We start from the raw sequence: 122,711 nt of genomic DNA, 5'->3' as shown, positions 1-122,711 counted from the left end.
GAGAAGGCCACATACTTTCAACTCTATCCACGCCATTTACAATATCAAAACACCTATCAGTTCGCCCCTCAACCTCCTGTGTTCCGTTGAAAGCAAACCCAGTCTATCCAACCTTTCTTTGCAGCTAAAATTACCCCTTGCCAGGCAACATCATTGTAAACCTTTTCTGTACTCTCTCTACTGCGTCCACATCCTTCTCGTAGTGTAGTGACCAAAACTGTATCAATTTTTCAAGTGTGGCTGAAGTGACGTTCTATAATGATGCAGCCCACCTTTCTATCCTTATATTCATTGTCCCTTCCAATGAAGGCAAGACTGCCACAGGCCTTTTCTTTTGCTACCTTGTCTACCTGCACTGCCACCTTCAGTGATCTGTGGACCTACACACCCAGATCCCACAGCATATTAAGACTCCTACAGGTTCTGCCATTCACTTTATAATTTCCACCTGTACTTGACGTTTCAAAACTCATCGCCTCGCATCTGTCCAAATAAAACTCACTCTGCCTTTTTCCTTGCCATGCCTCCAGTTGATCTATATCCTGCGAATATTCTCTGACAATCCCCAACAATATTTGTATGATCCTCAAACTTACTGATTAGACCAGCCACGTTTTCTTCCAAATCATTTATGTAGGTGCGGTCAGCAGAGGTCAGAGCATTGATCCACGTGCAATCCCACGAGCCACAAGTCTCCATTCCAAAAAGCATCCGTCTGCAGCTACCCTCTGTATCTAAGCCAGTTCTGTATCCATTTTGCCAGCTCACCTTAATGCAATGTGACTTGATCTTTTGTACCAGTCTGTCATGAAGACCTTGTGAAAGGCTTTATTTCAGTCCATGTAGGCAACACAAACTGCATTTTTCTCATCAATCATCTTCATTACCTCCTCAAAAAAGTCAAACAAGTTAGTGAGGCACAACGTCCCCTGCACAACACCATGCTATCCAACACTAATAAATCTAATTGCTTCTGAATACGTAAAAATCATGTCCCTGAGGATGAGCTCCAATCATTTCCTTCCCACTGTCGTGAGGCTTGCAGGCCTGTAATTTCCTGAATTATCCCTGCTACTACGTTTAAACAATGGAACAACATTGTCTATTCTGAAGTCCTCTGGGATCTTACCTGTTTCGAAAGAGCAAACAAGGATGTCTGTCAATGCGCCAGCATGTTGTTCATTTGCCTCCCTGGATATTCTGGGGTAAATCCAATCAGGTCCTGAGGACCTATCTCCCTTAATGCTTTTTCAGGCACACAATACCTCTTGCTTTTAAATACCAATCTGGCTTAGAAACCCGCCTTCCCTGAGATCAACCGCAATCAATTCCTTCTCTTTCGTGAATACAAACACAAAGTACTGGTTAAGGACCTCACCAACGTCTTCTGGCTCCACAAACAGATTTCCTCCTTTGTCCTTAAATATATGAACCCTTTCAATGGCTATCCTCTTGTGTTATAAATTCGAACAAAATGCTTTGGAATTCTCCTTAATCATGTTGACTGATGACTTTTGATGTGCTGTTTTAAGCCCTTCTAATTCCTTGTTTAAGTTCTTTCTTACTTTCCTTATATAAATCAAGGCATTCTCAGTTCCCATCCTCCAAGACCTTATGTATACTTCCTTTTCCTTTTTGACCAAGGTCATAACATCCCTGATTATCCATGATTCATATAACTTGCCATACCTCTCCTTCGTTCTTGCAGGCGCACGACGCTCCTGAACTCTTATCAACTACCATTTGAAATACTCCCAGATGTTTGATGCGTATTTACCACCAAAGAGCTGCCTCCAAGCAAAACCAGTAATGAAACTCCCCCATTCCTGTTACCTCCCCATCTGTCACACTTGAAACACCTAAATCCTGGGACATTCAGATGTCGATACTGTCTCTCCTACAGCCAGGTCTTTGTAATTGCAGGAATGTCATAGTTTCAAGTACTAACCAAAGCTCTTAAGTTTAGAACATAGAACAATACAGCGCAGAACAGGTTGGTACGCCCTCTATGAGGGGCCCACCTGGTAAACTAATCTATTCCCATCACCCTACACTATCCCATCATCATCCATATACCTCTCCAAGGACTGTTTAAATGTCTGTTATGTAGCTGAGTTCACTATATTGGCAGGTGGGGCATTCCACACCCTTACCAGTCTCCGAGTGAAGAACCTGCCTCTGACATCTGTCTTAAATCTATCACCCCAAAGTTTGCAGCTATACTGCCACGTACAAGCAGACGTCATCATCCTCAGAAAAAGACTTTTATTGTCAACCCTATCTAATCCTATGATCGTATTGTCTGTCTCTCATAAATTCCCTCTTAGCCTTCTTCTCCCCAATGAGAACAGACCCAAGACCCTCAGCCTTTCCTCATAAGACCTTCACTCCAGACCAGACAATATCCTGGGTAAATCTCCTCTGCACCTTTTCCAATGCTTCCACATCCTTCCTGAAATGGGGCGACCAGAACTGCACACAATACTCCAAGTGAGGCTGCACTAGCATTTTGTGCAGTTGCAGCATGACATCACGGCTCAGGAACTCAATCCCACTACCAATGAAACCAAACACAACGTATGCTTTCTTAACAGTACTATCAACCTGGGTTACAACTTTCCGGGATCTATATAAATGGACACCAAGATTCCTCTGCATATCCACGCTACCAAAAATCTTCCATTTGACCCAGTATTCTGCCTTCCTGCTATTCTTCCCATTACCTCACGTTTATCTGCACTGAACTCCATTTGCCACCTTTCAGCCAAATTCTGTTGTTAATCCAAATCTCCCTGCAACCAGCGATATTCTTCCACACTGTTCACCACTCCACTGACTTTAGTATCATCTGCCAACTTACTGACTCATTCAACTGTAGCTGTGTCGAAGTCGTTTATTAAAAAATGAAAAACAACAATGATCCCAAACAGACCCTTGTAGCGCACCACTAGTAATCGGGCTCCAGCCTGATTACTTTCCATTAATCACATCTCGTTGGCTTCGTACGGGAAGCCAGTTTCTCATTCAAACTGCCAAATCACCTTCAATCCCATGCCTCCACGTTTTATCCAATAGCCTATATGCGGAAACGTATCAAAGGCTTTCCTTAAGTCCATGTACACCATGTCAACTGCCCTCATCCACATGCTTGGTCCACTTCTCAAAAAACTCAATGGGGTTTGTGTGATACCATGATGAATTCATGTTGGCTGTTTCCAATCAAATTGTTGCTTGCTAGATGACTATAATTCCTATCTCTTATAATCCTTTCCAAAAGTTTTCCTACAACTGACGTAAGGCTCACTGGTCTATAGTTACCTGTGCCATGTCTACTGCCCTTCTTGAACAAGGGCACAACATTTGCAACCCTCCAGTCCTCTGGCACTAAACCTGTAGACAATGACGACTCAAAGATCAAGACCAAAGGCGCCACCATCTCCTCCAAGCTTCCCAGAGAATTCTCGGAAAAATCCCATCAGGCCATGGGGACGTATCTACTTTCACAACGTCTGTAATTGATAACACATCCTCCTTACTAACGTCAATCCTTCCAAGACTAATAACCCGTATCTCAGACTTCTCCACCACAATATTCTCCTGTTCCTGACTGAAAACAGATGTGAAATATTCATTTGGCACCTTTGTGATCTCCACATACAACATCCCACTTTCGTCTCTGACAGGCCTTATTCCTTCCCATTATATCTCTGACATTGAAGCATATAGATTTCAGACTACCTCCCCTGCTCTTTTCAGCAGGGTTACCTTGACTGCTCTTGTTGTTAGTCATTTTTGCCATGGTTTCCCCATCTCCCTTACTTTGTCCATCTGCTGCTGTACTCCTCTGGCGCTCATTCCCCTATCACACGAGTTTAAATCCTCCTCAACTCGTCTAACCAAGTCCACCCCCAAGGAATCAGTCCCGGACCTGCCCAGGTGCAAACAGTTCAGTTTGAACAGGTCCTACCTGCCACAGAATCGGTCCTAATGTCCTACGAATCTGATACATTCCCCTCACACCATCCTTTTAGCAAAGTGTTCATCGCATATATCCTGCTCTTCTATCGTGACTGGGTCATTTCACTGATAGCAATCCTGAGATAAGTACCTTCGAGGTACAGCATTGCCAGTTTTTTTCCTAGTTCTCTATACTCTGCTTTTGGGATCACATCCTTGCTTTTTCCTATGTCGACCGTACCAAGGTGTACTGCGATTACTGGCTATTTGCCCTCCTCCACCAGAATGCCCTGCAACTGCTCTGAGACATGGAGCATCCCAAAACCAGGCAGACAGCACACCATTCTGGACTCCTGTTTTCAGCCACAAAAGTGCCCATCTATTCCCTTACGATAGAATCCCACTGCAACTATAGTATCTCTATACCTCTTTCTCCCTCCCCCTGCAGCAGAGTCAACAATATGCCATGTATTTGGCTGCCCTTGAATCGCTTTCTCTCATCTCTGTTTTAAATTATGCCTCCTTACTTTTCATCCATGAACCTTAGTTTTAGCTCCGCTCCCCCCAAAAGTAACCCACGTTAAATTCCCACCAGGAGCCCTCATAAAAATTCCTGATTAAACATGCGTCACTTGTGCAGTAGCGTCGATCCTCCAGCAGGTGGTGACATTATGTCATTTGTTTTAAGCCGACGAGAGCAACAGGGAGATAATGCATCCAACCTGCACCCACATTTCTCCAACTAAGCGCAGAAATGAATACACAGACAGAAACGCACGATGACAGATACACGTAGAAACACAAGCATACACAGACGAACGCACACAGGCAGAAACACAGACAGAAACATAAAACACACACATACAAGCACACAGATATAATATGCAGAGGTGCGCGCACCCACTGACTGGCACACATATGCAGCTGAGCACGTACCTACGGGAGACTCGATCAGATTGGGATGTCTGTACTGCACAGTTGGGTTGGACTGAAGGCCCTGTTTCAGTGCTGTATGATTGTACGAGTTCGCATTTAGAAAGGCAAATTAAATATTGGCATTCATTTTGAGATCACCAGAATGCAAGAGCAAGGGGATGCATGATTGAGGCTGTATAAGGCTCTAGTCGGACAGCATTTGGAATGTTGTGAGCATCTTTTAGCCCGATCTCTAAGGAAGGGTGTGCTGGCCCTGGACGGGGTTCAGAGGAAGTTTCCAAGTAGCATGTCATATGAGAGGTGGTTGAAGTCTCTGGATTGTACTCGATAGAGTTTAGAAGGATGGGGAATCTGATTGAAACTTCCAGAATACCGACAAGACTGAATAGCGTGACCCTTTTAGAACTGAAATGAGGAGGAATTTCTTCAGCCAGAGGGTGGAGAATCTGTGGAACTCATCGCTGCAGAAGTAGTGGAGACCAACTCATCGAGTGTATTTTAGACAGAAATAGATAGCTTCTTGGTTAATAAGGGAATCGAGGGTTACAGTGAGAAGGCAGAATAATGGGTTTGCGTAACGTGATCAAATGGCAGGACAGATTCGATGATGGGCCAAATGGCCTGATTCTGTTCCTCATATCCTACACCCTTCCAGTTTCCACACTAGCCATGACTCCATTTCTGCTCCAAACTTCAGATTCCACGTCCTTACAGACACCAGTATAAAGAATCCATTACATTCTTTAGCAGAAGGAGATGAATGAACTGTGTGTGTGTGTGTGTGTGTGAGTGTGTGTGTGTGTGTGTGAGTGTGTGTGTGTGTGTGTGAGTGTGTGTGTGTGTGTGTGTGAGTGAGTGTGTGTGTGTGTGTGATTGTGTGTGTGTGTGAGTGTGTGTGTGTGTGTGTGTGTGTGAGTGTGTGTGTGTGTGTGAGTGTGTGTGTGTGTGTGATTGTGTGTGTGTGTGTGAGTGTGTGTGTGTGTGTGTGAGTGTGTGTGTGTGTGATTGTGTGTGTGTGTGAGTGTGTGTGTGAGTGTGTGTGAGTGTGTGTGTGTGTGTGAGTGTGTGTGTGTGTGTGAGTGTGTTTGTGTGTGTGTGTGAGTGTGTGTGAGTGTGTGTGTGTGTGTGTGTGTGTGTGTGTGTGTGTGTGTATGTGAGAGGCAGAGTGGAGTGATTTCTGACAGATCCTAACAGAGTGATTCACTGTAACGAGCTGTCAATGTCGCTCTTCCAGTTGTTCATAACAGAAAGAAATAAACATTTTTTATATTTCAAAATATTCTTCATTCATTCAAAATCTCTGTCTGTATGCATTATCACAAAAACAATTCAGTTCTATACAGTTGCACATCAAGTAACAAACATGAAAACAAATCTTTGAATCTATCAATAAAACACTTGTCTTACTCGTACAATACTAACGTTTACTCATTCTTAGGTCATGAGTAGTCTCCAATAACAGAACAGACCCCCATTTACCTTCAGCAGAAAGAGCTCAGACAGTGGTCTTTCTCCAGTGCACCTCGGCGGCAGCTGCCTCAAGCTTCAGTGCATCCCTTACCATGTTAAGGATGTGTCAGTCTGCAATACTCAGTCGGGGGCAATTCCTTGTTCTGGAAGAACAACAAGTTTCCAGGCAGAACAAAGAGCGTTGTTCACAGACCTGATGGTCCTCCGTGTGTATCCCTGCGTCATGGAGCAGCTCGGGGCGAATCTTGGCACAAATCATTGCAACTTCCTCCAGACTTGCTTTGCAAAGGCAGATTCCAAAAGGAGATGTATAACAGTAAATACCCTCTACAAAGACAGCGTGCGGTGGTGCAGGCTGACCGGGTGTGCAATGTGGATCTGACAGTGTCCTTCTCACCACCAGACGGCTTGTGATGTTTTGGTGATTGTTAGAAAGTTCTGGTGATGAGGCATTTTGTCAAATTACTTGAAAGTCTGCTCAGGGAGCCACCCGACAGGATCCACCTTTCTGTCAGTGTCTCGAGGATGCTATGTGCTGACCACTTCCTGATAGACTGGTGGTCAAAGGTGTTTCGATTTGCAAGTTTATTGATGGCAGGGTAGGTGACAACACGGGACGTTCCGGCGACTTGGAGAATTCTATAGAAGCGAGGGCAGGCCCATCGATCACAACACTGTTGGCAGGTAAAACCTCGGTGCACAGTGACACTTGGTGTTTATGGAGCGAGCATCCATGCACAGCTTGATCCAGCCACACACAAAGGTGGCTCTCAGGGTGAGGGCAACGCTGGCTAAGTTATATCCCTTCCTTATCCAGCGTTTTGTACATGTGATCCCTCCAGACCCGGACTGCTTTAGGCTTCCAGATGAAGTGGAAAATAGCTCTGGTGACTGAAACAGCACAGGTTCGGGGAATGGGCCAGACCTGCACCATGTCCAACAACAGAGAGAATACCTCACCCCTGATGACCAGGTTTTTACCCACAATGGAGAGGGAGCGGTGCTCCCAAAAGCTCCATTTCTGCTTCCTTTTGGTGATGCGCTCCTCTCAACATTTTGCGCATGCTCTGAACAATATCCCGTGCACCTTCAGGTTATCTGTCCTGACGGTGAAGGGGATGAATGATCAGTCGGCCCAGTTCCCAAAGAACATAGCCTCCACTCTTGCCTTGATTTACCTTGGCTCCCGAGGAGAATTGAAGCAAAACGTCATCCAAGGGAGGCTTTGAGCTGCTGGACTCCGCTGCATGGAATAGTCACCCCTCTCATGCTAACATTCTTCCTGACGGACACAGCAAAGACTCTACACGACACACAAACAAGTCAGGAGAGCGGGGATAGCCCAGCCTGACACCCGACTTGGATCAGGAAACTTTCTAATTCGCACCCATCGATTGAGACTGTGCTAATGATGTTGGCGTAGAGCAGTCAGATCGAGCTGTAGGTTCCTTCCCCAAAACTGTTTTTGGAGAGCATATCTCGCACGTAGGTGTGTGATATCATCCCATCGTAGGCCTTCTCCTGGTCCGGGCTGATGAGGCAGATATCCACCCCCATATCTTGCATTTAAGCGTTTGCATCCCTGAGGAGCATGAGGGACTTCTAAGTTGTCATGCTCGGTACAGCACAGGGTTGGTCGGGGTGGATCACGTTGACCCAATGGGCGATGACGTCAACAGAATCAACAGATACCAATTTCCAATGCGCTCCCGCTCCCCCTCCTCTGGTAGATCAATGTGATTCTGCCTTTCATCATGGATTTGCACATGGTAGCTACCAGAAACAAAATGGCACAGACCGCCAGCATGTCCTGGCCAAGCTCGGTTATACTGCGTCTGTCAGGTAGCCTTGTTTCCCTTCAAACACAAAGCCTGAGTGTGGGCGGAATACATACCCACTGGCGTCCACGTTGAGCGTCACTTTTACCTGCAGATGGCTGGGTCCAAATCCCAAAGGGGTCCATTCCGTCGGTGCTGCCACCTGAAGCTGCAGGTGCGTTTCCCAGGAAGATCAGGCCATCTGCTTCTGGGACGTGAGGGTTTGTGCAAATGGATTGTCACATTCTGGCTCTTCTGTGCAAGGAGAGTGAACAATAATGCTGCGGACAGGAAGCAGAGTGGAGCCTCACCTATCTTTGGCCCCAGAATAACATCAGGAGTTCTCCACATTGCTTCACGCTCCTGAAGGTCATGTTGATGCAGCCACCACTGGGGGAGTTCTGCTAGACAGAACATACCTGTTGTTTGGAAGCCACAGCAATGCAGGAGGACTCTCTTCATGAAGAAGTCTCCGTGTAATCAGCGATCCATCCTCCACCCTCTTCGCAGTCACACTGACTGAACTGTGGACCCCTGAGCAGAGGTCATATCTGTGGTTTGGTTTGATTCAGAAGGCAGCAGAAAGAACCCTCAATTAATGCCTCATCGCCAGGACTTTCCAACGAGCACCAAGCCATGGCTTGGCTGGTGGTGAGAAGGGCTCTGCCTGTGAGATCCTTTATGCACGCCCGGACTCTCAGCAGCACCGCACGCTGCCCTCGAAGCGGCTGCAGGGGTGGTGGGTGGGGGGGACGAGACTGTCACACACCTCCTTCTGGAATGTGCCTGTGCAGAGGAATTCTGGAGGGGAATGCAGTGGTGTTTGTCGAGGTTCGGCCCACGCAGTCATTTGGGCTCTGCTGATGCCTCAGCTAAATATATGGACATATGCTTGATACACGTACAGACCTGTATATACAAATGATAAATTCTGATCTCCTCATATAACTGTTTACGTATCTATGGCATGACCAACTGTACAGACCACCAAAATTATTTTATGAATAAAGTATATTTTTGAAATAAAAAAATATAATGATTAGCTCCATCTTACTGGTTCTGCTGACAATCCAACGACGAGAAGGCGTCTCACATCGGATCAGTTTGAACAACCACACGGTTTCAAAGTACACATCGACAATTTCAATGCATTTCTGTCATTGCACTGAGAGTAATCGCTGTGTGGAAGAAAGCATTGGTTGCAATGCAGGAGGAAGGCATTCTGACATCGTTGGACGGTGCGAATAACTGTGAAATGCACAGTCTCACCTGTTCACAGTGTTTTCCCGGGAAGGACGACAGACCTGTTCTCATTGAGCACAATCCTGTGAAGCGTAATGAGTGAACGTCGCAATTACATGTACTGGCCACTAGAGGGCAGTGCGAATCGGTGATCAATATTAAAAATGAGGGCTGGAGGAGGAGTGACCTTCCAGACATTGTGAGCAACGGGCAATGTGAGAGGCTTATGACATAAACATAAACCAAGGCTCAGCTTCTTCTGCAACTTTAACAGGAAGGCGGTTCAGAGTTAGACGTAAAGCATGCATTATCCCAGTTGTGTACTCTTATAAAAATAACATTTGTATCTGATTCCTCACCAGAGCTCCGTGGAAAATTGCTTTCACCACTGTCCTTGCAATTTGATAATGTTCCAAATTTGCAAAATCCTCCTGATGTTTTCCACTCTGATGGCCACGGAGGTGACTGGAAAAGATGAAGTGAAGCAACTCCCCCGTTGGATAGTTGTTAGTGAAATGGGAATTGTGTCCATGAATTGCTCTTTTGCCAGTACAGCAACCAACGTGCGTTGGTATAGACAGCTCCCGAATCAGCCACCCCAGCTTCTGGTGATGGCTAAAAGAGATGATGATCAGCCCTAAGAGGATCGCCGCTTCAATCAGTGGAGATTACAAAACCAGTACCCTGGCTGTCAAAGACACCAGACTTAATGACACCGCCACCTACCTCTGTGCAATGAAGGCACAGTGTCGCAAACAGGTGGACGGCGTGTACGAAAACCTGCATGGAGTGGGAGTTCCAATACGTTGATTTTGCAGTATCTGTGTTACTAATTCTGTGCCCCAAAAGCCGAGATATGAGAAATGAGAACAAAATTCACCAGAAAGCATGGAACAGCTTAAGTTAAAGATGGTCAGCGGTGAAGACAATTACACATGCAGATGGTGATGAAGGAAGTGTATACTTGCACATCAGAAAAATGATAGAGAGAAAAGGAAAGTATAGAGATAGTTCAACAATGCTTGCAGTGGGCAGTATGTTGGGAAGCTGTTGAAGAAGAACTGGAAGTAAGCGAAAAATAACAAGCATGATGTGCAGAGTTTAAAGGTCAGCTTATACACAATAAAAGGAAACATGAAGAAAATATGATAGATTTTCTTTGAAAATAATGTTACCATCACTGACTGCTCCACTGTCAACGTCCTGGGGGAATTTAATGACAAATAACTTAACAGGACTCACCACATAAACACAATGGGTACAAGAGCAGGTCAGAGGTTCGGATTACTGTGGAGAGTAACGTACTTCCTGATTCCCTAAAGAATGCCCACCATTTACAAGGCGCAAGTTAGGAGTGTGATGGAATTCTCTCTAACTGCCTGAATGAGTGCACCCCCAACAATACTCAAGAATCTTGACACTATCCAAGACAAAGCAGCCTGTTAGATTATCACAGCATCCATAGGCATCCACCCCTTCCACTCCCGACTCTGAGTGTGCACTACCTGTAAGTGTCAGTGCAGAGGTTTACCAACGATCATTAGACAGTACCTTCCAAACCCACGAACACGTAGAGGGCCAGGAGATATGTAGGAACACCACCACATTCAAAGTCCCGTCGAAGCCACTCACTATTTAACTTGGAAATATATCAGCGTTCCTTCACTGTCGTTTGGTGAAAATCCTGGAAATCCCTCCCAAATGGCATTATGTGTCCACACACAGCACATGGACTGCAGCGGTTCAAGAAGGCAGCTCGCTACAAAATCCTCAACACGGACAAGGAATGGGCAATAAATACTGGCAAGCCAGCGACAACCTCATCTCACGAATAAAAAAAAATGTTTTAGCACTCTAATCATAGAATGCCTACAGTATGGCAGCAGATTATTGGAACCGTCGAGTCTCTGAAGAAAAACACACCCAAACTATCCCTGCATCGCCTCTGGCTAATTCAGCTACACGTTTGGACTGTCGGAGGATTCCAGAACACCCGCAGGAAACTGACATAGACAGAGGGAAAATGTGCAGAGTGTCACCTGACGCTGAACTCGAACCTGGGTCTTTGGTGCCGTTTGGCAGCAGTCCGAACAACTGAGACACAATGACATAATCTGTGGGATCCTTCCTGGAGATTCAGGACTTGGTATTGCGCCAACTCACAAATTGCTCATTTCCTGGTGTTGCAAAATTACAAGAGATCTCATCAGAGTATGCATTAGTCACACTGACTGGAGCAGGTGATAACCTGGTCTTCTTGTGGACTCTTTGAATCATCATCAACACTTACCTTCCCATTTATGTTTGTGTCATCTGTAAACGTAGCAGGATTTGCATCTCATGTTGGCGTATATCTCTGCTCTTACACCATTCCCATTCAGATGATGGAGACTTTACCAATTTGCTTTTTTCTTTTTAAAACATTTGGCAATCCTGTATGTGAGTGGCTAGTAATGCTGCCATATACCTCTAATTAGGTAAAAACTTCTTCTGCTGCCCCCACCTCCGAGGTTACTTTCACAATCAGGACTCCGGCCCACCTCCAACACACTGCATCCACCTGGACACCCCACGCTGGCCTATTACCTGCCCTCGACCTCTTCATTTCCAACTGCCGCTGGGGCATTAACAGCCTCAATCTGTCTACCCCACTCCCCCACTCCAACCTCTCACCCTCACAACACGCAGCCCTCCAATCCCTCTGCTCCAATCCCAACCTCACCATCAAGCCAGCAGATGAAGGGGGCGCAGTGGTAGTCTGGCGCACTGACCTCTACACCACTGAAGCCAAACGCCAACTCGAGGACACCTCTTCCTACCGCCCCCTTGACCATGACCCCACCCCCATCACCACACCATCATCTCCCAGACCAAACAGAACCTCATCACCTCAGGAGATCTCCCACCTACAGCTTCCAACCTCATAGCCCGGGAACCCTGCACTGCCCGGTTCTACCTCCTTCCCAAGATCCACAAGCCTGACAACCCTGGCTGACCCATTGTCTCAGCATGCTCCTGCCCCATTGAAGTCATCTCTACCTACCTCAACACTGTCCTATCCCCCCTAGAATAGGAACACCCCACATACATTCGAGACACCACCCACACCCTCCACCTCCTCCAAGACTTCCGTTTCCCCGGCCCCAATGCCTCATCTTCACCATGGATATCCAATCCCTCTACACCTCCATCCGCCATAACCAGAGCCTCCAAGCCTTCCGTTTTTTTCCTCTCCCGACGTCCCCAACAGTACCCTTCCACCGACACTCTCATTTGTTTGGCCGAACTGGTCGTCACCCTTAACAATTTCTCCTTCGAATCCTCCCACTTCCTCCAGACCAAAGGGGTAGCCATGGGCACACGTATGGGCCCCAGCTATGCCTGTCTCTTTGTTGGCTACATAGAACAGTCCATCTTCCGTAATTACACCGGCACCACTCCCCACCTTTCCCTCCGCTACATTGATGACTGCATTGGCACCACCTCATGCTCCCACGAGGATGTTGAGAAATTCATCAACTTCACCAACACATTCCACCCTCACCTTAAATTTACCTGGACCATCTCTGACACCTCCCTCCCCTTCCTGGACCTCCCAATCTCCATTAATGACGACCGACTTGACACTGACATTTTTTACAAACCCACCGACTCCCACAGCTACCTGGATTACACCTCTTCCCACCTTACCTCTTGCAAAAATGCCATTCCGTATTCCCAATTCCTCCGCCTCCGCCGTATCTGCTCCCAGGAGGACCAGTTCCACCACAGAACACACCAGATGGCCTCCTTCTTTAGAGACCGCAATTTCCCTTCCCACGTGGTTAAAGATGTCCTCCAACGCATCTCGTCCACATCCCGCACCTCCCGCACCTCCCATCTACCAACCTTCGCATAAACCAAATCATCAGACGACATTTCCATTACCTCCAAAAACTCCCCACCACCCGGGATATATTTCCCTCCCCACCCCTTTCTGCCTTCCACAAAGACTGTTCCCTTCATGACTACCTGGTCAAGTCCACACCCCCCGCAACCCACCCTCCCATCCTGGCACCTTCCTCTGCCACCGCAGGAACTGCAAAACCTGCGCCCACACCTCCTCCCTCACCTCCATCCAAGGCCCTAAAGGAGCCTTCCACATTCATAAAGTTTTACCTGCACATCCACTAATATCATTTATTGCATTCGTTGCTCACGATGTGGTCTCCTCTACATTGGGGAGACTGGACGCCTCATAGCAGAGCACTTTAGGGAACATCTCCGGGACACCCGAATCAATCAACCACACCGCCCTGTGGCCCAACATTTCAACTCCCCCTCCCACTCTGCCAAGGACATGGAGGTCCTGGGCCTCCTTCACCGCCGCTCCCTCACCACCAGACGCCTGGAGGAAGAATGCGTCATCTTCCGCCTCGGAACACTTCAACCCCAGGGCATCAATGTGGACTTCAACAGTTTCCTCATTTCCCCTTCTCCCACCTCACCCTAGTTCCAAACTTCCAGCTCAGCACTGTCCCCATGACTTGTCCTACCTACCTATCTTCTTTTCCACCTATCCACTCCACCCTCCTCCCTGACCTATCACCTTCATCCCCTCCCCCACTGACCTATTGTACTCCATGCTACTCTCTCCCCACTCCCACCCTCCTCTAGCTTATCTCTCCACGCTTCAGGCTCTCTGCCTTTATTCCTGATGAAGGGCTTTTGCCCGAAACGTCGATTTTGCTGCTCCTCGGATGCTGCCTGAACTGCTGTGCTCTTCCTGCACCACTAATCCAAAATCTACCTCTAATTGTCCAGAACAATGTGGCCATGAGCCATTTACTTGACAAACTGCAGTGCATCTGATATAGATATAGGAGTTACATTTACAATAAGGTAAAGTGAAGTTAAATAATTGCGATTATAATATATCTGCCCAGTAAATGCAGCAAAAGCAGCATTCGATTCTACTGCTTCATTCATCAAAAATTGCCTTGAGGAATAAAGCTTTGATTACAATGCCGGAGGAACATCGTCTGAAATCGTTGGATGCTGCAAATGAAATTGAAATGCAGATTCTCAGCTGCTCACAGTGTTCTACTGGGAAGGAGGACATATCTGCTTTCATTGAGCAGTATCGCGTGAAGTGTAATTGGATGTCGCAATTATTTGTACTTACAACTAGATGGCTGTGTGAATCTGGGATAAATATTGACGACGTCGGCTGAAGGAGGAGTGACCTTCCAGACATTGAGCAACTTTCAATGTGAGAGGCTTGTTACAGAAACAAACACCAAGACTAAGCGTCTTCTGCAACTCCAATAGGAAGGCTTGTCTGCGATAGACGTCAAAATTTACTTGTGCAAATGTAACAATTGCGTCCAGTTCCTCAACAGAGCCTTGCGGACAATTGTGTCTGCCACTGCTCTTGCAATCTGATAATGTTCCGAATTTGCAGAGTCCTTCTGATGTTTTCCACTCTGACTTCCACGGATGTGACTGGAGCAGGCGATGTCACGCAACTTCCTCCGTGGATGGTTGTTAGTGAAGTGGGAATTGTGTCCATGAATTGCTCCATTATCACTATGTCGGACGCAATACACTGGTACAGACAGGTCCCGAATCAGCCACCCCAGCATCTGGTGATGGCCAAAAGGGAAAATGATCAGCCCGAGAGGATCACTGCTTCAATCAGTGGAGACTACAAACTCAGTACACTGACTGTGAAAGACGCCAGACTTAATGACACAGCAATCTATCTCTGTGCAATGAAGACACAGTGTGACACACTGATGGAGAGCGTGTACTAAAACCAGCACAGAGTGGGAGTTCCAGTATGGTGAGTTTGAAGTATCAGTGTTACTAATTCTGAGCGCCAAAATCTGAGACAATGGAAATAACAGCAAAATACACCAGAAAGTATGGAACAGGTTAATTTAAAGATGGTCAAAAGTGAAGACAATTGGAGATGCGGATGGAGGTGAAGGAAGTATATGTTGGCAAACATGGAAGAGTGATGGAGAAATGGAAAAGTGGAGAGATACTTTAATAATACTTGCAGAGGGCAGAACGATGAGAAACGATTGAAGAAGAAATGGAAGAAAGAGAAAAATAACAAGGATGATGTGAAAGATCAGGTCAAATCACAGTAGAAGGAGACATGAAGGAAAAATAGTGGAATTTCCTTTAATGCAATGTAACTTCACCGAATCTCCCACTGTCTACCTCGTGCGGGTTTCAAAGAATAAGAACTCAACTGGACACAACGCAGAAACTAGGATGAGTGCAGCGAGTAACATATACTTCCTGCCTCCTGAAAGCCTGTCCACCGTCGACAAGGCACAAGTCAGTAGTGTGATGGAATACTCCCCACTTGTCTGGATGAGTGCAGCTGCAAATAATCTGGAGATTCTTGACACCATCCAGGACAAAGCAGCCCGTTTGATTGGCACAACATTCACAAGCATCTACCGCCATTTAGCTAAGATCCTCAGATAGCACCTTCCAAACTTGCAACCACTTCCACCTGCAAGGACAAGGATCAGCAGACATATGGGAACACCGCCACCTTAAAGATTCCGTCTCAGCCACTCACCATTGTTCTGGACTAGGCCAGTCCGCTCAAAACATTCTTAAGCAGACAGCCCAGACCCAAAACTTTATAATGTGCTTCGATAAGCGATCAGTGAAATTTACACGCAGTAAGTTAGCGAGGTTGACTACCAGGTTTTAAAACAGGCAAAACTGTCTTCACAAAATTACGGAATGAATCACAAAGAAGAGAATATGGATGACCCATCGTAGTCGGTCTATCCAAACTAAATTAATTATGCTTTTCAGAATATACACAACAGTCCCAACATACAACCCCCTTCAACATAGAGTAAGATGAAACAGAGGTTTTCAGATCGAAGTTAAAAGGGCGAAGGAAAGAGAGATTAGCAGCCTGTTTCCAAACAGTCCACTACTGCGAACCTGACTAACACCAAGAATTCAGCTTCCTGGACTGACCATTACCCTTTCATAATACAGGCCACTTCTGAAACATTAAAGCTTTGGCCTAAAGTCTTATTTGTTTACGTATAAACAAAAAGGCCACCACCCGCCCTCCACACCACAAAATCCTTTTCATCTCTGTACCAATTAAGTCGATTCGGAGCCCAGACTGTTTTACAGAAACTCTGGAAAAAAAAAGCCAAGGACACAGGTTGAGAACAGGAACAGCTTGTAGAAAAATGACCACCTTCGTGACACCATCCTGACTTGAAAATATATTGCCATTCCTTCAACGGGTCTGTGTAAAAATCTTGGATTTCCATCTGTGGCATTGTGGGTCAACCCACAGCAGGTTGACTGCAGTGGTTCAAGAAGGCAACTCATTGCCACTTTCTCAAGGGCAACTAGGAATGGGCAATAAATGCTGGCTAGCCAGGGATGGCCACGTCTCACAAATGGATAAATAATTAAAAATATCATTTATTATACAACCTAAGCATAGTCCACACAGTATGGCAGCGGGGCATTTGGCCCACTCAATCTCAGTTGGTCATCACACCAGATCGACCCTCACCCGACATCTCGTGTTGCTAATATTCCTGTCTGATCCATTATTGGACTGTGGGTGAATTCCGGTGCAAATATAGGAAACTCATGCAGACAGAGGGAAAACTTGTAAATTTCACGCAGACTGTCACCTGAGGCTGAAATCGAACCTGGCTCTTTGGTGTTTGGAGACAGGAGTGCTAACCGCTGAGCCAGCACAGCGACAGCACGCGAATACTTCCTTTAATTCATGATTTGGTATTGCCGCACTCAGAAAGTGTTCATTTCTTGGCGCTGTAAATTTCCTTGAGATCTCGCCAGAGTACGATATAGTCACACTCACTGGGACAGTCTCTAACGTGGTCTTCTTGTGAGCTGTTTGAATCATCAAGGCCACTTGCCTTCTCGTTTACTTTTGTGTCATCTATGGTACATTCACTTCAATCAGGATTTGGTTGGTCTGTTGACATGTATCTCTGCTCTTCCACCATTCCCAGTAAAATGAAGGAGGCTTTTCAACAATTCGTTTCCTTTTTCTTTAGAATATTTAGTTGCCTTGTATGGGCGCTGCTGGCAATGCTCGACATCTGACACACTGCAGGGCATCTGATATAAACACAGCAGTTACGTGTGCAATGAGACACGGCAAAGTTAACTAATTCCGGTCACAATGGATCGTTTCAGTCAGTGCAGGAGCAAAAACATTTGATTTCACTGTTTCACTCATTGGAAATTTCGTTGCGGAATAAAGACTTGGTTACGAAGCAGTCTGAAATCGGTGGACGTTGCACATGAATTTGAAATGCAGGGTCTCACCTGTTCACAGTATTATACGGAGAAGGAGGCCACGTCTGTTGTTTTGAGCAGTATCCAATGAACTGCAACTGGTGTGAGAGTTTGAAGATTGCAATTACTTATCAACACCACTAGATGTCAGTGCGAATCCATGATAAATATCGAAGATGAGGGCTGGAGCAGGAGTGAACTTCCAGACAATGTGAACCACTGTCAGTGTGAGAGGCTTGATACAGAAGCACACACCAAAATTCAGATTCTTCAGCAACTCCACCAGGTTAAACGTGAGTTCGTCGTCAACCGTGCACTTTTCTAGTTATTTACTTGTATAAGTATAATAATTAATTGCAGTTCCTCAACAAAACTACATGGACAATTGCTTTCACCAATGTTCTTGCAATCAGATGATGTTCCGAATTTGCAGTGTCCTCCTGCTGATTTCCACTCTGATCTCCGAGGAGGTGACTGGAGAAGGCGAATTGAAGCAACTTCCTCCCTGGATGGTTGTGACTGAAGTGGGAATTGTGTCAATGAATTGCTCTTTTGGCACTACATTTAACACAGTGCGTTGGTACAGACAGCTCCCGAATCAGCCACCCCAGCATCTGATGATGGCGAAAAGGGAAGCTAACCCATCCGAGAGGATCACCGCTTCGATCAGTGCAGACGACAAAGTCAGTGTCCTGACTGTGAAAGACGCCAGACTTAATGACACCGCCACTTACCTCTGTGCAGAGAGGGCACAGTGTCACAACAAGTGGGAATTGCGTTATGCTGAGTTTGAAGGGTCAGTGTTTCTCCACAATCAGAGATAAGGGAAATGAGAGCAAATTACACTAGAAAGTATGGAACATCAAAATGTAAAGATAGTCAGACGTGATGACAATTGAATATGCGGATGGAGTTGAAGAAAGGCTATATGCAGAAATCAGAAACATTAATGGTGAAACGGGAAAGCGGATGGGTACAGTAATAATATTTGCAGAGGGCAGCATGGTGAGTAACTGTTGATGACGAAATGAAAGAAAGTGAAAAATAAAGAGCATGATGCACAGAGGTTAAAGATCACGGTAAAGCACAATTGAAGCAAATTTGAAGGACCTATGTTGTTAGCATCATTTAATTAACCACTGTCAACATCCTGGAGGTTTTACTGACCAAATACTCATCTGGACCCATCAAATATAAACAGTAGCGACAAGAGCAGGTCAGAGACTTAAACATTGCCGCCAGTAACATACTTCCTAACTCCCCAAAGCCTGCCACCATCTGCATGGCAGAAGTCAGGGGTGTGAGAGAACACTCCGTAATGCCCAGATGAGAGCAGTCTGAACAACACCCAAGGAGACTGACATCATCCAGGACAAAGCAGCCCGTTTGATTGGCACGACATCCATTAACATCCACTCCCTCTACCACCACGGCTCAGTCTGTACTACCTACAAGATGCAATGCAGAAGTATACCAAAGATAATCATACACAACCTTCCAATCCCACGACCACTTCCATCTCTTAGGACAATAGCCGGGAGATACTTGGGAATGCCACCACCTTCGAATTCCCTTTCAAGCCAGTCACCACCCTGATTTGGAAATATACTGACGTTCCTTCACTGTCACTTGGTCAAACTCCGATAATTCCCTCCCTAATGGCAATATAGGTCAACCGAGAACAGGTGAATTGCAGCAGTTCAAAAAGTCAGCTCAACTCCACCTTCACAAGGGCAACTAGGGACAGGTAATACGTACTGGCTAGCCAGTGGTGCCGACATCCTACAAATAAATTCATTTTTAAAATGTCAATAATTACACAAACTGAAAATAGAAATTCTGCAGTGTGGGTGCATGCCATTTGGCCCATCGAATTCACACCGAGCCTCTGAAGAGCATTATACCCTGACCCAACTTACCCCTGCATCTCCTATGTCTAATTTACCTAACCTCCCCGTCTTTTGACTGAGGTACGAAAACAGAACAACCTCATGAAACCCATGCAGACGTAGGGAGATTGTGCAAATTCCATTCTGAGTGTGAAATCAAAACTTGGTCTTTGGTGCTATGAAGCAGCAGTGGTTAAGACTAAGCCACCGTGCCATCATCTCGAGAACGGTTGATGAAAATTCATGACTTGCTTTTTCCCCATTCATTAATTGGATTTTTTTTCTCTTTGCTACAAATTTCCTGGAGATCTCGCCAGAGTATGTCACAGTCACACTCATTAAACAGTCTGTAACTTGGTTTTCTTATAGACTCTTTGAATCATCATCACCAATTGCTAATCCATTTATTTTTGTGCCATTTGTAACCCTGGTCATCATACATTGACTTCAGTCAGGATACAGAATTTGCGTTGGTATGTACCTCTGCTGTTTCACCATTCCCATTCAAATGAGGGAAGCTTTAACGGAATGCCTTTTGTTTTCTTTGACAAATCCGTCAGCCTTGTATTGTCAGAGACAATGTGGTAGTGAGCCGTGTATTTGATCTGATATCCACACAAGAGTCATGTTCACGATGACACAGAGTAAAGTTAATGCAAGTCAGTTACACGGATCATACCATTAAATGCATCAGAAGCAACATTCGATTCTACTGTTACATTCTTTGGAAAGGTATTTATTTATCTATTTATTTCCTCATTATTGTATAAGAATCTGTCAGACTCACTGGTCCAATGCATCAGCTGAAGGGGCTGTCGAAGACCGAGAGCAGCTTTGTTAACTGTGGTACCACAGTTCTGATACTCGAACAGCATGAACTAATTCCCTTCTCTGCAGAAGTAATAATCGTTCTGGAAAACGTTTGGTTTTATCTTTGTCCAAACCGTTGTTTGCAGATGAGCAAACTTTGAAGAATTATGCACCTGAAGCCCTCGGTCATTCCATTCTACAACACTGCTCAAGGCCCCACCATGAATGAAAAAAGTCAGATGTATTTTTCTTGCGAGACCATTCACCTGCTCTCAGTGTGGGAAGGAATTCACTCGATTGTCCAGCCTGCAGAGACACCAGCGAGTTCACAAGTGATCGCAGCAGTGCATTATGCTGTTCTTGCTGTGGCTCATCACATCCAGGAATGAACCACATTCATTCTGACAGTTGGTGAAGTGGGAGGTTCAGAGCTTCCCTTTCTGCGGTACTGGCCGCTCACACCACTTCGTCTCCAGTGAAGTGATGTGTCGAATTTCATCTGGATCACTGAATGGAGTGAAGGTTTGGAAAGTGAAAGGTATTCAGTTTGCGTTTCATTTTCTCCAGTAGTTGGCACGGAGACGGTCAGATTGTTTTGTTATATTCATGTGAGCGCTTCTCACAGCAAGTGCGCAACGAATTGTGAAGTCTGCAGCTCGTTTGGCGACGCTGAGGAGCGAAGAAGCTGGAAAATTTGCTGTGCCCGGAGCTGAACGAGGAAATCTCCAGTGACCCTCTCAGTGAAGGGCAAAGAGACTTGCGATGGTAGAAAGCTGCCATTTCTCGGAAAAGTGAACGAGGAGGAGGAGGGCCGTTTGAACATTTCGGAGTACACGCCACCATGTGATAAATCGTGACAGATCTGATTGTAATTTCCACTCCACGGTCCTGTCTTAAAAGCGAGTGCAGAAGATGGAGCTGAGTCAGTAGAACTGATATGTTTTCACTGTTATCGGGTTGGGACATTTAAAGTCAAATTGCTGGAGATCTAAAAGGAACAGGACTTTAAAAGAAAAATGAGGGGCAATCTTTTCACACAGTGGGTGGATTGCATTTGGAATGAACGTCCTGAGGGTGTGGTGGATGTAAGTGCAGTTGCAATGATGAAAAGAGACTTAGATAAGTACATGAATAGGACAGGTTTGGAGGGATGTGGACCAGGGGCTGGCATGGGGGGCTAGTTTGGGGTTATGTTTGTCATGGACTGGTTGGACCAAAGCAGCTGTTTCCGTGCTGTATGATTCGATAAAGTAAAAAAAAACGAGAACTGAAATCGCTGGAAAAGCTCAGCAGGTCTGGCAGCAACTGTGGAGAGAAATCAATTAACATTTCGGGTCAAGTGACCGTTCCTCAGAAACTGCTGAGGTTTTCCAGCGATTTCTGCGTTTGTTTTCTGACTAATAGTATCCAAGTTTCTTTTGGTTTGTTTATCCTATAAGTAGATCAGTGTTGGTAAAATTGGCTAGTGTTTCTCCAGGGAATGTTGGACCAAAGAGGGAAAATCGTGAGAATGCAATACCTCCGAATGCATTTACCATGAGTAAAAATCGATTCTGATGAATTTACATTTCCGGGGAAGTCACTCCAGTTTATTCAAGGAAGACAAGAAAGATTTTTAAAAAAAATCTGAATTGCTTGCTCAGCTACAATCTTATTTGTAATACCGTTGGCCCTTTCTCCAAAAAAGTTGATTATATTAACACAGATTATTTTTAGAAAGTGTCAAAGTTACTCGTCAGACTAGCTGGAATGTAGTGAACAGTTTTGGGCCCCTTTTCTAAGGAAAGATATACTGGCATTGGAGACAGTTTCCGAAGCACAGTACAGCAGGGGGACAGGCCCTTCGGCCCACCAAGCCTGTGGTACCACAGTTTGTACTTCCATATTAAAACTGTCTTCACTCACAGGATCTGTATATCCCTCTACTCCTGTCCTATTCATGTATTCATCCAGGGGCTTCTTGAATGCTGCTACTGCCTCTGCTTCCATCACCTTCTCTGTCAGCGTATTCCAAGCACTCAGCACCCTGTGAGTGAAAAGATGCTTCGCACATCTCTCTTCAATCTCCCCTCGCACCTTGAACATGTGTGCCCCTATTAATTGAGCCCTTCACCCTGGGAGAAGGCCACATACTTTCAACTCTATCCACGCCATTTACAATATCAAAACACCTATCAGTTCGCCCCTCAACCTCCTGTGTTCCGTTGAAAGCAAACCCAGTCTATCCAACCTTTCTTTGCAGCTAAAATTACCCCTTGCCAGGCAACATTATTGTAAACCTTTTCTGTACCCTCTCTACTGTGTCCACATCCTTCTCGTAGTGTAGTGACCAAAACTGTATCAATTTTTCAAGTGTGGCTGAAGTGACGTTCTATAATGATGCAGCCCACCATTCTATCCTTATATTCATTGTCCCTTCCAATGAAGGCAAGACTGCCACAGGCCTTTTCTTTTGCTACCTTGTCTACCTGCACTGCCACCTTCAGTGATCTGTGGACCTACACACCCAGATCCCACAGCATATTAAGACTCCTACAGGTTCTGCCATTCACTTTCTAATTTCCACCTGTACTTGACCTTTCAAAACTCATCGCCTCGCATCTGTCCAAATAAAACTCACTCTGCCTTTTTCCTTGCCATGCCTCCAGTTGATCTATATCCTGCGAATATTCTCTGACAATCCCCAACAATATTTGTATGATCCTCAAACTTACTGATTAGACCAGCCACGTTTTCTTCCAAATCATTTATGTAGTTGCGGTCAGCAGAGGTCAGAGCATTGATCCACGTGCAATCCCACTATCCACAAGTCTCCATTCCAAAAAGCATCCGTCTGCAGCTACCCTCTGTATCCTATGTCTAAGCCAGTTCTGTATCCATTTTGCCAGCTCACCTTAATGCAATGTGACTTGATCTTTTGTACCAGTCTGTCATGAAGACCTTGTGAAAGGCTTTATTTCAGTCCATGTAGGCAACACAAACTGCATTTCTCTCATCAATCATCTTCATTACCTCCTCAAAAAAGTCAAACAAGTTAGTGAGGCACAACGTCCCCTGCACAACACCATGCTATCCAACACTAATAAATCTAATTGCTTCTGAATACGTAAAAAACATGTCCCTGAGGATGAGCTCCAATCATTTCCTTCCCACTGACGTGAGGCTTGCAGGCCTTTAATTTCCTGAATTATCCCTGCTACTACGTTTAAACAATGGAACAACGTTGTCTATTCCGAAGTCCTCTGGGATCATACCTGTTTCGAAAGAGCATACAAGGTTGTCTGTCAATGTGCCAGCATGTTGTTCATTTGCCTCCTTGGATATTCTGGGGTAAATCCAATCAGGTCCTGAGGACCTATCTTCCTTAATGCTTTTTCAGGCACACAATACCTCTTGCTTTTAAATACCAATCTGGCTTAGAAACCCGACAGTGCCTTCCCTGAGATCAACCGCAATCAATTCCTTCTCTTTCGTGAATACAAACACAAAGTACTGGTTAAGGACCTCACCAACGTCTTCTGGCTCCACAAATAGATTTCCTCCTTTGTCCTTAAATATATGAATCCTTTCAATGGCTGTCTTCTTGTGTTTGAAATTCGAACAAAATGCTTTGGAATTCTCCTTAATCATGTTGACTGATGACTTTTGATGTGCTGTTTTAAGCCCTTCTAATTCCTTGTTTAAGTTCTTTCTTACTTTCCTTATATAAATCAAGGCATTCTCAGTTCCCATCCTCCAAGACCTTATGTATACTTCCTTTTCCTTTTTGACCAAGGTCATAACATCCCTGATTATCCATGATTCATATAACTTGCCATACCTCTCCTTCGTTCTTGCAGGCGCACGACGCTCCTGAACTCTTATCAACTACCATTTGAAATACTCCCAGATGTTTGATGCGTATTTACCACCAAAGAGCTGCCTCCAAGCAAAACCAGTAATGAAACTCCCCCCATTCCTCTTACCTCCCCATCTGTCACACTTGAAACATCTAAATCCTGGGACATTCAGATGTCGATACTGTCTCTCCTACAGCCAGGTCTTTGTAATTGCAGGAATGTCATAGTTTCAAGTACTAACCAAAGCTCTTAAGCTAATCTACATAGAACATAGAACAATACAGCACCGATCAGGTCGTTCAGCCCTCTATGAGGGGCCCACGTGGTAAACTAATCTATTCCCATCACCCTACACTATCCCATCATCATCCATATACCTCTCCAAGGACTGTTTAAATGTCTGTTATGTCGCTGAGTTCACTATATTGGTAGGTGGGGCATTCCACACCCTCACCAGTCTCCGAGTGAACAACCTGCCTCTGACATCTGTCTTAAATCTATCATCCCTCAGTTTGCCGCTATACTGCCACGTACAAGCAGACGTCATCATCCTCAGAAAAATACTTTTATTGTCAACCCTATCTAATCCTATGATCGTATTGTATGTCTCTCATAAATTCCCTCTTAGCCTTCTTCTCTCCAATGAGAACAGACCCAAGACCCTCAGCCTTTCCTCATAAGACCTTCACTCCAGACCAGACAATATCCTGGGTAAATCTCCTCTGCACCTTTTCCAATGCTTCCACATCCTTCCTGAAATGGGGCGACCAGAACTGCACACAATACCCCAAGTGAGGCTGCACTAGCATTTTGTGCAGTTGCAGCATGACATCACGGCTCCGGAACTCAATCCCACTACAAATGAAACCAAACACAACGTATGCTTTCTTAACAGTACTATCAACCTGGGTTACAACTTTCCGGGATCTATGTAAATGGACACCAAGATTCCTCTGCATATCCACGCTACCAAAAATCTTCCATTTGACCCAGTATTCTGCCTTCCTGCTATTCTTCCCATTACCTCACGTTTATCTGCACTGAACTCCATTTGCCACCTTTCAGGCAAATTCTGTTGTTAATCCAAATCTCCCTACAATCAGCGACATTCTTCCACACTGTTCACCACTCCACTGACTTTAGTATCATCTGCCAACTTACTGACTCATTCAACTGTAGCTGTGTCGAAGTCGTTTATTAAAAAATGAAAAACAGCAATGATCCCAAACAGAACCTTGTAGCGCACCACTAGTAATCGGACTCCAGCCTGATTACTTTCCATTAATCACATCTCGTTGGCTTCGTACGGGAAGCCAGTTTCTCATTCAAACTGCTAAATCACCTTCAATTCCATGCCTCCACGTTTTATCCAAAAGCCTATATGCGGAAACATACCAAAGGCTTTACTTAAGTCCATGTACACCACATCAACTGCCCTACCCTCATCCACATGCTTGGTCCACTTCTCAAAAAACTCAATGGGGTTTGTGTGATACCATGATGAATTCATGTTGACTGTTTCCAATCAAATTGTTGCTTGCTAGATGATTATAAATCCTATCTCTTATAATCCTTTCCAAACGTTTTCCCAAAAACAGACATAAGGCTCACTGGTCTATAATTACCTGTGCCATGTCTACTGCCCTTGTTGAACAAGGATACAACATTTGCAACCCTCCAGTCCTCTGGCACTAAACCTGTAGACAATGACGACTCAAAGATCAAGACCAAAGGCACCACCATCTCCTCCAAGCCTCCCAGAGAATTATCGGAAAGATCCCATCAGGCCTTGGGGACTTATCTGCTTTCACACCTTTTGTAATTGATAACACCTCCTCCTTACTAACGTCCATCCTTCCAAGACTAATAACCCGTGTCTCAGACTTCACCACAATATTCTCCTGTTCCTGACTGAAAACAGATGTGAAATATTCGTTTGGCACCTTTGTGATCTCCACATACAACATCCCACTTTCGTCTCTGACAGGCCTTATTCCTTCCCATTATATCTCTGACATTGAAGCATATAGATTTCAGACTACCTCCGCTGCTCTTTTCAGCAGGGTTACCTTGACTGCTCTTGTTGTTAGTCATTTTTGCCATGGTTTCCCCATCTCCCTTACTTTGTCCATCTGCTGCTGTACTCCTCTGGCGCTCATTCCCCTACCACACGAGTTTAAATCCTCCTCAAGGCGTCTAACTGAGTCCACCCCCAAGGAATCAGTCCCGGACCTGCCCAGGTGCAACCAGTTCAGTTTGAACAGGTCCTACCTGCCACAGAATCGGTCCTAATGTCCTACGAATCTGATACACCCCCCTCACACCATCCTTTTAGCCAAGTGTTCATCGCATATATCCTGCTCTTCTATCGTGACTGGGTCATTTCACTGATAGCAATCCTGAGATAAGTACCTTCGAGGTACAGCATTTCCAGTTTTTTTCCTAGTTCTCTATACTCTGCTTTTGGGATCACATCCTTGCTTTTTCCTATGTCGTCCGTACCAAGGTGTACTGCGATTACTGGCTATTTGCCCTCCTCCACCAGAATGCCCTGCAACTGCTCTGAGACATGGAGCATCCCAAAACCAGGCAGACAGCACACCATTCTGGACTCCTGTTTTCAGCCACAAAAGTGCCCATCTATTCCCTTACGATAGAATCCACTGCAACTATAGTATCTCTATACCTCTTTCTCCCTCCCCCTGCAGCAGAGTCAACAATATGCCATGTATTTGGCTGCCCTTGAATCGCTTTCTCTCATCTCTGTTTTAAATTATGCCTCCTTACTTTTCATCCATGAACCTTAGTTTTAGCTCCGCTCCCCCCAAAAGTAACCCACGTTAAATTCCCACCAGGAGCCCTCGTAAAAATTCCTGATTAAACATGCGTCACTTGTGCAGTAGCGTCGATCCTCCAGCAGGTGGTGACATTATGTCATTTGTTTTGAGCCGACGAGAGCAACAGGGAGATAATTCATCCAACCTGCACCCACATTTCTCCAACTAAGCGCAGAAATGAATACACAGACAGAAACGCACGATGACAGATACACGTAGAAACACAAGCATACACAGATGAACGCACACAGGCAGAAACACAGACAGAAACATAAAGACACACACATACAAGCACACAGATATAATATGCACAGAGGTGCGCGTACCCACAGACTGGCACACATATGCAGCTGAGCACGTACCTAAGGGAGACTCGATCAGATTGGGATGTCTGTACTGCACAGTTGGGTTGGACTGAAGGCCCTGTTTCAGTGCTGTATGATTGTACGAGTTCGCATTTAGAAAGGCAAATTAAATATTGGCATTCATTTTGAGAGCACCAGAATGCAAGAGGAAGGGGATGCATGATTGAGGCTGTATAAGGCTCTAGTCGGACAGCATTTGGAATGTTGTGAGCATCTTTTAGCCCGATCTCTAAGGAAGGGTGTGCTGGCCCTGGACGGGGTTCAGAGGAAGTTTCCAAGTAGCATGTCATATGAGAGGTGGTTGAAGTCTCTGGATTGTACTCGATAGAGTTTAGAAGGGTGGGGAATCTGATTGAAACTTCCAGAATACCGACAAGACTGAATAGCGTGACCCTTTTAGAACTGAAATGAGGAGGAATTTCTTCAGCCAGAGGGTGGAGAATCTGTGGAACTCATCGCTGCAGAAGTAGTGGAGACCAACTCATCGAGTGTATTTTAGACAGAAATAGATAGCTTCTTGGTTAATAAGGGAATCGAGGGTTACAGTGAGAAGGCAGAATAATGGGTTTGCGTAACGTGATCAAATGGCAGGACAGATTCGATGATGGGCCAAATGGCCTGATTCTGTTCCTCATATCCTACACCCTTCCAGTTTCCACACTAGCCATGACTCCATTTCTGCTCCAAACTTCAGATTCCACGTCCTTACAGACACCAACATAAAGAATCCATTACATTCTTTAGCAGAAGGAGATGAATGAACTGTGTGTGTGTGTGTGTGTGTGAGTGTGTGTGTGAGTGTGTGTGTGTGTGTGAGTGAGTGTGTGTGTGTGTGTGATTGTGTGTGAGTGTGTGTGTGTGTGATTGTGTGTGTGTGATTGTGTGTGTGTGTGTGTGTGTGTGTGTGTGTGTGAGTGTGTGTGTGTGTGTGATTGTGTGTGTGTGTGAGTGTGTGTGTGTGTGTGATTGTGTGTGTGTGTGAGTGTGTGTGTGTGAGTGTGTGTGTGTGTGATTGTGTGTGTGAGTGTGTGTGTGTGTGAGTGTGTGTGTGAGTGTGTGTGTGTGTGTGAGTGTGTGTGTGTGTGTGTGTGTGTGTGTGTGTGAGTGTGTGTGTGTGTGTGAGTGTGTTTGTGTGTGTGTGTGTGTGAGTGTGTGTGAGTGTGTGTGTGTGTGTGTGTGTGTGTGTGTGTGTGTGTATGTGAGAGGCAGAGTGGAGTGATTTCTGACAGATCCTAACAGAGTGATTCACTGTAACGAGCTGTCAATGTCGCTCTTCCAGTTGTTCATAACAGAAAGAAATAAACATTTTTTATATTTCAAAATATTCTTCATTCATTCAAAATCTCTGTCTGTATGCATTATAACAAAAACAATTCAGTTCTATACAGTTGCACATCAAGTAACAAACACGAAAAAAAATCTTTGAATCTATCAATAAAACACTTGTCTTACTCGTACAATACTAACGTTTACTCATTCTTAGGTCATGAGTAGTCTCCAATAACAGAACAGACCCCCATTTACCTTCAGCAGAAAGAGCTCAGACAGTGGTCTTTCTCCAGTGCACCTCGGCGGCAGCTGCCTCAAGCTTCAGTGCATCCCTTACCATGTTAAGGATGTGTCAGTCTGCAATACTCAGTCGGGGGCAATTCCTTGTTCTGGAAGACCAACAAGTTTCGGGGCAGAACAAAGAGCTTTGTTCGCTGACCTGACGGTCCTCCGTGTGTGTCCCTGCGTCATGGAGCAGCTCGGGGCGAATCTTGGCACAAACCATTGCAACTTCCTCCAGACTTGCTTTGCAAAGGCAGATTCCAAAAGGAGATGTATAACAGTAAATACCCTCTACAAAGGCAGCGTGCGGTGGTGCAGGCTGACCGGGTGTGCAATGTGGATCTGACAGTTAGTGTCCTTCTCACCACCAGACGACTTGTGATGTTTTGGTGATTGTTAGAAAGTTCTGGTGATGAGGCATTTTGCCAAATTACTTGAAAGTCTGCTCAGGGAGCCACCCGACAGGATCCACCTTTGACTCAGGGTCTCCAGGATGCTATGTGCTGACCACTTCCTGATAGACTGGTGATCAAAGGTGTTTCGATTTGCAAGTTTATTGATGGCAGGGTAGGTGACAACACGGGATGCTCCGACGACTTGGAGAATTCTATAGAAGCGAGGGCAGGCCCATCGATCACAACACTGTTGGCAGGTAAAACCTCGGTGCACAGTGACACTTGGTGTTTATGGAGCGAGCATCCACGCACAGCTTGATCCAGCCACACACAAAGGTGGCTCTCAGGGTGAGGGCAACGCTGGCTAAGTTATATCCCTTCCTTATCCAGCGTTTTGTACATGTGATCCCTCCAGACCCAGACTGCTTTAGGCTTCCAGATGAAGTGGAAAATAGCTCTGGTGACTGAAACAGCACAGGTTCGGGGAATGGGCCAGACCTGCACCATGTCCAACAACAGAGAGAATACCTCACCCCTGATGACCAGGTTTTTACCCACAATGGAGAGGGAGCGGTGCTCCCAAAAGCTCCATTTCTGCTTCCTTTTGGTGATGCGCTCCTCTCAACATTTTGCGCATGCTCTGAACAATATCCCGTGCACCTTCTGGTTATCTGTCCTGACGGTGAAGGGGATGAATGATCAGTCGGCCCAGTTCCCAAAGACCATGGCATCCACTCTTGCCTTGATTTACCTTGGCTCCCGAGGAGAATTGAAGCAAAACGTCATCCAAGGGAGGCTTTGAGCTGCTGGACTCCGCTGCATGGAATAGTTACCCCTCTCATGCTAACATTCTTCCTGACGGACACAGCAAAGACTCTACACGACACACAAACAAGTCAGGAGAGCGGGGATAGCCCAGCCTGACACCCGACTTGGATCAGGAAACTTTCTAATTCGCACCCATCGATTGAGACTGTGCTAATGATGTTGGCGTAGAGCAGTCAGATCGAGCTGTAGGTTCCTTCCCCAAAACTGTTTCTGGAGAGCATATCTCGCACGTAGGTGTGTGATATCCATCCCATCGTAGGCCTTCTCCTGGTCCGGGCTGATGAGGCAGATATCCACCCCCATATCTTGCATTTAAGCGATTGCATCCCTGAGGAGCATGAGGGACTTCTAAGTTGTCATGCTCGGTACAGCACAGGGTTGGTCGGGGTGGATCACGTTGACCCAATTGGCGATGACGTCAACAGAATCAACAGATACCAATTTCCAATGCGCTCCCGCTCCCCCTCCTCTGGTAGATCAATGTGATACTGCCTTTCATCATGGATTTGCACATGGTAGCTACCAGAAACAAAATGGCACAGACCGCCAGCATGTCCTGGCCAAGCTCGGTTGTACTGTGACTGTCAGGTAGCCTTGTTTCCCTTCAATCACAAAGCCTGAGTGTGGGCGGAATATATACCCAATGGCGTCTACGTTGAGGGTCACTTTTACCTGCAGATGGCTGGGTCCAAATCCCAAAGGGGTCCATTCCGTCGGTGCTGCCACCTTGAAGCTGCAGGTGCATTTCCCAGGAAGATCAGGCCATCTGCTTCTGGGACGTGAGGGCTTGTGCAAATGGATTGTCACATTCTGGCCCTTCTGTGCAAGGAGAGTGAACAATAATGCTGCGGACAGGAAGCAGAGTGGAGCCTCACCTATCTTTGGCCCCAGAATAACATCAGGAGTTCTCCACATTGCTTCACGCTCCTGAAGGTCATGTTGATGCAGCCACCACTGGGGGAGTTCTGCTAGACAGAACATACCTGTTGTTTGGAATCCACAGCAATGCAGGAGGATTCTCTTCATGAAGAAGACTCCGTGTAATCAGCGATCCATCCTCCACCCTCTTCGCAGTCACACTGACTGAACTGTGGACCCCTGAGCAGAGGTCATATCTGTGGTTTGGTTTGATTCAGAAGGCAGCAGAAAGAACCCTCAATTAATGCCTCATCGCCAGAACTTTCCAACGAGCACCAAGACATGGCTTGTCTGGTGGTGAGACGGGCTCTGCCGGTGAGATCCTTTATGCATGCCCGGACTCTCAGCCGCACCGCACGCTGCCCTCGAAGCGGCTGCAGGGGGGACGAGACTGTCACACACCTCCTTCAGGAATGTGCCTATGCAGAGGAATTCTGGAGGGGAATGCAGTGGTGTTTGTCGAGGTTCGGCCCACGCAGTCATTTGGGCTCTGCTGATGCCTCAGCTAAATATATGGACATATGCTTGATACACGTACAGACCTGTATATACAAATGATAAATTCTGATCTCCTCATATAACTGTTTACGTATCTATGGCATGACCAACTGTACAGACCACCAAAATTATTTTATGAATAAAGTATATTTTTGAAATAAAAAAATATAATGATTAGCTCCATCTTCCTGGTTCTGCTGACAATCCAACGATGAGAAGGCGTCTCACATCGGATCAGTTTGAACAACCACACAGTTTCAAAGTACACATCGACAATTTCAATGCATTTCTGTCATTGCACTGAGAGTAATCGCTGTGTGGAAGAAAGCATTGGTTGCAATGCAGGAGGAAGGCATTCTGACATCGTTGGACGGTGCGAATAAATGAGAAATGCACAGTCTCACCTGTTCACAGTGTTTTCACGGGAGGGACGACAGACCTGTTCTCATTGAGCACAATCCTGTGAAGTGTAATGAGTGAACGTCGCAATTACATGTACAGGCCACTAGAGGGCAGTGCGAATCTGTGATCAATATTAAAAATGAGGGCTGGAGGAGGAGTGATCTTCCAGACATTGTGAGCGACTGTCAATGTGAGAAGCTTATGACAGAAACATAAACCAAGGCTCAGCTTCTTCTGCAACTTTAACCGGAAGGCAGTTCAGAGTTAGACGTAAAGCATGCATTATTCCAGTTGTGTACTCTTATAAAAATAACATTTGTATCTGATTCCTCACCAGAGCTCCGTGGAAAATTGCTTTCACCACTGTCCTTGCAATTTGATAATGTTCCAAATTTGCAAAATCCTCCTGATGTTTTCCACTCTGATGGCCACGGAGGTGACTGGAAAAGGCGAAGTGAAGTAACTCTCCCCGTTGGATAGTTGTTAGAGAAATGGGAATTGTGTCCATGAATTGCTCTTTCGCCAGTACAGCAACCAACGTGCGTTGGTATAGACAGCTCCCGAATCAGCCACCCCAGCTTGTGGTGATGGCTAAAAGAGACGATGATCAGCCTAAGAGGATCGCCGCTTCAATCAGTGGAGATTACAAAATCAGTACCCTGACTGTCAAAGACACCAGACTTAATGACACCGCCACCTACCTCTGTGCAATGAAGGCACAGTGTCGCAAACAGGTGGACGGCGTGTACGAAAACCTGCATGGAGTGGGAGTTCCAATACGTTGATTTTGCAGTATCTGTGTTACTAATTCTGTGCCCCAAAAGCTGAGATATGAGAAATGAGAACAAAATTCACCAGAAAGCATGGAACAGCTTAAGTTAAAGATGGTCAGCGGTGAAGACAATTACACATGCAGATGGTGATGAAGGAAGTGTATACTTGCACATCAGAAAAATGATAGAGAAAAAAGGAAAGTATAGAGATAGTTCAACAATGCTTGCAGTGGGCAGTATGTTGGGAACCTGTTGAAGAAGAACTGGAAGTAAGTGAAAAATAACAAGCATGATGCGCAGAGTTTAAAGGTCAGCTTAAATCACGATAAAAGGAAACATGAAGAAAATATGATAGATTTTCTTTGGAAATAATGTTACCATCACTGAATACCCACTGTCAACGTTCTGGGGGATTTAATGACAAATAACTTAACAGGACTCACCACATAAACACAATGGGTACAAGAGCAGGTCAGAGGTTCGGATTACAGTGGAGAGTAACGTACTTCCTGATTCCCTCAAGAATGCCCACCATTTACAAGGCGCAAGTTAGGAGTGTGATGGAATTCTCTCTAACAGCCTGAATGAGTGCACCCCAACAATACTCAAGAAACTTGACACCAACCAAGGCAAAGCAGCCTTTTAGATTATCACAGCATCCAAAGGCATCCACCCCTTTCCCTGCTGACACTCAGTGTGCACAACCCGCAGGTTTCACTGCTGAGGTTTTCCAAGGATTCTCAGCCAATACCTTGCACACCCACGACCATTTCCACAAGGGCCAGGCGATATATGGGAACACCACCACATTCAAGTTCCCGTCGATGCCACTCATCATCTTCACTTGGAAATCTATCGACGTTCCTTCGCTGTTGCTCGGTGAAAATCCAGGAAATCCCTCACTAATGGCATTATGTGTCCACACACAACACGTGTGCTGCAGGGGTTCAAGAAGGCAGCTCGCTACAAACTCCTTAACGTGGCCGAGGAATGGGCAATAAATGCTGACCAGTCAGCGACACCCACGTCTCACAAACAAATTAAAAAAACAGGCTTAACAGTCTAACCATAGAATCCCTACAGTACGGCAGCAGGCCATTGGAACCATCGTGTCTCTGAAGAACCTCACACCCAGACTATTCCTGCATCTTCTCTGGCTAATTCACCTCGCCTTCCACGTTTGGACTGGGGCTGGATTCCAGAGCACCCGCACGAAACTCACGCGGACACGGGGAAAATGTGCAGACTGTCACCTGAGGCTGAAATCAAACCAGGGTCTTTGGTGCTGTCGGGCAGGAGTCCTCACCGCTGAGCCACAATGACATCGTCTCTGGCATGTTTCCTGGGGATTCATGATTTGGTATTGCTTCAACTCATAAATTGTGCATTTTCTGGTGCTGCAAATTTAAAAGAGATCTCATCAGATTATGCATTAGTCACACTCACTGGAGCAGGTGGTAACCTCGTCTTCTTGTGGACTCTTGGAATCATCATCAGCACTTACCTTCCCATTTATATTTGTGTCATCTGTAAACATAGCAGGATTTGCATCTCACGTTGATGTCTATCTCTCCTCTTACACCATTCCCATTCAGATGACGGAAGCTTTACCATATTGTGTTTTTTCCTTTTGAAACATTTGGTAGTCCTTCATGGGAGTGACGAGCAATGCTGACATCTATCTCTAACTGTCCAGAACAATGTGGCCATGAGCCATTAACTTGACAAACTGCAGTGCATCTGATATAGATGTAGGAGTTACATTTACAATAAGATAAAGTAAAATTAAATAAATGTGATTACAATATATCTTCCCAGTAAATGCAGCAAAGCAACATACAATTCTACTGTTTCATTCACAAAAATTGCCTTGAGGATTAAAGGTTGGGTTACGATTCAGGAGGAACATCGTGTGAAATCTTTGGATGCTGCAAATGAAATTGAAATGCAGATTCTCAGCTGCTCACAGTGTTCTACTGGGAAGGAGGACATGTCTGCTTTCATTGAGCAGTATCGCGTGAAGTGTAATTGGCGCGAGGCTGTGAATGTCGCAATTATTTGTACTTGCCACTAGATGGCGGTGTGAATCTGGGATTGACGCCGTCGGCTGAAGGAGGAGTGACCTTCCAGACAGTGAGCACCTTTCAGTGTCAGAGGCTTGTTATAGAAACAAACACCAAGACTCAGCTTCTTCGGCAACTCCAATAGGAAGGCTTGTCTGCGATAGACGTCAAAAGTTACTTGTGCAAATGTAACAATTGCCTCCAGTTCCTAAACAGAGACTTGTGGACAATTGTGTCTGCCACTGTTCTTGCAATCTGATAATGTTCCGAATTTGCAGAGTCCTCCTGATGTTTTCCGCTCTGACTTCCACGGATGTGACTGGAGAAGGTGATGTAATGCAACTTCCTCTGTGGATAGTTGTTAGTGAAGTGGGAATTGTGTCCATGAATTGCTCCATTGCCGCCTCGTCGAGCGCAATACACTGGTACAGACAGGTCCCGTTTCTGCCACCCCAGCACCTGGTGACGGCCAAAAGGGAAAATGATCAGCCCGAGAGGATCACTGCTTCAATCAGTGGAGATTACAAACTCAGCACCTTGACTGTGAAAGACGCCAGACTTAATGACACTGCCATCTACCTCTGTGCAATGAAGGCACAGTGTGACAAACTGATGGAGAGCGTGTACTAAAACCAGCACAGAGTGGGAGTTCCGGTATGGTGAGTTTGCATAATCAGTGTTACTAATTCTGGGCGACAAAATCTGAGATAATGGAAATGAGAGCAAAATACACCAGAAAGTATGGAACAGGTTAATTTAAAGATGGTCAAAAGTGAAGACAATTGGAGATGCGGATGGAGGTGAAGGAAGTATATGTTGGCAAACATGAAAGAGTGATGGAGAAATGGAAAAGTGGAGAGATACTTTAATAATACTTGCAGAGGGCAGAACGATGAGAAACGATTGAAGAAGAAATGGAAGAAAGAGAAAAATAACAAGGATGATGTGAAAGATCAGGTCAAATCACAGTAGAAGGAGACATGAAGGAAAAATAGTGGAATTTCCTTTAATGCAATGTAACTTCACCGAATCTCCCACTGTCTACCTCGTGCGGGTTTCAAAGAATAAGAACTCAACTGGACACAACGCAGAAACTAGGATGAGTGCAGCGAGTAACATATACTTCCTGCCTCCTGAAAGCCTGTCCACCGTCGACAAGGCACAAGTCAGTAGTGTGATGGAATACTCCCCACTTGTCTGGATGAGTGCAGCTGCAAATAATCTGGAGATTCTTGACACCATCCAGGACAAAGCAGCCCGTTTGATTGGCACAACATTCACAAGCATCTACCGCCTCCACCACCATTTAGCTAAGATCCTCAGATAGCACTTTTCAAACCTGCAACCACTTCCACCTGCAAGGATAAGGATCAGCAGACATATGGGAACACCGCCACCTTAAAGATTCCGTCTCAGCCACTCACCATTGTTCTGGACTAGGCCAGTCCGCTCAAAACATTCTTAAGCAGGCAGCCCAGACCCAAAACTTCACAATGTGCTTCGATAAGCGACCAGTGAAATTTACACGCAGTAAGTTAGCGAGGTTGACTACCAGGTTTTAAAACAGGCAAAACTGTCTTCACAAAATTACGGAATGAATCACAAAGAAGAGAATATGGATGACCCACCGTAGTCAGTCTATCCAAACTAAATTAATTATGCTTTTCAGAATATACACAACAGTCCCAACATACAACCCCCTTCAACATAGAGTAAGATGAAACAGAGGTTTTCAGATCGAAGTTAAAAGGGCGAAGGAAAGAGAGATTAGCAGCCTGTTTCCAAACAGTCCACTACTGCGAACCTGACTAACACCAAGAATTCAGCTTCCTGGACTGACCATTACCCTTTCATAATACAGGCCACTTCTGAAACATTAAAGCTTTGGCCTAAAGTCTTATTTGTTTACGTATAAACAAAAAGGCCACCACCCGCCCTCCACACCACAAAATCCTTTTCATCTCTGTACCAATTAAGTCGATTCGGAGCCCAGACTGTTTTACAGAAACTCTGGAAAAAAAAAAGCCAAGGACACAGGTTGAGAACAGGAACAGCTTGTAGAAAAATGACCACCTTCGTGACACCATCCTGACTTGAAAATATATTGCCATTCCTTCAATGGGTCTGTGTAAAAATCTTGGATTTCAATCTGTGGCATTGTGGGTCAACCCACAGCAGGTTGACTGCAGTGGTTCAAGAAGGCAACTCATTGCCACTTTCTCAAGGGCAACTCGGAATGGGCAATAAATGCGGGCTAGCCAGGGATGGCCACGTCTCACAAATGGATAAATAAGTAAAAATATCATTAGTTATACAATCTAAGCATAGTCCACACAGTATGGCAGCGGGGCATTTGGCCCACCCAATCTCAGTTGGTCATCACACCAGATCGACCCTCACCCGACATCTCGTGTTGCTAATATTCCTGTCTGATCCATTATTGGACTGTGGGAGAATTCCGGAGCAAATGTAGGAAACTCATGCAGACAGAGGGAAAACTTGTAAATTTCACGCAGACTGTCACCTGAGGCTGAAATCGAACCTGGTTCTTTGGTGTTTGGAGACAGGAGTGCTAACCGTTGAGCCAGCATAGCGACGAATGATTCCTTTAATTCATGATTTGGTATTGCCGCACTCAGAAAGTGTTCATTTCTTGGCGCTGTAAATTTCCTTGAGATCTCGCCAGAGTACGATATAGTCACACTCACTGGGACAGTCTCTAACGTGGTCTTCTTGTGAGCTGTTTGAATCATCAAGGCCACTTGCCTTCTCGTTTACTTTTGTGTCATCTATGGTACATTCACTTCAATCAGGATTTGGTTGGTCTGCTGACATGAATCTCTGCTCTTCCACCATTCCCAGTAAAATGAAGGAGGCTTTTCAACAATTCGTTTCCTTTTTCTTTAGAATATTTAGTTGCCTTGTATGGGCGCTGCTGGCAATGCTCGACATCTGACACACTGCAGGGCATCTGATATAAACACAGCAGTTACGTGTGCAATGAGACACGGTAAAGTTAACTAATTCCGGTCACAATGGATCGTTTCAGTCAGTGCAGGAGCAAAAACATTTGATTTCACTGTTTCACTCATTGGAAATTTCGTTGCGGAATAAAGACTTGGTTACGAAGCAGTCTGAAATCGGTGGACGTTGCACATGAATTTGAAATGCAGGGTCTCACCTGTTCACAGTATTATACGGAGAAGGAGGCCACGTCTGTTGTTTTGAGCAGTATCCAGTGAACTGCAATGGTGTGAGAGTTTGAAGATTGCAATTACTTATCAACACCACTAGATGTCAGTGCGAATCCATGATAAATATCGAAGATGAGGGCTGGAGCAGGGGTGAACTTCCAGACAATGTGAACCACTGTCAGTGTGAGAGGCTTGATACAGAAGCACACACCAAAATTCAGATTCTTCAGCAACTCCACCAGGTTAAACGTGAGTTCGTCGTCAACCGTGCACTTTTCTAGTTATTTACTTGTATAAGTATAATAATTAATTGCAGTTCCTCAACAAAACTACATGGACAATTGCTTTCACCAATGTTCTTGCAATCAGATGATGTTCCGAATTTGCAGTGTCCTCCTGCTGATTTCCACTCTGATCTCCGAGGAGGTGACTGGAGAAGGCGAATTGAAGCAACTTCCTCCCTGGATGGTTGTGACTGAAGTGGGAATTGTGTCAATGAATTGCTCTTTTGTCACTACATTTAACACAGTGCGTTGGTACAGACAGCTCCCGAATCAGCCACCCCAGCATCTGATGATGGCGAAAAGGGAAGGTAACCCATCCGAGAGGATCACCGCTTCGATCAGTGCAGACGACAAAGTCAGTGTCCTGACTGTGAAAGACGCCAGACTTAATGACACCGCCACTTACCTCTGTGCAGAGAGGGCACAGTGTCACAAGTGGTTGAGACTGTACTAAAACTTGCATAGCTTCGGGAATTGCGTTATGCTGAGTTTGAAGGATCAGTGTTTCTCCACAATCAGAGATAAGGGAAATGAGAGCAAATTACACGAGAAAGTATGGAACATCAAAATGTAAAGATAGTCAGACGTGATGACAATTGAATATGCGGATGGAGTTGAAGAAAGGCTATATGCAGAAATCAGAAACATTAATGGTGAAACGGGAAAGCGGATGGGTACAGTAATAATATTTGCAGAGGGCAGCATGGTGAGAAACTGATGATGACGAAATGAAAGAAAGTGAAAAATAACGAGCATGATGCACAGAGGTTAAGGATCAGGATAAAGCACAATTGAAGCAAATTTGAAGGACCTATGTTGTTAGCATCATTCAATTCACCACTGTCAACATCCTGGAGGTTTTGCTGACCAAATACTCATCTGGACCCATCAAATATAAACAGTAGCGACAAGAGCAGGTCAGAGACTTAAACATTGCCGCCAGTAACAGACTTCCTAACTTCCCAAAGCCTGTCACCATCTGCATGGCAGAAGTCAGGGGTGTGAGAGAATACTCCGTAATGCCCAGATGAGAGCAGTCTGAACAACACCCAAGGAGACTGACATCATCCAGGACAAAGCAGCCCGTTTGATTGGCACTACATCCATTAACATCCACTCCCTCTACCACCACGGCTCAGTCTGTGCTACCTACAAGATGCAATGCAGAAGTATAGCAAAGATAATCATACACAACCTTCCAATCCCACGACCACTTCCATCTCGAAGGACAATAGCCGGGAGATATTTGGGAATGCCACCACCTTCAAATTCCCTTTCAAGCCAGTCACCACCCGGATTTGGAAATATACTGACGTTCCTTCACTGTCACTTGGTCAAACTCCGATAATTCCCTCCCTAATGGCAATATAGGTCAACCGAGAACAGGTGAATTGCAGCAGTTCAAAAAGTCAGCTCAACTCCACCTTCACAAGGGCAACTAGGGACAGGTAATACGTACTGGCTAGCCAGTGGTGCCTCCATCCTACAAATAAATTCATTTTTAAAATGTCAATAATTACACAAACTGAAAATAGAAATTCTGCAGTGTGGGTGCATGCCATTTGGCCCATCGAATTCACACCGAGCCTCTGAAGAGCATTATACCCAGACCCAACCTACCCCTGCATCTCCTATGTCTAATTTACCTAACCTCCCCGTCTTTTGACTGAGGTACGAAAACAGAACAACCTCATGAAACCCATGCAGACGTAGGGAGATTGTGCAAATCCCATTCTGAGTGTGAAATCAAAACTTGGTCTTTGGTGCTATGAAGCAGCAGTGGTTAAGACTAAGCCACCGTGCCATCATCTCGAGAACGGTTGATGAAAATTCATGACTTGCTTTTTCCCCATTCATTAATTGTTTTTTTCTCTCGTTGCTACAGACTTCCTGGAGATCTCGCCAGAGTATCTCACAGTCACATTCATTAAACAGTCTGTAACTTGGTTTTCTTATAGACTCTTTGAATCATCATCACCAATTGCTACGCCATTTATTTTTGTGCCATTTGTAACCCTGGTCATCATACATTGACTTCAGTCAGGATACAGAATTTGCGTTGGTATGTACCTCTGCTGTTTCACCATTCCCATTCAAATGAGGGAAGCTTTAACGGAATGCCTTTTGTTTTCTTTGACAAATCCGTCAGCCTTGTATAGTCTGAGACAATGTGGTAGTGAGCCGTGTATTTGATCTGATATCCACACAAGAGTCATGTTCACGATGACACAGAGTAAAGTTAATGCAAGTCAGTTACACGGATCATACCATTAAATGCATCAGAAGCAACATTCGATTCTACTGTTACATTCTTTGGAAAGGTATTTATTTATCTATTTATTTCCTCATTATTGTATAAGAATCTGTCAGACTCACTGGTCCAATGCATCAGCTGAAGGGGCTGTCGAAGACCGAGAGCAGCTTTGTTAACTGTGGTACCACAGTTCTGATACTCGAACAGCATGAACTAATTCCCTTCTCTGCAGAAGTAATAATCGTTCTGGAAAACGTTTGCTTTTATCTTTATCCAAACGTTGTTTACAGATGAGCAAACTTTGAAGAATTATGCACCTGAAGCCCTCGGTCATTCCATTCTACAACACTGCTCAAGGCCCCACCATGAATGAAAAAAGTCAGATGTATTTTTCTTGTATCAAAATGCAATGCCTTGTGTTAATCAAAATTGAAGGCCATCTGCCATTTTCAGCCCAAAAACGCTATGAGCAAGATCCCTTTGTAATTTTAGAAAACCCTTATCATGATGTAAAGAGTTAATCGATGCCTCAACGTCTTGCTGACGTCCCACCAGCTCTTTAATCAAGTGGGACAATTCAGCAAATTGTGTATTTTTAGTCCAGTAATCTGCATGTAAATCTTGGAGAACAAGCTATAGTGTTGGGCTTAAGAATTATTGAATTTTACCTCACTGGGGTGTATCAATAATATTAATTCATATATGTATTGAGTATTTAACTCAATAAATTAGCGACATATTGAAATGCAGGGGGCTTCTTCTAATCGCTGTTAGGTACTTGTAGCCTGATAGGAAACAAAGATAAAATCACACAGAATAGAGGAGGGCCTTTAGCTCATCGAGAGTGCACTACTCGTGAGCTGAAATCTGTCAGTCAGCGTGAAATAGACTTTTTTTTTGTCTTGCACTGATAGTGATTATTGTATAAAACTGCTTTTCCAGAAAATTAAAGGGGAGGATTTGTCAGAAGAAATCAGAAACTAACATCATGGCAAGTTCTGATGGAATCATGATTCACTGCTCTGTCTACACCAAAAGGTTTTAAAAATCAATGTGACCGGAAACGGAATTCTGAGGCACACTTGAGGGAGAGTGTTTGAGTGCACCAACAGTGACAAACACTTTAACAAGTTAAACAGCCTGAAAAAATCTCACACAATGCACAGCACAGAAGAAACCAGACGTATGTTCTGTTTATGCACAAACCTGCGCCTGATTGTTAAGCCTGGAGAGGCATTCTCAACATGAATAAATCCTGGAAATGTGCGGACTGCGGGAAGGCATTCTGTTCCCCATCTGCAGTCGAGATTCATCAGCGCAGTCACACTGGGGAGAGGCCATTCACCTGTTCGGTGTGTGAGAAAGGATTCAGTGCTCTGTCCAACCTGCTGAGACACCGGCAAGTCCACGCCGTGGAAAGGCCGTTCACCTGTTCCGAGTGTGGGAAGGGATTCACTGATATATCCACCCTGCTGACTCACCAGCGAGTTCACACCCAAGAGAGGCCATTCCCCTGCTCTGAATGTGGGAAGGGGTTCACCGATTCGACCAGTCTGCTGAGACACAAGCGGGTTCACACCGGGGAAAGTCCGTTCACTTGCTGTGAGTGTGGGAAAGGATTTACTCAGTCGTCCACCCTGCTCACTCACCAGCGTATTCACACTGGGGAGCGGCCGTTCATTTGTTCTAAGTGTGGGAAGCGATTCACCCGGCTATTCAACCTGCAAACGCACCAGCGAGTTCACACCGGGGAGAGGCCGTTCACCTGCACTGACTGTGGGAAGGAATTCACTCAATCGTCCAACCTGCTGCTCCACCAAAGAATTCACAGTGGGGCGAGACCATTCACCTGCTCTCAATGTGGGAAGGAATTCACTCGATTGTCCAGCCTGCAGAGACACCAGCGAGTTCACAAGTGATCGCAGCAGTGCATTATGCTGTTCTTGCTGTGGCTCATCACATCCAGGAATGAACCACATTCATTCTGACAGTTGGTGAAGTGGGAGGTTCAGAGCTTCCCTTTCTGCGGTACTGGCCGCTCACACCACTTCGTTTCCAGTGAAGTGATGTGTCGAATTTCATCTGGATCACTGAATGGAGTGAAGGTTTGGAAAGTGAAAGGTATTCAGTTTGCGTTTCATTTTCTCCAGTAGTTGGCACGGAGACGGTCAGATTGTTTTGTTATATTCATGCGAGCGCTTCTCACAGAAAGTGCTCAACGAATTGTGAAGTCTGCAGCTCGTTTGGCGACGCTGAGGAGCGAAGAAGCTGGAAAATTTGCTGTGCCCGGAGCTGAACGAGGAAATCTCCAGTGACCCTCTCAGTGAAGGGCAAAGAGACTTGCGATGGTAGAAAGCTGCCATTCCTCGGAAAAGTGAACGAGGAGGAGGAGGGCCGTTTGAACATTTCGGAGTACACGCCACCATGTGATAAATCGTGACAGATCTGATTGTAATTTCCACTCCACGGTCCTGTCTTAAAAGCGAGTGCAGAAGATGGAGCTGAGTCAGTAGAACTGATATGTTTTCACTGTTATAGGGTGGGACGTTTAAAGTCAAATTGCTGGAGATCTAAAAGGAACAGGACTTTAAAAGAAAAATGAGGGGCAATCTTTTCACACAGTGGGTGGATTGCATTTGGAATGAACGTCCTGAGGGTGTGGTGGATGTAAGTGCAGTTGCAATGATGAAAAGAGACTTAGATAAGTACATGAATAGGACAGGTTTGGAGGGATGTGGACCAGGGGCTGGCATGGGGGGCTAGTTTGGGGTTATGTTTGTCATGGACTGGTTGGACCAAAGCAGCTGTTTCCGTGCTGTATGATTCGATAAAGTAAAAAAAAAAACGCGAACTGAAATCGCTGGAAAAGCTCAGCAGGTCTGGCAGCAACTGTGGCGAGAAATCAATTAACATTTCGGGTCAAGTGACCGTTCCTCAGAAACTGCTGAGGTTTTCCAGCGATTTCTGCGTTTGTTTTCTGACTAATAGTATCCAAGTTTCTTTTGGTTTGTTTATCCTATAAGTAGATCAGTGTTGGTAAAATTGGCTCGTGTTTCTCCAGGGAATGTTGGACCAAAGAGGGAAAATCGTGAGAATGCAATACCTCCGAATGCATTTACCATGAGTAAAAATCGATTCTGATGAATTTACATTTCCGGGGAAGTCACTCCAGTTTATTCAAGGAAGACAAGAAAGATTTTTAAAAAAATTCTGAATTGCTTGCTCAGCTACAATCTTATTTGTAATACCGTTGGCCCTTTCTCCAAAAAAGTTGATTATATTAACACAGATTATTTTTAGAAAGTGTCAAAGTTACTCGTCAGACTAGCTGGAATGTAGTGAACAGTTTTGGGCCCCTTTTCTAAGGAAAGATATACTGGCATTGGAGACAGTTTCCGAAGCACAGTACAGCAGGGGGACAGGCCCTTCGGCCCACCAAGCCTGTGGTACCATAGTTTGCACTTCCATATTAAAACTGTCTTCACTCACAGGATCTGTATATCCCTCTACTTCTGTCCTATTCATGTATTCATCCAGGGGCTTCTTGAATGCTGCTACTGCCTCTGCTTCCATCACCTTCTCTGTCAGCGTATTCCAAGCACTCAGCACCCTGTGAGTGAAAAGATGCTTCGCACATCTCTCTTCAATCTCCCCTCGCACCTTGAACATGTGTGCCCCTATTAATTGAGCCCTTCACCCTGGGAGAAGGCCACATACTTTCAACTATATCCACGCCATTTACAATATCAAAACACCTATCAGTTCGCCCCTCAACCTCCTGTGTTCCGTTGAAAGCAAACCCAGTCTATCCAACCTTTCTTTGCAGCTAAAATTACCCCTTGCCAGGCAACATTATTGTAAACCTTTTCTGTACCCTCTCTACTGTGTCCACATCCTTCTCGTAGTGTAGTGACCAAAACTGTATCAATTTTTCAAGTGTGGCTGAAGTGACGTTCTATAATGATGCAGCCCACCTTTCTATCCTTATATTCATTGTCCCTTCCAATGAAGGCAAGACTGCCACAGGCCTTTTCTTTTGCTACCTTGTCTACCTGCACTGCCACCTTCAGTGATCTGTGGACCTACACACCCAGATCCCACAGCATATTAAGACTCCTACAGGTTCTGCCATTCACTTTCTAATTTCCACCTGTACGTGACCTTTCAAAACTCATCGCCTCGCATCTGTCCAAATAAAACTCACTCTGCCTTTTTCCTTGCCATGCCTCCAGTTGATCTATATCCTGCGAATATTCTCTGACAATCCCCAACAATATTTGTATGATCCTCAAACTTGCTGATTAGACCAGCCACGTTTTCTTCCAAATCATTTATGTAGTTGCGGTCAGCAGAGGTCAGAGCATTGATCCACGTGCAATCCCACTATCCACAAGTCTCCATTCCAAAAAGCATCCGTCTGCAGCTACCCTCTGTATCCTATGTCTAAGCCAGTTCTGTATCCATTTTGCCAGCTCACCTTAATGCAATGTGACTTGATCTTTCGTACCAGTCTGTCATGAAAACCTTGTGAAAGGCTTTATTTCAGTCCATGTAGGCAACACAAACTGCATTTCTCTCATCAATCATCTTCATTACCTCCTCAAAAAAGTCAAACAAGTTAGTGAGGCACAACGTCCCCTGCACAACACCATGCTATCCAACACTAATAAATCTAATTGCTTCTGAATACGTAAAAATCATGTCCCTGAGGATGAGCTCCAATCATTTCCTTCCCACTGACGTGAGGCTTGCAGGCCTGTAATTTCCTGAATTATCCCTGCTACTACGTTTAAACAATGGAACAACATTGTCTATTCTGAAGTCCTCTGGGATCTTACCTGTTTCGAAAGAGCAAACAAGGATGTCTGTCAATGCGCCAGCATGTTGTTCATTTGCCTCCCTGGATATTCTGGGGTAAATCCAATCAGGTCCTGAGGACCTATCTTCCTTAATGCTTTTTCAGGCACACAATACCTCTTGCTTTTAAATACCAATCTGGCTTAGAAACCCGCCTTCCCTGAGATCAACCGCAATCAATTCCTTCTCTTTCGTGAATACAAACACAAAGTACTGGTTAAGGACCTCACCAACGTCTTCTGGCTCCACAAACAGATTTCCTCCTTTGTCCTTAAATATATGAACCCTTTCAATGGCTATCCTCTTGTGTTTTAAATTCGAACAAAATGCTTTGGAATTCTCCTTAATCATGTTGACTGATGACTTTTGATGTGCTGTTTTAAGCCCTTCTAATTCCTTGTTTAAGTTCTTTCTTACTTTCCTTATATAAATCAAGGCATTCTCAGTTCCCATCCTCCAACACCTTATGTATGCTTCCTTTTCCTTTTTGACCAAGGTCATAACATCCCTGATTATCCATGATTCATATAACTTGCCATACCTCTCCTTTGTTCTTGCAGGCGCACGACACTCCTGAACTCTTATCAACTAGCATTTGAAATACTCCCAGATGTTTGATGCATATTTACCATCAAAGAGCTGCCTCCAAGGAAAACCAGTAATGAAACTCCCCCATTCCTCTTACCTCCCCATCTATCACACTTGAAACACCTAAATCCTGGGACATTCAGATGTCGATACTGTCTCTCCTACAGCCAGGTCTTTGTAATTGCAGGAATGTCATAGTTTCAAGTACTAACCAAAGCTGTTCAGTTCATCTACATAGAACATAGAACAATACAGCGCAGAACAGGTTGTTAAGCCCTCTATAAGGGGCCCACCTGGTAAACTAATCTATTCCCATCACCCTACACTATCCCATCATCATCCATATACCTCTCCAAGGACTGTTTAAATGTCTCTCATGTAGCTGAGTTAACTATATTGGCAGGTGGGGCATTCCACACCCTTACCAGTCTCCGAGTGAACAACCTGCCTCTGACATCTGTCTTAAATCTATCACCCCTCAGTTTGCAGCTATACTGCCACGTACAAGTAGACGTCATCATCCTCAGAAAAAGACTTTTATTGTCAACCCTATCTAATCCTATGATCGTATTGTATGTCTCTCATAAATTCCCTCTTAGCCTTCTTCTCTCCAATGAGAACAGACCCAAGACCCTCAGCCTTTCCTCATAAGACCTTCACTCCAGACCAGACAATATCCTGGGTAAATCTCCTCTGCACATTTTCCAATGCTTCCACATCCTTCCTGAAATGGGGCGACCAGAACTGCACACAATACTCCAAGTGAGGCCGCACTAGCATTTTGTACAGTTGCCGCATGACATCGCGGCTCGGGAACTCAATCCCACTACCAATGAAACCAAACACAACGTATGCTTTCTTAACTGTACTATCAACTTGGGTTACAACTTTCCAAGATCTATGTAAATGGACTACAAGATTCCTCTGCATATCCACGCTCCCAAGAATCTTCCATTTGACCCAGTATTCTGCCTTCCTGCTATTCTTCCCATCACCTCACGTTTATCTGCATTGAACTCCATTTGCCACCTTTCAGCCAAATTCTGCTGTTAATCCAAGTCTCCCTGAAACCAGCGACATTCTTCCACACTGTTCACCACTCCACTGACTTTAGTATCATCTGCCAACTTACTGACTCATTCAACTGTAGCTGTGTCAAAGCCATTTATTAAAAAATGAAAAACAGCAACGATCCCAAACAGATCCTTGTAGCACACCACTAGTAACCGGACTCCAGCCTGATTGCTTTCCATTAATCACAACTCGTTGCCTTCGTTCTGGAAGCCAGTTTCTCATTCAAACTGCTACATCACCTTCAATCCCATGCCTCCACATTTCAGCCAATAGTCTATATGCGGAAACGTACCAAAGGCTTTCCTTAAGTCCATGTACACCACGTCAACTGCCCTACCCTCATCCACATGCTTGGTCCACTTCTCAAAATACTCAATGGGGTTTGTGTGATACCATGATGAATTCATGTTGACTGTTTCCAATCAAATTGTTGCTTGCTAGATGATTATAAATCCTATCTCTTATAATCCTTTCCAAACGTTTTCCCAAAAACAGACATAAGGCTCACTGGTCTATAATTACCTGTGCCATGTCTACTGCCCTTGTTGAACAAGGATACAACATTTGCAACCCTCCAGTCCTCTGGCACTAAACCTGTAGACAATGACGACTCGAAGATCAAGACCAAAGGCACCACCATCTCCTCCAAGCTTCCCAGAGAATTATCGGAAAGATCCCATCAGGCCTTGGGGACTTATCTGCTTTCCCACCTTCTGTAATTGATAACACCTCCTCCTTACTGACGTCCATCCTTCCAAGACTAATAACCCGTATCTCAGACTTCTCCACCACAATATTCTCCTGTTCCTGACTGAAAACAGATGTGAAATATTCATTTGGCACCTTTGTGATCTCCACATACAACATCCCACTTTCGTCTCTGACAGGCCTTATTCCTTCCCATTATATCTCTGACATTGAAGCATATAGATTTCAGACTACCTCCCCTGCTCTTTTCAGCAGGGTTACCTTGACTGCTCTTGTTGTTAGTCATTTTTGCCATGGTTTCCCCATCTCCCTTACTATGTCCATCTGCTGCTGTGCTCCTCTGGCGCTGATTCCCCTATCACATGAGTTTAAATCCTCCTCAACTCGTCTAACCAAGTCCACCCCCAAGGAATCAGTCCCGGACCTGCCCAGGTGCAACCAGTTCAGTTTGAACAGGTCCTACCTGCCACAGAATCGGTCCTAATGTCCTACGAATCTGATACACCCCCCTCACACCATCCTTTTAGCCAAGTGTTCATCGCATATATCCTGCTCTTCTATCGTGACTGGGTCATTTCACTGATAGCAATCCTGAGATAAGTACCTTCGAGGTACAGCATTTCCAGTTTTTTTCCTAGTTCTCTATACTCTGCTTTTGGGATCACATCCTTGCTTTTTCCTATGTCGTCCGTACCAAGGTGTACTGCGATTACTGGCTATTTGCCCTCCTCCACCAGAATGCCCTGCAACTGCTCTGAGACATGGAGCATCCCAAAACCAGGCAGACAGCACACCATTCTGGACTCCTGTTTTCAGCCACAAAAGTGCCCATCTATTCCCTTACGATAGAATCCACTGCAACTATAGTATCTCTATACCTCTTTCTCCCTCCCCCTGCAGCAGAGTCAACAATATGCCATGTATTTGGTTGCCCTTGAATCGCTTTCTCTCATCTCTGTTTTAAAGTATGCCTCCTTACTTTTCATCCATGAACCTTAGTTTTAGCTCCGCTCCCCCCAAAAGTAACCCACGTTAAATTCCCACCAGGAGCCCTCATAAAAATTCCTGATTAATTATGCGTCACTTGTGCAGTAGCGTCGATCCTCCAGCAGGTGGTGACATTATGTCATTTGTTTGAAGCCGACGAGAGCAACAGGGAGATAATTCATCCAACCTGCACCAACATTTCTCCAACTAAGCGCAGAAATGAATACACAGACAGAAACGCACGATGACAGATACACGTAGAAACACAAGCATACACAGATGAACGCACACAGGCAGAAATACAGACAGAAACATAAAGACACACACATACAAACGCACAGATATAATATGCACAGAGGTGCGCGCACCCACAGACTGGCACACATATTCAGCTGAGCACGTACCTAAGGGAGACTCGATCAGATTGGGATGTCTGTACTGCACAGTTGGGTTGGACTGAAGGCCCTGTTTCAGTGCTGTATGATTGTACGAGTTCGCATTTAGAAAGGCAAATTAAATATTGGCATTCATTTTGAGATCACCAGAATGCAAGAGCAAGGGGATGCATGATTGAGGCTGTATAAGGCTCTAGTCGGACAGCATTTGGAATGTTGTGAGCATCTTTTAGCCCGATCTCTAAGGAAGGGTGTGCTGGCCCTGGACGGGGTTCAGAGGAAGTTTCCAAGTAGCATGTCATATGAGAGGTGGTTGAAGTCTCTGGATTGTACTCGATAGAGTTTAGAAGGGTGGGGAATCTGATTGAAACTTCCAGAATACCGACAAGACTGAATAGCGTGACCCTTTTAGAACTGAAATGAGGAGGAATTTCTTCAGCCAGAGGGTGGAGAATCTGTGGAACTCATCGCTGCAGAAGTAGTGGAGACCAACTCATCGAGTGTATTTTAGACAGAAATAGATAGCTTCTTGGTTAATAAGGGAATCGAGGGTTACAGTGAGAAGGCAGAATAATGGGTTTGCGTAACGTGATCAAATGGCAGGACAGATTCGATGATGGGCCAAATGGCCTAATTCTGTTCCTCATATCCTACACCCTTCCAGTTTCCACACTAGCCATGACTCCATTTCTGCTCCAAACTTCAGATTCCACGTCCTTACAGACACCAACATAAAGAATCCATTACATTCTTTAGCAGAAGGAGATGAATGAACTGTGTGTGTGTGTGTGTGTGTGAGTGTTTGTGTGAGTGTGTGTGTGTGTGTGAGTGAGTGTGTGTGTGTGATTGTGTGTGAGTGTGTGTGTGTGTGATTGTGTGTGTGTGATTGTGTGTGTGTGTGAGTGTGTGTGTGTGTGTGTGTGTGTGTGAGTGTGTGTGTGTGTGTGATTGTGTGTGTGTGAGTGTGTGTGTGTGTGTGTGATTGTGTGTGTGTGTGAGTGTGTGTGTGTGTGATTGTGTGTGTGAGTGTGTGTGTGTGTGAGTGTGTGTGTGAGTGTGTGTGTGTGTGTGAGTGTGTGTGTGTGTGTGTGTGTGTGTGTGAGTGTGTGTGTGTGTGTGAGTGTGTTTGTGTGTGTGTGTGTGTGTGAGTGTGTGTGAGTGTGTGTGTGTGTGTGTGTGTGTGTGTATGTGAGAGGCAGAGTGGAGTGATTTCTGACAGATCCTAACAGAGTGATTCACTGTAACGAGCTGTCAATGTCGCTCTTCCAGTTGTTCATAACAGAAAGAAATAAACATTTTTTATATTTCAAAATATTCTTCATTCATTCAAAATCTCTGTCTGTATGCATTATCACAAAAACAATTCAGTTCTATACAGTTGCACATCAAGTAACAAACACGAAAAAAAATCTTTGAATCTATCAATAAAACACTTGTCTTACTCGTACAATACTAACGTTTACTCATTCTTAGGTCATGAGTAGTCTCCAATAACAGAACAGACCCCCATTTACCTTCAGCAGAAAGAGCTCAGACAGTGGTCTTTCTCCTGTGCACCTCGGCGGCAGCTGCCTCAAGCTTCAGTGCATCCCTTACCATGTTAAGGATGTGTCAGTCTGCAATACTCAGTCGGGGGCAATTCCTTGTTCTGGAAGACCAACAAGTTTCAGGGCAGAACAAAGAGCGTTGTTCGCTGACCTGACGGTCCTCCGTGTGTGTCCCTGCGTCATGGAGCAGCTCGGGGCGAATCTTGGCACAAACCATTGCAACTTCCTCCAGACTTGCTTTGCAAAGGCACATTCCAAAAGGAGATGTATAACAGTAAATACCCTCTACAAAGGCAGCGTGCGGCGGTGCAGGCTGACCGGGTGTGCAATGTGGATCTGACAGTTAGTGTCCTTCTCACCACCAGACGACTTGTGATGTTTTGGTGATTGTTAGAAAGTTCTGGTGATGAGGCATTTTGCCAAATTACTTGAAAGTCTGCTCAGGGAGCCACCCGACAGGATCCACCTTTGACTCAGGGTCTCCAGGATGCTATGTGCTGACCACTTCCTGATAGACTGGTGGTCAAAGGTGTTTCGATTTGCAAGTTTATTGATGGCAGGGTAGGTGACAACACGGGATGCTCCGACGATTTGGAGCATTCTATAGAAGCGAGGGCAGGCCCATCGATCACAACACTGTTGGCAGGTAAAACCTCGGTGCACAGTGACACTTGGTGTTTATGTAGCGAGCATCCACGCACAGCTTGATGCAGCTACACACAAAGGTGGATGTCAGGGTGAGGGCAACGCTGGCTAAGTTTTATCCCTTCCTTATCCAGCGTTTTGTACATGTGATCCCACCAGACCCGGACTGCTTTAGGCTTCCAGATGAAGTGGAAAATAGCTCTGGTGACTGAAACAGCACAGGTTCGGGGAATGGGCCAGACCTGCACCATGTCCAACAACAGAGAGAATACCTCACCCCTGATGACCAGGTTTTTACCCACAATGGAGAGGGAGCGGTGCTCCCAAAAGCTCCATTTCTGCTTCCTTTTGGTGATGCGCTCCTCTCAACATTTTGCGCATGCTCTGAACAATATCCCGTGCACCTTCTGGTTATCTGTCCTGACGGTGAAGGGGATGAATGATCAGTCGGCCCAGTTCCCAAAGACCATAGCCTCCACTCTTGCCTTGATTTACCTTGGCTCCCGAGGAGAATTGAAGCAAAACGTCATCCAAGGGAGGCTTTGACTTGCTGGCCTCCGCTGCATGGAATAGTCACCCCTCTCATGCTAACACTCTTCCTGACGGACACAGCAAAGACTCTACACTACACACAAACAAGTCAGGAGAGCGGGGATAGCCCTGCCTGACACCCGACTTGGATCAGGAAACTTTCTAATTCGCACCCATTGATTGAGACGGTGCTAATGATGTTGGCGTAGAGCAGTCAGATCGAATTGCAGGTTCCCTCCCCAAAACTGTTTTTGGAGAGCATATCTCGCACGTAGGTGTGTGATACCCATCCCATCATAGGCCTTCTCCTGGTCCGGGCTGAAGAGGCAGATATCCACCCCCATATCTTGCATTTAAGCGTTTGCATCCCTGAGGAGCATGAGGGACTTCTACGTTGTCATGCTCGGTACAGCACAGGGTTGGTCGGGGTGGATCACGTTGACCCAATTGGCGATGACGTCAACAGAATCAACAGATACCAATTTCCAATGCGCTCCCGCTCCCCCTCCTCTGGTAGATCAATGTGATTCTGCCTTTCATCATGGATTTGCACATGGTAGCTACCAGAAACAAAATGGCACGGACCGCCAGCATGTCCTGGCCAAGCTCGGTTGTACTGCGTCTGTCAGGTAGGCTTGTTTCCCTTCGAACACAAAGCCTGAGTGTGGGCGGAATACATACCCACTGGCGTCCACGTTGAGGGTCACTTTTACCTGCAGGTGGCTGGGTCCAAACCCCAAAGGGGTCCATTCCGTCGGTGCTGCCACCTTGAAGCTGCAGGTGCGTTTCCCAGGAAGATCAGGCCATCTGCTTCTGGGACGTGAGGGCTTGTGCAAATGGATTGTCACATTCTGGCCCTTCTGTGCAAGGAGAGTGAACAATAATGCTGCGGACAGGAAGCAGAGTGGAGCCTCACCTATCTTTGGCCCCAGAATAACATCAGGAGTTCTCCACATTGCTTCACGCTCCTGAAGGTCATGTTGATGCAGCCACCACTGGGGGAGTTCTGCAGACAGAACATACCTGTTGTTTGGAAGCCACAGCAATGCAGGAGGACTCTCTTCATGAAGAAGACTCCGTGTAATCAGCGATCCATCCTCCACCCTCTTCGCAGTCACACTGACTGAACTGTGGACCCCTGAGCAGAGGTCATATCTGTGGTTTGGTTTGATTCAGAAGGCAGCAGAAAGAACCCTCAATTAATGCCTCATCGCCAGGACTTTCCAACGAGCACCAAGCCATGGCTTGGCTGGTGGTGAGACGGGCTCTGCCGGTGAGATCCGTTATGCACGCCCGGACTCTCAGCCGCACCGCACGCTGCCCTCGAAGCGGCTGCAGGGGTGGGGGGAGGGGGGCGGGAGGAGACTGTCACACACCTCCTTCTGGAATGTGCCTATGCAGAGGAATTCTGGAGGGGAATGCAGTAGTGTTTGTCGAGGTTCGGCCCACGCAGTCATTTGGGGTCTGCTGATGCCTCAGCTAAATATATGGACATATGCTTGATACACGTACAGACCTGTATATACAAATGATAAATTCTGATCTCCTCATATAACTGTTTACGTATCTATGGCATGACCAACTGTACAGACCACCAAAATTATTTTATGAATAAAGTATATTTTTGAAATAAAAAAATATAATGATTAGCTCCATCTTCCTGGTTCTGCTGACAATCCAACGATGAGAAGGAGTCTCACATCGGATCAGTTTGAACAATCACACAGTTTCAAAGTACACATCGACAATTTCAATGCATTTCTGTGATTGCACTGAGAGTAATCGCTGTGTGGAAGAAAGCATTGGTTGCAATGCAGGAGGAAGGCATTCTGACATCGTTGGACGGTGCGAATAAATGAGAAATGCACAGTCTCACCTGTTCACAGTGTTTTCCCGGGAAGGACGACAGACCTGTTCTCATTGAGCACAATCCTGTGAAGCGTAATGAGTGAACGTCGCAATTACATGTACAGGCCACTAGAGGGCAGTGCGAATCTGTGATCAATATTAAAAATGAGAGCTGGAGGAGGAGTGACCTTCCAGACATTGTGAGCGACTGTCAATGTGAGAAGCTTATGACAGAAACATAAACCAAGGCTCAGCTTCTTCTGCAACTTTAACCGGAAGGCAGTTCAGAGTTAGACGTAAAGCATGCATTATTCCAGTTGTGTACTCTTATAAAAATAACATTTGTATCTGATTCCTCACCAGAGCTCCGTGGAAAATTGCTTTCACCACTGTCCTTGCAATTTGATAATGTTCCAAATTTGCAAAATCCTCCTGATGTTTTCCACTCTGATGGCCACGGAGGTGACTGGAAAAGGCGAATTTAAGTAACTCTCCCCGTTGGATAGTTGTTAGAGAAATGGGAATTGTGTCCATGAATTGCTCTTTCGCCAGTACAGCAACCAACGTGCGTTGGTATAGACAGCTCCCGAATCAGCCACCCCAGCTTCTGGTGATGGCTAAAAGAGATGATGATCAGCCCTAAGAGGATCACCGCTTCAATCAGTGGAGATTACAAAATCAGTACCCTGACTGTCAAAGACACCAGACTTAATGACACCGCCACCTACCTCTGTGCAATGAAGGCACAGTGTCGCAAACAGGTGGACGGCGTGTACGAAAACCTGCATGGAGTGGGAGTTCCAATACGTTGATTTTGCAGTATCTGTGTTACTAATTCTGTGCCCCAAAAGCCGAGATATGAGAAATGAGAACAAAATTCACCAGAAAGCATGGAACAGCTTAAGTTAAAGATGGTCAGCGGTGAAGACAATTACACATGCAGATGGTGATGAAGGAAGTGTATACTTGCACATCAGAAAAATGATAGAGAAAAAAGGAAAGTATAGAGATAGTTCAACAATGCTTGCAGTGGGCAGTATGTTGGGAAGCTGTTGAATAAGAACTGGAAGTAAGCGAAAAATAACAAGCATGATGTGCAGAGTTTAAAGGTCAGCTTATACACAATAAAAGGAAACATGAAGAAAATATGATAGATTTTCTTTGAAAATAATGTTACCATCACTGAATGCCCCACTGTCAACGTCCTGGGGGAATTTAATGACAAATAACTTAACAGGACTCACCACATAAACACAATGGGTACAAGAGCAGGTCAGAGGTTCGGATTACTGTGGAGAGTAACGTACTTCCTGATTCCCTAAAGAATGCCCACCATTTACAAGGCGCAAGTTAGGAGTGTGATGGAATTCTCTCTAACTGCCTGAATGAGTGCACCCCCAACAATACTCACGAATCTTGACACTATCCAAGACAAAGCAGCCTGTTAGATTATCACAGCATCCATAGGCATCCACCCCTTCCACTCCCGACTCTGAGTGTGCACTACCTGTAAGTGTCAGTGCAGAGGTTGACCAACGATCATTAGACAGTACCTTCCAAACCCACGAACACGTAGAGGGCCAGGAGATATGTAGGAACATCACCACATTCAAAATCCCGTCGAAGCCACTCACCATTTAACTTGGAAATATATCAGCGTTCCTTCACTGTCGTTTGGTGAAAATCCTGGAAATCCCTCCCAAATGGCATTATGTGTCCACACACAGCACATGGACTGCAGCGGTTCAAGAAGGCAGCTCGCTACAAAATCCTCAACACGGACAAGGAATGGGCAATAAATACTGGCAAGCCAGCGACAACCTCATCTCACGAATAAAAAAAAATGTTTTAGCACTCTAATCATAGAATGCCTACAGTATGGCAGCAGATTATTGGAACCGTCGAATCTCTGAAGAAAAACACACCCAAACTATCCCTGCATCGCCTCTGGCTAATTCAGCTACACGTTTGGACTGTCGGAGGATTCCAGAACACCCGCAGGAAACTGACATAGACAGAGGGAAAATGTGCAGAGTGTCACCTGACGCTGAACTCGAACCTGGGTCTTTGGTGCCGTTTGGCAGCAGTCCGAACAACTGAGACACAATGACATAATCTGTGGGATCCTTCCTGGAGATTCAGGACTTGGTATTGCGCCAACTCACAAATTGCTCATTTCCTGGTGTTGCAAAATTACAAGAGATCTCATCAGAGTATGCATTAGTCACACTGACTGGAGCAGGTGATAACCTGGTCTTCTTGTGGACTCTTTGAATCATCATCAACACTTACCTTCCCATTTATGTTTGTGTCATCTGTAAACGTAGCAGGATTTGCATCTCACGTTGGCGTATATCTCTGCTCTTACACCATTCCCATTCAGATGATGGAGACTTTACCAATTTGCTTTTTTCCTTTTAAAACATTTGGCAATCCTGTATGTGAGTGGCTAGTAATGCTGCCATATACCTCTAATTAGGTAAAAACTTCTTCTGCTGCCCCCACCTCCGAGGTTACTTTCACAATCAGGACTCCGGCCCACCTCCAACACACTGCATCCACCTGGACACCCCACGCTGGCCTATTACCTGCCCTCGACCTCTTCATTTCCAACTGCCGCTGGGGCATTAACAGCCTCAATCTGTCTACCCCACTCCCCCACTCCAACCTCTCACCCTTACAACACGCAGCCCTCCAATCCCTCTGCTCCAATCCCAACCTCACCATCAAGCCAGCGGATAAAGGGGGTGCAGTGGTAGTCTGGCGCACTGACCTCTACATCGCTGAAGCCAAACGCCAACTCGAGGACACCTCTTCCTACCGCCCCTTTGACCATGACCCCACCCCCATCACCACACCATCATCTCCCAGACCATACAGAACCTCATCACCTCAGGAGATCTCCCACCTACAGCTTCCAACCTCATAGCCCGGGAACCCAGCACTGCCCGGTTCTACCTCCTTCCCAAGATCCACAAGCCTGAGCACCCTGGCTGACCCATTGTCTCAGCATGCTCCTGCCCCATTGAAGTCATCTCTACCTACCTCAACACTGTCCTATCCCCCCTAGTCTAGGAACACCCCACATACATTCGAGACACCACCCACACCCTCCACCTCCTCCAAGACTTCCGTTTCCCCGGCCCCAATGCCTCATCTTCACCATGGATATCCAATCCCTCTACACCTCCATCCGCCATGACCAGAGCCTCCAAGCCTTCCGTTTTTTTCCTCTCCCGACGTCCCCAACAGTACCCTTCCACCGACACTCTGATTCGTTTGGCCGAACTGGCCGTCACCCTTAACAATTTCTCCTTCGAATCCTCCCACTTCCTCCAGACCAAAGGGGTAGCCATGGGTACACGTATGGGCCCCAGCTATGCCTGTCTCTTTGTTGGCTACATAGAACAGTCCATCTTCCGTAATTACACCGGCACCACTCCCCACCTTTCCCTCCGCTACATTGATGACTGCATTGGCGCCACCTCATGCTCCCACGAGGATGTTGAGAAATTCATCAACTTCACCAACACATTCCACCCTGACCTTAAATTTACCTGGACCATCTCTGACACCTCCCTCCCCTTCCTGGACCTCCCAATCTCCATTAATGACGACCGACTTGACACTGACATTTTTTACAAACCCACCGACTCCCACAGCTACCTGGATTACACCTCTTCCCACCTTACATCTTGCAAAAGTGCCATTCCATATTACCAGTTCCTCCGCCTCCACCGTATCTGCTCCCAGGAGGACCAGTTCCACCACAGAACACACCAGATGGCCTCCTTCTTGAGAGACCGCAATTTCCCTTCCCACGTGGTTAAAGATGTCCTCCAACGCATCTCGTCCACATCCCGCACCTCCCGCACCTCCCATCTACCAACCTTCGCATAAACCAAATCATCAGACGACATTTCCATTACCTCCAAAAACTCCCCACCACCCGGGATATATTTCCCTCCCCACCCCTTTCTGCCTTCCACAAAGACTGTTCCCTCCATGACTACCTGGTCAGGTCCACACCCCCCACAACCCACCCTCCCATCCTGGCACCTTCCTCTGCCACCAGAGGAACTGCAAAACCTGCGCCAACACCTCCTCCCTCACCTCCATCCAAGGCCCTAAAGGATCCTTCCACATTCATAAAGTTTTACCCGCACATCCACTAATATCATTTATTGCATCCGTTGCTCCCGATGTGGTCTCCTCTACATTGGGGAGACTGGACGCCTCATAGCAGAGCACTTTAGGGAACATCTCCGGGACACTCGAATCAATCAACCACACCGCCCTGTGGCCCAACATTTCAACTCCCCCTCCCACTCTGCCAAGGACATGGAGGTCCTGGGCCTCCTTCACCGCCGCTCCCTCACCACCAGACGCCTGGAGGAAGAACACCTCATCTTCCGCCTCGGAACATTTCAACCCCAGGGCATCAATGTGGACTTCAACAGTTTCCTCATTTCCCCTTCCCCCACCTCACCCTAGTTCCAAACTTCCAGCTCAGCACTGTCCCCATGACTTGTCCTATCTGCCTATCTTCTTTTCCACCTATCCACTCCACCCTCCTCCCTGAATTATCACCTTCATCCCCTCCACCACTGACCTAATGTACTCCATGCTACTCTCTCCACACCCCCACCCTCCTCTAGCTTATCTCTCCACGCTTCAGGCTTTCTGCCTTTATTCCTGATGAAAGGCTTTTGCCCAAAACGTCGATTTTGCTGCTCCTCGGATGTTGCCTGAACTGCTGTGCTCTTCCTGCACCACTAATCCAAAATCTACCTCTAATTGTCCAGAACAATGCGGCCATGAGCCATTTACTTGACAAACTGCAGTGCATCTGATATAGATATAGGAGTTACATTTACAATAAGTTAAAGTGAAGTTAAATAAATGCGATTGCAATGTATCTGCTTAGTAAATGCAGCAAAAGCAGCATTCGATTCTACTGCTTCATTCATCAAAAATTGCCTTGAGCAATAAAGCTTTGATTACAATGCAGGAGAAACATCATCTGAAATCGTTGGATGCTGCAAATGAAATTGAAATGCAGATTCTCAGCTGCTCACAGTGTTCTCCTGGGAAGGAGGACATATCTGCTTTCATTGAGCAGTATCGCGTGAAGTGTAATTGGATGTCGCAATTATTTGTACTTACAACTAGATGGCAGTGTGAATCTGGGATAAATATTGACGACGTCGGCTGAAGGAGGAGTGACCTTCCAGACATTGAGCAACTTTCAATGTGAGAGGCTTGTTACAGAAACAAACACCAAGACTAAGCGTCTTCTGCAACTCCAATAGGAAGGCTTGTCTGCGATAGACGTCAAAATTTACTTGTGCAAATGTAACAATTGCGTCCAGTTCCTCAACAGAGCCTTGCGGACAATTGTGTCTGCCACTGCTCTTGCAATCTGATAATGTTCCGAATTTGCAGAGTCCTTCTGATGTTTTCCACTCTGACTTCCACGGATGTGACTGGAGCAGGCGATGTCACGCAACTTCCTCCGTGGATGGTTGTTAGTGAAGTGGGAATTGTGTCCATGAATTGCTCCATTATCACTATGTCGGACGCAATACACTGGTACAGACAGGTCCCGAATCAGCCACCCCAGCATCTGGTGATGGCCAAAAGGGAAAATGATCAGCCCGAGAGGATCACTGCTTCAATCAGTGGAGACTACAAACTCAGTACACTGACTGTGAAAGACGCCAGACTTAATGACACAGCAATCTATCTCTGTGCAATGAAGACACAGTGTTACACACTGATGGAGAGCGTGTACTAAAACCAGCACAGAGTGGGAGTTCCGGTATCGTGAGTTTGAAGTATCAGTGTTACTAATTCTGGGCGCCAAAATCTGAGACAATGGAAATAACAGCAAAATACACCAGAAAGTATGGAACAGGTTAATTTAAAGATGGTCAGAAGTGAAGACAATTGGAGATGCGGATGGGGGTGAAGGAAGTATATGTTGGCAAACATGAAAGAGTGATGGAGAAATGGAAAAGTGGAGAGATACTTTAATAATACTTGCAGAGGGCAGAACGATGAGAAACGATTGAAGAAGAAATGGAAGAAAGAGAAAAATAACAAGGATGATGTGAAAGATCAGGTCAAATCACAGTCGAAGGAGACATGAAGGAAAAATGGTGGAATTTCCTTTAATGCAATGTAACTTCACCGAATCTCCCACTGTCTACCTCGTGCGGGTTTCAAAGAATAAGAACTCAACTGGACACAACGCAGAAACGTAGTAACAACAAGAGCAGAGACTAGGATGAATGCAGCGAGTAACATATACTTCCTGCCTCCTGAAAGCCTGTCCACCGTCGACAAGGCACAAGTCAGTAGTGTGATGGAATACTCCCCACTTGTCTGGATGAGTGCAGCTGCAAATAATCTGGAGATTCTTGACACCATCCAGGACAAAGCAGCCCGTTTGATTGGCACAACATTCACAAGCATCTACCGCCTCCACCACCATTTAGCTAAGATCCTCAGATAGCACCTTCCAAACCTGCAACCACTTCCACCTGCAAGGACAAGGATCAGCAGACATATGGGAACACCGCCACCTTAAAGATTCCGTCTCAGCCACTCACCATTGTTCTGGACTAGGCCAGTCCGCTCAAAACATTCTTAAGCAGGCAGCCCAGACCCAAAACTTGACAATGTGCTTCGATAAGCGACCAGTGAAATTTACACGCAGTAAGTTAGCGAGGTTGACTACCAGGTTTTAAAACAGGCAAAACTGTCTTCACAAAATTACGGAATGAATCACAAAGAAGAGAATATGGATGACCCACCGTAGTCAGTCTATCCAAACTAAATTAATTATGCTTTTCAGAATATACACAACAGTCCCAATATACAACCCCCTTCAACATAGAGTAAGATGAAACAGAGGTTTTCAGATCGAAGTTAAAAGGGCGAAGGAAAGAGAGATTAGCAGCCTGTTTCCAAACAGTCCACTACTGCGAACCTGACTAACACCAAGAATTCAGCTTCCTGGACTGACCATTACCCTTTCATAATACAGGCCATTTCTGAAACATTAAAGCTTTGGCCTAAAGTCTTATTTGTTTACGTATAAACAAAAAAGGCCACCACCCACCCTCCACACCCCAAAATCCTTTTCATCTCTGTACCAATTAAGTCGATTCGGAGCCCAGACTGTTTTACAGAAACTCTGGAAAAAAAGCCAAGGACACAGGTTGAGAACAGGAACAGCTTGTAGAAAAATGACCACCTTCGTGACACCATCCTGACTTGAAAATATATTGCCATTCCTTCAATGGGTCTGTGTAAAAATCTTGGATTTCAATCTGTGGCATTGTGGGTCAACCCACAGCAGGTTGACTGCAGTGGTTCAAGAAGGCAACTCATTGCCACTTTCTCAAGGGCAACTAGGAATGGGCAATAAATGCGGGCTAGCCAGGGATGGCCACGTCTCACAAATGGATAAATAAGTAAAAATATCATTAGTTATACAATCTAAGCATAGTCCACACAGTATGGCAGCGGGGCATTTGGCCCACCCAATCTCAGTTGGTCATCACACCAGATCGACCCTCACCCGACATCTCGTGTTGCTAATATTCCTGTCTGATCCATTATTGGACTGTGGGAGAATTCCGGAGCAAATGTAGGAAACTCATGCAGACAGAGGGAAAACTTGTAAATTTCACGCAGACTGTCACCTGAGGCTGAAATCGAACCTGGCTCTTTGGTGTTTGGAGATAGGAGTGCTAACCGTTGAGCCAGCACAGCGACAGCACGCGAATGCTTCCTTTAATTCATGATTTGGTATTGCCGCACTCAGAAAGTGTTCATTTCTTGGCGCTGTAAATTTCCTTGAGATCTCGCCAGAGTACGATATAGTCACACTCACTGGGACAGTCTCTAACGTGGTCTTCTTGTGAGCTGTTTGAATCATCAAGGCCACTTGCCTTCTCGTTTACTTTTGTGTCATCTATGATACATTCACTTCAATCAGGATTTGGTTGGTCTGTTGACATGTATCTCTGCTCTTCCACCATTCCCAGTAAAATGAAGGAGGCTTTTCAACAATTCGTTTCCTTTTTCTTTAGAATATTTAGTTGCCTTGTATGGGCGCTGCTGGCAATGCTCGACATCTGACACACTGCAGGGCATCTGATATAAACACAGCAGTTACGTGTGCAATGAGACACGGTAAAGTTAACTAATTCCGGTCACAATGGATCGTTTCAGTAAGTGCAGGAGCAAAAACATTTGATTTCACTGTTTCACTCATTGGAAATTTCGTTGCGGAATAAAGACTTGGTTACGAAGCAGTCTGAAATCGGTGGACGTTGCACATGAATTTGAAATGCAGGGTCTCACCTGTTCACAGTATTATACGGAGAAGGAGGCCACGTCTGTTGTTTTGAGCAGTATCCAGTGAACTGCAACTGGTGTGAGAGTTTGAAGATTGCAATTACTTATCAACACCACTAGATGTCAGTGCGAATCCATGATAAATATCGAAGATGAGGGCTGGAGCAGGGGTGAACTTCCAGACAATGTGAACCACTGTCAGTGTGAGAGGCTTGATACAGAAGCACACACCAAAATTCAGATTCTTCAGCAACTCTACCAGGTTAAACGTGAGTTCGTCGTCAACCGTGCACTTTTCTAGTTATTTACTTGTATAAGTATAATAATCAATTGCAGTTCATCAACAAAACTACATGGACAATTGCTTTCACCAATGTTCTTGCAATCAGATGATGTTCCGAATTTGCAGTGTCCTCCTGCTGATTTCCACTCTGATCTCCGAGGAGGTGACTGGAGAAGGCGAATTGAAGCAACTTCCTCCCTGGATGGTTGTGACTGAAGTGGGAATTGTGTCAATGAATTGCTCTTTTGTCACTACATTTAACACAGTGCGTTGGTACAGACAGCTCCCGAATCAGCCACCCCAGCATCTGATGATGGCGAAAAGGGAAGCTAACCCATCCGAGCGGATCACCGCTTCGATCAGTGCAGACGACAAAGTCAGTGTCCTGACTGTGAAAGACGCCAGACTTAATGACACCGCCACTTACCTCTGTGCAGAGAGGGCACAGTGTCACAACAAGTGGTTGAGACTGTACTAAAACTTGCATAGCTTGCGTTATGCTGAGTTTGAAGGATCAGTGTTTCTCCACAATCAGAGATAAGGGAAATGAGAGCAAATTACACGAGAAAGTATGGAACATCAAAATGTAAAGATAGTCAGACGTGATGACAATTGAATATGCGGATGGAGTTGAAGAAAGGCTATATGCAGAAATCAGAAACATTAATGGTGAAACGGGAAAGCGGATGGGTACAGTAATAATATTTGCAGAGGGCAGCATGGTGAGTAACTGATGATGACGAAATGAAAGAAAGTGAAAAATAAAGAGCATGATGCACAGAGGTTAAAGATCAGGGTAAAGCACAATTGAAGCAAATTTGAAGGACCTATGTTGTTAGCATCATTTAATTAACCACTGTCAACATCCTGGAGGTTTTACTGACCAAATACTCATCTGGACCCATCAAATATAAACAGTAGCGACAAGAGCAGGTCAGAGACTTAAACATTTCCGCCAGTAACATACTTCCTAACTCCCCAAAGCCTGTCACCATATTCATGGCAGAAGTCAGGGGTGTGAGAGAATACTCCGTAATGCCCAGATGAGAGCAGTCTGAACAACACCCAAGGAGACTGCCATCATCCAGGACAAAGCAGCCCGTTTGATCGGCACTACATCCATTAACATCCACTCCCTCTACCACCACGGCTCAGTCTGTACTACCTACAAGATGCAATGCAGAAGTATACCAAAGATAATCATACACAACCTTCCAATCCCACGACCACTTCCATCTCGAAGGACAATAGCCGGGAGATATTTGGGAATGCCACCACCTTCGAATTCCCTTTCAAGCCAGTCACCACCCTGATTTGGAAATATACTGACGTTCCTTCACTGTCACTTGGTCAAACTCCGATAATTCCCTCCCTAATGGCAATATAGGTCAACCGAGAACAGGTGAATTGCAGCAGTTCAAAAAGTCAGCTCAACTCCACCTTCACAAGGGCAACTAGGGACAGGTAATACGTACTGGCTAGCCAGTGGTGCCGACATCCTACAAATAAATTCATTTTTAAAATGTCAATAATTACACAAACTGAAAATAGAAATTCTGCAGTGTGGGCGCATGCCATTTGGCCCATCGAATTCACACCAAGCCTCCGAAGAACATTATACACAGACCCAACCTACCCCTGCATCTCCTATGTCTAACTTACCTAACCTCCCCGTCTTTTGACTGAGGTACGAAAACAGAACAACCTCATGAAACCCATGCAGACGTAGGGAGATTGTGCAAATCCCATTCTGAGTGTGAAATCAAAACTTGGTTTTTGGTGCTATGAAGCAGCAGTGCTTAAGACTAAGCCACCGTGCCATCATCTCGAGAACGGTTGATGAAAATTCATGACTTGCTTTTTCCCCATTCATTAATTGGATTTTTTTTTCTCTTTGCTACAAATTTCCTGGAGATCTCGCCAGAGTATGTCACAGTCACACTCATTAAACAGTCTGTAACTTGGTTTTCTTATAGACTCTTTGAATCATCATCACCAATTGCTACGCCATTTATTTTTGTGCCATTTGTAACCCTGGTCATCATACATCGACTTCAGTCAGGATACAGAATTTGCGTTGGTATGTACCTCTGCTGTTTCACCATTCCCATTCAAATGAGGGAAGCTTTAACGGAATGCCTTTTGTTTTCTTTGACAAATCCGTCAGCCTTGTATTGTCAGAGACAATGTGGTAGTGAGCCGTGTATTTGATCTGATATCCACACAAGAGTCATGTTTACGATGACACAAAGTAAAGTTAATGCAAGTCAGTTACACGGATCATACCATTAAATGCATCAGAAGCAACATTCGATTCTACTGTTACATTCTTTGGAAAGGTATTTATTTATCTATTTATTTCCTCATTATTGTATAAGAATCTTTCAGACTCACTGGTCCAATGCATCAGCTGAAGGGGCTGTCGAAGACCGAGAGCAGCTTTGTTAACTGTGGTACCACAGTTCTGATACTCGAACAGCATGAACTAATTCCCTTCTCTGCATTTGCTTACAGAAGTAATAATCGTTCTGGGAAACGTTTGCTTTTATCTTTATCCAAACGTTGTTTGCAGATGAGCAAACTTTGAAGAATTATGCACCTGAAGCCCTCGGTCATTCCATTCTACAACACTGCTCAAGGCCCCACCATGAATGAAAAAAGTCAGATGTATTTTTCTGGTATCAAAATGCAATGCCTTGTGTTAATCAAAATTGAAGGCCATCTGCCATTTTCAGCCCAAAAACGCTATGAGCAAGATCCTTTTGTAATTTTAGAAAACCTTTTTCATGATGTAAAGAGTTAATCGATGCCTCAACGTATTGCTGACGTCCCACCAGCTCTTTAATCAAGTGGGACAATTCAGCAAATTGTGTATTTTTAGTCCAGTAATCTGCATGTAAATCTTGGAGAACAAGCTATAGTGTTGGGCTTAAGAATTATTGAATTTTACCTCACTGGGGTGTATCAATAATATTAATTCATATATGTATTGAGTATTTAACTCAATAAATTAGCTACATATTGAAATGCAGGGGGCTTCTTCTAATCGCTGTTAGGTACTTGTAGCCTGATAGGAAACAAACATAAAATCACACAGAATAGAGGAGGGCCTTTAGCTCATCGAGAGTGCAGTACTCGTGAGCTGAAATCTGTCAGTCAGCGTGAAATAGACTTTTTTTTGTCTTGCACTGATAGTGATTATTGTATAAAACTGCTTTTCCAGAAAATTAAAGGGGATGATTTTTCAGAAGAAATCAGAAACTAACATCATGGCAAGTTCTGATGGAATCATGATTCACTGCTCTGTCTGCACCAAAAGGTTTTAAAAATCAATGTGACTGGAGGCGGAATTCTGAGGCACACTTGAGGGAGAGTGTTTGAGTGCACCAACAGTGACAAACACTTTAACAAGTTAAACAGCCTGAAAAAATCTCACACAATGCACAGCACAGAAGAAACCAGACATATGTTCTGTGTGTGCACAAACCTCCGCCTGATTGTTAAGCCTGGTGAGGCATTCTCAACATGAATAAATCCTGGAAATGTACGGACTGCGGGAAGGCATTCTGTTCCCCATCTGCAGTCGAGATTCATCAGCGCAGTCACACTGGGGAGAGGCCATTCACCTGTTCGGTGTGTGAGAAAGGATTCAGTGCTCTGTCCAACCTGCTGGGACACCGGCAAGTCCACGCCGTGGAGAGGCCGTTCACCTGTTCCGAGTGTGGGAAGGGATTCACTGATATATCCACCCTGCTGACTCACCAGCGACTTCACACCCAAGAGAGGCCATTCCCCAGCTCTGAATGTGGGAAGGGGTTCACCGATTAGACCAGTCTGCTGAGACACAAGCGGGTTCACACCGGGGAGCGTCCGTTCACTTGCTGAGTGTGGGAAAGGATTTACTCAGTCGTCCACCCTGCTCACTCACCAGCGTATTCACACTGGGGAACGGCCGTTCATTTGTTCTAAGTGTGGGAAGCGATTCACCCGGCTATTCAACCTGCAAACGCACCAGCGAGTTCACACCGGGGAGAGGCCGTTCACCTGCACCGACTGTGGGAAGGAATTCACTCAATCGTCCAACCTGCTGCTCCACCAAAGGATTCACAGTGGGGCGAGACCATTCACCTGCTCTCAGTGTGGGAAGGAATTCACTCGATTGTCCAGCCTGCAGAGACACCAGCGAGTTCACAAGTGATCGCAGCAGTGCATTATGCTGTTCTTGCTGTGGCTCATCACATCCAGGAATGAACCACATTCATTCTGACAGTTGGTGAAGTGGGAGGTTCAGAGCTTCCCTTTCTGCGGTACTGGCCGCTCACACCACTTCGTTTCCAGTGAAGTGATGTGTCGAATTTCATCTGGATCACTGAATGGAGTGAAGGTTTGGAAAGTGAAAGGTATTCAGTTTGCGTTTCATTTTCTCCAGTAGTTGGCACGGAGACGGTCAGATTGTTTTGTTATATTCATGTGAGCGCTTCTCACAGCAAATGCGCAATGAATTGTGAAGTCTGCAGCTCGTTTGGCGACGCTGAGGAGCGAAGAAGCTGGAAAATTTGCTGTGCCCGGAGCTGAACGAGGAAATCTCCAGTGACCCTCTCAGTGAAGGGCAAAGAGACTTGCGATGGTAGAAAGCTGCCATTCCTCGGAAAAGTGAACGAGGAGGAGAAGGGCCGTTTGAACATTTCGGAGTACACGCCACCATGTGATACATCGTGACAGATCTGATTGTAATTTCCACTCCACGGTCCTGTCTTAAAAGCGAGTGCAGAAGATGGAGCTGAGTCAGTAGAACTGATATGTTTTCACTGTTATAGGGTGGGACATTTAAAGTCAAATTGCTGGAGATCTAAAAGGAACAGGACTTTAAAAGAAAAATGAGGGGCAATCTTTTCACACAGTGGGTGGATTGCATTTGGAATGAACGTCCTGAGGGTGTGGTGGATGTAAGTGCAGTTGCAATGATGAAAAGAGACTTAGATAAGTACATGAATAGGACAGGTTTGGAGGGATGTGGACCAGGGGCTGGCACGGGGGGCTAGTTTGGGGTTATGTTTGCCATGGACTGGTTGGACCAAAGCAGCTGTTTCCGTGCTGTATGATTCGATAAAGTAAAAAAAAACGCGAACTGAAATCGCTGGAAAAGCTCAGCAGGTCTGGCAGCAACTGTGGAGAGAAATCAATTAACATTTCGGGTCAAGTGACCGTTCCTCAGAAACTGCTGAGGTTTTCCAGCGATTTCTGCGTTTGTTTTCTGACTAATAGTATCCAAGTTTCTTTTGGTTTGTTTATCCTATAAGTAGATCAGTGTTGGTAAAAATGGCTAGTGTTTCTCCAGGGAATGTTGGACCAAAGAGGGAAAATCGTGAGAATGCAATACCTCCGAATGCATTTACCATGAGTAAAAATCGATTCTGATGAATTTACATTTCCGGGGAAGTCACTCCAGTTTATTCAAGGAAGCTAAGAAAGATTTTTTAAAAAATTCTGAATTGCTTGCTCAGCTACAATCTTATTTGTAATACCGTTGGCCCTTTCTCCAAAAAAGTTGATTATATTAACACAGATTATTTTTAGAAAGTGTCAAAGTTACTCGTCAGACTGTAGCTGGAATGTAGTGAACAGTTTTGGGCCCCTTTTCTAAGGAAAGATATACTGGCATTGGAGACAGTTTCCGAAGCACAGTACAGCAGGGGGACAGGCCCTTCGGCCCACCAAGCCTGTGGTACCACATTTTGCACTTCCATATTAAAACTGTCTTCACTCACAGGATCTGTATATCCCTCTACTCCTGTCCTATTCATGTATTCATCCAGGGGCTTCTTGAATGCTGTTACTGCCTCTGCTTCCATCACCTTCTCTGTCAGCGTATTCCAAGCACTCATCACCCTGTGAGTGAAAAGATGCTTCGCACATCTCTCTTCAATCTCCCCTCGCACCTTGAACATGTGTGCCCCTATTAATTGAGCCCTTCACCCTGGGAGAAGGCCACATACTTTCAACTCTATCCACGCCATTTACAATATCAAAACACCTATCAGTTCGCCCCTCAACCTCCTGTGTTCCGTTGAAAGCAAACCCAGTCTATCCAACCTTTCTTTGCAGCTAAAATTACCCCTTGCCAGGCAACATCATTGTAAACCTTTTCTGTACCCTCTCTCCTGCGTCCACATCCTTCTCGTAGTGTAGTGACCAAAACTGTATCAATTTTTCAAGTGTGGCTGAAGTGATATTCTGTAATGATGCAGCCCACCTTTCTATCCTTATATTCATTGTCCCTTCCAATGAAGGCAAGACTGCCACAGGCCTTTTCTTTTGCTACATTGTCTACCTGCACTGCCACCTTCAGTGCTCTGTGGACCTACACACCCAGATCCCTCAGCATATCAAGACTCCTACAGGTTCTGCCATTCACTTTATAATTTCCACCTGTACTTGACCTTTCAAAACTCATCGCCTCGCATCTGTCCAAATAAAACTCACTCTGCCTTTTTCCTTGCCATGCCTCCAGTTGATCTATATCCTGCAATATTCTCTGACAATAACAATCCCCAACAATATTTGTATGATCCTCAAACTTACTGATTAGAACAGCCACGTTTTCTTCCAAATCATTTATGAAGGTGCGATCAGCAGAGGTCAGAGCATTGATCCATGTGCAACCCCAGTAGCCACAAGTCTCCATTCCAAAAAGCATCCATCTGCAGCTACCCTCTGTAGCCTATGTCTGAGCCAGTTCTGTATCCATTTTGCCAGCTCACCTTAATGCAATGTGACTTGATCTTTTGTACCAGTCTGTCATGAAGACCTTGTGAAAGGTTTTATTTCAGTCCATGTAGACAACACAAACTGCATTTCTCTCATCAATCATCTTCATTACCTCCTCAAAAAAGTCAAACAAGTTAGTGAGGCACAACGTCCCCTGCACAACACCATGCTATCCAACACTAATAAATCCATTTGCTTCTGAATACGTAAAGATCATGTCCCTGAGGATGTGTCCCAATCATTTCCTTCCCACTGACGTGAGGCTTGCAGGCCTGTAATTTCCTGAATTATCCCTGCTACTACGTTTAAACAATGGAACAACATTGTCTATTCTGAAGTCCTCTGGGATCATACCTGTTTCGAAAGAGCAAACAAGGATGTCTGTCAATGCGCCAGCATGTTGTTCATTTGCCTCCCTGGATATTCTGGGGTAAATCCAATCAGGTCCTGAGGACCTATCTTCCTTAATGCTTTTTCAGGCACACAATACCTCTTGCTTTTAAATACCAATCTGGCTTAGAAACTCGACAGTGCCTTCCCTGAGATCAGCCGCATCAATTCCTTCTCTTTCGTGAATACAAACACAAAGTACTGGTTAAGGACCTCACCAACGTCTTCTGGCTCCACAAATAGATTTCCTCCTTTGTCCTTAAATATATGAACCCTTTCAATGGCTGTCTTCTTGTGTTTTAAATTCGAACAAAATGCTTTGGAATTCTCCTTAATCCTGTTGACTGATGACTATTGATGTGCTGTTTTAAGCCCTTCTAATTCCTTGTTTAAGTTCTTTCTTACTTTCCTTATATAAATCAAGGCATTCTCAGTTCCCATCCTCCAACACCTTATGTATGCTTCCTTTTCCTTTTTGACCAAGGTCATAACATCCCTGATTATCCATGATTCATATAACTTGCCATACCTCTCCTTTGTTCTTGCAGGCGCACGACACTCCTGAACTCTTATCAACTAGCATTTGAAATACTCCCAGATGTTTGATGCATATTTACCATCAAAGAGCTGCCTCCAAGGAAAACCAGTAATGAAACTCCCCCATTCCTCTTACCTCCCCATCTATCACACTTGAAACACCTAAATCTTGGGACATTCAGATGTCGATACTGTCTCTCCTACAGCCAGGTCTTTGTAATTGCAGGAATGTCATAGTTTCAAGTACTAACCAAAGCTGTTCAGTTCATCTACATAGAACATAGAACAATACAGCGCAGAACAGGTTGTTAAGCCCTCTATAAGGGGCCCACCTGGTAAACTAATCTATTCCCATCACCCTACACTATCCCATCATCATCCATATACCTCTCCAAGGACTGTTTAAATGTCTCTCATGTAGCTGAGTTAACTATATTGGCAGGTGGGGCATTCCACACCCTTACCAGTCTCCGAGTGAACAACCTGCCTCTGACATCTGTCTTAAATCTATCACCCCTCAGTTTGCAGCTATACTGCCACGTACAAGCAGACGTCATCATCCTCAGAAAAAGACTTTTATTGTCAACCCTATCTAATCCTATGATCGTATTGTGTGTCTCTCATAAATTCAATCTTAGCCTTCTTCTCTCCAATGAGAACAGACCGAAGACCCTCAGCTTTTCCTCATAAGACCTTCACTCCAGACCAGACAATATCCTGGGTAAATCTCCTCTGCACCTTTTCCAATGCTTCCACATCCTTCCTGAAATGGGGCGACCAGAACTGCACACAATACTCCAAGTGAGGCTGCACTAGCATTTTGTGCAGTTGCAGCATGACATCATGGCTCCGGAACTCAATCCCACTACGAATGAAACCAAACACAACGTATGCTTTCTTAACAGTACTATCAACCTGGGTTACAACTTTCCGGGATCTATGTAAATGGACACCAAGATTCCTCTGCATATCCACGCTACCAAGAATCTTCCATTTGACCCAGTATTCTGCCTTCCTGCTATTCTTCCCATTACCTCACGTTTATCTGCACTGAACTCCATTTGCCACCTTTCAGCCAAATTCTGTTGTTAATCCAAGTCTCCCTGCAACCAGCGACATTCTTCCACACTGTTCACCACTCCACTGACTTTAGTATCATCTGCCAACTTACTGACTCATTCAACTGTAGCTGTGTCGAAGTCGTTTATTAAAAAATGAAAAACAGCAATGATCCCAAACAGACCCTTGTAGCGCACCACTAGTAAGCGGACTCCAGCCTGATTACTTTCCATTAATCACATCTCGTTGGCTTCGTACGGGAAGTCAGTTTCTCATTCAAACTGCTAAATCACCTTCAATCCCATGCCTCCACATTTTATCCAATAGCCTATATGCGGAAACGTATCAAAGGCTTTCTTTAAGTCCATGTACACCACGTCAACTGCCCTACCCTCATCCACATGCTTGGTTCACTTCTCAAAAAACTCAATGGGGTTTGTGTGATACCATGATGAATTCATGTTGGCTGTTTCCAATCAAATTGTTGCTTGCTAGATGATTATAAATCCTATCTCTTATAATCCTTTCCAAAAGTTTTCCTACAACTGACGTAAGGCTCACTGGTCTATAGTTACCTGTGCCATGTCTACTGCCCTTCTTGAACAAGGGCACATTTGCAACCCTCCAGTCCTCTGGCACTAAACCTGTAGACAATGACGACTCAAAGATCAAGACCAAAGGCACCACCATCTCCTCCAAGCTTCCCAGAGAATTATCGGAAAGATCCCATCAGGCCTTGGGGACTTATCTGCTTTCACACCTTCTGTAATTGATAACACATCCTCCTTACTAACGTCCATCCTTCCAAGACTAATAACCCGTATCTCAGACTTCTCCACCACAATATTCTCCTGTTCCTGACTGAAACGAGATGTGAAATATTTGTTTAGCACCTTCGTGATCTCCACATACAACATCCCACTTTCGTCTCTGACAGGCATTATTCCTTCCCATTATATCTCTGATGTTGAAGCATACAGATTTCAGACTACCTCCCCTGCTCTTTTCAGCAGGGTTACCTTGACTGCTCTTGCTGTTAGTCATTTTTGCCATGGTTACCCCATCTCTCTTACTTTGTCCATCTGCTGCTGTACTCCTCTGGCGCTCATTCCCCTATCACACAAGTTTAAATCCTCCTCAAGGCGTATCACCAAGTCCACCCACAAGGAATCAGTCCTGGACCTGCCCAGGTGCAAACAGTTCAGTTTGAACAGGTCCTACCTGCCACAGAATCGGTCCTAATGTCCTACGAATCTGATACACCCCCCTCACACCATCCTTTTAGCCAAGTGTTCATTGCATATATCCTGCTTTTCTATCATGACTGGGTCATTTCACTGGTAGCAATCCTGAGATAAGTACCTTCGAGGTACAGCATTTCCAGTTTTTTTTCCTAGTTCTCTGTACTCTGCTTTTGGCATCTCATCCTTGCTTTTTCCTATATCGTCCATACCAAGGTGTACTGCGATTACTGGCTATTTGTCCTCCCCCTCCAGAATGCCCTGCAACTGCTCTGAGACATGGAGCATCCCAAAACCAGGCAGACAGCACACCATTCTGGAGTCTTGTTTTCAGCCACAAAAGTGCCCATCTATTCCCTTACGATAGAATCCCACTGCAACTATAGTATCTCTATACCTCTTTCTCCCTCCCCCTGCAGCAGAGTCAACAATATGCCATGTATTTGGCTGCCCTTGAATCGCTTTCTCTCATCTCTGTTTTAAATTACGCCTCCTTACTTTTCATCCATGAACCTTAGTTTTAGCTCCGCTCCCCCCAAAAGTAACCCACGTTAAATTCCCACCAGGAGCCCTCATAAAAATTCCTGATTAAACATGCGTCACTTGTGCAGTAGCGTCGATCCTCCAGCAGGTGGTGACATTATGTCATTTGTTTTGAGCCGACGAGAGCAACAGGGAGATAATTCATCCAACCTGCACCCACATTTCTCCAAATAAGCGCAGAAATGAATACTCAGACAGAAACGCACGATGACAGATACACGTAGAAACACAAGCATACACAGATGAACGCACACAGGCAGAAACACAGACAGAAACATAAAGACACACACATACAAGCACACAGATATAATATGCACAGAGGTGCGCGTACCCACAGACTGGCACACATATGCAGCTGAGCACGTACCTAAGGGAGACTCGATCAGATTGGGATGTCTGTACTGCACAGTTGGGTTGGACTGAAGGCCCTGTTTCAGTGCTGTATGATTGTACGAGTTCGCATTTAGAAAGGCAAATTAAATATTGGCATTCATTTTGAGAGCACCAGAATGCAAGAGGAAGGGGATGCATGATTGAGGCTGTATAAGGCTCTAGTCGGACAGCATTTGGAATGTTGTGAGCATCTTTTAGCCCGATCTCTAAGGAAGGGTGTGCTGGCCCTGGACGGGGTTCAGAGGAAGTTTCCAAGTAGCATGTCATATGAGAGGTGGTTGAAGTCTCTGGATTGTACTCGATAGAGTTTAGAAGGATGGGGAATCTGATTGAAACTTCCAGAATACCGACAAGACTGAATAGCGTGACCCTTTTAGAACTGAAATGAGGAGGAATTTCTTCAGCCAGAGGGTGGAGAATCTGTGGAGCTCATCGCTGCAGAAGTAGTGGAGACCAACTCATCGAGTGTATTTTAGACAGAAATAGATAGCTTCTTGGTTAATAAGGGAATCGAGGGTTACAGTGAAAAGGCAGAATAATGGGTTTGCGTAACGTGATCAAATGGCAGGACAGATTCGATGATGGGCCAAATGGCCTGATTCTGTTCCTCATATCCTACACCCTTCCAGTTTCCACACTAGCCATGACTCCATTTCTGCTCCAAACTTCAGATTCCACGTCCTTACAGACACCAGTATAAAGAATCCATTACATTCTTTAGCAGAAGGAGATGAATGAACTGTGTGTGTGTGTGTGTGTGTGAGTGTGTGTGTGTGTGTGAGTGTGTGTGTGTGTGTGTGAGTGAGTGTGTGTGTGTGTGTGATTGTGTGTGAGTGTGTGTGTGTGTGATTGTGTGTGTGTGTGTGTGTGATTGTGTGTGTGTGTGAGTGTGTGTGTGTGTGTGTGTGATTGTGTGTGTGTGTGTGATTGTGTGTGTGTGTGAGTGTGTGTGTGTGTGTGATTGTGTGTGTGTGAGTGTGTGTGTGTGTGAGTGTGTGTGTGTGTGTGTGTGTGTGTGTGAGTGTGTGTGTGTGTGTGAGTGTGTTTGTGTGTGTGTGTGTGTGTGAGTGTGTGTGAGTGTGTGTGTGTGTGTGTGTGTGTGTGTGTGTGTGTGTGTATGTGAGAGGCAGAGTGGAGTGATTTCTGACAGATCCTAACAGAGTGATTCACTGTAACGAGCTGTCAATGTCGCTCTTCCAGTTGTTCATAACAGAAAGAAATAAACATTTTTTATATTTCAAAATATTCTTCATTCATTCAAAATCTCTGTCTGTATGCATTATCACAAAAACAATTCAGTTCTATACAGTTGCACATCAAGTAACAAACACGAAAAAAAATCTTTGAATCTATCAATAAAACACTTGTCTTACTCGTACAATACTAACGTTTACTCATTCTTAGGTCATGAGTAGTCTCCAATAACAGAACAGACCCCCATTTACCTTCAGCAGAAAGAGCTCAGACAGTGGTCTTTCTCCAGTGCACCTCGGCGGCAGCTGCCTCAAGCTTCAGTGCATCCCTTACCATGTTAAGGATGTGTCAGTCTGCAATACTCAGTCGGGGGCAATTCCTTGTTCTGGAAGAACAACAAGTTTCCAGGCAGAACAAAGAGCGTTGTTCACAGACCTGATGGTCCTCCGTGTGTATCCCTGCGTCATGGAGCAGCTCGGGGCGAATCTTGGCACAAATCATTGCAACTTCCTCCAGACTTGCTTTGCAAAGGCAGATTCCAAAAGGAGATGTATAACAGTAAATACCCTCTCCAAAGGCAGCGTGCGGCGGTGCAGGCTGACCGGGTGTGCAATGTGGATCTGACAGTTAGTGTCCTTCTCACCACCAGACGACTTATGATGTTTTGGTGATTGTTAGAAAGTTCTGGTGATGAGGCATTTTGCCAAATTACTTGAAAGTCTGCTCAGGGAGCCACCCGACAGGATCCACCTTTCTGTCAGTGTCTCGAGGATGCTATGTGCTGACCACTTCCTGATAGACTGGTGGTCAAAGGTGTTTCGATTTGCAAGTTTATTGATGGCAGGGTAGGTGACAACACGGGATGCTCCGACGACTTGGAGAATTCTATAGAAGCGAGGGCAGGCCCATCGATCACAACACTGTTGGCAGGTAAAACCTCGGTGCACAGTGACACTTGGTGTTTATGTAGCGAGCATCCACGCACAGCTTGATGCAGCCACACACAAAGGTGGATGTCAGGGTGAGGGCAACGCTGGCTAAGTTTTATCCCTTCCTTATCCAGCGTTTTGTACATGTGATCCCTCCAGACCCGGACTACTTTAGGCTTCCAGATGAAGTGGAAAATAGCTCTGGTGACTGAAACAGCACAGGTTCAGGGAATGGGCCAGACCTGCACAATGTCCAACAACAGAGAGAATACCTCACCCCTGATGACCAGGTTTTTACCCACAATGGAGAGGGAGCAGTGCTCCCAAAAGCTCCATTTCTGCTTCCTTTTGGTGATGCGCTCCTCTCAACATTTTGCGCATGCTCTGAACAATATCCCGTGCACCTTCAGGTTATCTGTCCTGAAGGGGAAGGGGATGAATGATCAGTTGGCCCAGTTCCCAAAGAACATAGCCTCCACTCTTGCCTTGATTTACCTTGGCTCCCGAGGAGAATTGAAGCAAAACGTCATCCAAGGGAGGCTTTGACTTGCTGGCCTCCGCTGCATGGAATAGTCACCCCTCTCATGCTAACACTCTTCCTGACGGACACATCAAAGACTCTACACTACACACAAACAAGTCAGGAGAGCGGGGATAGCCCTGCCTGACACCCGACTTGATCAGGAAACTTTCTAATTCGCACCCATTGATTGAGACTGTGCTAATGATGTTGGCGTAGAGCAGTTAGATCGAATTTCAGGTTCCCTCCCCAAAACTGTTTTTGGAGAGCATATCTCGCACGTAGGTGTGTGATACCCATCCCATCATTGGCCTTCTCCTGGTCCGGGCCGATGAGGCAGATATCCACCCCCATATCTTGCATTTAAGCGATTGCATCCCTGAGGAGCATGAGGGACTTCTAAGTTGTCATGCTCGGTACAGCACAGGGTTGGTCGGGGTGGATCACGTTGACCCAATTGGCGATGACGTCAACAGAATCAACAGATACCAATTTCCAATGCGCTCCCGCTCCCCCTCCTCTGGTAGATCAATGTGATTCTGCCTTTCATCATGGATTTGCACATGGTAGCTACCAGAAACAAAATGGCACAGACCGCCAGCATGTCCTGGCCAAGCTCGGTTGTACTGCGTCTGTCAGGTAGCCTTGTTTCCCTTCAAACACAAAGCCTGAGTGTGGGCGGAATACATACCCACTGGCGTCCACGTTGAGCGTCACTTTTACCTGCAGATGGCTGGGTCCAAATCCCAAAGGGGTCCATTCCGTCTGTGCTGCCACCTTGAAGCTGCAGGTGCATTTCCCAGGAAGATCAGGCCATCTGCTTCTGGGAGGTGAGGGTTTGTGCAAATGGATTGTCACATTCTGGCTCTTCTGTGCAAGGAGAATGAACAATAATGCTGCGGACAGGAAGCAGAGTGGAGCCTCACCTATCTTTGACCCCAGAATAACATCAGGAGTTCTCCACATTGCTTCACGCTCCTGAAGGTCATGTTGATGCAGCCACCACTGGGGGAGTTCTGCAGACAGAACATACCTGTTGTTTGGAAGCCACAGCAATGCAGGAGGACTCTCTTCATGAAGAAGACTCCGTGTAATCAGCGATCCATCCTCCACCCTCTTCGCAGTCACACTGACTGAACTGTGGACCACTGAGCAGAGGTCATATCTGTGGTTTGGTTTGATTCAGAAGGCAGCAGAAAGAACCCTCAATTAATGCCTCATCGCCAGGACTTTCCAACGAGCACCAAGCCATGGCTTGGCTGGTGGTGAGACGGGCTCTGCCGGTGAGATCCTTTATGCACGCCCGGACTCTCAGCCGCACCGCACGCTGCCCTCGAAGCGGCTGCAGGGGGGGGGGGGGGGGAACGAGACTGTCACACACCTCCTTCTGGAATGTGCCTATGCAGAGGAATTCTGGAGGGGAATGCAGTGGTGTTTGTCGAGGTTCGGCCCACGCAGTCATTTGGGGTCTGCTGATGCCTCAGCTAAATATATGGACATATGCTTGATACACGTACAGACCTGTATATACAAATGATAAATTCTGATCTCCTCATATACTGTTTACGTATCTATGGCATGACCAACTGTACAGACCACCAAAATTATTTTATGAATAAAGTATATTTTTGAAATAAAAAAATATAATGATTAGCTCCATCTTCCTGGTTCTGCTGACAATCCAACGACGAGAAGGCGTCTCACATCGGATCAGTTTGAACAAACACACGGTTTCAAAGTACACATCGACAATTTCAATGCATTTCTGTCATTGCACTGAGAGTAATCGCTGTGTGGAAGAACGCATTGGTTGCAATGCAGGAGGAAGGCATTCTGACATCGTTGGACGGTGCGAATAAATGTGAAATGCACAGTCTCACCTGTTCACAGTGTTTTCCCGGGAAGGACGACAGACCTGTTCTCATTGAGCACAATCCTGTGAAGCGTAATGAGTGAACGTCGCAATTACATGTACTGGCCACTAGAGGGCAGTGCGAATCGGTGATCAATATTAAAAATGAGGGCTGGAGGAGGAGTGACCTTCCAGACATTGTGAGCAACGGGCAATGTGAGAGGCTTATGACAGAAACATAAACCAAGGCTCAGCTTCTTCTGCAACTTTAACAGGAAGGCGGTTCAGAGTTAGACGTAAAGCATGCATTATCCCAGTTGTGTACTCTTATAAAAATAACATTTGTATCTGATTCCTCACCAGAGCTCCGTGGAAAATTGCTTTCACCACTGTCCTTGCAATTTGATAATGTTCCAAATTTGCAAAATCCTCCTGATGTTTTCCACTCTGATGGCCACGGAGGTGACTGGAAAAGATGAAGTGAAGCAACTCCCCCGTTGGATAGTTGTTAGTGAAATGGGAATTGTGTCCATGAATTGCTCTTTTGCCAGTACAGCAACCAACGTACATTGGTATAGACAGCTCCCGAATCAGCCACCCCAGCTTGTGGTGATGGCTAAAAGAGACGATGATCAGCCGAAGAGGATCGCCGCTTCAATCAGTGGAGGTTACAAAATCAGTACCCTGACTGTCAAAGACACCAGACTTAATGACACCGCCACCTACCTCTGTGCAATGAAGGCACAGTGTCGCAAACAGGTGGACGGCGTGTACGAAAACCTGCATGGAGTGGGAGTTCCAATACGTTGATTTTGCAGTATCTGTGTTACTAATTCTGTGCCCCAAAAGCCGAGATATGAGAAATGAGAACAAAATTCACCAGAAAGCATGGAACAGCTTAAGTTAAAGATGGTCAGCGGTGAAGACAATTACACATGCAGATGGTGATGAAGGAAGTGTATACTTGCACATCAGAAAAATGATAGAGAAAAAAGGAAAGTATAGAGATACTTCAACAATGCTTGCAGTGGGCAGTATGTTGGGAAGCTGTTGAAGAAGAACTGGAAGTAAGCGAAAAATAACAAGCATGATGTGCAGAGTTTAAAGGTCAGCTTATACACAATAAAAGGAAACATGAAGAAAATATGATAGATTTTCTTTGAAAATAATGTTACCATCACTGACTGCTCCACTGTCAACGTCCTGGGGGAATTTAATGACAAATAACTTAACAGGACTCACCACATAAACACAATGGGTACAAGAGCAGGTCAGAGGTTCGGATTACTGTGGAGAGTAACGTACTTCCTGATTCCCTAAAGAATGCCCACCATTTACAAGGTGCAAGTTAGGAGTGTGATGGAATTCTCTCTAACTGCCTGAATGAGTGCACCCCCAACAATACTCACGAATCTTGACACTATCCAAGACAAAGCAGCCTGTTAGATTATCACAGCATCCATAGGCATCCACCCCTTCCACTCCCGACTCTGAGTGTGCACTACCTGTAAGTGTCAGTGCAGAGGTTGACCAACGATCATTAGACAGTACCTTCCAAACCCACGAACACGTAGAGGGCCAGGAGATATGTAGGAACATCACCACATTCAAAGTCCCGTCGAAGCCACTCACCATTTAACTTGGAAATATATCAGCGTTCCTTCACTGTCGTTTGGTGAAAATCCTGGAAATCCCTCCCAAATGGCATTATGTGTCCACACACAGCACATGGACTGCAGCGGTTCAAGAAGGCAGCTCGCTACAAAATCCTCAACACGGACAAGGAATGGGCAATAAATACTGGCAAGCCAGCGACAACCTCATCTCACGAATAAAAAAAAATGTTTTAGCACTCTAATCATAGAATGCCTACAGTATGGCAGCAGATTATTGGAACCGTCGAATCTCTGAAGAAAAACACACCCAAACTATCCCTGCATCGCCTCTGGCTAATTCAGCTACACGTTTGGACTGTCGGAGGATTCCAGAACACCCGCAGGAAACTGACATAGACAGAGGGAAAATGTGCAGAGTGTCACCTGACGCTGAACTCGAACCTGGGTCTTTGGTGCCGTTTGGCAGCAGTCCGAACAACTGAGACACAATGACATAATCTGTGGGATCCTTCCTGGAGATTCAGGACTTGGTATTGCGCCAACTCACAAATTGCTCATTTCCTGGTGTTGCAAAATTACAAGAGATCTCATCAGAGTATGCATTAGTCACACTGACTGGAGCAGGTGATAACCTGGTCTTCTTGTGGACTCTTTGAATCATCATCAACACTTACCTTCCCATTTATGTTTGTGTCATCTGTAAACGTAGCAGGATTTGCATCTCACGTTGGCGTATATCTCTGCTCTTACACCATTCCCATTCAGATGATGGAGACTTTACCAATTTGCTTTTTTCCTTTTAAAACATTTGGCAATCCTGTATGTGAGTGGCTAGTAATGCTGCCATATACCTCTAATTAGGTAAAAACTTCTTCTGCTGCCCCCACCTCCGAGGTTACTTTCACAATCAGGACTCCGGCCCACCTCCAACACACTGCATCCACCTGGACACCCCACGCTGGCCTATTACCTGCCCTCGACCTCTTCATTTCCAACTGCCGCTGGGGCATTAACAGCCTCAATCTGTCTACCCCACTCCCCCACTCCAACCTCTCACCCTTACAACACGCAGCCCTCCAATCCCTCTGCTCCAATCCCAACCTCACCATCAAGCCAGCAGATAAAGGGGGTGCAGTGGTAGTCTGGCGCACTGACCTCTACATCGCTGAAGCCAAACGCCAACTCGAGGACACCTCTTCCTACCGCCCCTTTGACCATGACCCCACCCCCATCACCACACCATCATCTCCCAGACCATACAGAACCTCATCACCTCAGGAGATCTCCCACCTACAGCTTCCAACCTCATAGCCCGGGAACCCAGCACTGCCCGGTTCTACCTCCTTCCCAAGATCCACAAGCCTGAGCACCCTGGCTGACCCATTGTCTCAGCATGCTCCTGCCCCATTGAAGTCATCTCTACCTACCTCAACACTGTCCTATCCCCCCTAGTCTAGGAACACCCCACATACATTTGAGACACCACCCACACCCTCCACCTCCTCCAAGACTTCCGTTTCCCCGGCCCCAATGCCTCATCTTCACCATGGATATCCAATCCCTCTACACCTCCATCCGCCATGACCAGAGCCTCCAAGCCTTCCGTTTTTTTCCTCTCCCGACGTCCCCAACAGTACCCTTCCACCGACACTCTGATTCGTTTGGCCGAACTGGCCGTCACCCTTAACAATTTCTCCTTCGAATCCTCCCACTTCCTCCAGACCAAAGGGGTAGCCATGGGTACACGTATGGGCCCCAGCTATGCCTGTCTCTTTGTTGGCTACATAGAACAGTCCATCTTCCGTAATTACACCGGCACCACTCCCCACCTTTCCCTCCGCTACATTGATGACTGCATTGGCGCCACCTCATGCTCCCACGAGGATGTTGAGAAATTCATCAACTTCACCAACACATTCCACCCTGACCTTAAATTTACCTGGACCATCTCTGACACCTCCCTCCCCTTCCTGGACCTCCCAATCTCCATTAATGACGACCGACTTGACACTGACATTTTTTACAAACCCACCGACTCCCACAGCTACCTGGATTACACCTCTTCCCACCTTACATCTTGCAAAAGTGCCATTCCATATTACCAATTCCTCCGCCTCCACCGTATCTGCTCCCAGGAGGACCAGTTCCACCACAGAACACACCAGATGGCCTCCTTCTTGAGAGACCGCAATTTCCCTTCCCACGTGGTTAAAGATGTCCTCCAACGCATCTCGTCCACATCCCGCACCTCCCGCACCTCCCATCTACCAACCTTCGCATAAACCAAATCATCAGACGACATTTCCATTACCTCCAAAAACTCCCCACCACCCGGGATATATTTCCCTCCCCACCCCTTTCTGCCTTCCACAAAGACTGTTCCCTCCATGACTACCTGGTCAGGTCCACACCCCCCACAACCCACCCTCCCATCCTGGCACCTTCCTCTGCCACCAGAGGAACTGCAAAACCTGCGCCAACACCTCCTCCCTCACCTCCATCCAAGGCCCTAAAGGATCCTTCCACATTCATAAAGTTTTACCCGCACATCCACTAATATCATTTATTGCATCCGTTGCTCCCGATGTGGTCTCCTCTACATTGGGGAGACTGGACGCCTCATAGCAGAGCACTTTAGGGAACATCTCCGGGACACTCGAATCAATCAACCACACCGCCCTGTGGCCCAACATTTCAACTCCCCCTCCCACTCTGCCAAGGACATGGAGGTCCTGGGCCTCCTTCACCGCCGCTCCCTCACCACCAGACGCCTGGAGGAAGAACACCTCATCTTCCGCCTCGGAACATTTCAACCCCAGGGCATCAATGTGGACTTCAACAGTTTCCTCATTTCCCCTTCCCCCACCTCACCCTAGTTCCAAACTTCCAGCTCAGCACTGTCCCCATGACTTGTCCTATCTGCCTATCTTCTTTTCCACCTATCCACTCCACCCTCCTCCCTGAATTATCACCTTCATCCCCTCCACCACTGACCTAATGTACTCCATGCTACTCTCTCCACACCCCCACCCTCCTCTAGCTTATCTCTCCACGCTTCAGGCTTTCTGCCTTTATTCCTGATGAAAGGCTTTTGCCCAAAACGTCGATTTTGCTGCTCCTCGGATGTTGCCTGAACTGCTGTGCTCTTCCTGCACCACTAATCCAAAATCTACCTCTAATTGTCCAGAACAATGCGGCCATGAGCCATTTACTTGACAAACTGCAGTGCATCTGATATAGATATAGGAGTTACATTTACAATAAGTTAAAGTGAAGTTAAATAAATGCGATTGCAATGTATCTGCTTAGTAAATGCAGCAAAAGCAGCATTCGATTCTACTGCTTCATTCATCAAAAATTGCCTTGAGCAATAAAGCTTTGATTACAATGCAGGAGAAACACCGTCTGAAATCGTTGGATGCTGCAAATGAAATTGAAATGCAGATTCTCAGCTGCTCACAGTGTTCTCCTGGGAAGGAGGACATATCTGCTTTCATTGAGCAGTATCGCGTGAAGTGTAATTGGATGTCGCAATTATTTGTACTTACAACTAGATGGCAGTGTGAATCTGGGATAAATATTGACGACGTCGGCTGAAGGAGGAGTGACCTTCCAGACATTGAGCAACTTTCAATGTGAGAGGCTTGTGACAGAAACAAACACCAAGACTAAGCGTCTTCTGCAACTCCAATAGGAAGGCTTGTCTGCGATAGACGTCAAAATTTACTTGTGCAAATGTAACAATTGCGTCCAGTTCCTCAACAGAGCCTTGCGGACAATTGTGTCTGCCACTGCTCTTGCAATCTGATAATGTTCCGAATTTGCAGAGTCCTTCTGATGTTTTCCACTCTGACTTCCACGGATGTGACTGGAGCAGGCGATGTCACGCAACTTCCTCCGTGGATGGTTGTTAGTGAAGTGGGAATTGTGTCCATGAATTGCTCCATTATCACTATGTCGGACGCAATACACTGGTACAGACAGGTCCCGAATCAGCCACCCCAGCATCTGGTGATGGCCAAAAGGGAAAATGATCAGCCCGAGAGGATCACTGCTTCAATCAGTGGAGACTACAAACTCAGTACACTGACTGTGAAAGACGCCAGACTTAATGACACAGCAATCTATCTCTGTGCAATGAAGACACAGTGTGACACACTGATGGAGAGCGTGTACTAAAACCAGCACAGAGTGGAATTCCGGTATGGTGAGTTTGAAGTATCAGTGTTACTAATTCTGGGCGCCAAAATCTGAGACAATGGAAATAACAGCAAAATACACCAGAAAGTATGGAACAGGTTAATTTAAAGATGGTCAGAAGTGAAGGCAATTGGAGATGCGGATGGGGGTGAAGGAAGTATATGTTGGCAAACATGAAAGAGTGATGGAGAAATGGAAAAGTGGAGAGATACTTTCATAATACTTGCAGAGGACAGAACGATGAGAAACGATTGAAGAAGAAATGGAAGAAAGAGAAAAATAACAAGGATGATGTGAAACATCAGGTCAAATCACAGTAGAAGGAGACATGAAGGAAAAATAGTGGAATTTCCTTTAATGCAATGTAACTTCACCGAATCTCCCACTGTCTACCTCGTGTGGGTTTCAAAGAATAAGAACTCAACTGGACACAACGCAGAAACGTAGTAACAACAAGAGCAGAGACTAGGATGAATGCAGCGAGTAACATATACTTCCTGCCTCCTGAAAGCCTGTCCACCGTCGACAAGGCACAAGTCAGTAGTGTGATGGAATACTCCCCACTTGTCTGGATGAGTGCAGCTGCAAATAATCTGGAGATTCTTGACACCATCCAGGACAAAGCAGCCCGTTTGATTGGCACAACATTCACAAGCATCTACCGCCTCCACCACCATTTAGCTAAGATCCTCAGATAGCACCTTTCAAACCTGCAACCACTTCCACCTGCAAGGACAAGGATCAGCAGACATATGGGAACACCGCCACCTTAAAGATTCCGTCTCAGCCACTCACCATTGTTCTGGACGAGGCCAGTCCGCTTAAAACATTCTTAAGCAGACAGCCCAGACCCAAAACTTGACAATGTGCTTCGATAAGCGACCAGTGAAATTTACACGCAGTAAGTTAGCTAGGTTGACTACCAGGTTTTAAAACAGGCAAAACTGTCTTCACAAAATTACGGAATGAATCACAAAGAAGAGAATATGGATGACCCACCGTAGTCAGTCTATCCAAACTAAATTAATTATGCTTTTCAGAATATACACAACAGTCCCAATATACAACCCCCTTCAACATAGAGTAAGATGAAACAGAGGTTTTCAGATCGAAGTTAAAAGGGCGAAGGAAAGAGAGATTAGCAGCCTGTTTCCAAACAGTCCACTACTGCTAACCTGACTAACACCAAGAATTCAGCTTCCTGGACTGACCATTACCCTTTCATAATACAGGCCACTTCTAAAACAATAAAGCTTTGGCCTAAAGTCTTATTTGTTTACGTATAAACAAAAAGGCCACCTCCCGCCCTCCACACCACAAAATCCTTTTCATCTCTGTACCAATTAAGTCGATTCGGAGCCCAGACTGTTTTACAGAAACTCTGGAAAAAAAAAGCCAAGGACACAGGTTGAGAACAGGAACAGCTTGTAGAAAAATGACCACCTTCGTGACACCATCCTGACTTGAAAATATATGGCCATTCCTTCAATGGGTCTGTGTAAAAATCTTGGATTTCCATCTGTGGCATTGTGGGTCAACCCACGGCAGGTTGACTGCAGTGGTTCAAGTAGGCAGCTCATCACCACTTTCTCAAGGGCAACTAGGAATGGGCAATAAATGCTGGCTAGCCAGGGATGGCCACGTCTCACAAATGGATAAATAAGTAAAAATATCATTAGTTATACAATCTAAGCATAGTCCACACAGTATGGCAGCGGGGCATTTGGCCCACCCAATCTCAGTTGGTCATCACACCAGATCGACCCTCACCCGACATCTCGTGTTGCTAATATTCCTGTCTGATCCATGATTGGACTGTGGGAGAATTCCGGAGCAAATGTAGGAAACTCATGCAGACAGAGGGAAAACTTGTAAATTTCACGCAGACTGTCACCTGAGGCTGAAATCTTTGGTGTTTGGAGACAGGAGTGCTAACCACTGAGCCAGCACAGCGACAGCACGCGAATGCTTCCTTTAATTCATGATTTGGTATTGCCGCACTCAGAAAGTGTTCATTTCTTGGCGCTGTAAATTTCCTTGAGATCTCGCCAGAGTACGATATAGTCACACTCACTGGGACCGTCTCTAACGTGGTCTTCTTGTGAGCTGTTTGAATCATCAAGGCCACTTGCCTTCTCGTTTACTTTTGTGTCATCTATGGTACATTCACTTCAATCAGGATTTGGTTGGTCTGCTGACATGTATCTCTGCTCTTCCACCATTCCCAGTAAAATGAAGGAGGCTTTACAACAAAACGTTTCCTTTTTCTTTAGAATATTTAGTTGCCTTGTATGGGCGCTGCTGGCAATGCTCGACATCTGACACACTGCAGGGCATCTGATATAAACACAGCAGTTACGTGTACAATGAGACACGGTAAAGTTAACTAATTCCGGTCACAATGGATCGTTTCAGTCAGTGCAGGAGCAAAAACATTTGATTTCACTGTTTCACTCATTGGAAATTTCGTTGCGGAATAAAGACTTGGTTACGAAGCAGTCTGAAATCGGTGGACGTTGCTCATGAATTTGAAATGCAGGGTCTCGCCTGTTCACAGTATTATACGGAGAAGGAGGCCACGTCTGTTGTTTTGAGCGGTATCCAGTGAACTGCAACTGGTGTGAGAGTTTGAAGATTGCAATTACTTATCAACACCACTAGATGTCAGTGCGAATCCATGATAAATATCGAAGATGAGGGCTGGAGCAGGGGTGAACTTCCAGACAATGTGAACCACTGTCAGTGTGAGAGGCTTGATACAGAAGCACACACCAAAATTCAGATTCTTCAGCAACTCTACCAGGTTAAACGTGAGTTCGTCGTCAACCGTGCACTTTTCTAGTTATTTACTTGTATAAGTATAATAATCAATTGCAGTTCATCAACAAAACTACATGGACAATTGCTTTCACCAATGTTCTAGCAATCAGATGATGTTCCGAATTTGCAGTGTCCTCCTGCTGATTTCCACTCTGATCTCCGAGGAGGTGACTGGAGAAGGCGAATTGAAGCAACTTCCTCCCTGGATGGTTGTTACTGAAGTGGGAATTGTGTCAATGAATTGCTCTTTTGCCACTACATTTAACACAGTGCGTTGGTACAGACAGCTCCCGAATCAGCCACCCCAGCATCTGATGATGGCGAAAAGGGAAGCTAACCCATCCGAGAGGATCACCGCTTCGATCAGTGCAGACGACAAAGTCAGTGTCCTGACTGTGAAAGACGCCAGACTTAATGACACCGCCACTTACCTCTGTGCAGAGAGGGCACAGTGTCACAACAAGTGGTTGAGACTGTACTAAAACTTGCATAGCTTCGGGAATTGCGTTATGCTGAGTTTGAAGGATCAGTGTTTCTCCACAATCAGAGATAAGGGAAATGAGAGCAAATTACACGAGAAAGTATGGAACATCAAAATGTAAAGATAGTCAGACGTGATGACAATTGAATATGCGGATGGAGTTGAAGAAAGGCTATATGCAGAAATCAGAAACATTAATGGTGAAACGGGAAAGCGGATGGGTACAGTAATAATATTTGCAGAGGGCAGCATGGTGAGTAACTGTTGATGACGAAATGAAAGAAAGTGAAAAATAAAGAGCATGATGCACAGAGGTTAAAGATCAGGGTAAAGCACAACTGAAGCAAATTTGAAGGACCCATGTTGTTAGCATCATTTAATTAACCACTGTCAACATCCTGGAGGTTTTACTGACCAAATACTCATCTGGACCCATCAAATATAAACAGTAGCGACAAGAGCAGGTCAGAGACTTAAACATTGCCGCCAGTAACATACTTCCTAACTCCCCAAAGCCTGCCACCATATGCATGGCAGAAGTCAGGGGTGTGAGAGAATACTCCGTAATGCCCAGATGAGAGCAGTCTGAACAACACCCAAGGAGACTGACATCATCCAGGACAAAGCAGCCCGTTTGATTGGCACGACATCCATTAACATCCACTCCCTCTACCACCACGGCTCAGTCTGTACTACCTACAAGATGCAATGCAGAAGTATAGCAAAGATAATCATACACAACCTTCCAATCCCACGACCACTTCCATCTCGAAGGACAATAGCCGGGAGATATTTGGGAATGCCACCACCTTCAAATTCCCTTTCAAGCCAGTCACCACCCTGATTTGGAAATATACTGACGTTCCTTCACTGTCACTTGGTCAAACTCCGATAATTCCCTCCCTAATGGCAATATAGGTCAACCGAGAACAGGTGAATTGCAGCAGTTCAAAAAGTCAGCTCAACTCCACCTTCACAAGGGCAACTAGGGACAGGTAATACGTACTGGCTAGCCAGTGGTGCCTACATCCTACAAATAAATTCATTTTTAAAATGTCAATAATTACACAAACTGAAAATAGAAATTCTGCTGTGTGGGTGCATGCCATTTGGCCCATCGAATTCACACCGAGCCTCTGAAGAGCATTATACCCAGACCCAACCTACCCCTGCATCTCCTATGTCTAATTTACCTAACCTCCCCGTCTTTTGACTGAGGTACGAAAACAGAACAACCTCATGAAACCCATGCAGACGTAGGGAGATTGTGCAAATCCCATTCTGAGTGTGAAATCAAAACTTGGTCTTTGGTGCTATGAAGCAGCAGTGGTTAAGACTAAGCCACCGTGCCATCATCTCGAGAACGGTTGATGAAAATTCATGACTTGCTTTTTCCCCATTCATTAATTGGATTTTTTTTCTCTTTGCTACAAATTTCCTGGAGATCTCGCCAGAGTATGTCACAGTCACACTCATTAAACAGTCTGTAACTTGGTTTTCTTATAAACTCTTTGAATCATCATCACCAATTGCTACGCCATTTATTTTTGTGCCATTTGTAACCCTGGTCATCATACATTGACTTCAGTCAGGATACAGAATTTGCGTTGGTATGTATCTCTGCTGTTTCACCATTCCCATTCAAATGAGGGAAGCTTTAACGGAATGCCTTTTGTTTTCTTTGACAAATCCGTCAGCCTTGTATTGTCAGAGACAATGTGGTAGTGAGCCGTGTATTTGATCTGATATCCACACAAGAGTCATGTTCACGATGACACAGAGTAAAGTTAATGCAAGTCAGTTACACGGATCATACCATTAAATGCATCAGAAGCAACATTCGATTCTACTGTTACATGCTTTGGAAAGGTATTTATTTATCTATTTATTTCCTCATTATTGTATAAGAATCTTTCAGACTCACTGGTCCAATGCATCAGCTGAAGGGGCTGTCGAAGACCGAGAGCAGCTTTGTTAACTGTGGTACCACAGTTCTGATACTCGAACAGCATGAACTAATTCCCTTCTCTGCATTTGCTTACAGAAGTAATAATCGTTCTGGGAAACGTTTGCTTTTATCTTTATCCAAACGTTGTTTGCAGATGAGCAAACTTTGAAGAATTATGCACCTGAAGCCCTCGGTCATTCCATTCTACAACACTGCTCAAGGCCCCACCATGAATGAAAAAAGTCAGATGTATTTTTCTTGTATCAAAATGCAATGCCTTGTGTTAATCAAAATTGAACGCCATCTGCCATTTTCAGCCCAAAAACGCTTTGAGCAAGATCCCATTGTAATTTTAGAAAACCTTTTTCATGATGTAAAGAGTTAATCGATGCCTCAACATCTTGCTGACGTCCCACCAGCTCTTTAATCAAGTGGGACAATTCAGCAAATTGTGTATTTTTAGTCCAGTAATCTGCATGTAAATCTTGGAGAACAAGCTATAGTGTTGGGCTTAAGAATTATTGAATTTTACCTCACTGGGGTGTATCAATAATATTAATTCATATATGTATTGAGTATTTAACTCAATAAATTAGCTACATATTGAAATGCAGGGGGCTTCTTCTAATCGCTGTTAGGTACTTGTAGCCTGATAGGAAACAAACATAAAATCACACAGAATAGAGGAGGGCCTTTAGCTCATCGAGAGTGCAGTACTCGTGAGCTGAAATCTGTCAGTCAGCGTGAAATAGACTTTTTTTTGTCTTGCACTGATAGTGATTATTGTATAAAACTGCTTTTCCAGAAAATTAAAGGGGAGGATTTGTCAGAAGAAATCAGAAACTAACATCATGGCAAGTTCTGATGGAATCATGATTCACTATTCTGTCTGCACCAAAAGGTTTTAAAAATCAATGTGAGCGGAGACGGAATTCTGAGGCACACTTGAGAGAGAGTGTTTGAGTGCAACAACAGTGACAAACACTTTAACAAGTTAAACAGCCTGAAAAAATCTCACACAATGCACAGCACAGAAGAAACCAGACATATGTTCTGTGTATGCACAAACCTGCGCCTGATTGTTAAGCCTGGAGAGGCATTCTCAACATGAATAAATCCTGGAAATGTGCGGACTGCGGGAAGGCATTCTGTTCCCCATCTGCAGTCGAGATTCATCAGCGCAGTCACACTGGGGAGAGGCCATTCACCTGTTCGGTGTGTGAGAAAGGATTCAGTGCTCTGTCCAACCTGCTGAGACACCGGCAAGTCCACGCCGTGGAGAGGCCGTTCACCTGTTCCGAGTTGGGAAGGGATTCACTGATATATCCACCCTGCTGACTCACCAGCGAGTTCACACCCAAGAGAGGCCATTCCCCTGCTCTGAATGTGGGAAGGGGTTCACCGATTCGACCAGTCTGCTGAGACACAAGCGGGTTCACACCGGGGAGCGTCCGTTCACTTGCTGTGAGTGTGGGAAAGGATTTACTCAGTCGTCCACCCTGCTCACTCACCAGCGTATTCACACTGGGGAGCGGCCGTTCATTTGTTCTAAGTGTGGGAAGCGATTCACCCGGCTATTCAACCTGCAAACGCACCAGCGAGTTCACACCGGGGAGAGGCCGTTCACCTGCACCGACTGTGGGAAGGAATTCACTCAATCGTCCAACCTGCTGCTCCACCAGCGGATTCACAGTGGGGCGAGACCATTCACCTGCTCTCAGTGTGGGAAGGAATTCACTCGATTGTCCAGCCTGCAGAGACACCAACGAGTTCACAAGTGATCGCAGCAGTGCATTATGCTGTTCTTGCTGTGGCTCATCACATCCAGGAATGAACCACATTCATTCTGACAGTTGGTGAAGTGGGAGGTTCAGAGCTTCCCTTTCTGCGGTACTGGCCGCTCACACCACTTCGTTTCCAGTGAAGTGATGTGTCGAATTTCATCTGGATCACTGAATGGAGTGAAGGTTTGGAAAGTGAAAGGTATTCAGTTTGCGTTTCATTTTCTCCAGTAGTTGGCACGGAGACGGTCAGATTGTTTTGTTATATTCATGTGAGCGCTTCTCACAGAAAGTGCTCAACGAATTGTGAAGTCTGCAGCTCGTTTGGCGACGCTGAGGAGCGAAGAAGCTGGAAAATTTGCTGTGCCCGGAGCTGAACGAGGAAATCTCCAGTGACCCTCTCAGTGAAGGGCAAAGGGACTTGCGATGGTAGAAAGCTGCCATTCCTCGGAAAAGTGAACGAGGAGGAGGAGGGCCGTTTGAACATTTCGGAGTACACGCCACCATGTGATAAATCGTGACAGATCTGATTGTAATTTCCACTCCACGGTCCTGTCTTAAAAGCGAGTGCAGAAGATGGAGCTGAGTCAGTAGAACTGATATGTTTTCACTGTTATAGGGTTGGGACATTTAAAGTCAAATTGCTGGAGATCTAAAAGGAACAGGACTTTAAAAGAAAAATGAGGGGCAATCTTTTCACACAGTGGGTGGATTGCATTTGGAATGAACGTCCTGAGGGTGTGGTGGATGTAAGTGCAGTTGCAATGATGAAAAGAGACTTAGATAAGTACATGAATAGGACAGGTTTGGAGGGATGTGGACCAGGGGCTGGCACGGGGGGCTAGTTTGGGGTTATGTTTGCCATGGACTGGTTGGACCAAAGCAGCTGTTTCCGTGCTGTATGATTCGATAAAGTAAAAAAAAAACGAGAACTGAAATCGCTGGAAAAGCTCAGCAGGTCTGGCAGCAACTGTGGAGAGAAATCAATTAACATTTCGGGTCAAGTGACCGTTCCTCAGAAACTGCTGAGGTTTTCCAGCGATTTCTGCGTTTGTTTTCTGACTAATAGTATCCAAGTTTCTTTTGGTTTGTTTATCCTATAAGTAGATCAGTGTTGGTAAAATTGGCTAGTGTTTCTCCAGGGAATGTTGGACCAAAGAGGGAAAATCGTGAGGATGCAATACCTCCGAATGCATTTACCATGAGTAAAAATCGATTCTGATGAATTTACATTTCCGGGGAAGTCACTCCAGTTTATTCAAGGAAGACAAGAAAGATTTTTTAAAAAATTCTGAATTGCTTGCTCAGCTACAATCTTATTTGTAATACCGTTGGCCCTTTCTCCAAAAAAGTTGATTATATTAACACAGATTATTTTTAGAAAGTGTCAAAGTTACTCGTCAGACTAGCTGGAATGTAGTGAACAGTTTTGGGCCTCTTTTCTAAGGAAAGATATACTGGCATTGGAGACAGTTTCCGAAGCACAGTACAGCAGGGGGACAGGCCCTTCGGCCCACCAAGCCTGTGGTACCACAGTTTGCACTTCCATATTAAAACTGTCTTCACTCACAGGATCTGTATATCCCTCTACTCCTGTCCTATTCATGTATTCATCCAGGGGCTTCTTGAATGCTGCTACTGCCTCTGCTTCCATCACCTTCTCTGTCAGCGTATTCCAAGCACTCAGCACCCTGTGAGTGAAAAGATGCTTCGCACATCTCTCTTCAATCTCCCCTCGCACCTTGAACATGTGTGCCCCTATTAATTGAGCCCTTCACCCTGGGAGAAGGCCACATACTTTCAACTCTATCCACGCCATTTACAATATCAAAACACCTATCAGTTCGCCCCTCAACCTCCTGTGTTCCGTTGAAAGCAAACCCAGTCTATCCAACCTTTCTTTGCAGCTAAAATTACCCCTTGCCAGGCAACATTATTGTAAACCTTTTCTGTACCCTCTCTACTGTGTCCACATCCTTCTCGTAGTGTAGTGACCAAAACTGTATCAATTTTTCAAGTGTGGCTGAAGTGACGTTCTATAATGATGCAGCCCACCATTCTATCCTTATATTCATTGTCCCTTCCAATGAAGGCAAGACTGCCACAGGCCTTTTCTTTTGCTACCTTGTCTACCTGCACTGCCACCTTCAGTGATCTGTGGACCTACACACCCAGATCCCACAGCATATTAAGACTCCTACAGGTTCTGCCATTCACTTTCTAATTTCCACCTGTACTTGACCTTTCAAAACTCATCGCCTCGCATCTGTCCAAATAAAACTCACTCTGCCTTTTTCCTTGCCATGCCTCCAGTTGATCTATATCCTGCGAATATTCTCTGACAATCCCCAACAATATTTGTATGATCCTCAAACTTACTGATTAGACCAGCCACGTTTTCTTCCAAATCATTTATGTAGTTGCGGTCAGCAGAGGTCAGAGCATTGATCCACGTGCAATCCCACTATCCACAAGTCTCCATTCCAAAAAGCATCCGTCTGCAGCTACCCTCTGTATCCTATGTCTAAGCCAGTTCTGTATCCATTTTGCCAGCTCACCTTAATGCAATGTGACTTGATCTTTTGTACCAGTCTGTCATGAAGACCTTGTGAAAGGCTTTATTTCAGTCCATGTAGACAACACAAACTGCATTTCTCTCATCAATCATCTTCATTACCTCCTCAAAAAAGTCAAACAAGTTAGTGAGGCACAACGTCCCCTGCACAACACCATGCTATCCAACACTAATAAATCCAATTGCTTCTGAATACGTAAAAATCATGTCCCTGAGGATGAGTTCCAATCATTTCCTTCCCACTGACGTGAGGCTTGCAGGCCTGTAATTTCCTGAATTATCCCTGCTACTACGTTTAAACAATGGAACAACATTGTCTATTCTGAGGTCCTCTGGGATCATACCTGTTTCGAAAGAGCATACAAGGATGTCTGTCAATGCGCCAGCATGTTGTTCATTTGCCTCCCTGGATATTCTGGGGTAAATCCAATCAGGTCCTGAGGACCTATCTTCCTTAATGCTTTTTCAGGCACACAATACCTCTTGCTTTTAAATACCAATCTGGCTTAGAAACCCGCCTTCCCTGAGATCAACCGCAATCAATTCCTTCTCTTTCGTGAATACAAACACAAAGTACTGGTTAAGGACCTCACCAACGTCTTCTGGCTCCACAAACAGATTTCCTCCTTTGTCCTTAAATATATGAACCCTTTCAATGGCTATCCTGTTGTGTTTTAAATTCGAACAAAATGCTTTGGAATTCTCCTTAATCATGTTGACTGATGACTTTTGATGTGCTGTTTTAAGCCCTTCTAATTCCTTGTTTAAGTTCTTTCTTACTTTCCTTATATAAATCAAGGCATTCTCAGTTCCCATCCTCCAAGACCTTATGTATGCTTCCTTTTCCTTTTTGACCAAGGTCATAACATCCCTGATTATCCATGATTCATATAACTTGCCATACCTCTCCTTCGTTCTTGCAGGCGCACGACACTCCTGAACTCTTATCAACTACCATTTGAAATACTCCCAGATGTTTGATGCATATTTACCATCAAAGAGCTGCCTCCAAGCAAAACCAGTAATGAAACTCCCCCATTCCTGTTACCTCCCCATCTGTCACACTTGAAACACCTAAATCCTGGGACATTCAGATGTCGATACTGTCTCTCCTACAGCCAGGTCTTTGTAATTGCAGGAATGTCATAGTTTCAAGTACTAACCAAAGCTCTTAAGTTTAGAACATAGAACAATACAGCGCAGAACAGGTTGGTACGCCCTCTATGAGGGGCCCACCTGGTAAACTAATCTATTCCCATCACCCTACACTATCCCATCATCATCCATATACCTCTCCAAGGACTGTTTAAATGTCTCTCATGTAGCTGAGTTAACTATATTGGCAGGTGGGCATTCCACAACCTCACCAGTCTCCGAGTGAAGAACCTGCCTCTGACATCTGTCTTAAATCTATCATCCCTCAGTTTGCCACTATACTGCCACGTACAAGCAGACGTCATCATCCTCAGAAAAAGACTTTTATTGTCAACCCTATCTAATCCTATGATCGTATTGTATGTCTCTCATAAATTCCCTCTTAGCCTTCTTCTCTCCAATGAGAACAGACCCAAGACCCTCAGCCTTTCCTCATAAGACCTTCACTCCAGACCAGACAATATCCTGGGTAAATCTCCTCTGCACCTTTTCCAATGCTTCCACATCCTTCCTGAAATGGGGCGACCAGAACTGCACACAATACTCCAAGTGAGGCTGCACTAGCATTTTGTGCAGTTGCAGCATGACATCACGGCTCAGGAACTCAATCCCACTACCAATGAAACCAAACACAACGTATGCTTTCTTAACAGTACTATCAACCTGGGTTACAACTTTCCGGGATCTATGTAAATGGACACCAAGATTCCTCTGCATATCCACGCTACCAAAAATCTTCCATTTGACCCAGTATTCTGCCTTCCTGCTATTCTTCCCATTACCTCACGTTTATCTGCATTGAACTCCATTTGCCACCTTTCAGCCAAATTCTGTTGTTAATCCAAATCTCCCTGCAACCAGCGATATTCTTCCACACTGTTCACCACTCCACTGACTTTAGTATCATCTGCCAACTTACTGACTCATTCAACTGTAGCTGTGTCGAAGTCGTTTATTAAAAAATGAAAAACAACAATGATCCCAAACAGACCCTTGTAGCGCACCACTAGTAATCGGGCTCCAGCCTGATTACTTTCCATTAATCACATCTCGTTGGCTTCGTACGGGAAGCCAGTTTCTCATTCAAACTGCTAAATCACCTTCAATTCCATGCCTCCACGTTTTATCCAATAGCCTATATGCGGAAACGTATCAAAGGCTTTCCTTAAGTCCATGTACACCATGTCAACTGCCCTCATCCACATGCTTGGTCCACTTCTCAAAAAACTCAATGGGGTTTGTGTGATACCATGATGAATTCATGTTGGCTGTTTCCAATCAAATTGTTGCTTGCTAGATGACTATAATTCCTATCTCTTATAATCCTTTCCAAAAGTTTTCCTACAACTGACGTAAGGCTCACTGGTCTATAGTTACCTGTGCCATGTCTACTGCCCTTCTTGAACAAGGGCACAACATTTGCAACCCTCCAGTCCTCTGGCACTAAACCTGTAGACAATGACGACTCAAAGATCAAGACCAAAGGCGCCACCATCTCCTCCAAGCTTCCCAGAGAATTCTTGGAAAAATCCCATCAGGCCATGGGGACGTATCTACTTTCACAACGTCTGTAATTGATAACACCTCCTCCTTACTAACGTCAATCCTTCCAAGACTAATAACCCGTATCTCAGACTTCTCCACCACAATATTCTCCTGTTCCTGACTGAAACGAGATGTGAAATATTCGTTTGGCACCTTTGTGATCTCCACATACAACATCCCACTTTCGTCTCTGACAGGCATTATTCCTTCCCATTTTATCTCTGACATTGAAGCATATAGATTTCAGACTACCTCCCCTGCTCTTTTCAGCAGGGTTATCTTGACTGCTCTTGTTGTTAGTCATTTTTGCCATGGTTTCCCCATCTCCCTTACTTTGTCCATCTGCTGCTGTACTCCTCTGGCGCTCATTCCCCTATCACACGAGTTTAAATCCTCCTCAAGGCGTCTAACTAAGTCCACCCCCAAGGAATCAGTCCCGGACCTGCCCAGATGCAACCAGTTCAGTTTGAACAGGTCCTACCTGCCACAGAATCGGTCCTAATGTCCTACGAATCTGATACACCCCCCTCACACCATCCTATTAGCCAAGTGTTCATCGCATATATCCTGCTTTTCTATCGTGACTGGGTTATTTCACTGGTAGCAATCCTGAGATAAGTACCTTTGAGGTACAGCATTTCCAGTTTTTTTCCTAGTTCTCTGTACTCTGCTTTTGGGATCTCATCCTTGCTTTTTCCTATGACGTGCGTGCCAAGGTGTACTGCGATTACTGGCTATTTGCCCTTCTCCTTCAGAATGCCCTGCAACTGCTCTGAGACATGGAGCATCCCAAAACCAGGCAGACAGCACACCATTCTGGACTCCTGTTTTCAGCCACAAAAGTGCCCATCTATTACCTTACGATAGAATCCCACTGCAACTATAGTATCTCTATACCTCTTTCTCCCTCCCCCTGCAGCAGAGTCAACAAAATGCCATGTATTTGGCTGCCCTTGAATCGCTTTCTCTCATCTCTGTTTTAAATTATGCCTCCTTACTTTTCATCCATGAACCTTAGTTTTAGCTCCGCTCCCCCCAAAAGTAACCCACGTTAAATTCCCACCAGGAGCCCTCGTAAAAATTCCTGATTAAACATGCGTCACTTGTGCAGTAGCGTCGATCCTCCAGCAGGTGGTGACATTATGTCATTTGTTTTGAGCCGACGAGAGCAACAGGGAGATAATTCATCCAACCTGCACCCACATTTCTCCAACTAAGTGCAGAAATGAATACACAGACAGAAACGCACGATGACAGATACACGTAGAAACACAAGCATACACAGATGAACGCACACAGGCAGAAACACAGACAGAAACATAAGACACACACATACAAGCACACAGATATAATATGCACAGAGGTGCGCGCACCCACTGACTGGCACACATATTCAGCTGAGCACGTACCTAAGGGAGACTCGATCAGATTGGGATGTCTGTACTGCACAGTTGGGTTGGACTGAAGGCCCTGTTTCAGTGCTGTATGATTGTACGAGTTCGCATTTAGAAAGGCAAATTAAATATTGGCATTCATTTTGAGAGCACCAGAATGCAAGAGGAAGGGGATGCATGATTGAGGCTGTATAAGGCTCTAGTCGGACAGCATTTGGAATGTTGTGAGCATCTTTTAGCCCGATCTCTAAGGAAGGGTGTGCTGGCCCTGGACGGGGTTCAGAGGAAGTTTCCAAGTAGCATGTCATATGAGAGGTGGTTGAAGTCTCTGGATTGTACTCGATAGAGTTTAGAAGGATGGGGAATCTGATTGAAACTTCCAGAATACCGACAAGACTGAATAGCGTGACCCTTTTAGAACTGAAATGAGGAGGAATTTCTTCAGCCAGAGGGTGGAGAATCTGTGGAACTCATCGCTGCAGAAGTAGTGGAGACCAACTCATTGAGTGTATTTTAGACAGAAATAGATAGCTTCTTGGTTAATAAGGGAATCGAGGGTTACAGTGAGAAGGCAGAAGAATGGGTTTGAGTAACATGATCAAATGGCAGGACAGATTCGATGATGGGCCAAATGGCCTGATTCTGTTCCTCATATCCTACACCCTTCCAGTTTCCACACTAGCCATGACTCCATTTCTGCTGCAAACTTCAGATTCCACGTCCTTACAGACACTAGTATAAAGAATCTATTACATTCTTTAGCAGAAGGAGATGAATGAACTGTGTGTGTGTGTGAGTGTGTGTGTGTGTGTGAGTGAGTGTGTGTGTGTGTGTGAGTGTGTGTGTGTGTGTGTGTGTGCGAGTGTGATTGTGTGTGTGTGTGTGTGTGTGGGAGGCAGAGTGGAGTGATTTCTGACAGATCCTAACAGAGTGATTCACTGTAACGAGCTGTCAATGTCGCTCTTCCAGTTGTTCATAACAGAAAGAAATAAACATTTTTTATATTTCAGAATATTCTTCATTCATTCGAAATCTCTGTCTGTATGCATTATCACAAAAACAATTCAGTTCTATACAGTTGCACATCAAGTAACAAACACGAAAAAAAATCTTTGAATCTATCAATAAAACACTTGTCTTACTCGTACAATACTAACGTTTACTCATTCTTAGGTCATGAGTAGGCTCCAATAACAGAACAGACACCCATTTACCTTCAGCAGAAAGAGCTCAGACAGTGGTCTTTCCCCAGTGCACCTCGGCGGCAGCTGCCTCAAGCTTCAGTGCATCCCTTATCATGTAAAGGATGTGTCAGTCTGCAATACTCAGTCGGGGGCAATTCCTTGTTCTGGAAGACCAACAAGTTTGGGGCAGAACAAAGAGCGTCGTTCGCTGACCTGACGGACCTGTGTCATGGATCAGCTCAGGGCGAATCTTGGCATAAACCATTGCAACTTCCTCCAGACTTGCTTTGCAAAGGCACATTCCAAAAGGACATGTATAACAGTAAATACCCTCCACAAAGGCAGCGTGCGGTGGTGCAGGCTGACCGGGTGTGCAATGTGGATCTGACAGTTAGTGTCCTTCTCACCACCAGACGACTTGTGATGTTTTGGTGATTGTTAGAAAGTTCTGGTGATGAGGCATTTTGCCAAATTACTTGAAAGTCTGCTCAGGGAGCCACCCGACAGGATCCACCTTTGACTCTGGGTCTCCAGGATGCTATGTGCTGACCACTTCCTGATAGACTGGTGGTCAAAGGTGTTTCGATTTGCAAGTTTATTGATGGCAGGGTAGGTGACAACACGGGATGCTCCGACGACTTGGAGAATTCTATAGAAGCGAGGGCAGGCCCATCGATCACAACACTGTTGGCAGGTAAAACCTCGGTGCACAGTGACACTTGGTGTTTATGTAGCGAGCATCCACGCACAGCTTGATGCAGCTACACACAAAGGTGGATGTCAGGGTGAGGGCAACGCTGGCTAAGTTTTATCCCTTCCTTATCCAGCGTTTTGTACATGTGATCCCTCCAGACCCGGACTACTTTAGGCTTCCAGATGAAGTGGAAAATAGCTCTGGCGACTGAAACAGCACAGGTTCAGGGAATGGGCCAGACCTGCACCATGTCCAACAACAGAGAGAATACCTCACCCCTGATGACCAGGTTTTTACCCACAATGGAGAGGGAGCGGTGCTCCCAAAAGCTCCATTTCTGCTTCCTTTTGGTGATGCGCTCCTCTCAACATTTTGCGCATGCTCTGAACAATATCCCGTGCACCTTCTGGTTATCTGTCCTGATGGTGAAGGGGATGAATGATCAGTCGGCCCAGTTCCCAAAGAACATAGCCTCCACTCTTGCCTTGATTTACCTTGGCTCCCGAGGAGAATTGAAGCAAAACGTCATCCAAGGGAGGCTTTGACTTGCTGGCCTCCGCTGCATGGAATAGTCACCCCTCTCATGCTAACACTCTTCCTGACGGACACAGCAAAGACTCTACACTACACACAAACAAGTCAGGAGAGCGGGGATAGCCCTGCCTGACACCCGACTTGGATCAGGAAACTTTCTAATTCGCACCCATTGATTGAGACGGTGCTAATGATGTTGGCGTGGAACAGTCAGATCGAATTGCAGGTTCCCTCCCCAAAACTGTTTTTGGAGAGCATATCTCGCACGTAGGTGTGTGATACCCATCCCATCATAGGCCTTCTCCTGGTCCGGGCTGAAGAGGCAGATATCCACCCCCATATCTTGCATTTAAGCGTTTGCATCCCTGAGGAGCATGAGGGACTTCTACGTTGTCATGCTCGGTACAGCACAGGGTTGGTCGGGGTGGATCACGTTGACCCAATTGGCGATGACGTCAACAGAATCAACAGATACCAATTTCCAATGCGCTCCCGCTCCCCCTCCTCTGGTAGATCAATGTGATACTGCCTTTCATCATGGATTTGCACATGGTAGCTACCAGAAACAAAATGGTACAGACTGCCAGCATGTCCTGGCCAAGCTCGGTTGTACTGTGACTGTCAGGTAGCCTTGTTTCCCTTCAATCACAAAGCCTGAGTGTGGGCGGAATATATACCCAATGGCGTCTACGTTGAGGGTCACTTTTACCTGCAGATGGCTGGGTCCAAATCCCAAAGGGGTCCATTCCGTCGGTGCTGCCACCTTGAAGCTGCAGGTGCATTTCCCAGGAAGATCAGGCCATCTGCTTCTGGGACGTGAGGGCTTGTGCAAATGGATTGTCACATTCTGGCCCTTCTGTGCAAGGAGAGTGAACAATAATGCTGCGGACAGGAAGCAGAGTGGAGCCTCACCTATCTTTGGCCCCAGAATAACATCAGGAGTTCTCCACATTGCTTCACGCTCCTGAAGGTCATGTTGATGCAGCCACCACTGGGGGAGTTCTGCTAGACAGAACATACCTGTTGTTTGGAATCCACAGCAATGCAGGAGGATTCTCTTCATGAAGAAGACTCCGTGTAATCAGCGATCCATCCTCCACCCTCTTCGCAGTCACACTGACTGAACTGTGGACCCCTGAGCAGAGGTCATATCTGTGGTTTGGTTTGATTCAGAAGGCAGCAGAAAGAACCCTCAATTAATGCCTCATCGCCAGAACTTTCCAACGAGCACCAAGACATGGCTTGTCTGGTGGTGAGACGGGCTCTGCCGGTGAGATCCTTTATGCATGCCCGGACTCTCAGCCGCACCGCACGCTGCCCTCGAAGCGGCTGCAGGGGGGACGAGACTGTCACACACCTCCTTCAGGAATGTGCCTATGCAGAGGAATTCTGGAGGGGAATGCAGTGGTGTTTGTCGAGGTTCGGCCCACGCAGTCATTTGGGCTCTGCTGATGCCTCAGCTAAATATATGGACATATGCTTGATACACGTACAGACCTGTATATACAAATGATAAATTCTGATCTCCTCATATAACTGTTTACGTATCTATGGCATGACCAACTGTACAGACCACCAAAATTATTTTATGAATAAAGTATATTTTTGAAATAAAAAAATATAATGATTAGCTCCATCTTCCTGGTTCTGCTGACAATCCAACGATGAGAAGGCGTCTCACATCGGATCAGTTTGAACAACCACACAGTTTCAAAGTACACATCGACAATTTCAATGCATTTCTGTCATTGCACTGAGAGTAATCGCTGTGTGGAAGAAAGCATTGGTTGCAATGCAGGAGGAAGGCATTCTGACATCGTTGGACGGTGCGAATAAATGAGAAATGCACAGTCTCACCTGTTCACAGTGTTTTCACGGGAGGGACGACAGACCTGTTCTCATTGAGCACAATCCTGTGAAGTGTAATGAGTGAACGTCGCAATTACATGTACAGGCCACTAGAGGGCAGTGCGAATCTGTGATCAATATTAAAAATGAGGGCTGGAGGAGGAGTGATCTTCCAGACATTGTGAGCGACTGTCAATGTGAGAAGCTTATGACAGAAACATAAACCAAGGCTCAGCTTCTTCTGCAACTTTAACCGGAAGGCAGTTCAGAGTTAGACGTAAAGCATGCATTATTCCAGTTGTGTACTCTTATAAAAATAACATTTGTATCTGATTCCTCACCAGAGCTCCGTGGAAAATTGCTTTCACCACTGTCCTTGCAATTTGATAATGTTCCAAATTTGCAAAATCCTCCTGATGTTTTCCACTCTGATGGCCACGGAGGTGACCGGAAAAGGCGAAGTGAAGTAACTCTCCCCGTTGGATAGTTGTTAGAGAAATGGGAATTGTGTCCATGAATTGCTCTTTCGCCAGTACAGCAACCAACGTGCGTTGATATAGACAGCTCCCGAATCAGCCACCCCAGCTTCTGGTGATGGCTAAAAGAGACGATGATCAGCCCTAAGAGGATCGCCGCTTCAATCAGTGGAGATTACAAAATCAGTACCCTGACTGTCAAAGACACCAGACTTAATGACACCGCCACCTACCTCTGTGCAATGAAGGCACAGTGTCGCAAACAGGTGGACGGCGTGTACGAAAACCTGCATGGAGTGGGAGTTCCAATACGTTGATTTTGCAGTATCTGTGTTACTAATTCTGTGCCCCAAAAGCCGAGATATGAGAAATGAGAACAAAATTCACCAGAAAGCATGGAACAGCTTAAGTTAAAGATGGTCAGCGGTGAAGACAATTACACATGCAGAAGGGGATGAAGGAAGTGTATACTTGCACATCAGAAAAATGATAGAGAAAAAAGGAAAGAATAGAGATACTTCAACAATGCTTGCAGTGGGCAGTATGTTGGGAACCTGTTGAAGAAGAACTGGAAGTAAGCGAAAAATAACAAGCATGATGCGCAGAGTTTAAAGGTCTGCTTAAATCACAATAAAAGGAAACATGAAGAAAATATGATAGATTTTCTTTGAAAATAATGTTACCATCACTGAATATCCACTGTCAACGTCCTGGGGGATTTAATGATAAATAACTTAACAGGACTCACCACATAAACACAATGGGTACAAGAGCAGGTCAGAGGTTCGGATTACTGTGGAGAGTAACGTATTTCCTGATTCCCTAAAGAATGCCCACCATTAACAAGGCGCAAGTTAGGAGTGTGATGGAATTCTCTCTAACTGCCTGAATGAGTGCACCCCCAACAATACTCAAGAATCTTGACACCGACCAAGACAAAGCAGCCCGTTAGATTATCACAGCATCCATAGGCATCCACCCCTTCCACTACTGACACTCAGTGTGCACAACCTGCAAGTTTCACTGCTGAGGTTTACCAAGGATTCTCAGCCAGTACCTTGCACACCCACTACCATTTCCACAAGGGCCAGGCGACATATGGGAACACCACCACATTCAAGTTCCCGTGGATGCCACTCATCATCTTCACTTGGAAACTTATCGACGTTCCTTCACTGTTGCTCGGTGAAAATCCAGGAAATCCCTCACTAATGGCATTATGTGTCCACACACAACACGTGTGCTGCAGGGGTTCAAGAAGGCAGCTCGCTACAAACTCCTTAACGTGGCCGAGGAATGGGCAATAAATACTGACCAGTCAGCGACACCCACGTCTCACAAACAAATAAAAAAAACAGGCTTAACAGTCTAACCATAGAATCCCTACAGTACGGCAGCAGGCCATTGGAACCATCGTGTCTCTGAAGAACCTCACACCCAGACTATTCCTGCATCTTCTCTGGCTAATTCACCTCGCCTTCCACGTTTGGACTGGGGCTGGATTCCAGAGCACCCGCACGAAACTCACGCGGACACGGGGAAAATGTGCAGACTGTCACCTGAGGCTGAAATCAAACCAGGGTCTTTGGTGCTGTCGGGCAGGAGTCCTCACCACTGAGCCACAATGACATCGTCTCTGGCATGTTTCCTGGGGATTCATGATTTGGTATTGCTTCAACTCATAAATTGTGCATTTTCTGGTGCTGCAAATTTAAAAGAGGTCTCATCAGATTATGCATTAGTCACACTCACTGGAGCAGGTGGTAACCTCGTCTTCTTGTGGACTCTTGGAATCATCATCAGCACTTACCTTCCCATTTATATTTGTGTCATCTGTAAACATAGCAGGATTTGCACCTCACGTTGATGTCTATCTCTCCTCTTACACCATTCCCATTCAGATGACGGAAGCGTTTACCATATTGTGTTTTTTCCTTTTGAAACATTTGGTAGTCCTTCATGGGAGTGACGAGCAATGCTGACATCTACCTCTAACTGTCCAGAACAATGTGGCCATGAGCCATTAACTTGACAAACTGCAGTGCATCTGATATAGATGTAGGAGTTACATTTACAATAAGATAAAGTAAAATTAAATAAATGTGATTACAATATATCTTCCCAGTAAATGCAGCAAAGCAACATACAATTCTACTGTTTCATTCACAAAAATTGCCTTGAGGATTAAAGGTTTGGTTACGATTCAGGAGGAGCATCGTCTGAAATCTTTAGATGCTGCAAATGAAATTGAAATGCAGATTCTCAGCTGCTCACAGTGTTCAACTGGGAAGGAGGACATGTCTGCTTTCATTGAGCAGTATCGCGTGAAGTGTAATTGGCGCGAGGCTGTGAATGTCGCAATTATTTGTACTTGCCACTAGATGGCAGTGTGAACCTGGGATAAATATTGACGCCGTCGGCTGAAGGAGGAGTGACCTTCCAGACCGTGAGCACCTTTCAGTGTCAGAGGCTTGTTACAGAAACAAACACCAAGACTAAGCGTCTTCTGCAACTCCAACAGCAAGGCTGGTCTGCGCTAGACATCAAGTGTGCATTGTTCTCGATACTTACTTGTGCAAATGTAACAATTGCGTCCAGTTCCTCAACAGAACCCCGTGGACAATTGTGTCTGCCACTGCTCTTGCAATCTGATAATGTTCCGAATTTGCAGAGTCCTTCTGATGTTTTCCGCTCTGACTTCCACGGATGTGACTGGAGAAGGTGATGTAATGCAACTTCCTCCGTGGATAGTTGTTAGTGAAGTGGGAATTGTGTCCATGAATTGCTCCATTGCCGCCTCGTCGAGCGCAATACACTGGTACAGACAGGTCCCGAATCAGGCACCCCAGCACCTGGTGACGGCCAAAAGGGAAAATGATCAGCCCGAGAGGATCACTGCTTCAATCAGTGGAGATTACAAAATCAGCACCCTGACTGTGAAAGACGCCAGACTTAATGACACAGCAATCTATCTCTGTGCAATGAAGACACAGTGTTACACACTGATGGAGAGCGTGTACTAAAACCAGCACAGAGTGGGAGTTCCGGTATCGTGAGTTTGAAGTATTAGTGTTACTAATTCTGGGCGCCAAAATCTGAGACAATGGAAATAACAGCAAAATACACCAGAAAGTATGGAACAGGTTAATTTAAAGATGGTCAGAAGTGAAGACAATTGGAGATGCGGATGGGGGTGAAGGAAGTATATGTTGGCAAACATGAAAGAGTGATGGAGAAATGGAAAAGTGGAGAGATACTTTAATAATACTTGCAGAGGGCAGAACGATGAGAAACGATTGAAGAAGAAATGGAAGAAAGAGAAAAATAACAAGGATGATGTGAAAGATCAGGTCAAATCACAGTCGAAGGAGACATGAAGGAAAAATGGTGGAATTTCCTTTAATGCAATGTAACTTCACCGAATCTCCCACTGTCTACCTCGTGCGGGTTTCAAAGAATAAGAACTCAACTGGACACAACGCAGAAACGTAGTAACAACAAGAGCAGAGACTAGGATGAATGCAGCGAGTAACATATACTTCCTGCCTCCTGAAAGCCTGTCCACCGTCGACAAGGCACAAGTCAGTAGTGTGATGGAATACTCCCCACTTGTCTGGATGAGTGCAGCTGCAAATAATCTGGAGATTCTTGACACCATCCAGGACAAAGCAGCCCGTTTGATTGGCACAACATTCACAAGCATCTACCGCCTCCACCACCATTTAGCTAAGATCCTCAGATAGCACCTTCCAAACCTGCAACCACTTCCACCTGCAAGGACAAGGATCAGCAGACATATGGGAACACCGCCACCTTAAAGATTCCGTCTCAGCCACTCACCATTGTTCTGGACTAGGCCAGTCCGCTCAAAACATTCTTAAGCAGACAGCCCAGACCCAAAACTTCACAATGTGCTTCGATAAGCGACCAGTGAAATTTACACGCAGTAAGTTAGCGAGGTTGACGACCAGGTTTTAAAACAGGCAAAACTGTCTTCACAAAATTACGGAATGAATCACAAAGAAGAGAATATGGATGACCCACCGTAGTCAGTCTATCCAAACTAAATTAATTATGCTTTTCAGAATATACACAACAGTCCCAATATACAACCCCCTTCAACATAGAGTAAGATGAAACAGAGGTTTTCAGATCGAAGTTAAAAGGGCGAAGGAAAGAGAGATTAGCAGCCTGTTTCCAAACAGTCCACTACTGCGAACCTGACTAACACCAAGAATTCAGCTTCCAGGACTGACCATTACCTTTTCATAATACAGGTTACTTCTAAAACATAAAAGCTTTGGCCTAAAGTCTTATTTGTTTACGTATAAACAAAAAGGCCACCTCTCGCCCTCCACACCCCAAAATCCTTTTCATCTCTGTACCAATTAAGTCGATTCGGAGCCCAGACTGTTTTACAGAAACTCTGGAAAAAAAAGCCAAGGACACAGGTTGAGAACAGGAACAGCTTGTAGAAAAATGACCACCTTCGTGACACCATCCTGACTTGAAAATATATTGCCATTCCTTCAACGGGTCTGTGTAAAAATCTTGGATTTCCATCTGTGGCATTGTGGGTCAACCCACAGCAGGTTGACTGCAGTGGTTCAAGAAGGCAACTCATTCCCACTTTCTCAAGGGCAACTAGGAATGGGCAATAAATGCTGGCTAGCCAGGGATGGCCACGTCTCACAAATGGATAAATGATTAAAAATATCATTTATTATACAACCTAAGCATAGTCCACACAGTATGGCAGTGGGGCATTTGGCCCACTCAATCTCAGTTGGTCATCACACCAGATCGACCCTCACCCGACATCTCGTGTTGCTAATATTCCTGTCTGATCCATTATTGGACTGTGGGTGAATTCCGGAGCAAATATAGGAAACTCATGCAGACAGAGGGAAAACTTGTAAATTTCACGCAGACTGTCACCTGAGGCTGAAATCGAACCTGGCTCTTTGGTGTTTGGAGACAGGAGTGCTAACCGCTGAGCCAGCACAGCGACAGCACGCGAATGCTTCCTTTAATTCATGATTTGGTATTGCCGCACTCAGAAAGTGTTCATTTCTTGGCGCTGTAAATTTCCTTGAGATCTCGCCAGAGTACGATATAGTCACACTCACTGGGACAGTCTCTAACGTGGTCTTCTTGTGAGCTGTTTGAATCATCAAGGCCACTTGCCTTCTCGTTTACTTTTGTGTCATCTATGGTACATTCACTTCAATCAGGATTTGGTTGGTCTGTTGACATGTATCTCTGCTCTTCCACCATTCCCAGTAAAATGAAGGAGGCTTTACAACAATTCGTTTCCTTTTTTTTTAGAATATTTAGTTGCCTTGTATGGGCGCTGCTGGCAATGCTCGACATCTGACACACTGCAGGGCATCTGATATAAACACAGCAGTTACGTGTTCAATGAGACACGGCAAAGTTAACTAATTCCGGTTACAATGGATCGTTTCAGTCAGTGCAGGAGCAAAAACATTTGATTTCACTGTTTCACTCATTGGAAATTTCGTTGCGGAATAAAGACTTGGTTACGAAGCAGTCTGAAATCGGTGGACGTTGCACATGAATTTGAAATGCAGGGTCTCACCTGTTCAGTGTATTATACGGAGAAGGAGGCCACGTCTGTTGTTTTGAGCAATATCCAGTGAACTGCAACTGGTGTGAGAATTTGAAGATTGCAATTACTTATCAACACCACTAGATGTCAGTGCGAATCCATGATAAATATCGAAGATGAGGGCTGGAGCAGGAGTGAACTTCCAGACAATGTGAACCACTGTCAGTGTGAGAGGCTTGATACAGAAGCACACACCAAAATTCAGATTCTTCAGCAACTCCACCAGGTTAAACGTGAGTTCGTCGTCAACCGTGCACTTTTCTAGTTATTTACTTGTATAAGTATAATAATTAATTGCAGTTCCTCAACAAAACTACATGGACAATTGCTTTCACCAATGTTCTTGCAATCAGATGATGTTCCGAATTTGCAGTGTCCTCCTGCTGATTTCCACTCTGATCTCCGAGGAGGTGACTGGAGAAGGCGAATTGAAGCAACTTCCTCCCTGGATGGTTGTGACTGAACTGGGAATTGTGTCAATGAATTGCTCTTTTGGCACTACATTTAACACAGTGCGTTGGTACAGACAGCTCCCGAATCAGCCACCCCAGCATCTGATGATGGCGAAAAGGGAAGCTAACCCATCCGAGAGGATCACCGCTTCGATCAGTGCAGACGACAAAGTCAGTGTCCTGACTGTGAAAGACGCCAGACTTAATGACACCGCCACTTACCTCTGTGCAGAGAGGGCACAGTGTCACAACAAGTGGTTGAGACTGTACTAAAACTTGCATAGCTTCGGGAATTGCGTTATGCTGAGTTTGAAGGGTCAGTGTTTCTCCACAATCAGAGATAAGGGAAATGAGAGCAAATTACACTAGAAAGTATGGAACATCAAAATGTAAAGATAGTCAGACGTGATGACAATTGAATATGCGGATGGAGTTGAAGAAAGGCTATATGCAGAAATCAGAAACATTAATGGTGAAACGGGAAAGCGGATGGGTACAGTAATAATATTTGCAGAGGGCAGCATGGTGAGTAACTGATGATGACGAAATGAAAGAAAGTGAAAAATAAAGAGCATGATGCACAGAGGTTAAAGATCAGGGTAAAGCACAATTGAAGCAAATTTGAAGGACCTATGTTGTTAGCATCATTTAATTAACCACTGTCAACATCCTGGAGGTTTTACTGACCAAATACTCATCTGGACCCATCAAATATAAACAGTAGCGACAAGAGCAGGTCAGAGACTTAAACATTTCCGCCAGTAACATACTTCCTAACTCCCCAAAGCCTGTCACCATATGCATGGCAGAAGTCAGGGGTGTGAGAGAATACTCCGTAATGCCCAGATGAGAGCAGTCTGAACAACACCCAAGGAGACTGCCATCATCCAGGACAAAGCAGCCCGTTTGATCGGCACTACATCCATTAACATCCACTCCCTCTACCACCACGGCTCAGTCTGTGGTACCTACAAGATGCAATGCAGAAGTATACCAAAGATAATCATACACAACCTTCCAATCCCACGACCACTTCCATCTCGAAGGACAATAGCCGGGAGATATTTGGGAATGCCACCACCTTCGAATTCCCTTTCAAGCCAGTCACCACCCTGATTTGGAAATATACTGACGTTCCTTCACTGTCACTTGGTCAAACTCCGATAATTCCCTCCCTAATGGCAATATAGGTCAACCGAGAACAGGTGAATTGCAGCAGTTCAAAAAGTCAGCTCAACTCCACCTTCACAAGGGCAACTAGGGACAGGTAATACGTACTGGCTAGCCAGTGGTGCCGACATCCTACAAATAAATTCATTTTTAAAATGTCAATAATTACACAAACTGAAAATAGAAATTCTGCAGTGTGGGCGCATGCCATTTGGCCCATCGAATTCACACCAAGCCTCCGAAGAACATTATACACAGACCCAACCTACCCCTGCATCTCCTATGTCTAACTTACCTAACCTCCCCGTCTTTTGACTGAGGTACGAAAACAGAACAACCTCATGAAACCCATGCAGACGTAGGGAGATTGTGCAAATCCCATTCTGAGTGTGAAATCAAAACTTGGTTTTTGGTGCTATGAAGCAGCAGTGGTTAAGACTAAGCCACCGTGCCATCATCTCGAGAACGGTTGATGAAAATTCATGACTTGCTTTTTCCCCATTCATTAATTGGATTTTTTTTTTCTCTTTGCTACAAATTTCCTGGAGATCTCGCCAGAGTATGTCACAGTCACACTCATTAAACAGTCTGTAACTTGGTTTTCTTATAGACTCTTTGAATCATCATCACCAATTGCTACGCCATTTATTTTTGTGCCATTTGTAACCCTGGTCATCATACATCGACTTCAGTCAGGATACAGAATTTGGGTTGGTATGTACCTCTGCTGTTTCACCATTCCCATTCAAATGAGGGAAGCTTTAACGGAATGCCTTTTGTTTTCTTTGAAAAATCCGTCAGCCTTGTATTGTCAGAGACAATGTGGTAGTGAGCCGTGTATTTGATCTGATATCCACACAAGAGTCATGTTTACGATGACACAAAGTAAAGTTAATGCAAGTCAGTTACACGGATCATACCATTAAATGCATCAGAAGCAACATTCGATTCTACTGTTACATTCTTTGGAAAGGTATTTATTTATCTATTTATTTCCTCATTATTGTATAAGAATCTTTCAGACTCACTGGTCCAATGCATCAGCTGAAGGGGCTGTCGAAGACCGAGAGCAGCTTTGTTAACTGTGGTACCACAGTTCTGATACTCGAACAGCATGAACTAATTCCCTTCTCTGCATTTGCTTACAGAAGTAATAATCGTTCTGGGAAACGTTTGCTTTTATCTTTATCCAAACGTTGTTTGCAGATGAGCAAACTTTGAAGAATTATGCACCTGAAGCCCTCGGTCATTCCATTCTACAACACTGCTCAAGGCCCCACCATGAATGAAAAAAGTCAGATGTATTTTTCTGGTATCAAAATGCAATGCCTTGTGTTAATCAAAATTGAACGCCATCTGCCATTTTCAGCCCAAAAACGCTTTGAGCAAGATCCCATTGTAATTTTAGAAAACCTTTTTCATGATGTAAAGAGTTAATCGATGCCTCAACATCTTGCTGACGTCCCACCAGCTCTTTAATCAAGTGGGACAATTCAGCAAATTGTGTATTTTTAGTCCAGTAATCTGCATGTAAATCTTGGAGAACAAGCTATAGTGTTGGGCTTAAGAATTATTGAATTTTACCTCACTGGGGTGTATCAATAATATTAATTCATATATGTATTGAGTATTTAACTCAATAAATTAGCTACATATTGAAATGCAGGGGGCTTCTTCTAATCGCTGTTAGGTACTTGTAGCCTGATAGGAAACAAACATAAAATCACACAGAATAGAGGAGGGCCTTTAGCTCATCGAGAGTGCAGTACTCGTGAGCTGAAATCTGTCAGTCAGCGTGAAATAGACTTTTTTTTGTCTTGCACTGATAGTGATTATTGTATAAAACTGCTTTTCCAGAAAATTAAAGGGGAGGATTTGTCAGAAGAAATCAGAAACTAACATCATGGCAAGTTCTGATGGAATCATGATTCACTATTCTGTCTGCACCAAAAGGTTTTAAAAATCAATGTGAGCGGAGACGGAATTCTGAGGCACACTTGAGAGAGAGTGTTTGAGTGCAACAACAGTGACAAACACTTTAACAAGTTAAACAGCCTGAAAAAATCTCACACAATGCACAGCACAGAAGAAACCAGACATATGTTCTGTGTATGCACAAACCTGCGCCTGTTTGTTAAGCCTGGAGAGGCATTCTCAACATGAATAAATCCTGGAAATGTGCGGACTGCGGGAAGGCATTCTGTTCCCCATCTGCAGTCGAGATTCATCAGCGCAGTCACACTGGGGAGAGGCCATTCACCTGTTCGGTGTGTGAGAAAGGATTCAGTGCTCTGTCCAACCTGCTGAGACACCGGCAAGTCCACGCCGTGGAGAGGCCGTTCACCTGTTCCGAGTGTGGGAAGGAATTCACTGATATATCCACCCTGCTGACTCACCAGCGAGTTCACACCCAAGAGAGGCCATTCCCCTGCTCTGAATGTGGGAAGGGGTTCACCGATTCGACCAGTCTGCTGAGACACAAGCGGGTTCACACCGGGGAGCGTCCGTTCACTTGCTGTGAGTGTGGGAAAGGATTTACTCAGTCGTCCACCCTGCTCACTCACCATCGTATTCACACTGGGGAGCGGCCGTTCATTTGTTCTAAGTGTGGGAAGCGATTCACCCGGCTATTCAACCTGCAAACGCACCAGCGAGTTCACACCGGGGAGAGGCCGTTCACCTGCACCGACTGTGGGAAGGAATTCACTCAATCGTCCAACCTGCTGCTCCACCAGCGGATTCACAGTGGGGCGAGACCATTCACCTGCTCTCAGTGTGGGAAGGAATTCACTCGATTGTCCAGCCTGCAGAGACACCAGCGAGTTCACAAGTGATCGCAGCAGTGCATTATGCTGTTCTTGCTGTGGCTCATCACATCCAGGAATGAACCACATTCATTCTGACAGTTGGTGAAGTGGGAGGTTCAGAGCTTCCCTTTCTGCGGTACTGGCCGCTCACACCACTTCGTCTCCAGTGAAGTGATGTGTCGAATTTCATCTGGATCACTGAATGGAGTGAAGGTTTGGAAAGTGAAAGGTATTCAGTTTGCGTTTCATTTTCTCCAGTAGTTGGCACGGAGACGGTCAGATTGTTTTGTTATATTCATGTGAGCGCTTCTCACAGCAAGTGCGCATCGAATTGTGAAGTCTGCAGCTCGTTTGGCGACGCTGAGGAGCGAAGAAGCTGGAAAATTTGCTGTGCCCGGAGCTGAACGAGGAAATCTCCAGTGACCCTCTCAGTGAAGGGCAAAGGGACTTGCGATGGTAGAAAACTGCCATTCCTCGGAAAAGTGAACGAGGAGGAGGAGGGCCGTTTGAACATTTCGGAGTACACACCACCATGTGATAAATCGTGACAGATCTGATTGTAATTTCCACTCCACGGTCCTGTCTTAAAAGCGAGTGCAGAAGATGGAGCTGAGTCAGGAGAACTGATATGTTTTCACTGTTATAGGGTGGGACATTTAAAGTCAAATTGCTGGAGATCTAAAAGGAACAGGACTTTAAAAGAAAAATGAGGGGCAATCTTTTCACACAGTGGGTGGATTGCATTTGGAATGAACGTCCTGAGGGTGTGGTGGATGTAAGTGCAGTTGCAATGATGAAAAGAGACTTAGATAAGTACATGAATAGGACAGGTTTGGAGGGATGTGGACCAGGGGCTGGCATGGGGGGCTAGTTTGGGGTTATGTTTGTCATGGACTGGTTGGACCAAAGCAGCTGTTTCCGTGCTGTATGATTCGATAAAGTAAAAAAAAACGAGAACTGAAATCGCTGGAAAAGCTCAGCAGGTCTGGCAGCAACTGTGGCGAGAAATCAATTAACATTTCGGGTCAAGTGACCGTTCCTCAGAAACTGCTGAGGTTTTCCAGCGATTTCTGCGTTTGTTTTCTGACTAATAGTATCCAAGTTTCTTTTGGTTTGTTTATCCTATAAGTAGATCAGTGTTGGTAAAATTGGCTCGTGTTTCTCCAGGGAATGTTGGACCAAAGAGGGAAAATCGTGAGAATGCAATACCTCCGAATGCATTTACCATGAGTAAAAATCGATTCTGATGAATTTACATTTCCGGGGAAGTCACTCCAGTTTATTCAAGGAAGACAAGAAAGATTTTTTAAAAAATTCTGAATTGCTTGCTCAGCTACAATCTTATTTGTAATACCGTTGGCCCTTTCTCCAAAAAAGTTGATTATATTAACACAGATTATTTTTAGAAAGTGTCAAAGTTACTCGTCAGACTAGCTGGAATGTAGTGAACAGTTTTGGGCCCCTTTTCTAAGGAAAGATATACTGGCATTGGAGACAGTTTCCGAAGCACAGTACAGCAGGGGGACAGGCCCTTCGGCCCACCAAGCCTGTGGTACCATAGTTTGCACTTCCATATTAAAACTGTCTTCACTCACAGGATCTGTATATCCCTCTACTTCTGTCCTATTCATGTATTCATCCAGGGGCTTCTTGAATGCTGCTACTGCCTCTGCTTCCATCACCTTCTCTGTCAGCGTATTCCAAGCACTCAGCACCCTGTGAGTGAAAAGATGCTTCGCACATCTCTCTTCAATCTCCCCTCGCACCTTGAACATGTGTGCCCCTATTAATTGAACCCTTCACCCTGGGAGAAGGCCACATACTTTCAACTATATCCACGCCATTTACAATATCAAAACACCTATCAGTTCGCCCCTCAACCTCCTGTGTTCCGTTGAAAGCAAACCCAGTCTATCCAACCTTTCTTTGCAGCTAAAATTACCCCTTGCCAGGCAACATTATTGTAAACCTTTTCTGTACCCTCTCTACTGTGTCCACATCCTTCTCGTAGTGTAGTGACCAAAACTGTATCAATTTTTCAAGTGTGGCTGAAGTGACGTTCTATAATGATGCAGCCCACCTTTCTATCCTTATATTCATTGTCCCTTCCAATGAAGGCAAGACTGCCACAGGCCTTTTCTTTTGCTACCTTGTCTACCTGCACTGCCACCTTCAGTGATCTGTGGACCTACACACCCAGATCCCACAGCATATTAAGACTCCTACAGGTTCTGCCATTCACTTTCTAATTTCCACCTGTACGTGACCTTTCAAAACTCATCGCCTCGCATCTGTCCAAATAAAACTCACTCTGCCTTTTTCCTTGCCATGCCTCCAGTTGATCTATATCCTGCGAATATTCTCTGACAATCCCCAACAATATTTGTATGATCCTCAAACTTGCTGATTAGACCAGCCACGTTTTCTTCCAAATCATTTATGTAGTTGCGGTCAGCAGAGGTCAGAGCATTGATCCACGTGCAATCCCACTATCCACAAGTCTCCATTCCAAAAAGCATCCGTCTGCAGCTACCCTCTGTATCCTATGTCTAAGCCAGTTCTGTATCCATTTTGCCAGCTCACCTTAATGCAATGTGACTTGATCTTTCGTACCAGTCTGTCATGAAAACCTTGTGAAAGGCTTTATTTCAGTCCATGTAGGCAACACAAACTGCATTTCTCTCATCAATCATCTTCATTACCTCCTCAAAAAAGTCAAACAAGTTAGTGAGGCACAACGTCCCCTGCACAACACCATGCTATCCAACACTAATAAATCTAATTGCTTCTGAATACGTAAAAATCATGTCCCTGAGGATGAGCTCCAATCATTTCCTTCCCACTGACGTGAGGCTTGCAGGCCTGTAATTTCCTGAATTATCCCTGCTACTACGTTTAAACAATGGAACAACATTGTCTATTCTGAAGTCCTCTGGGATCTTACCTGTTTCGAAAGAGCAAACAAGGATGTCTGTCAATGCGCCAGCATGTTGTTCATTTGCCTCCCTGGATATTCTGGGGTAAATCCAATCAGGTCCTGAGGACCTATCTTCCTTAATGCTTTTTCAGGCACACAATACCTCTTGCTTTTAAATACCAATCTGGCTTAGAAACCCGCCTTCCCTGAGATCAACCGCAATCAATTCCTTCTCTTTCGTGAATACAAACACAAAGTACTGGTTAAGGACCTCACCAACGTCTTCTGGCTCCACAAACAGATTTCCTCCTTTGTCCTTAAATATATGAACCCTTTCAATGGCTATCCTCTTGTGTTTTAAATTCGAACAAAATGCTTTGGAATTCTCCTTAATCATGTTGACTGATGACTATTGATGTGCTGTTTTAAGCCCTTCTAATTCCTTGTTTAAGTTCTTTCTTACTTTCCTTATATAAATCAAGGCATTCTCAGTTCCCATCCTCCAACACCTTATGTATGCTTCCTTTTCCTTTTTGACCAAGGTCATAACATCCCTGATTATCCATGATTCATATAACTTGCCATACCTCTCCTTTGTTCTTGCAGGCGCACGACACTCCTGAACTCTTATCAACTAGCATTTGAAATACTCCCAGATGTTTGATGCATATTTACCATCAAAGAGCTGCCTCCAAGGAAAACCAGTAATGAAACTCCCCCATTCCTCTTACCTCCCCATCTATCACACTTGAAACACCTAAATCCTGGGACATTCAGATGTCGATACTGTCTCTCCTACAGCCAGGTCTTTGTAATTGCAGGAATGTCATAGTTTCAAGTACTAACCAAAGCTGTTCAGTTCATCTACATAGAACATAGAACAATACAGCGCAGAACAGGTTGTTAAGCCCTCTATAAGGGGCCCACCTGGTAAACTAATCTATTCCCATCACCCTACACTATCCCATCATCATCCATATACCTCTCCAAGGACTGTTTAAATGTCTCTCATGTAGCTGAGTTAACTATATTGGCAGGTGGGGCATTCCACACCCTTACCAGTCTCCGAGTGAACAACCTGCCTCTGACATCTGTCTTAAATCTATCACCCCTCAGTTTGCAGCTATACTGCCACGTACAAGTAGACGTCATCATCCTCAGAAAAAGACTTTTATTGTCAACCCTATCTAATCCTATGATCGTATTGTATGTCTCTCATAAATTCCCTCTTAGCCTTCTTCTCTCCAATGAGAACAGACCCAAGACCCTCAGCCTTTCCTCATAAGACCTTCACTCCAGACCAGACAATATCCTGGGTAAATCTCCTCTGCACATTTTCCAATGCTTCCACATCCTTCCTGAAATGGGGCGACCAGAACTGCACACAATACTCCAAGTGAGGCCGCACTAGCATTTTGTACAGTTGCCGCATGACATCGCGGCTCGGGAACTCAATCCCACTACCAATGAAACCAAACACAACGTATGCTTTCTTAACTGTACTATCAACTTGGGTTACAACTTTCCAAGATCTATGTAAATGGACTACAAGATTCCTCTGCATATCCACGCTCCCAAGAATCTTCCATTTGACCCAGTATTCTGCCTTCCTGCTATTCTTCCCATCACCTCACGTTTATCTGCATTGAACTCCATTTGCCACCTTTCAGCCAAATTCTGCTGTTAATCCAAGTCTCCCTGAAACCAGCGACATTCTTCCACACTGTTCACCACTCCACTGACTTTAGTATCATCTGCCAACTTACTGACTCATTCAACTGGAGCTGTGTCAAAGCCATTTATTAAAAAATGAAAAACAGCAACGATCCCAAACAGATCCTTGTAGCACACCACTAGTAACCGGACTCCAGCCTGATTGCTTTCCATTAATCACAACTCGTTGCCTTCGTTCTGGAAGCCAGTTTCTCATTCAAACTGCTAAATCACCTTCAATCCCATGCCTCCACATTTCAGCCAATAGTCTATATGCGGAAACGTACCAAAGGCTTTCCTTAAGTCCATGTACACCACGTCAACTGCCCTACCCTCATCCACATGCTTGGTCCACTTCTCAAAATACTCAATGGGGTTTGTGTGATACCATGATGAATTCATGTTGACTGTTTCCAATCAAATTGTTGCTTGCTAGATGATTATAAATCCTATCTCTTATAATCCTTTCCAAACGTTTTCCCAAAAACAGACATAAGGCTCACTGGTCTATAATTACCTGTGCCATGTCTACTGCCCTTGTTGAACAAGGATACAACATTTGCAACCCTCCAGTCCTCTGGCACTAAACCTGTAGACAATGACGACTCGAAGATCAAGACCAAAGGCACCACCATCTCCTCCAAGCTTCCCAGAGAATTATCGGAAAGATCCCATCAGGCCTTGGGGACTTATCTGCTTTCACACCTTCTGTAATTGATAACACCTCTTCCTTACTGACGTCCATCCTTCCAAGACTAATAACCCGTATCTCAGACTTCTCCACCACAATATTCTCCTGTTCCTGACTGAAAACAGATGTGAAATATTCATTTGGCACCTTTGTGATCTCCACATACAACATCCCACTTTCGTCTCTGACAGGCCTTATTCCTTCCCATTATATCTCTGACATTGAAGCATATAGATTTCAGACTACCTCCCCTGCTCTTTTCAGCAGGGTTACCTTGACTGCTCTTGTTGTTAGTCATTTTTGCCATGGTTTCCCCATCTCCCTTACTTTGTCCATCTGCTGCTGTACTCCTCTGGCGCTCATTCCCCTATCACACGAGTTTAAATCCTCCTCAACTCGTCTAACCAAGTCCACCCCCAAGGAATCAGTCCCGGACCTGCCCAGGTGCAAACAGTTCAGTTTGAACAGGTCCTACCTGCCACAGAATCGGTCCTAATGTCCTACGAATCTGATACATTCCCCTCACACCATCCTTTTAGCAAAGTGTTCATCGCATATATCCTGCTCTTCTATCGTGACTGGGTCATTTCACTGATAGCAATCCTGAGATAAGTACCTTCGAGGTACAGCATTGCCAGTTTTTTTCCTAGTTCTCTATACTCTGCTTTTGGGATCACATCCTTGCTTTTTCCTATGTCGACCGTACCAAGGTGTACTGCGATTACTGGCTATTTGCCCTCCTCCACCAGAATGCCCTGCAACTGCTCTGAGACATGGAGCATCCCAAAACCAGGCAGACAGCACACCATTCTGGACTCCTGTTTTCAGCCACAAAAGTGCCCATCTATTCCCTTACGATAGAATCCCACTGCAACTATAGTATCTCTATACCTCTTTCTCCCTCCCCCTGCAGCAGAGTCAACAATATGCCATGTATTTGGCTGCCCTTGAATCGCTTTCTCTCATCTCTGTTTTAAATTATGCCTCCTTACTTTTCATCCATTAACCTTAGTTTTAGCTCCGCTCCCCCCAAAAGTAACCCACGTTAAATTCCCACCAGGAGCCCTCATAAAAATTCCTGATTAAACATGCGTCACTTGTGCAGTAGCGTCGATCCTCCAGCAGGTGGTGACATTATGTCATTTGTTTTGAGCCGACGAGAGCAACAGGGAGATAATTCATCCAACCTGCACCCACATTTCTCCAACTAAGCGCAGAAATGAATACACAGACAGAAACGCACGATGACAGATACACGTAGAAACACAAGCATACACAGATGAACGCACACAGGCAGAAATACAGATAGAAACATAAAGACACACACATACAAACGCACAGATATAATATGCACAGAGGTGCGCGCACCCACAGACTGGCACACATATTCAGCTGAGCACGTATCTACGGAGACTCGATCAGATTGGGATGTCTGTACTGCACAGTTGGGTTGGACTGAAGGCCCTGTTTCAGTGCTGTATGATTGTACGAGTTCGCATTTAGAAAGGCAAATTAAATATTGGCATTCATTTTGAGATCACCAGAATGCAAGAGCAAGGGAATGCATGATTGAGGCTGTATAAGGCTCTAGTCGGACAGCATTTGGAATGTTGTGAGCATCTTTTAGCCCGATCTCTAAGGAAGGGTGTGCTGGCCCTGGAGGGGGTTCAGAGGAAGTTTCTAAGAATCATCCGAGGATGAATAGCATGTTATATGAGAGGTGGTTGAAGTCTCTGGGTCTGTACTCGACAGAGTTTAAAAGGATGGGGAATCTGATTGAAACTTCCCGAATACCAAGAAGACTGAATAGCGTGACCCTTTTAGAACTGAAATGAGGAGGAATTTCTTCAGCCAGAGGGTGGAGAATCTGTGGAACTCATCGCTGCAGAAGTAGTGGAGACCAACTCATCGAGTGTATTTAAGACATAGATAGATAGCCTCTTGGTTAATAAGGGAATCGAGGGTTACAGTGAGAAGGCAGAAGAATGGGTTTGAGTAACATGATCAAATGGCAGGACAGATTCGATGGGCCAAATGGCCTGATTCTGTTCCTCATATCCTACACCCTTCCAGTTTCCACACTAACCATGACTCCATTTCTGCTCCAAACTTCAGATTCCACGTCCTTACAGACACCAGTATAAAGAATCCATTACATCCTTTAGCAGAAGGAGATGAATGAAGTGTGTGTGTGAGTGTGTGTGTGTGTGTGTGTGTGTGTGAGTGTATGTGTGTGTGTGTGTCTGTATGTGTGTGTGTGTGTGAGAGTGTGAGTGTGTGTGTGCGTGCACGTGCATGTGTGAGTGTGTGTGAGTGTGTGTGTGTGTATGTGTGCGTGTGTGTGTTTGTGTGTGTGTGAGTGTGAGTGTGTGTGTGAGTGTGTGTGTGAGTGTGTGAGAGTGTGTGAATGTGAGTGTGTGTGTGTGAGTGTGTGTGTGTGTAAGTGTGTGTGTGAGAGAGAGTGTGAGTGTGTGTGTGAGTGTGTGTGTGTGTGAGTGTGTGTGAGTGTGTGTGTGAGTGTGTGTGTGTGTGTGCGAGTGTGATTGTGTGTGTGTGTGAGTGTGTGCGTGTGTGTGTGTGTGTGGGAGAGGCAGAGTGGAGTGATTTCTGACAGATCCTAACAGAGTGATTCACTGTAACGAGCTGTCAATGTCGCTCTTCCAGTTGTTCATAACAGAAAGAAATAAACATTTTTTATATTTCAAAATATTCTTCATTCATTCAAAATCTCTGTCTGTATGCATTATAACAAAAGCAATTCAGTTCTATACAGTTGCACATCAAGTAACAAACACGAAAAAAAATCTTTGAATCTATCAATAAAACACTTGTCTTACTCGTACAATACTAACGTTTACTCATTCTTAGGTCATGAGTAGTCTCCAATAACAGAACAGACCCCCATTTATCTTCAGCAGAAAGAGCTCAGACAGTGGTCTTTCTCCAGTGCACCTCGGCGGCAGCTGCCTCAAGCTTCAGTGCATCCCTTACCATGTTAAGGATGTGTCAGTCTGCAATACTCAGTCGGGGGCAATTCCTTGTTCTGGAAGACCAACAAGTTTCCGGGCAGAACAAAGAGCGTCGTTCGCTGACCTGACGGACCTGTGTCATGGATCAGCTCAGGGCGAATCTTGGCATAAACCATTGCAACTTCCTCCAGACTTGCTTTGCAAAGGCAGATTCCAAAAGGAGATGTATAACAGTAAATACCCTCTACAAAGGCAGCGTGCGGCGGTGCAGGCTGACCGGGTGTGCAATGTGGATCTGACAGTTAGTGTCCTTCTCACCACCAGACGACTTGTGATGTTTTGGTGATTGTTAGAAAGTTCTGGTGATGAGGCATTTTGCCAAATTACTTGAAAGTCTGCTCAGGGAGCCACCCGACAGGATCCACCTTTGACTCAGGGTCTCCAGGATGCTATGTGCTGACCACTTCCTGATAGACTGGTGGTCAAAGGTGTTTCGATTTGCAAGTTTATTGATGGCAGGGTAGGTGACAACACGGGATGCTCCGACGACTTGGAGAATTCTATAGAAGCGAGGGCAGGCCCATCGATCACAACACTGTTGGCAGGTAAAACCTCGGTGCACAGTGACACTTGGTGTTTATGTAGCGAGCATCCACGCACAGCTTGATGCAGCCACACACAAAGGTGGATGTCAGGATGAGGGCAACGCTGGCTAAGTTTTATCCCTTCCTTATCCAGCGTTTTGTACATGTGATCCCTCCAGACCCGGACTACTTTAGGCTTCCAGATGAAGTGGAAAATAGCTCTGGTGACTGAAACAGCACAGGTTCAGGGAATGGGCCAGATCTGCACCATGTCCAACAACAGAGAGAATACCTCACCCCTGATGACCAGGTTTTTACCCACAATGGAGAGGGAGCAGTGCTCCCAAAAGCTCCATTTCTGCTTCCTTTTGGTGATGCGCTCCTCTCAACATTTTGCGCTTGCTCTGAACAATATCCCGTGCACCTTCAGGTTATCTGTCCTGAAGGGGAAGGGGATGAATGATCAGTTGGCCCAGTTCCCAAAGAACATAGCCTCCACTCTTGCCTTGATTTCCCTTGGCTCCCGAGGAGAATTGAAGCAAAACGTCATCCAAGGGAGGCTTTGACTTGCTGGCCTCCGCTGCATGGAATAGTCACCCCTCTCATGCTAACACTCTTCCTGACGGACACATCAAAGACTCTACACTACACACAAACAAGTCAGGAGAGCGGGGATAGCCCTGCCTGACACCCGACTTGATCAGGAAACTTTCTAATTCGCACCCATTGATTGAGACTGTGCTAATGATGTTGGCGTAGAGCAGTTAGATCGAATTTCAGGTTCCCTCCCCAAAACTGTTTTTGGAGAGCATATCTCGCACGTAGGTGTGTGATACCCATCCCATCATTGGCCTTCTCCTGGTCCGGGCCGATGAGGCAGATATCCACCCCCATATCTTGCATTTAAGCGATTGCATCCCTGAGGAGCATGAGGGACTTCTAAGTTGTCATGCTCGGTACAGCACAGGGTTGGTCGGGGTGGATCACGTTGACCCAATTGGCGATGACGTCAACAGAATCAACAGATACCAATTTCCAATGCGCTCCCGCTCCCCCTCCTCTGGTAGATCAATGTGATTCTGCCTTTCATCATGGATTTGCACATGGTAGCTACCAGAAACAAAATGGCACAGACCGCCAGCATGTCCTGGCCAAGCTCGGTTGTACTGCGTCTGTCAGGTAGCCTTGTTTCCCTTCAAACACAAAGCCTGAGTGTGGGCGGAATACATACCCACTGGCGTCCACGTTGAGCGTCACTTTTACCTGCAGATGGCTGGGTCCAAATCCCAAAGGGGTCCATTCCGTCTGTGCTGCCACCTTGAAGCTGCAGGTGCGTTTCCCAGGAAGATCAGGCCATCTGCTTCTGGGAGGTGAGGGTTTGTGCAAATGGATTGTCACATTCTGGCTCTTCTGTGCAAGGAGAATGAACAATAATGCTGCGGACAGGAAGCAGAGTGGAGCCTCACCTATCTTTGACCCCAGAATAACATCAGGAGTTCTCCACATTGCTTCACGCTCCTGAAGGTCATGTTGATGCAGCCACCACTGGGGGAGTTCTGCTAGACAGAACATACCTGTTGTTTGGAATCCACAGCAATGCAGGAGGACTCTCTTCATGAAGAAGACTCCGT

At 45.3% G+C, this 122,711-nt stretch overlaps 1 pseudogene and 1 gene segment (V, D, J or C); both read left to right on the top strand.

Annotated features, from left to right (window-relative positions):
* The first annotated feature begins 38,469 nt into the window (after positions 1–38,469).
* On the top strand, positions 38,470–38,835 carry LOC148144563 (T cell receptor alpha variable 12-3-like). The segment is given in 1 exon segment: positions 38,470–38,835. A coding segment is annotated over 1 exon segment (366 nt).
* A 3,005-nt stretch (positions 38,836–41,840) lies between these two features.
* On the top strand, positions 41,841–112,516 carry LOC148144562 (uncharacterized; annotated as a pseudogene).
* Positions 112,517–122,711: the final 10,195 nt, after the last annotated feature.

Source organism: Chiloscyllium plagiosum, unplaced genomic scaffold (assembly GCF_037043375.1).
Source record: "Chiloscyllium plagiosum isolate Xiang-an unplaced genomic scaffold, Cpla_swu_hap1 HiC_scaffold_27, whole genome shotgun sequence".
Taxonomy (NCBI): domain Eukaryota; kingdom Metazoa; phylum Chordata; class Chondrichthyes; order Orectolobiformes; family Hemiscylliidae; genus Chiloscyllium; species Chiloscyllium plagiosum.
The sequence above is the reverse complement of the archived record's forward strand: the minus strand, read 5'-3'. Positions and strand labels throughout refer to the sequence as shown.